General features: G+C 38.1%; 3 protein-coding genes across 7 annotated transcripts in view; 2 read left to right on the forward strand and 1 right to left on the reverse strand.

Moving 5' to 3' along the window:
* LOC140243141 (lambda-crystallin homolog) overlaps window positions 1–10,863 on the forward strand; it is an 11,705-nt gene extending 842 nt beyond the window's left edge. Inside the window, exons 2-7 of the mRNA XM_072322869.1 lie at window positions 1,778–1,859; window positions 3,473–3,625; window positions 4,394–4,555; window positions 6,035–6,229; window positions 6,700–6,805; window positions 7,680–10,863. Of these exons, the coding sequence (XP_072178970.1) occupies window positions 1,778–1,859; window positions 3,473–3,625; window positions 4,394–4,555; window positions 6,035–6,229; window positions 6,700–6,805; window positions 7,680–7,900 (919 nt within the window). The 3' untranslated portion in view covers window positions 7,901–10,863. The remainder of the gene's footprint in view (window positions 1–1,777; window positions 1,860–3,472; window positions 3,626–4,393; window positions 4,556–6,034; window positions 6,230–6,699; window positions 6,806–7,679) is intronic.
* Window positions 10,864–13,823: 2,960 nt separating this feature from the next.
* LOC140243119 (autophagy protein 5-like) lies at window positions 13,824–22,834 on the reverse strand. The gene is made up of 9 exons (XM_072322848.1): window positions 22,755–22,834; window positions 20,709–20,845; window positions 19,943–20,070; window positions 19,180–19,258; window positions 18,348–18,447; window positions 17,201–17,263; window positions 16,237–16,328; window positions 15,185–15,296; window positions 13,824–14,017 (listed from the first exon to the last, which is right to left on the reverse strand). The coding sequence occupies exons 2-9, from the start codon at window positions 20,814–20,816 to the stop codon at window positions 13,875–13,877; spliced, it is 825 nt and encodes a 274-aa protein (XP_072178949.1). The 5' UTR covers window positions 20,817–20,845; window positions 22,755–22,834; the 3' UTR covers window positions 13,824–13,874.
* Window positions 22,835–33,004: 10,170 nt separating this feature from the next.
* LOC140242498 (protein C-mannosyl-transferase DPY19L3-like) lies at window positions 33,005–108,679 on the forward strand. 5 transcript variants are annotated; one of them, XM_072322231.1, is made up of 17 exons: window positions 33,005–33,110; window positions 35,936–36,525; window positions 58,804–58,894; window positions 72,075–72,199; window positions 75,581–75,726; window positions 76,267–76,390; window positions 82,128–82,262; window positions 83,000–83,131; window positions 83,971–84,075; window positions 90,950–91,023; window positions 91,702–91,860; window positions 96,322–96,640; window positions 96,919–96,975; window positions 98,584–98,666; window positions 99,658–99,790; window positions 101,336–101,494; window positions 108,414–108,679. In XM_072322231.1, the coding sequence occupies exons 2-17, from the start codon at window positions 35,998–36,000 to the stop codon at window positions 108,582–108,584; spliced, it is 2,541 nt and encodes an 846-aa protein (XP_072178332.1). In that variant the 5' UTR covers window positions 33,005–33,110; window positions 35,936–35,997; the 3' UTR covers window positions 108,585–108,679. The 5 variants fall into 5 exon arrangements, with proteins under 5 accessions (XP_072178332.1, XP_072178334.1, XP_072178336.1 ...); XM_072322233.1 differs by lacking the exons at window positions 33,005–33,110; window positions 35,936–36,525 and adding exons at window positions 43,270–43,292; window positions 53,945–54,406; XM_072322232.1 differs by lacking the exons at window positions 33,005–33,110; window positions 35,936–36,525 and adding exons at window positions 43,303–43,408; window positions 53,945–54,406.
* Window positions 108,680–119,658: the final 10,979 nt, after the last annotated feature.

A 119,658-nucleotide genomic window follows, 5' to 3' on the forward strand; every position in this document is an offset into this window, starting at 1 on the left:
GAGACTTGGAGTGCATATGTTCATGCATCTATTTTATGACCACAGCTGATCAACATGGTGTGGGTAGTTGCAGCTTGCTCTGTTGCTACAGACAAGGGAATGAAAGCATGCCATGAATAGATGACAGAAAGACAAGCAAAAGGCCATGCCCACGCCAGCTAGGGCACTTCACTGTAACCCAAAGCCCACCCAGCAAGACAGATACTGGGGAAAACTGATGCAAGAGCTACTACAAGACTGTCACTTATGTTTTCCAGCTCCCATATCCGGCTCCCCAGTGTTAAAGGTATTAGCCCACATTTGTAAACCTGCAGCAATTGGTCTCATAGTTAGCATGGAGTTTGGGTATAATTGCAGTAACACCTGTGCAAAATTTCGTTCCAATTAGTCCATTACTTTCATAAAAATAAATGAAAATGCACCGTATGCATGCGTATAAAAACGCTCGCTAGCTCCGGTCCTCGCATGTACTACATGCATGCGATACATGTGTAAGTTAATGTGCGTAGCTAGCCCGCGCTCGTAATTTGATTTTGGGTCGAGTTGACCTGGTTTGAAAATTGATTTTAAAACGATGATTTTCTCTCTTTTATCGAATGGTAGACAAAGAGCAACAGGTGAGGTATGTTACTGTTATAACTTGTACTTGAAGTCATATTGGACCTGTTTTATGCAGTTTTGATTTTCGTGGGTTTGCAAATGTGGGCTAGTACCTTTAACTCCAACTGCCCCCTTTGGTGAATGCTGTATATCACACACCCAGGTAACCCGGGGCGCTCCTTGTACACAGTTATACTGTGGGAGCCCAACGAGTAGCGTTGGGGCTGATCGCAGTTAACACCCATGCTGTGGAATGAATGTGGGACAACTTTTGAAAGACAATGAGACAATAAGAGTCCTGTCTGATAAGTTTTACTTTTCATCTCAGATTAAGCACATCATTTTTGGTGAAAGTCAAGGCGGTAGCAGAGAGTAATTGCTGCAACAAGTTTGCATTTTAAGGACAAGTTCACCTTTATAGAAATGTGGGTTTAGTGAATGCAGCAATATTAGTAGAACACATCAGTGAGAGTTTGAGGAAAATCGCACAATCCGTTCAAAAGTTATGAATTTTTGAAGTTTCTGCTCAGTCACGACTGGATGAGAAGACTACTATGGCTTGTGATGTCACATGAGTACAACGATATAAAGAAAGATTAAAGAAAATTCAACATATTTCCATTTTTCTCGCATAACGAAAGAACACTCAACTTCTCTCTTTCAGAAGGCAGGGGGAATAATATTACCCTTAATATACGTCAGTAACAAGTCGAAGAAAGGTGCACTTTATTCAAAAAGTTAAGTTTTGTGAAACTTCTCTTTTTATTTTCCTTATATCGTTGTACGCATGTGACATCATACACTGTAGTAGTCTTCTCATCCAGCAGTGACTGCGCAGATACTTCAAAAATTCATAACTTTTGAACGTTTTGTCCAATTTTCCTCAAACTTTCACTGATGTGTTCTACTAATATTGCTACATTCTCTCAATCCTTATGTATATGAAGGTGGACTTTAAAGCACAAGTTAACTAGCTTTCTAAATTTGCTTGTGCTCCACCCCGGCCTACCTTCTAAATCAAATGAGTACCCATTATTCTCTAAGAAGAGAGGAGAAGAGGAAGAAATAGGAATGTGATCAATATCTGGAGGTCATTGATGTTGGAATAACATCCATAATTCTTGATGTCTTCATGTGATTTTCCCTGTTTGTGTGTTTGTAACTTTTTATGCCTTAGTGGCTTGATTGGAAGAAGCTGGGCCATGATATTTGCAAGTGGAGGATATCAGGTCACTATCTATGATATCAAGCCATCTCAGGTAAGATTTTTTTCTTGCAATATGGTAACATACATTGTAATTGAATAATCTGATAATGACTTGGATTTTTAAGATTATTTTATGCATTCTGATCCTGAGAACAACATTTACATATAGTAATGCTATGATTCAGACTTTGTATCCACTATGCGAAGTATCATTTGAGTGTAATTTGTGCATTTTTTTAACAATCGGTAGTATAAACATGCACACTAAAGCACTATGTACTAAAGTATGCACTTATGATCTTGCTCACATTGCCAATTTCTAAGCAGTGTAATTTTGTGAACATGTTTGATGATATAATTTGTTCACGAAGGGAAATATTGGTTTTCTGCCAGAAACTGCGGGAGACTACCATTTAAAATTATGACTTGATCATAATGGTTGCCTCTGATATTATTGTATAGACATAAGGAATGTAGGTGCAGGATGTGTAGGACAAACAGCTGTGTGGGTTAGTGTGGGGTTACCCATTGAATGTTAGTACATGTACAGTTGAAATGTCTTATTCAAGCTCTTGCCCCCCCCCCCAAAAAAAAAAAAAAAAAAAAAAACAAACAAACAAACAACAACAACAACCCAAAACTAAACAAAAACAAAAACACACACACACACACAAAACAAAACAAAAACAAAAGAATATCAAAACAAATACAAAAAGACATGAGAATTTTTTTTTGCTGAGAATGTTTATTTGAATTCATTAATATACAAATAGTGAATGGTCTCGAGTGCAATGGTACGAGATTTCGCACGAGGTGAAAGATAGAGGCGCTCTATTCAACGAGGCGAAGCCGAGTTGAATAGTGCACCTCGTCTTTCACCGAGTGCGAAATCTCGTTCCATTGCACGAGTAAAGACCATACACTATTTGTTTTATACAACATCTCGAACGTCAGCGAATTTGGTACTCACATATTCTTGAATTTAGCACAGAAATGGCAACTATTTTCCGTGAAAGATGAAGGAGTAGCCTCACAGTCGCAGTTACCGTGTATGTACATGTTAACGTGTACGTACGTATGCGAAACAAAGTTGTTTACAAAAAATAGTGACAAAAGTACGTGCTTGTAAGCGCGCTTGTAGTTGTTGAGTGCACGCGGCACATGTTTGTTTATTGTGACATCAGAGCGCGTGCAGTAGAACATTTTGATCGAACCAAAATTGCACACTGAGACAGCCAGAGCGTGTAATAGAACCTTTCACTAAATGTCACGTGATGGGCAATCGACCAATTGGATAGCTACATTCTAAATAGGTGTTGTATAATAGACATTATTCAAGCTCTACCCCTCCCCCCCAAAAAAAAACCACAACAACAACAACAAACACCCAGAATATCAAAACAAATTAAAAAGGACAGGAAAAGTTTAATCTCACTGAGAAGGTAAATTCTTATTTCCCTCAAACATCTTGAGAAGCTTTTTGTTTTTTCTTTCTTTCTTTTCTTCCATCTAAACATACTTGTGGAGTCAGGGCAGACAGTATTTCAAATGTATTTCCTCACTCATGTGACTGAATATTACTTGTAAAAGTCACTCCACCTTCAAAGGCATGCATCTAGAAAACACCCAGGTAATGTTGGAGTATCACCGTCTTTGCTATTCCAGGTGGAGGATGCCCTGACCGTCATCAAGGGTCGGCTGGAGGACTTGTCCAAGTCGGGCATGCTGCGGGGAAGTCTATCGCCTGAGGAACAGTTTGCCCTCATCAAGGGGAGTAGCAGTATGCCAGAGGCTCTGGCTGGAGCCACCTTTGTCCAGGTAATTTAGTAAAGGACATTACAGGCTAGGGCCCATAAATCTGGCAGACTATGTAATTGTGGATTGTGCATGTATGTCATTCATCTTATAGGTTAATATGTACTACAAGGAAGTTAGAATATGTTGGAGAAGACGCATAACATGCAAAGCCTGTGAACAATATGTAGTTGGGGTCCTTTCTCGAGATTCAAGGACTGCCGAGTTTACAGATAATTGTTATTGAAAGTGTTAAAGCATTTTATTGATGAAATACTAGTGCCACATATTATTTTTGCCCACCAACCGTTCATCCTTTTGGGTACTAATAGTGTGCTGTATATTGTCATAAGTACTTACACTTCTTTCAGGAGTGTTTACTGTTTTCCAGTACTGCACATATAAACATAGATGAATGGATGAATATATAGAGAATGGAGTGTAATACTCTTTAATCACCTTTGGCTCACACTTATGGGGAAAAGTAATCAACTTGTCAGAACCTGTCAGGCTTACAGTCTCCCCAAATTCAAGTTACTATAAACTCACTTCCCTGCTTGTCTTGGACTGTTGAAATTCATTGATGGGTGCATATAATGAAAATCATCACTTGCCTGTTTTCAATCTGTTAGTCCTTGCCAAAATGCCTACTTAATCAAAAGGAAGAAATTACTGTTGTAATGCTCCAATATACCACTGATGTTGTGTACAACCAGGTAATGAATGGTAAGAAAGTAGTCTGAAACAAACATTTTCTGTAAGAAAACTGGCTTTGTGTCTTATTCCCCCCAGGAATGTGTTTTCGAAGACATCGAGGTCAAGAAGAAGGTGTTCAGTCAGATGGAGGAGTGTGTTGGAGACAACACCATCCTCAGTAGCTCTACCTCCTGTATCCTGCCGTCCAAGTTCACTGAGGGTTTGAAGCGCCACAATCAGTGCATCGTCTCCCACCCTGTGAGTGGATCTTGCTTTTTTCCGTTAATAGCACAAATGCTCTCAGTAAGCTGCTGTTATTGCTTTTCATCCATTTTGTGATGAGCAATATACATCATTGCATTTGCAATTTGTAGTCTTGTTTATTCCCCCCAAAAAAAAACAAAAACAAAAACAAAAACAACCCCCCCAAAAAAAAAAAAACAAAAAAACAAAACAAAACAAAACAAACAAACAAACTCATGGTTTGATTTCTACAAACTTTGCAGAAACATTTCTAGGAAAATGAGTTTTTTCTCTTACAATCTATAGGGGAATGAAACTGAAACACACATGTGGATTGAATGAATGCAGAAATATTAGTTAAAAAACACTAGTGAAATTTGAGGAAAATCAGACAATCTGTTCAGAGGTTGGAAAGTTTCACTACTGTCATTGCTGGATAAGAAGAGTGCAAAAATTTATGATGTCACAGAAGGACAGTGATACAAAAACACGAAAGAATTCAACAGAATGTAATTCTTTGCTGAAAAGTACATATTCCTTCCACTTATTACTGACATGTCAAGGGTAATATTCCCTCTGCCCACTGAAAGAGGTATTAACCCTAAAAAGACTGGGGGGGGGGGCCTTAAAGGCCCCCCCCTCGACATTTCGCGCGATAACTCTGCAACGCGCAATGCTCTCACCGCGATGCTCTATGACTTTTTTCTTTCGAGTTTCCCGCACATTTTGACACCAAATTTGTGACGCCCGGGGGTACAGTTCTGAAGTTACATAACTTTTTGTACATGCACGTGAGGCCGAAAATGGCTCAAAAATGTGATTTTGTGTACAAAGTAAATGCAAATTGAGTTTTTTCACATGGTTCATATAAATATGCTTATTTTTACTCTCAATGGCTAAAATTTATTTGTTTTAGGAGTATTATGCTTCAAAAAAGTGTCTGCCACAAATTTTGATAAAAACAAAAACAAAAACAAAAGGTCGAAAAAACAAAGAAATACATAAGAAATTCATATAACAATAAGATAAATAAGAAATTGATTTTGATACTGAATTTTTTTCAAGTACATTTGCTAAGAATGCCACAAAGAATAATTAGACCAAAAATGAGCACTTTTGGAGCTTTATTTACTGATTTAGATCAAAGAGTCTGATTTCTCGCATAAATTAGCATAATTAATCAAAATGAAATAAAAGAAGACTATTTTGTCAAATTTAAATATATGATCTTGTAGATTACATCGCACACTACCATTGTGCAAATTTCCGCGGCAATCGCGCTATCCACGGCCGAGATCTTAAGGGGGCGGGGGGCCCTTTAGGCCCCCCCCCCAGTCTTTCGAGCTACCAAAATACCCCAGTCTTTTTAGGGTTAAGCCATGTTCTCTTTCTTTATAAAAAGATAGGGTGAAATGAGTCAGGAGAATAAAAAAAAGTTGCAAATGATGATGTAATAAATGGAGATGCATGCTCCACATTGCCTTTTCTTTCCAGATCAACCCTCCCTACTATGCACCTCTTGTGGAGGTTATCCCCGCCCCCTGGACTGACCAGTCAATCATTGACAGAACCAGGGCCATCCTAAGCAGTCTGGGCCAGGCACCAGTGACCCTGAAGAAGGAGGTCCCTGGTTTTGCCATCAACCGAATCCAGTATTGTCTCATCGCTGAGACGTGGAGACTGGTCGAGGTAGGGAATCTCTGCCCCAATCAGTCAAATGCCACCTCAAGGGTATGATGGTACAAACAAAGGGATAGAGTTGATGCAGCTGTGGATTTCTAACAATCTAAAGATCTAGTAAATGCTCAATAACCCAATGCAGCAAGCTATTCATAGTCTCTGGCAGTCGATCTAGGTCTATTCATTGCATTAGTGATTTCAGGAATGTGTAAAGACAACATGCTGAAAGTATTAATACATTGATAACTACAAAACTCTTGAACTTGCTAAGACAAAAATTATAAACAAAAGCAATAATAAACCAAATTTTTCCAATGCAATTACTTTTAACATGCAATATTATGTATCTGTTTGGGAATCCTTTAAAATCTCTTTGCAGTAAAAGTACAAGCATGACTCATAACTGTGTTAATAAGACCTCTTAGAATTTTTGCCCTAAGATTCTTAACTTGCTTTCTATCCTTTCTATGATGCACTAGGATGGAGTGCTGTCAGCAGAAGATGTGGATAAGGTGATGAGTGAGGGACTTGGTCTCCGCTACGCCTTCCTTGGCCCCTTGGGAGTCATGCACCTTAATGCAGACGGTAAGTGCTAGAAATTGATTATCATGCATAGGCCTACTACAACTTGTTTCCTTGTTTTTATACATGTGAACACTTGTGTTGGTGTGTGTGTGTGTGTGTGTAAGATATTCTTGTTGTTATAACTATCTCTGTTCTATCTTTGACTTTTTCTGAACACCACCATTGAAGGTGTATGTGGCATAAAGATTGTGTGTGTGACCCTTGACCCTTTATGTGTTCAGGTACATAGCTTAACTTTCTAAGATATTTCATCAGCATCCATTAATCCATCCAAACTTGACCTGGTTGTAAAATCACAAAACCAACCCGCATGTAGCAACATGCCTCAGTGAGGGGGTGAGGGGGGTTAGGTTACATCTGTTCATTGGTAGTTGGGTTTCCAAACATCTCTGCCACTTGATGAACAAACCACAGCAAAGGCTAAAATCCTATTTGTTCCTGCAAGTATGACATTTCCTTACATAAACTGTCATGACTTGGTGTAGATAGATATACACTTGCATACTTGCAAGCATGAATGCTGTGCTGGTCAGTTCTGGTAAAATTGAAGGCATCAGCAACAAAAAGCATCAGAGTGGAGAGTTTTGTTTCTTTCTAGTTTTGTTGATTACTTTTTGGGTTGTCTGTCCATTTGTCCAACCTAACCATATCTTATCCCAATTCAAGGAAACCTTTGCAGGAAATTTCTCATTGCTGGCCAGGTAAACTGATGGGCTGAAGAGATTTTTGGCCATATTCTTCAAGGTCAAAGGTTACTGAACTTTGACCCCCCCCCCAAAAAAAAAAAAAAAAAAAAAAATCACACTTTTCAGCTGTAACTTCAACAAGTGAGTATGAAACTGTAATATAATCATGTGCTTTCTCCAATTTAAAGGTATGCAAAGCTACTTGGATCGCTATGCTCCGAGCATGCGTGAGGTCCTCTCTACTATTGGGCCAAATCCGACCTACAGCGGCAAGGGTGTAGAGCAGATTGTGGCTGAGATGAATGCCCTCATGCCACTGGATAAACTGGAGGAACGTCGCAAGTGGAGGGATGCGCGTCTCGCTGCTCTGGCCAAGCTAAAACTTGACATGGAAAAGGAAGGACAATGATCTCATGTCAAATCAAATTTCAGTCAGAGATCATAATTATATTTTTTTAATATATTGAGATGCCTACAAAGCTTTAATTATGCAGGTCAGACACTTAAAATGAGTGTTCATGATTTGGAATTGATCATGGCAACTATATCTGGCCATTATCATTAGGTGGCAGTCACCAATTATCTGCAAGCACTCGACACAAAACTAATTCAGGTTAACACATGTGGGACTGTTGGTGGTATTGTATGCTGGTATATGTGGACTTGCATTTCATTTTCTACTCTTGCACCACAAAGCAATATAAGAGACGGTCAGATTATGCATAGATACTGGCTTGTTTATCTTACCCAGCACGGTGTATCTGGGGGTAATTGATGTACTGTTTAGTTTTATGTACTATCTGTGTGCTGTCCCTTATATGGCCATGGACACATACAATTGTATTACCAAACTTTACTTGTATCTGTGATCTTTAACCTATCAAGTCATGGGGTAATTATGTTGCAGAAATTATCATATTTTCCTCATTAAATTGGCAACTCTGTAATTTAATGCATATCCTAGATTGGAGAAAGAGTAGATGGAACTGACTTAATTGATTAAATCTCCACAAAATCAGAAAAATTTGCCACTTTGAAATTTTTACTCTCTGAAATTTGTTGCCAATTTTAGGATTGTTTATAAATGTAGCAATTTGGAGGCCATTGATATTACTGCAGCAGATATTTGTTAAATCTGTACAAACCAGAGAAAAATGCAGGAAGATAATGGTATGCAAAATGCAAAGCATTGCATAAGGACCCTAGTGCATAAAACAGAGATCTGCATTTGATTGAAACTACTTATGCAACAGGGCCATGCTGCACTGTGCATGTTTTGCCTTTCTAGGGCTTCTTGTCCATCAAGGCTGTTTGATTTATTCTCCTCACTAGTTGGGGGGGGGGGGGGGAATCCTGTCATATCAACCTCTTCCCTTGCAGTGACATAATCATAAAGCTGAGCTAAACGTTAAAAATGATATTGTGTGCAATTATGACTGTGTAGCACCAGATAAAAATGGTGTGGGAGACACCTTCTTTTGAACAAATGGTGTGTGTGAGAAATTTCAGCCAAAGATGAGCTTTCCATGATCTTACAACTAGCCAGAAATTTAAGTGAAAACATAGTTCTGGTAAGGGTTTGAGAACCTGCCTTGCACCTTTTCATATTTGCTTGCAATACACTGTATATCGTAAGAATCTACCAAGAAACTTACCTGGCTGACGCGATTTGCCGGGATGATGAGTTGTTTTAGAGTATTTTGAGATCAAAAATAAAAGTTGGTATACCGACTTTTATTCCAGAATGATCCAGGATAACTTGGTCTCAGGGACAACTCAGCCCTATTTCAGACAATTTACACGCAGTTTGTGTACATTTTGGAGTGAAATTTTACAATTCTGCAGGCGCACCAGAACTATGTTTTACCTTTAAGCAATATCTGCGCAATGCCTAGCCGCATGACATTAAAAATAAACTGTTGAAACTGTACTTCTGGGAAGTTCAAGCTTCAGAATTATCATGGGTTGTATTGACTTTATTATATCCACGTCTTCATACAGGAATATGTGTGTATATAACAGTCTACCCTTGATATCAGGAATGAGCTTACATAGTAAATGATTCAAGGTGTTTTTATTGTTTCTGACTGTGGTACTTCCAAGTGTGGAGAAAAAATAAATGACTTCATGTACAGGGAAGCCTCGCTTGGACTGCCAATTTTACCTCGTAACTGGTACCTCGTAAATGTACTGAAAAAAGTGACCAGCGAAACTCTGTAATGGAAAGTTGGGACTGCCGAATTCACCACGTTAAAAGCAGTTCCTCAAATAAAGCAAGCTTGTTATAACTGGTTTCCCTGTTCCAGTTTCTAGTATAATAGGCCATGTCTGAATGAAGTTTGCTTGTTGTCATTCACGGAAGCAGTGATCATTGTGCTACTCTGAGTCACAGCAATATTGAACAAAGAACGTGTTTCCCACATTGTGTCACATGGCATGGGTTAGTAATGTAAAAGAATGGTGTATACTGACCAGTAACTAAGGATGATGCAGCTGCCATATGTGTTACAATCTATCCGTGATTCTGTACACAGACTCGGCCATTTGAAAAGGATCACACCCGTGCCGTCTCCCAATATTCTCTTTCCTTAATTAAACTTCTTTTTTAACAATTGATAATTCTGAGACGACTTTATGTTTACATTTCCTTTCTATGTATTATTGAGGGAAAACTAACAAGTTTTTAATAGTCAGCTTTTCAATAATGTATTCCAATTGGGCATTACCTTTAGTCGGACAAATGTAAATGGTTTCATTGCATAGAGCATTATGCCTTTGTCTTTTTACGAGAAATTTAATCTTTTGATACTTTTTTAAAACAAACGATGTTTTTTCTAGGATTTCTTTGACACTGCTCCTTATAGAAGAGTGAAGGAATGATATGTTCTCTTTCACTGTTCCACACGCACATTCCATAGGTACCATGCTACTCAGTGGCAGTACTCACACCCCGAGTTCACATTAGTCCCCGCGATGCGAGGAAAGTCCTGTGCTGTGGGACTTTCTCCTCGAAAACCATAATGTGAGGAATGTGGGACTTGTCCCCTCGTCCCCGCGAAGCAAGTTGGGTCCGGGGACAAGACGTGGAGGGGAGAGTGACCTTGGGGCGTAATTGATAGCATCCAGCTGTATACATCAAATGTGTGCATACGCAATGTCTGGTTTCAAGTGGCAGAGCTCACCCCAAGCCCCCATTGCCCCTGCGGCTCCAGGATAGTAGAGATAGCAGTGTGGACGGTCAGTCGTAAAACAGATAAGATCACAGGGTCTAATGTGAACGACCCTACATTGGGACAGAAATGGAAAAATGAAAGTAAGAGAGAATAAAACAAAAAGAAATACATTGAAATGGCAATAAATGTATCAATCAGACAAGACAGCAATCATGGAATGAAATGTGAAGCCCCATTATTTTGTTGTGAGTGCTTGGTATATCAATACACCTCGATATATCTGTTTATTTCTTTTTTCTTTTTTTTCATGTCGTTATATACATACATACATGTATTATGCTCATAAATACACACAGGCTACTGGCTCATTCAACGCCACTGTGTTGGTCATGTAACTAAGCCACCTGCTGTACATGACAAAGTAGATTACACTATTGCATTGGATCCGAAGTTAAATACCATTAATTCAAAGTAGAGAACTCTGATACGGCAAATTTCTTTGTACAGCGGAATCTTGTTAATAAGGAGGATGGATAGATAGCAATACCTGAAATAATGAGGTAATTTTGCTGGTCCAAGTCCCTTTATATTCTTTTTTTTTTTTTTATCCCAAACATAACAAGATACCCAATACATGTATAAGAACGGCATTTCAGTGGTCCCAAGGAACTACTTATAACAAGGTTCCTCTGCACAGTGCACTCCCGTTATAACAAAGTGCTCAGGGACCGGGGATTTATATCAGGATTTTGTTATAGCCAAACAGCAGTGTATATAAAGGTATACAGAGGATAATTTTGCAACTTGGATTTTTTACTTCACTGTAACAAGAATTTCGTTTTAACTATGTTCGTTATATCGGGAGTGCACTGTACCAGACAACTGCCATACAGTGTACTCTTTTAGTTGCCAAACTCTCCTCTGCAGAAAATACAAAAACAAATATAAAACGAAAACAACAAATTTAAGATTCCACTTGTCCCCATGGAGTTGACTAGAATAAGAAGACACATGTACAACTATTGATGTACCTCACTCCTTTTAACCTTTGATACAGACTAGCAAGAGATGATTTCCTCACATTTGCTGGTGACTATTCAACAATTAGCAGTTTTGATGTATTTGACTGGAAATATGTACAGCCCAATATGTTTGCAATTGCACTGCTAATACATGTATCTAGTATTTTTATCTCCTGGCAATCTGCACTGCTGCAATATGCATGCAGACCCCTTTTTGGCATTTTCACTAGCTCTTTCAAAGATCAATTCTAGACGGAAGATGGTCACCAACTTACAGTGTATAAACAGCTGAGGAGGAAGAGTTAAGAGAAATATGGTATTTTGCACGTAAAGACGTATGTATGTATACATTACAGCGTATACTCTGTTCACATGTTGCAGCACTGTTAAAAACATTTTGGGGCCCCTGCTTATTGATAAATACAGTGTGCATACATTTAAAGGGATTGTACAGTTTTGGTTGAGACCTAATTTCAGGTTTCTAACATTTTTTGGTGAGATAATGAGAAACCTCTTATGAAATATGAAAGAGCCTGTAATTCTATGAGGAATTCAACGTTTATTTGATGAAAATTGGTTTTGAAATGGCTGAGACATCCAAAAAACGAGCGATTCTAATAAAGTGTGGGACCCACACTTTATTACGATCGCTTTGTTTTACTTTGTTTTTGGATGTTTCAGTCATTCCAAACCCGATTTTCATCAAATAAACTTTGAATTCCACTTAAAATGGTATGCTCTGTACTATATCATAAGTGTTTTCTTGGTATCTCGCAAAAAGTTAAAAGCCCAATTCTCGTCTCGACCAATACTGTACCATCCCTTTAAAAAACAGAGAGCATGTGAAATCTGTGCTATTTCCTGTACTGAGGCCATAAACATCCATCCTTGATTCACCACTTGGAGTAAGTTTGCATTGTGTAACTGACATGCTATTCCTTAGTGGCAGATAGATTAAATAGAACTGTAACTGCTGGAAGAATCTTGCTTGGATTAACGGAGGTCGACATAGTGCTAAAGATCTTTTCCATCAACCTCAAAAAAGTGATGACTTTCTTTTACATCATCCAAATGGCATGTGATAGACCTTTGCAAGGAAATGGTGCTGGTGATTTCTGATGGATAAATGATTTGCCTGTAACACTTCATTCATAAAATGTTGTCATTTTTAGACTCCACAAGAGCCATCCTTTCTTGTTTCAAGATCCATCCAGACATGATAGCAATAGGAGTGTGATATCCCATTCTTCAATAACATTTCCATCAACACTGAAAATTCAAGTAGCTACAAAATCATCATGAATGGTATGTAGTTTTGCTAAAATAATAGCTGCTTTGGTATTGCAGGTTGAAAGCAGTTTGAGTATATTCAGTAAGAACAACCCTCAAATGACAATTAACTCAAAATATTTTCACTAGATGATGGAAAGCCCCCAGCTGCAGCACATGTAAGGCAACACTCTGTACAATACGAAACATACCCACCTCAAATTCAGGTATCTTTGGAAAGACAGGCAAACCCTATGAAACTTGTGTTTACAATGGAGTTTGGGTAAAACCTTTCCTATCACTGCACATAAATAATGACAGATAGATATGCCATATTGCCTCCAATTGCTCTCATGTAGAATATCTGGTGTACAGCGAGTGGTACTTGTGGATTCTGTTATGCTGTGGTACAAATATATTTCCAATTCTTTGTGTGAGATGAGAGTGCAATTCATGAAACATGATTGTGTGTATCAATGTGTACAAGATGTGCACTCGGTGGCAAATCCTTGTGGCACATATTGTGAAACAAGCACTTGTTCTTTTTTCCCCCCGATTTTTAATCTTGTCATGAAATAGCACTATGTGTAAATACTGACTCTTTTGCTCATGACATCCTCCTGCAGTCATATGATCATGCTGTGTATTTCCACAACAGGCTTGTTACATGTGAGGTGGGTCATAGACAAGCATGATCAATACATACATATCTAGAAATACTGCTAAGAGTGATGCAATAATGTATTGGAATTTTCTTAACAACAGAATTCAACTGCATATTCCCTTGTGTGCAAATCAGGTGGAGAGTCACAGGAAAAAAAAAATTAGCTCAGATAGACAACCAGCAACATAAATTCATCCTCTCTCTTTGGAGTCCAATTCATGTGTATTGCTCGGAAAGCACTTCGGAAAGACATCCTCAAATCTCGTTCCCAGGTTGCGTGGGCAGAATGCACATGTGAAGGAAATTGTCAGGATAGCTCAGGTGTTCGCTAAGCCACTGCACTGGTGTGTCTCGCGGCGTCTCAATGCCATGGATCAGCACCTTGTAGTCCTTATTATCTGCACTCAAGAAAATTATGGAAATACAGGAAATTAAGGATGTGATACAGTGCATTCCCATCATAACGAAAAGGATAATAGTGAAATTTTTGTTATAATGAAGTAAAAATTCAGGTCTCAAAGTTATCAGTTATTTATCTTTGTATACTTCATTGTTCAGCTAAAATGCTATTTTGATATAAGGAAAGAAAACTGCCAGTCCCAAGGACTTTGTTGAACAGGAGTTGCCTGTACTAACATTTACAGCCATTGCCTAAATAACATACTGCATATGACACACTGCTGACATGTACACAATAATTTTTCTACTCATTTTTCTCAAATGGACAGTACCTATTATTATATTGATAACTCTGCAGGTGAAAGGGAAAAGACATCAAAATACATGTATTATTTTCATTTGCAACTTTTATGTAACATCATCTGTCATTACCCTGCAATTGCTCACTAAGTGCATCTACTCTCTACAGATGTTTTCCCTCCTTTCTTTTGGATGTTACATGTCTTCATGTTGCAACATATTAAAATTGATAAACATGCTTCAGATTGAGATCAAAGACAACATTTTGCAACTTGAATACCACAGATTAAAGCCACAGAATTGTCTAGAAAGTAATCAAGAAGGTATGTTGACTTATTTCTTATTCCAATAATGTGTACTATTCTCACATACCCATATTTGTATCAGTGTTATTTTGTACACATATGTGAGCATCTATTCCGAATTTTGCACCAAGCAATAAATGATTTTACATAACTGAAAATTTGAGGACAAAATGTTGCCAATCCTTCTCAAGAGAGAATTTGACCACCAAAGCTGTATTGTTGCTTTAAGTTTAGTGATGTATCCATGTGTGTGTGTGTATCTGAACTGGCTGTTGACAAAACTCAACACAAGCGAATATAACAGACACAATAACACATTTGATACCAACACTGCTTATTACTTTTTGTTTCTTCCGATGTTGCTCTATGCACAATTATCATTGTTTTTTTTTTTTTTAATACCTCCCTATGAAACCACAACAAAAGCAGAATTTGGTTGACCATATGTCCACAGAAAACATAACTGTCACCACGTCCTGAGACAAAACAACTGGAAAAATAAAACCTACTTTCTGTTGAAGGAGGTAAAAGTTGAGGAAAACATCAGGAGTCAACACTCACCACCTTCCCCAAACAAGTCTGGTACACTGTGAGCTAGCAAGGCACGGAGTGTGAGTGGTTCTCCCTCCTCACTAACTGGCTTGAATAACCTCTGGATGCAGACCTTGTCAGGCTGGGGACAGATGGTCAGTGAAGGTCAGTGATGGTCAGAGAAGGAAAGAGCAATATGTCTCTACAAGCTACTTAGTGTATACACTCTATATCAAACACAGGGATCAATGGCACTTGGGGCAAAACATACAACAGAACTAAAAAAATACACGAACAAAACATTACATAAAGAAAAAAGCAAGAAAAGGAGAATATGTGGGACTTGTGCATTAAAGGGACTGTATGGTATTGGTTGAGGTGAGGATTCAGCCTTTAACTCTTTGCAAAATACTTAGAAACCACTTCATGAAATGTTAAAGAGCATACAATTCTAAGAGGAATTCAAAGTTCATTTGATGAAATTCGGTTTTGAAATGACTGAGATATCTAAAAACAAAGTAAAACAAAGCAAGTCTAATAAAAAGTGGATCCCATCTTTTATTGGAATTGCTTTATTTTGGATATCTCAGCCATTTAAAAAACCAATCTTTATCAAATAAACTTTGAATTTCTCATAGAATTATGTGCTCTTTCATATTTCATAAGATGTTTCTCATTATCTCAAAAAATTATCACCAAAATATGTTGGAAACCTATAGTCTCATTTCAACCAAAACTGTACCATCCCTTTAAGGGGTTATTTTACTCTCACACAAAACAGCAAAGAACTTTACTACAGTAATAATGGCCCGATATGTTCATCTCCTGCACTTTGTGGCAAGACTACTATCCCTCACAACAAAGCATATGAAAGACTTCAAATACAAAGCCACACAACACAAACACACACACTCTCTCTCTCACACACACACACACACACACACACACAACACAATGAAACAAGATAATAAAACAAAACAAACACACACGACACATAAAGAGCATATTCAAACCCAAACACTGCACATGAAGCTCACAATAAGAAACAGTTGGTTCAAGGACAAACAAGTCTTCACACCAACCTGGTATATCCTGAATGGAATGTGTTTGAAAGGATCATTGTTCAGTCTTTCCATGAGCCTCCTGTTGGTGGTCCAAAACTGATCAAATTTGTCTGAAAAAAACAACCAATGAAAGTGATTGTGGCAGGTGGTAGTATGGTGGCTTTGAAGTCATCATGACATTAAACAAACATTATCTGTGGAAGTCAATCAATTCATCTTGTGAGTCTGCGAATGAAAGTTTTTAAATAAGTAAACAATACATCTCATAAGAATTTTGCTGCCATTCGTAAAACTAAATCTTTTCTCCTTTTCTCTCTGTAAGGACTGCACAACATTGTTGTTTCATTTTATAAAATGCAATAAACACTGCAATGCAGAACTGTTTAGATGGGAAAGTCAGTGTATATGGATATTGTATGTAAGTTCACCTGTGTGCTGCATTTTTTTCCTTTATGGTCCACCAACAGATCACATGATTATCTAGCAGTATATACAGAATATGGGGGAAATATCAAACTGATGAACACAATATGCTATATACAGCCTTTTGCAGTTGGATGTCTTTCACTGTCAACCTCTACTCACTGAAGTCAGCAGCAGGTTTGACACTATCACTGGAGATTACAGTACAGTGTAGGATGATACAGGGATGCTCTGAACCAAGAAAAGAAACACATTCTCACACACATCCACAGCATTGCACATATGGACACACAGGCCTACTGTTTTTTTTCTCTTGTTCAGTATTTATTTGTTGATATTGTAATTATCTACACATACACATCCATTGTATGCACATGCATGCACACAAACACACACACCCACAACGGCTGCATTGGGTTTGGCAGTGATTTTGTTGCTGTTTGTTAAAGGGGTGACTGCAGGTGGTGCATATGCTGAAGCAGTCAACGTGTATTAAAAAAAAAAGCGTGGACGTCAACTATTGACAAGTAGCGCCCTCTATCAACCAATTTACACTCACCACTTTGAAGTCCCGTCCACAGCTGTTTGTGATCTTTCTGCTGCAGATTGTTCATGACATGCCCTAAAATCAAATATAAAAGATATGAATATATGTATGCTCAAACCTAGAAAGTCCAACTCTAATGCATATTCCAGTTGACTTTAATATATTGAGTAAAATGAAATAAACAGAACCACTACATTGTGTTAAATCAAACAAGAGAAGAACAATCATAAAATACAAACATTTAATTGGGTTATCACAAAACAGTGACTGGGTTGCAAGCACATTGTATGTCAAATAAAATTAGGTGATTATGTCATCACCTCCTAACTTTATAATTGGTTTATTCAGAAAAATTACTGACATACTAAAATCATGCCATCAGGTTGATGATATGTCCACTACAAACTCTTCCCTGATAAAGAGTCACTGTTGCTAAGTCATTTGAAGTTGACACTGATCTGATATGATACAAAGATACAGGTAGCACATTAATCCACATCATCCAACCTTGAAGCAAATAGACACAAAGAGGAATATATTCGTAGACATACAAGTTTTCAATTTTTTTATCATTTTTCCTATTCTTTCCTATAAATAGATGTTTTGAGATATAGGAACTCACAGTCAAATAACAATCCTGTTTTCCTGACAAAATGGGGATATTCTTGCCAGTATTAATAGGAACAGTTAGCAGGCATGTTAAACTACAAGGACTTCATGGTAGCCAAAGGTTACTGGTCAATTACCACATTAGACAAGATATTAATATTGCTGATAGTCACTATGTGCAGGCCCATGCTTTTGCCTGTAATGCAGAGCTGCAGCATGGTCGCAAACAGTGAAACACCAAAATCAAGGAAATTTGAGCATTTTTACAGAAATACCTGTCTGTTAAATACACCTCAATAGGCAAAACTACTTTTCAAATTAGGCACACCTTTTTTTTTTTTTTTTTTTACTTTTTTAAACTTTTTTTTTTCTACTTTTTTCTCAGGACGTGGAGATTCATCTCATTTTTCAAGAAGCCTCCTGCAAAATGAGTGAAACTTGGTAGCTCTTCCAAAGGCTTTCAATTGACAATGTGGACAAATATCTAATTTCTTTGGAGAGATGCTATCATCCTAGTTGCAATGTCTGATATATACACAGCAAAGCCTACCTTTGTGCTTGAGAACATCTGCTTCCTTCACACAAGACATGTACATGGCTTCTATCACTTCTTTGCTCTTACAGTGCAGTATTTCATCCTCCGGGAAATTCTGCAAAGCAATAAGGAGAGAATGACAAACTAAGAGAGGAACAGGAAAAAACTAAAAAGAAAGCAAATAAAGCCAGCAAGGCAACTGGAAGACAAACATTTGCACACAAACAATTTCTTGTGAATCAAACAAACAAAACAAACAAACTCAAAATCACACACATTATTTCAGATCCATACTTTCATCTGTGTGTGTGACTACAATGACATTACCTAAACTTGATCAGTAATCATTGGTGCATTTATTAGCAACAAAATCATTCAATTCTTTTCTGATTGTGAAAGACGTGGTGTGTTGACCACACTCAGTCAAAAAAATCTGAAATCAGAAATATTGAGCAATGATTGGCATGTATGCTCTTGAACTATGACTGGATTATTAACCTGTTGAGGACGGGATGATTTTGCTACATAACGCATTTCCCATAGACACCTGCCCGAATATACTCGGGACTCGTCCTTAATGGTTGAAAAAACATCTCCAAAGCGACAAAAGATTGGAAATTATTGACCGATACCAGTTACATTCACAAACAGAATGACATAAAGATTTCACAATACAATAGTCTTGCCTTACATCAACAAATCCATCTAATTTTGTCAGAACACGAAGACATACAGCATCAGGAAGACTTTGAAGCTTGCTGCTGCATGCTCAATTTTTGTAAGGCTCGCCATGGATATATTAGCTCTATAAAATTACAGTTAGTGGTGATAGTTTATCACCAGTTACCTTGAAGTGTACTGTAACTCTCCATGGTAGTGGTTTATCGTGCATGAACAGGTCAAATAATACTCCCACTGGGTAGTGCCTGCATGTAGAGAGAGTAGCAAAAATAAGCTTATCAAGCTGGAATTTACATACACAAACATACTTATCTATACATGCATACCACACTGCCCCTCAATATCAGTGCAAGAGTTTTGTTCTGCCATCCCCCCTTCCCCTACAGACAGACAGACAGACAGACCAGTTGAACAAGGAATATACAATGTATGAAACTGTGCTAACATTTAGAAATGTATGCACCATCATGTAAAAAAAAAAAGAATAATCCTGTTATATTGATGAATGCAGTTTTCATTTGGAAACGTCATAATAACATGAAGGGCTTGCTCTAAAATATGGAGAGAGTGGGGAATGCTATTATCTTTTTTTTTTTTCTACGATGTGCAGGCTGAAATTTCAAAACTTTTACAAATAGGCTCATTTTGATATCATAACAAGATAAGAAGTTGCGCTGTAAGACCATTTTTTTTGTGTGTGTGTTTTTGCTTGTTAGCTATGAAACCCAGAAGTGGCACCAGACGTCTGAAGTGGACTCCCCCCCCCCCCCCCCCCCCACTTTTGAAAACGTGGCGCTGGTATGTGTAATCAAACAAGTTCTTGATTGATCTGCAATGACACCAAATAAAAAGGGGGGAAAAAAAACCTCTCAAAACATATTAACAAAGTTCTATTAACCTGGCTAAAACTCTTTATGAGAGTGGCTTACCATTTAAGAGGTTGTCCATCTGATTCAAACCAGATTTCATCTCCTTCATCTATAGCTGTAAACTTCTTGAAGTGCTTTTGGATTTTCTCAGTGACTAGTGTGATGTATGTCAATCTTGATACCATCAGCTGTGGGAAGCATCAACAAAACAAAAACAAAAAGGTCCAATTCATTCTAGTCACAACAGTGATATCTCCAAATTACATAATTTGATACCTTAGAGTTAGACCTATTTCAAGATTGAAGAAAAAATAAAATTAAGCTACGTGGTCACCACAGTGATATTCATCACAACCACATACCTATATACATATCCTACAGCGATGATGCCATCAACTCACAATGTTCTCATTTGTTTGAACACAAAGATATTACGAAAATCATGATTTTGGTCAATAATTCAGGATCTATAAATCCTTCACCCCAAAAAGTCATCATTGATAACTCTAGTACAACAGAAAAATTGTCATTATGCTATTGAAGTCAGTTCTTCATTGTAATTTTACTTTTAAGTATGGAAGTTGATTGAGAGGATAGCGAGGTTGTGACATCGGAACCTCATCTTATCTGCATGAACTCTATAGTTCACATCCAATATTGATGAAACTTCTATGACTCTGTCCGTTCACTTTTACTCAATTCATAAAAATACACAGTATATGACAAAGGAGTGGATTTGGACTGTATGGTCTAATTGCTTAATCTCTATGCTGCACCTTGGCAACCAATTAGCTAAGATATCTTGGAGTGTTGAGGAACGGCTTACCACAAATGGTTCTGGGTTCTCCATGGATGATTCATCTTCTGCTAAGACAAAGCAAAGTGGTATTCTCCCCTCCCACACTTCACGCAGGACTTCTCTGTCGTCTGCCATCTCTCTGTCCTCCTCTTAAAACAAGGATTCTAAAATCAAATGGACAAGAATTTGAAATTATGACACAATTATGTATAGTGCAGTAGGGCAACCAATGACAAGCATAAAGCTTGGCTATCAAATTGATGAAAGAATGTTAGAAGTCTGACCAGATCAACTTATCAACATAAGTAGATCATCTATGCTTTCTTAACTTTTGTGTGTGAGGGTAAGAATATGAATGATAAAATGACTATATTTTGCCCAATGAAAATCAAACAAAGTATGCTATTACATGTGCATTCACAGAGTTAAAGTCTCTGCATACATGGTATCTTTACTGCACTTTTCAAGTACCTCACAGCATAAAAAGAATCATTAGCTTATTAAGGCACAATATATGGATTAACATTTATGTAATTGAGGATTCATATAGGCCCTATAGAAATATTTTGTGTAGAACCATAAAATTATGTAAATGCAGGGTGTGGATCATTGCCATTTTACAGTGTGATTGGGGTACAGGTTAGTTCATCCGACACATTGAAATAATGAAAACCATGGAGCACAAAATATCCTACAGTTGTAAAGAACATTCAAAAGCTCAATAATCTAGCATTGTTTGAACATCTCATAAAAAGTCCTATCAATCAGCACATGATTAGACTCTGTCTATATGATATTTGGATATTTTATTATCTCTGTCGACCCCCTTCAGGGGTATGAGAGTACAACACATGTTCAAAAATATAATACAAGGGCTATATACATAGTTACAATACACAGAATATAATACTGTAATAAAAACTGGCAAGTACAAATAGAATACTGTAGGCTATAAACTACTGAACGTACAAAATGATGGCTACTGATCTAAGATATCACGTGGTTTGGTTTGTCTACCACTACGAGTAACTACGCTTTTAAAATACATGTTATATACAGGATCAGGACCAAGCCTGTTTGCCTTTGGAATCAAATCAAAATGTTGGGTTATAATTTTTATGAAACGCACAAGATTCTTCAAGTGCTTAAAACTGAATCTGTTAAATATATTTTCCATATAGGGCCATATGCAATGTACTGGTGTTGACTTTGGGCAATTGACTACCTAAATGTTTCTGCCTTTCTTCCATAAAAAAAAAGGGCAAACAAAAATGTAGTGAAATTCATCCCCTCTAACTTTTAAATCACAACATGGACATTCAATATCACTGTCCTCTACATTTGTTTTAAACCTCCCATTATTGATTGGTAAACGGTGTGATCTACACCTGAAACGACATAGCAAAATTGCATGGTTAGTATAGACTAGCTATATGTCTTACAGTTACATGTACCTATTGCTATTCAACACTAGCTAGGTCTACCATCTATCTACTTACTCATATGCTAACACTCAATTTCTCAAACAAACATAAGACACAGACCTGTAGACTGGTCATGATAGTCGATACTGCAAATTTTAGTCAAAGGTGGGCCTAGAAGTAGAGTTCTAGTCTGTGGATTATCAGGGATTATTCCAACTCTAACAGGTGATTAATAAAAATAGAATCTCCATACATAATAAAATCAAGTGCAACACTGGTGTTAGGGTGACATCGCTTTCTCTACCTAAGACTAGAGTTTCACTGCTGAGAGCTGTAGCGTGTGAGCTTACTTTTAGCTCATCTCCTGCATTTACTTACCGGGTGCCCACTCTCTCTCACGGCTACGCACTCGAGTAAACTTACGTGTGTGTGTGCGTGGTATTAAAACATCTGAAAAAGATAACTACACAATAATGAATGCGTGGGACCGTATACACTGCTTTCTTGCCCTACCCCCTGCAAAACTACAGAATCAAATTCAGGTTGTTGAAGCAATCCTACATTATAAACACGCAGAGCAAGTTCATCAAATGACAGTATGCATTAAGAACATGGCAAATTCTAACAATACTCATGTGTCTGATCTCACCAAATGAAGAATAGATTAAATTTGACGGTCCCAATTTGGCTTCTTTCTGCTCTCGATGGCCTTGGATGGCCTAGTCTTCTTCACAGACCTCAGATTCGCTATGGAAGAATATCACGAGCCACGACGTGTTTATCACTACGATAGACCTCAGGGCCATGCAGTCGAGGCGGAAGATCAAGAAAGCCCGAGGAGTGAAGGACTCATATCATGGATTCGTATAAGTTTCGGTTGTTGTTGGTGGTTGTGGCTTGGGTTTAAATGAAATGATACATTTTCTGTCTTCTCTTCCCTCAAGACACAGAATCGCAACGCCATGCAGAAGCAGTGATGGTGGGTATTATTGTGTGTGCATGCAGATCGAGCCGCAAAAGTGGGGGTGGGGTGGAGAAGGGCTACAGGGCAGCGCTAGCCCCCAACAATCTTTAAAACAACATCAATAAACAAACAAAGCAATGAAACAGTAGGCTCAATGAACAAATCACAACAAAACCCATATGGCTCTCCCAAAGTTTCTCCACGTGATTATTCTTCCCTTCGAATGTTGAAATGGGGTTGGGTGGAGGTATGTGAAAGATGGGGGGGGGGGGGGTACAACTTAAACAACAACAACAACAACAACAACAACAACAACAACAACAACAACAACAACAACTACGACTACAACAACTACAACAACAAACGTTCTGCGGCCCCTGTGTGTGTGTATGCATAATATGTGTGTGTGTAAATGGTATGAGAAAGAAAATCCATGTATTATCAAATCATCCGATTTTGACACACTATACTAACTAGTATAATAGTTACTACACTGTATATACCATTCCAACAGAGCTTGCAAAAAATGTTCCGCCCTATTGTAATTATAATTAATTATTCGATAACAAACTATCATTATTTACAAGTAATTAAGGGTCAGAGTTATAAAAGTCTTGATTAAAAGAAAACTAAGTAAGAGAATATTATTTGAAGAAGTCACTGTACTTAAAATAATTATATAGAGGGAAAATGTTCCCGAAATTGGGCACTACAATGTCAACAGATATGTTATCATCATCCCTTGCAAGGGATGATTCTAAAATCTATGATTCTATCATTTCCAGATGTTTCACTTTACTGTTGTTCTTTTAGCACAAGTCAAACTGAAATGACGGTTCATCAATAAAAGATGACTTTATTAACACAATCACACTCCAACAAAGAACACCACAACCACTCATCTGTGTCACCAACATAAAGCACTATATATGTAACTTTTAGAAGGCTAAATAAAACGTGCATAAAAGGACCTCCACAGAGTATACTTCGTATCTCTCTGAGGCATGACCGTTCAAGAAAACATTATTGCATTTGATCGAAAGATACAGTAAGTAGTTCTAGAACCACTCGAAGGCCTTTCCACGTATATTCCATTATTATACAATGTTAGAATCGTATCGTATATTTCCGTGTTGATAGGCTTTGAAGAAGTCCACGAAGATTCCTTAAGAGTGATTTATCGAGTTTTATCTAGACAAAGTACAATTTTTGCACAAAGAAGACAATAGACCGTGAGTATATAGTATTACGCTTTTCTGTAAAAACAAACTGGAGATTACAAAGGAAAAAAAAAATCAGTATAGAAACGAAGCTGTCCTGTACCCTGTCTTATAAAACTTGTGATAGGAATCAATCAATCACAAATCTCTTGAAAGCTGCAATCAATCGCAACCTGTGATTGATTGATTGATTGCAGTTCTCCGTCTTAATTTAACTTTTTTTATAAGATGGATTTATATTCAATCGTAAAGTTGTGATTGATTTGAATCAATCACAAGTCTTTATAAGACGGGGCCCATGCAGGCGAAAATTATTTTCTAAGAATTTTAAAGAAGATGACAAGAAATTGGTAAGTAATTATTGCTGTCTGGTCTGTTTATACCTTTCTAAAACAAAGGGATAAGCGGAGTTAACAATTTTCATAGTATCGGGGACTGCATTTGCCTTTTGATGAAGATGAATTAAAAGTATGAACTATAAAATGGGTAAGCTATATCATAGCTGGATTATTATTTTTTTTTTCATAGAATTTTCCCTTTGTAGTGTCAACGTCTGTTGATCGCTTTTGGCATGCAGAGCTGCAAATCAGGGACACTGTTCTCATCGCAAGAGCTGCTATGTCAAAAGGGGAAAATGGTGAATTTATACAGAATATAGTAAAAATTGTCTTTGCCAAACTGTCATGAATCGAGGAAGCAGACAACAGAACTGATGGAGAAATTAATAATTGATTATTTTCAAATATAGGACGCGATCAATCCTGATTCCTCTAAATACACTCACACGGCAGATCATTACACGGGAAGACTATTTTTCCTATTCTATGACATAATCGTGCATGATGATGTGCCTGTCATAATCATGAAAATCTCTCAAATCGATTGCTAGTACACTGCTGATGACAACACATGAGTCATTGTAAGCAGACAAGAGGGACATATTATAGCAACAGGTCATGTTCGGTGACCGTTCAAAGCGCGTGGAGTGCGCCATCTACACTCTTAGAAAAAAAGGTTCTTTTGAGCACCATTAAATGGTTCTCAGCACTGTCACAATAGCGACACCCTTTTAGGTGCTCGTGAGAACCTTTTCTAAATGGTGCTTGTCGGCACCTTTTGCAAAAGGTGCCCATTAGAACCTTTTTCCCGATGAAATGGTGCTCGTGAGTACCATTTAAAAGGTGCCCATGGGCACCTTTTTGACTAAAGATGGGCACCTTTTTGACTCTTTTCAAAAGGTGCTCATGGGAACCATTTCATTGAAAAAGGTTCTAATGGGCACCAATGTTAAAAGGTGCTGACAGGCACCATTTAAAAAAGGTTCTCACAGGCTCCAAAAAAAGGTGTCGCTATTGTGACAGTGCTGAGAACCATTTAATGGTGCTCAAAAGAACCTTTTTTTTTTTTTTCTTAGAATGTAGTATGTGAATTGATGTCTGTGTATTTTTGGTGTGTTTCACATGCAGTGCTGGTAAGGTGCTTCACTGGCACCATTCTTAAAGGTACATTACCTATCTGCATTGAAAAAATGTGCATCACAAACTCATTTGAAATGAAATGAATTCATCTGAATTTCATCTGATCAGTCAAACATACGTTCAAAACATGTATATTAGCAATACATCAGCATATCATACATTATCATTGACACTAGAAAAAAAAAAGAGCAAGGATAACACACCCATGCACACACACTTTCACAAGCATGAATACATGTACATGACATTCACCAATATTTTTTCATGAAACATTACTCAATAACTGAAAACGATAGAAATTTGCTCTTTCACAAATTCGCAGAAATGTATTTATTTACTTTCACTTTTACAATCTAAAGTTGAGGTTTGTATTTGTCATGTTATAATCTGTCAAATATTCTTGACAAAATATTTTCATTTGTTCACTAATTTTTCCCACAATATTTGTCATTTGTGTACCGAGCAGTTCTTGAAACACCATCACACATCTCTGTACAGATGATATGAAATAGCAAGAGGTGCATCAGGCTTTTGAAATACATAACAAAATTTCTAATTCTCTGGGAAATAATTCCTGCATGGATGAGATACAGTAATTGTGTAAGTCTTAAGATAGGCAGAAGTCAAGTACATTACCTGCTTAAAGGGGATGGCTAGTAACTGCACGGTCAGTGGGAATCAGTGGGATTGCTGAGGGATGATTGTTCCAATCCTTGTGGGATTCATTTAAGAGTACATTATATATCTATTCTTGTGTGAAAACTATTTGCTTCAGAATGGTCTCAAATTCAAGTAATGTGCAGTTTAATGTTTCCATGTAAGCGTCCCTGGTCAGTGACGGGGCATTAACCTGCACATTACTTGAATATGAGACCGTTCTGAAGCAAATAATTTTCACACAACAGTAGATATATAATGTACTCTTAAATGAATCCCACAAGGATATAGGAACAATCATCCCTCAGCATTCCCACTGATTCCCACTGATCGGTTACTAGCCATCCCCTTTAAGTAGTATGAGGAACTTTTTCCACATATTTGCTAGTTTGTTCGGTGTTGTTTGTTGTTATTTTTTTGTTTTTTTTAACGCATATTATTGTCCTAAAAGCAACTACAAAGGGCAGGAAAATAATTCCATTAAACAGGACCTTTGGTATTGTCACAGAAAACATATATTATATTGCTGGTATGATACTTGGGATAGGATAAGCTTTACACTTCTTCGCTTCACTTCACTTCACATTCATAACGTCGAGTACTTGAATTGACTTATCTTTGTTTGTATACGAGTGACCTTTTTTGTTGTTGTTGTTGTTCTGCAATTTGAAAGCACCATAGACACATCTATACAACTGCAAATACAAGAAGAGTATCAATTCAGGTTAATCATGACTTCTGACAATTTACAGCATGTCCTACGAAAACACACACAAAAGAAAAGAAAAGAAAAGAAAAGAAAAGAAAAGAACACATTGTTTTATAATGAGAAGGATAATAAGAATCCAAAGGGGAAAAGAGCTAGGATACCACACCCACACAGTTTCACAAGCATGAATGAACAAAATTCCTCAACCATGAACTAAAATATATAACATTGGGAATCGATAAAAATTTGAAGAGTTTGATAGCAAAAACCGATAAGTCCATTTTTTAAGATTTTGAGGTACGGTCTCTGTCATAAAGTACAAAATAATACCTTTTAAATTATATATTGTTTACTACATATAAAGGTACATTTTTGAAGTTATTGTCAAAAGAAGCAAAAATTTTCTTATTGTTTTCTTTATATTTCTTGACCTTTAATCGCAAATATCTCCATTTGGCAAATATGGACTTATCGGTTTTTTGCGAACAAACTCTTCATTTACACTTTTTTTTTTTTTTAAAGCAGAGCAACAAATTCATTAGAGTAAACTTATATACAATGCAGGCCTAAAGCTGAAGTTTGAATTTGCTGTCCTATAACCTGCCTATGACAATAATATGTTGTTAGCATTTGTCATTTTGTTCACCAAATTTGCCAACAGTCTTTTAAACACCACCACCAAGTACATGTACATTTTGTATTTCTGCAAAAGCAATACAAACTGGTGACAAGAGGTGCATCAGTGCTTTGAAATAAATTACATAATCTTCAATTCTCAACACAATATGTAATTCCTGCGTGGGTATAAATGCAATAAGTTTTACCAGTCTAGGTGCAAACTTTAAAAGTGTGCAGAAATCGACTACACAATGACTGGAGAAGTATAAAGAGCATTTTCCGTTTGTGCTTTTAAAGTTTAGAACTATGAATGACTCCACTTCTCAGATTGGCATCTGGTCTGATCTCATTATGTCTACCCCCCCCCCCCCCCCCATACAGTTGATTGAAAGCTGTTAAATGCAAATTATAGTGAAACATTATCACTGGTACATTGTAAGTTGCAAATACTATACTGGGATCAGTATCAGTCAGTCGCCTGACATGAATATTTGGTTGACTGCAGATTCTGAAAGAGCAGCTATAAAATACACTATAAGTCAATGCAAACGGACTTACCTACCCCATCTACATATTTCTCAAAGGTTTTCTCTGGCAGCATCAGTGTTTTTTCTTTAACTCAGCTCATTCTTGGCTAGCGTAGGTTTCTGGTCGATGCTGTCAACGGGCTATCGGGCTAAAATTGTCATTCTGATCGATGTATTCTTTTGGTCACCTAGCTCATTCTTGACTAGCCCATCGGTTCTGTTTGATGCTGTCAACGGGCTATCACAGGCTGTCATTCTGATCGATATATCTAAGCCACACAGCTCATTCTTGACTAGCCCAGGGTTCTGGCTGATGCTGCAAATGGGCTATCCCGGGCTCTTATTCTGATCGATGAATTCTTGTGGCCGCCCACCTCATTCTTGGCTAGTGTTAAGCCTACGGTTCTGGCCGATGTTGTCAACGGTCTGTCACGGGCTGTCTCTCTGATCAATGTAGAGTCTACCTTTTTCCCTAACCGCACCAGCGACCTGAACACGTACGTACTGCTTCATTGTCCCGGCCAGAGTTACTTGTTCCCTGGTTTCTGTGCTTGTTGGTGTGTCCACTTCCCTTATATATGAATTGAAAGATACAATAGACCTACACCGCGTTAATAAAACAATGTCATTGCTATATTACTGTAATTCGATAAACAGAACACGGCATTACATGACGTGACTCGTTACTTAGAACAAGCCTGAAAACATACTGAAGAGATTTTGACCTAACAGTTAGGCCTACTGGGCTGTAGACAGACCTCTATTGGCTCTAACGTTAACACTGACAGTTATAACATATAGGCCCTAGGGGCCTAAGTGCGAATATAGAACAAATTTCCTTATTGGTTAGACGGTATAGACCTTACCCCGGGGCGCTCCTTGTACACAGTTATCTTTGCGTTCGGCGTTTGGGCTATGTTTCGGAGTCAGTAGACTCTATTTTTAGTAGGCATAGAAATGTCTAAACGTTACATGCATACCTAGCTAAGTAACTTAGGCCGTCTTAGCCCTGCCCAGTCGCTGTAAAAACGTGACAGCCATGCTCCGGCCCCGCACGGCGTCTGTTCGGGCTAGCCCATGAGCCATTGCTACCGGTATGCCAAATTTCTAATAGGGAGAAGTGTCAGGCCTAACATGTTATTGTTAGATCTGGATCTACTGTACCTGGTAAACATTACACAAGATAGCAGCTTCGATCAAATTAGATCTAACATTAGGATCTAGCTAACCGTTAAGGTTAATCACTGACTGAAAACGAAAACTGAGTGATGAATCTAACAGTAGGCCTAACACGTAACATTCTAACTTGATTTTGTACCAACGAATGTCATCTAAAAATGAGATAAAACCACATTAAAACTAAAAAATCTTACCTCTTCTCCTAAATTGTGATGACTGCCATGGCGAAAATGGAATTGACAGTGACACGTTTCCAGTCCACTTTGTCAAAATTAATGTCTAAACGTTACCGGGTGCCGCTCGTTATGGGTGTGATGTGTTATGTGTGTTAGTGTCTACACTATGGTTAGCCGTCTGCTGCATCATGCTGCGTGCGGTGCATGGGTATTGCATTTATTGGCACTCTGCCGCTGTGCGGTGGTAGGTTTGCATAGGCGCAGGCAGGCAGCACAGGGCTACATATAGCCGCGGCGCGTGCCGCCGCGGTTACATAGTCCTACAATGCAGTACTAGTATGTGTACGTTTACGCGTACGCATATCTGATCGAGCGATAAAATTGGATGGTGGCAGCTGTCAGTTGGCACGCAGCCAAGAGAAGTCATTAGTCTACGATAAAAACAATATGTACTTTTTATCATCACAGCAGTAGAAACACATACAATATTTTTGTACCAATACCACAGTTTTGGTGATTTTCACATCTGGCATTCGAATATACAGCAAGCTAGGGGAAAAATGAAAGTGGACCTAAAGATATTGTTTGACCTGCAGGAGTACCACAAATAACACTCGGGGACTGGATCGCATACTAGCAAATGGTGACGAACGGAACCATTTCGATTGGGAACCATTTATAGGTGCTCATCGGAACCATTTTGCGAGAACCATCTGATGAGAACCATTTTGGAGCCGACGAGAACCATTTGAGAACCTTTTTTTCTTAGAGTGTACAGTAGGCCTGTATACCATCTAACTCACTTCGGGCTCCTCAACTTTTTTTTTTTTTTCCCGTCCCGAAGCCCACTTTGGCTCGCATAGATTTTTTTCTTCTTCTTTTCCGAGGCCCAGGTAAATAGAATATACAAAAAAATTTCATTCTTTCTTTCTTTCTAAGGGGGGGGGGGGGGGAGGGGGGAGGGCCCCCACTTTTTTTTTTTTGCACCAAGGACTACTTCACTTTGGGCCCCCCTCTCCACTTTTTTTTTTTTTTTTTTGCACCATACAAAGGACTACTTCACTTTGGGCCCCCTCTCCACTTTTTTTTTTTCCCGAACGTGCGGAAAAGTGCACTATAGAAAGAAATAGAAACCTTGAAGTGTGAGCGAGGTAAAGCTTTGTGCGCTGAAGACTTTTTTTTTTTTTTGCGCTTGTCAGCTGAAGAAACCCAGAAGTGGCAGAAATTGCGCTGAAGGCATTTTTTTTTTTTTTTTTTTTTTTTTTGCTTGTCAGGTGAAGAAACCCGAAAGTGTAATGAGAAAGATGAGCTGAAGACCTTTTTTTTTTTTTTTTTTTTTTTTTTGCTTGTTAGCTCATGAAACCCGGCAGTGTCCCCCACACTTTTGAAAACGTGGCGCCGGCGGTGCTATTTTTGCGACCCACCTGAGAGAACTTCGAGGCCCATCGGTTGAGAACACAGAACTCTACACACAGAGAGTTCTGTGGTTGAGAAGCGGGGTACTAAATCATCATTGGTCTAGATAGCTGTCATTATACTGCACGATGACGATAGTCAACTGCCGAGTAGCAAAAGAGCAAAAACAACAACAAAGAAGAAAAATCAAACGTCAACAGGAGAATAAACTGAAGTTATTTTAAGTAGTGTTATCTTAGAATAAATAAATGATACAAAAGCAAGAGATACAGCTGAGATTCTATATTTCTGCACAGTTTACTTTAATTTTGATTAAGTGTCAATATTGTGCATAATCACATTTTATAGGCCTTAGTAAGCAATGGTCCTGTGCATGGCATCATTTACCATTTGCAGATGAAACAAAAAACCCAGTTTTAGTGCTTCAAAATAGTTCTATACTATGACTTAAGGATAGAAACAACCGATATAAAAAATTCAATCAATATAATCAATGTTAAAGGGATGATACAGTATTGGTGGAGCTGATCGAGGATTTTTGCGAAATACCAAGAAACCATTATTAGTACAGAGCATGCCATTCTAAGAGGAATTCAAAGTTTATTTGATAAAAATTAGTTTTGGAATGGCTGAGACATCCAAAAACAAGATAAAACAAAGCGATCGTTAATAAAGTGTGCATGGGTCTCACATTTTATTAGTATTTCTCTGTTTTGGGCATCTCAGCCATTTCATAACCAATTTTTCATCAAATAAACGCCTGGGTTGAATTCCTCTTGGAATTACCAGTTCTTTCATATTTTCATAAAAGGTTTCTCATTATCTCACCCAAAAATGTTAAAAACCTGAAGTTAGGTCTCAACCATAACTATACGAGCCCTTTAAGTATTGTTAAATATACAAAATGTGAACAATAGTTAGAATCTTTTTATTTCTTTAGAATGAACTGTCTACAGCTATGATTTATTGTTATGGTTTATGGTTTATTGAGAAAAATAATGATATCTTCCTGTAGGCTTTGTTGCAAAATTTTGGGTATGGTATCTTGAGGAATATGTTTTGTGATATGACTGACCTACACTATGCATCAAGTGTGATAACTCAAACATGTTTTAAATTACTGCTCCCGATGGTAAACAATAATTCCGTGTAAAGAGGGGGCGTGTTTACAAAATTAAGGGGGGGGGGGGGCGCACGCACCCCTCCCTATTTTTCTTTTTTATTTCTTTTGTTTCAACAAAAAATAAGGGGGGGGGGGTGTGCGCTCGGTGGTTCTCCCTGGATCCGCCACTGCTTTATCATCATCCAACAATTTTACAGTGTAAGACTAATATCATCAACAGTCTAAAGGGGAAATAAAATCCTCCTATATTAGAACACACCAGTAAAGTTTGAGAAAATCACACTGTGCTCAGATGTTATGAATTTTTAAAGTTACGATATAGCCATCCTGGATAAGACGACTAACACAATTTGTGATGCCACACGTATTGACAAATCAAATATATAGGCCTTCGAAGAAATTATGGAGTGAACAACATGTTCTGGGTATTTTTCTAATATACTATAGTATAGAGCACCTGGCTTACCCTCGTTTAGAAAACAGGGAGCATCATTACCCTCGATATATAATTTGTTTGGGTGTTCAATTGTTATTGATTCTCTATGAACGAAAAATTTATATTTTGGTTTCTAATCTCTCACTTTATACCAATTTGTGTTATAATATGACCCAGCAGAGCGAGTGATAATGTTTACCTGGAAAAAAACACCCCAAAAGTTCCTTGATAAAAGGCTAGTAGACAATCATCACAACACAACAACGCTGCCCTGCCTTCACCAGGCGCTGGCCACGCACGTTTTGTATTCTTCCGACACACACACGCACACCGTATGGTACACACACATTCGGTCGTCTGCTCATTCGAATGAGTGTGTATTATGTGGAAAGTGATACAGTTACTGGCCTGCTATTGTTTCATTGATGACCTTAATCACAATGTTTTAGATGTGATCAGGTGCTAAAAAGGATCTTATGAGAGTGACCACATTCTAAAATGGGTAAGATGGCTTACTTTTCGTGTTTTACGTGTTCATTATGACAATGTGAATGTAGCACTCATTGTTGAGCCCTTGAGGTTGTCAGCAGAGCCAAGAGGCAATTACCAATGTCAATGACAATGTCCATCATGTGTTCATGCATGATGAGGAAGACCGATGAGCCCGAGTGAGTGTGATATGAAGTGCTTCAACACCTGAGCCTGTTTTGCACTGCATCGTAGTATTTGTTACTACAGTACTAGTACATGTACTACTAACTTAGGTGATCTACATTACTTAGTAGTAGGGTGCATATTAAAGAGACGAGAGCGTGTTGTCTTTTTCCAGAAGTTTGAGATGTCTGACAATGTCTGAGGAGTAGGCTAGATAATAAGATATCATATTTAAATCAATCAATACTAACTGTTAAGTACAATGCCAATACAATGACTCAATGTAACTTGTAAAAACTAACAATTTCTTAGTGAATGCCGAGTTGAATAGTGTGCGTCATCTCTCACCAAGTGGGAAATCTTGTTCTATTCTCATGGTCGGACATCCGGGTATTTTGCGTGTCACGGGGTCATGGATAGCGGTGGAGTGAAAACAAACAGTCGCGTGAGCCTGGAGTGGTAACGCTGTACGTGTTTTCTGCCGGGGCGCCCCGCGAGCATAGCGCTAGCGCAAGCTGTACTAATGTAGCTGTGCGGGCGGCAGGATTAGGCCCTAGGCCTACCCTAAATTAGGCCCTACCCTAACCTACTACAGTACTAACGTTAGGCCTATAGACCTACCTGAAGTTTCTATGAGGTACTAAGTATGCGTAGATATCGGGGTAGGGCCTACTCAAAGAGGTTCTACTGCACATCTGGCCATTTTGTCGGGTCGTTGATCCAGAGTCCTGCCGCGATTTCATACGGGCACACGTCCAGTCCGACTGCCTTCACCTTGGCAAAATACCGGGACCGATCGATCGACAGGATCCAGATTATTAGAATATTGCTGGCAAGACATGATGCATGTATCTCATGAATGATGGCACAAATGACAAAATGAATAATGAAAAACAGTCCCCATGTCTGCGTAGAATTGCACATAAGTTATACGCGTCGCGTCGCACATGCACAGCATGCAGTATGCGCATTTATATGCAGGCTTAGCGCATGCAAGCTATTTGTTTTCACTCCAGTCAACCGGAAGTGACGTGTAGCCGACCGCAAGAATTGCACAACTATTAATTTAAGGCCATATCATCTAAAGTACTAGGGCCCCTATTTCATTCTTTTTTTTTTTTTTTTTTTTTTAAACAACATAGAACTCTATTGAATCAGATGTCAACAACACAACAGATTTGGTCCACACACATTCTAGCCGAACCAGACGCCGTGTGTACAGCGCCAGGGCTGTGTATAGTTACACACATTCTTGATTTGAGCATGGAAATGGTAAACATTGTCCATGAAAGGGGAACGAGTAGCGTGGTCACAGTTGGCCGTGTACGTGTGTACGTGAAACCGATTAACGTGTTAGTTGAAGTTATTTACAAAATATTATTATTGACAAAATAAGCGCTTGTGAGTGCACTTGTATTAACTTGTAAGTTGTATATAAATTGTTGAATGTGTGTGGCAAATGTTTGTTTGTTGTGACATCAGAGCCATATAACCTATGCAATTGAACAAAAACTTTGAGTCCGATCAATCATGAGTTTAACAAAGGAGTCTATGGAAATTGCAAGGCTAACAGCAATAGCTGCAATGAATGGAACATTTATAACTGAATGTCACATGATGAGCAATCGACCTATCGGATTGATATGGTAGATACCTATTCTTTTATGAGGTGTTGTATACTATGCTAGTGCTATGACAAAGAAACAGATGCATCTCATGCAAAGGACATCGATCCAGTGAGATTAACATTCTCTCATCACACCTTCCTAGCCCCTGGTACATGATGGTAGAACATGTCTACACCAAAATTTATGGAGCATGTGATACCTATACCTCTTTGGTAGAATAAACTACACCTAACTTATTAAACAAGTAACATTCTAGTCATGGGTGGCATAACCCATCTGTCCTATAATTGTAGTTCTGCAACAATAATTAATAGTCCTGTAACTACTCATGACACTATAGAGGCCTAATTTTGTAGTACAATGGCATCGTGGGAGTTTCTGTAGTAAGATGCGTTCTACTAATATTTCTGCTTTCACTCAGTCCAACATTCTTATTTGGGTTTCGGGTTCCTAAACAGTCTATATGATACTGTTTCATAGCTTTAATGTAGCCCAACATCACAGCCATAGCAGAGAGTACCAAGAGTACAGAAATTTGGAGCTCAAGTACTTTACTGCTTCATTCATAGTCTCTGTGCAAGATGTACGTACTGGAAAATACACCATGCTATCAAAATCAAGACAATGTGAACTGTTAAAACTTTGTTTAGTAACAAAAAGTGTCTGGAATTTAGGGAAGATTAAATTGTACAAATTTATTCTGAGTCATAAACTATTACAGTGCATCATGACACTGCTCTGAGGAAGACACAACTAGGTTAAAAGAAAGTATCCATAATTTCTAGTGCCTGTCAATCATCCTCTTGATGATGAGATCTATTTCTGTGATATTATATATCCTGCTGATTTTGACCCTTTCTTACTTTTTAGAGTGCAATTTAAACAGCTTTTGTCTCTCTAAATAAGAGCTTCAGATATTTCATCAAGAAAACTTTTTATGTATTGGTTTCTAGCTCTATGTTGATGTTGAGTCGAAACATAATCATTCATTTGAAGCATAATTATTCGTCCAGTAAATCAATCCTGTTAAATTCTTTACTCTCAGGCAAGCCAGCTACTGTTTGAGAGGCAAAGGTGTGGACTGCACTCCAAAGGGTTGATTGTGCCATGGCAAACCAACCAAACAACTCGCCGAAGAGGCAGTTGAGATCCAGAAGCGGACGCAAGGCACCAAAGGTAGTCATACCTGAACGAGATTTGTCTGGAGAAGATGCTGAAGACGTGAAGGAAGACGTGTTTATGTTTCGCAGTAAAACAGAGTCATATCGCAGTAAGAATGGGGTACAGAAAGGCCGCTCGCATGTAGCTAGTAGTCTCAGGGAAGTGAAAGATGCACATCAAGGGCATGAAGGTGGAGTGAACAATGCTGAGATTAACTCTGAAAGAGATGAGACTGATTCAGAGGATGATTATACAGAAGGTGATTATGATGAAGAAGAGGAGGAGGAGGAAGGGGACAGTGAGGATGACATCCTCGTGCCAGACATGTTTGAGGAGGATTCCGAGGCACTGGGATGGTTTTGGATGACACTTAGCTGCATCATTGGGACCACACTGGCACTGCTCCTTGGATATGCCTACTATGTCTACATCTACACACTTCATGAGAATCACCTGTGGTTCAGCAGCATCATGGTTTGTATTTCATTCTCCTTGTTTTGCATGAGATCCACTAATCTCGCTCTTTTCTGGAAAGTAAAATCAACTTGCATTGCTATACCCCGGTTGGGTTTGAAATTCAGAAATTTATCCTTGGTAATCAATGTTGCCACCAACATTGTCGTTTGTTTTTTTCTTGTTTGGAAATCAAGTTTGAATATTCAAGAGATTGGAGATCCATCTGAAATCAGTCATTGATTGATGGAGATCAACCTCAGAAATCAACCTTTACTTTCCAGAGACCGGCTCCTGTGATGGTCAGCACTCTGTACTGGTCATAAATACCTTTATTGTTCTGCATATCTAGAAGTATTAATTGCAGATCTATCTCTTCAGCAGTCGAATCCATTCTCTTTTGTCGAAAAGGCATGGTATTAGATAAGGTACAGGGTGATAATACATCATGATATACCATGTACCTTTGTCCTTGAGGTACCTATGAAAGTGGGACTCGGGGGGTTTGTGGTCAACAGTGGTCCCTGGTGACATTGATGTGAAATCATGAATATTTGCTGTTTGTTGCATACCATTACATCATGTTCAATTACATAGTTTGCTTTCATTTCATTTCTGATTCATTCATTCATTCATCATTCATTCATCATCAGTTTCATCTTCATACTGTCTCTGTGATATCAGCAACCATTTTTATTTGTTGTTGTCATTGTGTTAATGTAGTGATTGAGTGCTATGTGAGCTCTTCTAAGAAGCAGATAATATTCTTAATCTAATATTCATAACAATACTATCTACACAGATGAATTGGATCATACAATTCTAGATTGGTACAGAATTCTGCCAGAAAGAAATACAAACTTACACTGTAAAAGAGATTCTTGATGACACAATATACACTTGATATACAGTATGCACAAGTAGAAACCTTTCATGCTCTGCAGTCATACCACATGATCCAAATTAGCCACTGCACACTGCAGTTTGTGTTACAGATCATAAGGTTGCATCTCATACCCCTTTCAGGTAATCGTGGATGCGGATAATAGGAGCACAAGTCGTAAAATTTCGATTACATGAACGGGAGAGGAGTAGAAAAGTGCGCATTATTTTGATGCTGCTATTATGCGCATAATTGCAGCATGAGGAGTAGATCGAGAATACATGAACGCGTTTTACGACTTATCCGCACTAACATTCCACAGTTCGGTCAAAGGTCACTCGATTTCCCGCACAACCGCTGATTGCTGAGCTTCAGCGCGCGAGAGGTGTGCATACACGTGAGGATATTCACCGGAAACATTACGTCATTACAGAGGCGTGCGCTGTAACCATGACAAATAACTCCGTCCTTAGCACCATTATATGAACGGGTGCTCGTAAAAGTAGTGCGCACTTCATGGGATATATGAACGCGATTTTGACTACTTCATCCGCATTATTTGGATGCGGATAATTGAACCGCGATTACCTGAAAGGGGTATCAGGTACCCCTGGCTTTTGCACTCATTGCAAACCTTGACTGACAATACATTATGCACAACAATGACTTCTGCTGTCTTCGCTGTTACCCTCATAGGGAACGGCTAAGCGCTTCTCAGGCCTTTTCCCTCTGTGACGGCTGCACGGGCAATCAATATTAATTGATTGATGTTATTTCCATATGAATGCAGATTGACCTGGTCTTTATTGGCCAGTAGAAAGTGTGAAACATGCAGATGTTTTATTCTTGCTACCCAGGATGGTAGCAAGTCATTAATTTAGTCACTTTCATTGATTTTCTCTGTATTTTTGACTCCAGCAGGCAGTGTCTTTGTGGAGTAAGTGTCTTTATACCCATAGACTCTCAGCTGAATGTGAAAACAAGCATGCACTGGATACTGTACCATCCTATTCTGCTTCAGTTGTACACTCTGCTGCCTAAATTAGAATGTTTGCATCTCCCACAAAACATTTGAACTTTCCATGTTTTCCTTTAGCTGAATACTTACCCAAATTATATAACCATTCAAAGTCGATAATTAATGTTCTATTGAATTAAAGGGGTGTGTGTGTGTGTGCATGATTTTTCTGTCAGTGTAGTCTTCTTTGTAAATGTCAAAATGATTCATGAAAGTAAAAACAACCCTCCAATTTTAGCCATTTGTTAACAGTTTATGAGAGAGGATTTCTCATGTCTGCGTAATTAAACTTTATATCCATGCTACACATAAATTCAAGTGTAGTCATAGCCATATTCAATTGTTTTTAAAATTCTGATATCATCATAGTTTGGAATCACAGTATTTTACCTTGAAACAATAATTATGAATGATAACCATGTCAGTGAAAGGGAATTAAATTAAAACTAAATTGACTTTACATCAGATGTATGTAATCAAAAGAATATCTTGAATACAATTTACATAATGTACACTGATCACATTCGATTGGTATGCATAACATAATCTGTATTGTTCATCGCTGCTGCATGCAATGCCTATTGTGTAGGGCACACATACCTTTGTATTCATAATGTTTATGAAGTCAGTTGTGGATGTAATTTGCCAATGAATTGCAAATATATCTGTATGTGAAGAATTATGTGTCATTGGAAAAATGACTGACAATCGATGATTTCAAATCATGTGACTCATAGAAAGGCTCCAGATGGAAGGTATTGAAATATGGCAGGTCATATGGTACATGCTGTTTATGGCCTAACTTGTTGATACATCTATTGCTAAGTCATTGTTTTGACTTGAATTTGTAGTTGTCTGCACCCTCTCCACAGCTGTACCTTCCTGGCCTGGTCTGAAATTGAAAGAGGGTTTTTTTTTTGGTTGTTTTTTTTTTTTTTTTTTTTTTTACCCCTCTCTCAATCCTCACAATTGGCACCTGTGTGATCTGTGACAGGTGATTTCAAGGTGCGTGGCATAACCTGTGTATTGTGTTTGCATTCTGCATGTCACGATCCCATGCCAGAATCCAGTGTTGAATTTCATAGATCTGTGGGAATGGCATCCGATTCTGCCAGGGGAGCTGTACTTTTCAAGAATGTGTGCCGCATGCAAACACCTGCCTAATCTTGCATACTAGCTTTGTACTGTAAAATGCCAGAATTGTGTGTTTGTGTGTGTGTGTGTTTGTGTGTGCGTGCTTGCATAAAAGTGTGTGCCCTAGTCGGGATCTGATGATAGAATAGAGACAAATGAGATTCCAGTTGGTATCTAAATAAATGACATCTTTAAATACAGAAACTTGCACATCATTATGCCCTAGTGTATGATGTATGTGTATGATGTACAGTGCACTCCCGTTATAACGAACACGGTTACAGTGTATAGCGAAATTCCGGTTACAACGAAATAAAATTTAGGGCCGCAACATTATCAACTCTATGTATTTTTATTATTCATTCATTCGGTTATAACGAAATTTCGTTATAACGAAAGAAAATTGCCGGTCCCGAGGACTTCGTTATAACGGGAGTCCACTGTATACTTTTCAGAAAGGTGTGACAGATTACCTACAATGTACAGTTGATATTCACAGCCGTAGTTTGATGTGTAGAACCTCCCTTCAAACACGTTAAAAGGGAACCCAAGACAATAAGCCATTTGTGATCCGCTACAACAAAAGGATCCGAAAGTCAGGGTGGACAATTTTCTGAAAATTGCATGACATTATTTCCTTACTCTTCTACTTTAATTTCATGTATAGCACAACTCATAAAAGTACTCGGTTGCAGAGATATCAATGATTTTATTAGCACATGTCAAGTGCTTGAGGAAATCAGAGTTGAGAAAAACGCCTTCAAAGTTAACCTTCCGATGCTATCATGATCAAGGGGAGGCGAGACAGTTTTCACCGCTTGACAATAGAAGGTATGCTCCTCGCAACCTCTGTGATGTTCATTCAAGCTTAACGCCAGCGGTCTATGCATGACCAATCAGTAATCAGGATGCCACGCACTGACCAATAAGAACACTCCCTCGTTGCTAGGGGCGGAGTCTAGCTGCGGTGCTAAATCCAAATCTTAGGACACGTTTCTGTTACTGTACGTTGAAAGTCGAAAAATCATGGCCCAGAAAAACGCTGATTTCTTGCCTTTCCTTTGATCATTTACCTTCAAAATTTCGGCAGATGATAGACAAAGCATTAGAGTACGGAGTTTTGCCAATAACAGAAAATCCGATTGTTTTGACCAATGTTGAGATGCAACTTCAAACTCAATTTTCTCGGCTCAGCCGTCAGCGACTTTAGGATCCTTTTGTTGGAGCGGGTCACATTTATATTCCTTATCATGAGAAATAAAAATGATTGAAAGAACTGGCATAAAGCTGTTGGATGTCTTTATAATTAACTATGTATTTAGATTTGGTAACTAAATAAGCAGTCAAGGAAAAACAAACCATGTAGACTATTACCATGTACAGTGTAAAAGCTATTATTACTATTAATGGCACAATAAACATATGAGGAAAGCTCTAACCAAATTTCCTAAACTGTCTAGATAAAGAATATATGTTGAAAGTTTCAAAGTTTGAAAATTTAAGAGAGCAATAATATTACACATATATAATCAAACAGTGTTCATATGCATGCATCATGCGGCACACCGTAACCAAGGGTACCGTCATACCCATGCTACAGCATTGTATAGCGCCACCTTGTTTTCTTAATTATGTAGTGTATCTGAACGTACCCTTCTACACTACAGTACACACTGCCATCATAGCTGCTCAATTGGAGATAATGGTCCCAATGCCAATTCATCCCAGTCATGATGTAATTACAATAATGATAATACCTTCTTTTATATTTCCTCAAAATGTTAGCATCGTTTAGGACAGTAATTTAGAAAGAGGCCATTTTGATCCAGATATCTATAGGCCATGATTACTTATTTTTGTATGTGGGCTGATGCATGGTGTAGTGGTACTGGTGCTACTGCTGAGTGAGTGTAGTGGTAAATTACGGGATTTACCTGATGTATTTAAAGATAATAAAAAGTTTTGGTACCTCAAAAGTTTTCCTGAATTTCCTTGTCTTGGTTTGTGTTTCAGGTTAAAGTACGTTGTCTGTGAGAATTACTCGCCCCAAAGTGCTCTCATGTCTTAGTAATCATGCAATAATGGTTTCGTACCAGAGCCGTCGTGGTACCGCGGCGAAAATTATAGTACAATGTACGTCTATGTGTATTGTACGAAACCACTGACTGCGACCAGCACCGTGCAGCCCCATATGCATACATTGTAGCTAACAGCGACCAGCAGCCCCATACGCATAGCGCAATGGGGCTTCGCATTGTAGCATTCAGGATCATGAAAGAATTAGTATCGCGGGTAACAGTCAGTTTAAAATTCAAAAATTTCTTCAATTTGAAGACTTACTAACTAAGTTGAAGTATTGAAAACAGGCTTCGGACAACGTTTGGTTCTGCCAATAGTCCCTTTCTGTTCGAATTGATGACTGAATGTGACTCGGTCGAGAGGACCTTGGGAGAGCTACATACACTGAATACTACGGCCAGCGCGTGCGCACACAAACATCTTATCCGTTCATGGATTTGAAATCTGTGTGTATGCATGTGATGTGTTCTCATGCACTGGCTGTAGTATTCAGTGTACGTGTAGTTCTCCCAAGGTCCTCTCGACCGAGTCACATTCAGTCATCAATTCTATTGGCAGAACCAAACGTTGCCCTAAGCCTGTTTTCAATACTTCAACTTTATTGGTAAGTCTTCAAATTGAAGAAATTTTGGGATTTTAACATGATATGTACCCGCGATACTAAATCTGTCGTGATCCTGAATGCTACAATGCGAAGCCCGATTACGCTATGCGTATGGGGCTGCTGGTCGCAGTTAATTGCATGATTACTAAGACAAGAGAGCACTTTGGGGCGAGTAAGTCTCACAGTGTTAGTTATATGAAAGGTACATGTACTTTAACCTGAAACACAAACTAAGACAAGGAAATTCAGGGAAACTTTTGAGGTACCAAAACTTTTTATTATCTTTAATAGCTTTCATTTATTATTGTGTTAGGATTATTAACACAACAAAATATTACTGCAAAAAGCACAAAAGACTACTTTTGCCCATTTTTCAACATCCAAGGGAACAGGGACAAAAAGTATATAAAGTCAACAAAATTACAGAGTTCTAGTACATACTGTAAGTACATCAGAGTACCAAGTACTGCATCATATACAGTGTGTGTAATTTAATTCATGGAATTATTGTCACAACTTTCACGTTGGTAATATTGAGCATGAATTTGAAAGATTGGCATCCCTTTAATCCAGTATTAAAGTATGTAGTCTACAAAATTTTCAGGTATCGTGTAAACAGTAGTATTACAGTATGATTTAAGTAGCATAATTTCAGGTTCTTGTAGCAATGTGGAAGCCTAATGCTACACTGTATATCACCCATGCTCCAGGATCTGCAGTAGCTGGTAAATGTTGTCAGGAATTTTTTGTCAAAGTGCCATTAACTTGATTGACAGGAAAACTAGAACATTGAGTCACTGTCAAAACATGCTTCAGCAGCCAATCATAGTTGAGGAGGGGATGGGCTTCTGTCTTGTCCATAACAGCAATGGGGGAGTGGCTTGGAATATGATAATGTCAGGCATGCCTACAAGTGCAGCAAGTGGGGGTGTGGCCTGTTATGTGATAGGCAAACCTGAATTGCCCTGCAGTGCAGAATACTCAGTTCTCACCTTGTCAGTTGTGTGGATCAAGCAAGGGGAGCTGTGTACCGGGCTCTTCTGTTCTTGTCAATTGGATGCACTCTTTGGGTCAGGCTGTCTCGGAGTTATCACTTTGCACTTCCATCATGGATATTAATGATCATTTTATCTGCTCTATCTGAGTGATGATAGCTGTGCCTCTTGTGATTTTGGTGTGCTTGCAGGTACTGAGTATCTTGTGTTTTGATTTACTGCCTGTGAACCGTTAGGTGCATACTACTGTGCACTTTTATTGATTGACTTTTTATCAAGACTTGGAGAATGTAGCTCTCTAGTAGGAGGATTGTTTCTTGTGTAGTATCTATTTCCATTTTTAAAGGGGAAGGCTAGTAACTGATCAGTGGGAATCAGTGGAAATGCTGGGAGATGATTGTTCCAATCCTTATGGGATTCATTCAAGAGTTCATTGTATATCTATTGTTGTGTGAAAATGATTTGCTTCAGAATGGTCTCATATTCAAGTAATGTGCAGTTTAATGCTTCCAGGTTAGCGTCCCTGGTCAGTGACGGAGCACTAATCTGCACATTACTTGAATATGAGACCGTTCTGAAGCAAATCATTTTCACACAACAATAGATATACAATGAACTCTTGAATGAATCCCATAAGGATGGGAACAATCATCTCCCAGCATTTCTACTGATTCCCACTGATCAGTTACTAGATAGCCTTCCCCTTTAATACAGTCGATGCTGCAGACACTCGTGCTTGTTTGGCTTTAGTGTTGGGAAAGCAGAAACTATATGACCATGATACTGACAGTGAATCTTATGCGACGCTTACCTTGAATTCTTATGAAATCAGATTCAAATGTAGAAAGTTGCCGTGAATTTCCTGCCACTGGCAAATATCTTTTTCTTGGAGTATTAGATTGGTCATTAATTGACAAATAATGGAGTTCTATGTGGACTTGAAATGAAATTATCTGCAGGTCTGTGCAGAGCATTTCATTTAAAAAAAAAATGTAATTTGAAGTATATGAATTTATACATTCAATAATTTATCTTATACTAGGCAGATCATGCACTTCACATATTTATGCATACATTTCATGCAGAGGCTGTGTTTTTCATTCCAGGAAAGTTTTAGACTCTGATCTACAACTTGTATATACAGCGTAGTCCTACTGATATCTTCAGAATGTGTTTAGCTCTGTAGTTAGCATATTTTGTAACTAATTGATGTAGAATTTATTCATTGCTTATTTTGAAGTTAATTTGAAGACAACATTTGTTGGTGCATATGAACCTACAGCAGAATAGATAGCTTCCTTTTTTATTTCTCTTGCTGAAATAAATGGGGGTGGGAGGGAAGGGTTGGTTGGGTGATTACATTTTCTTTGTCATGTCCAGGTCTGTGCTTAACAATGCCTGCAAAAAGCTACTTTAAATCCTACAAGTAGGACAGGGCTGACAAGATATATTAGGCTGTTAGAGTCTTTTTAATCCATGTTCGAGGCTTTTTATGAGGAATGGGAGGATCCTTCTTTATGCCAAGTTGTGCATCTATTTTGTGTAGCCTTTTTTTTTTTTCAGTGTAATCCGGAGTTGAGCAGGGATTAGTGCATTTGTCTGTGGTTGCTGTATCAATCTGCTTGCATGTATGGGTATGCATAGAAAGACAGGATGGGGTTTCAGGCTCTGATTAACTGCTTTGCTACCCTAATCTGAGCTATTTCAATGTGATTGAAACCAATGTATGCAATAATGCATGGATCATTTAAAGTGCAGTCAACATAGGTTGTGCTCTCACACTTTCTGCCCCAATAGTTATGAAATGTAACCACCAGAATGGCAGTTATTTTGCCAGTGTGTTTTACTCTACCATTTTGCCTCATTTTGATTTCTGGGAGAAGGAAAATCAAGTAGTGAACTGAAAATTATATGTATACTGCTGTCAATGTCTTTATTTGGGGCAGTTACAGGTGAATTTATCCTCACTGAAGTCATGTGATAGAGTGATCGATGAGCAGAGTGGCAATATGATGCATGTCACATTTGTTATTCTTGTTTTTTTTTAATTTATTCATGTATTTATTTATTCATCTGCAAATTACAATGTCAGTAATCCATTGTGAATTGCAGAGATTTGTATAAAAAATGCTTACTCAGCCAAGTTGCAGATATTTATTCTTTTTCATTTTATTTGGGTATCTATTTTATTGTTTTATCTATTCATTCACTTTAAAGCTCCAACAACAAATTATTATCTTTACAACTTTTTTTGACATGTACTTGTGTAAACAACTGTAGCATAAGTATGATATGTGGCACTGAAATTACATTTTCTGTGATGTTTAACCTCCCATATTCATTGACAGTTGTATGGTACAGAGAGAGTATTTTCTTTAAATCTCAAATTGTGTACCAAGTCCTTGGTGGGAAGAAGTGATTGAAAGCAATTGGGGAAATCTTTTTTTTTTTCCCCCTACCTGTTTTGTGCTGGCGAGGTGTTAGTTGAAAACTGAAGCAATCTCATCTCATGATTCACCTTCAGACTAAATTACAGATTAGTTTCTGGCCTGGCCGAGATTTCAGCTGCCAGCAGCTATTCATCTCACAGCGAAAACTCCTTTTCTCCTCTTCCTGTTGCCTGCAAGCAATCACAGATTACCTTGCCGAGTTGTGATTCAAAGAATAACACACTTTAGGTTTCCATTCAAAACACTAAAAAGCAAGTCGACGGAGGATGGCCTCCAATGCCTTGTCATTCAATTTGCTCCTTCTACACATTCCAGTGACACTTCACTGTTGTGTCATACCATACATTCACCCTCATGCAACTTATGCCATACATTCACCCTCATGCAATTTACATACTGTGTACAAACACTGAGTCACCAAGTTGTTTTAGGCAGCGTAATGCAAGATGACAGTGATGCATTTGCAATGCAGTTTAATATGCCGTCAATTATGATTTGCTTTGAATGAAAACAAATGACAGTGTTTTGTATGTTGCAATTTCGAATAGCAAATAAGAAAAATATTGTCATTCAGTATCTGAAAAAGAATGGGGTTTCCTATCTGATAAGAATTCTACCAATAAAGATCAAAATTGCTTTTAAGGTAAGAAGCGCTGTAATGATAAATTCAGGCACTAATTTTTATTTTTATTTTTTTCTCAGTGTGATATACGTAAGGCCATCTATCATTTGCTCATTCCCATGACGGGGGATATCAAATACTGTAACTTTTTGTATTCAAAAGATGAAACTTCTTTTTCAACAAAGTGATCAGTATTAAAAATCACAATAACAAATGACCAAATCAATGTGAAACTGAATTTTGTGTATCAGAAAGGAAAAATTTCTCTTCCACGAAAATTAGGCTGTGTTTATACTTCCCCCTTTTGGGTCAAAATCAGCATTTTGATACAATTGTACGTGTTTAGTTTAAACACGGTTGTGTCCTTTCTCACTTTGCTATAAACGCTGTTTTAAAACGTCGTTTCAAAATGCACAAATATGTGTGTTTACGAACGGCGTTTCTGACTAATCACATTTGGTGGGGAAGCATAAATGCAACTCACATCACATACGCGTTTAAATGATGTCATCTCCATCGCCTTTCTGGTTCACATGAAAATAAGCGTGCCAGGCCAGCCGACCTTTCGATTTACTGTGTTGTACAACACAATTTGCAGGTGCTGATCCCTCGAGCTCCCTGTTGGTACATTACTTTTATACCGTAGATGGTGACAGACATTAGCTCACTACATATCATACATTCCGATTTTGTCAACAATTTGTTGATGAAATAAATACTCATACATTGTATTTCCTATCATTGTCTACAGTCCATATACATATATGTGTGGTAAAGCAATTGAAATTATATTAGACATGCTACGGAACATGAACAATGCACACACTCAGGCCAGAACTTTCGAAAAAGTGCGCACCCCAATTTGACCTGTCTCTGCTGAGGTCAGCGAAGCACTGGCAGACGCTCTTTCCAAGGCTCGAAGAAAGTTAGCATAAACAGTACTCCCGTGAATGGCGTTTTGAATCAGCATTTTGTATCAGCATTTCAAAACGCTGATTCTGCCTTCGCATATTGAGCATAAACACACCCTAAGACCAATTCCACAAACCTCAGATGCTGGTGGGGTGGGAGATGTTTGCCATGACTTCCCATTGGCTTAATGTAATTTTACTGTTTGCTATTGAAATTCTTTTATCCATAACTCAAAAATACATAAGTGCGATTTCCATTTCACTCTGCAGTTCACCAACCTCTTAACCTATTCTGAAACCATCAAATGTGCTATCTACTCTAGCTCAGTAAAGTACATGTGACTGCTGTCTCTTCAGTGAGAGGGCTCAGTATGTTTCTTGCAAGAGGAGGATTTACCTTTTAAACACTAACTTGGTTTAAATCTGTTTGTCATCACAGTGCCATCATAGACAAGTCTGAACAAATATTCTTTAAGCCAGAGTAAACTGGTAGTGTAAACACGGTCTGTGTGGACAACCATGCTGACAGCTGAAGAGGCTAGGACAATACCGTGGTAAGTCCACTTGCTGGGTGTGAGGATAAATGTGAGAAATGACATGAATCTTTAGAAAGAACCAGGCTCAATACTCAGTATTGCAATGATAAAAACCAGTAGGGAATACAACAAGGATCCCTTACACATGCGCTTTAAAGAAGTAGGACACTCCTTGACCTTCCCACTTCCTTCATTGTTAGATCCTATATTTATGTAGAACTTTACATTTATGGCTGAGTAATTGTTCACATTTGGGAATTGATGAACTTTCAGCTTCTGTTCAATTCCTAATATGGTATACAGATCTTTTTTATACAGTTTGTTATACTTGCATTATTAAATACTGATCTAAAATTGTAATCATACCACTCTACTCCTGTTTGTGCATGTATAGGCACTACTGTGGCAACATCAGGGGGCATTTCATGTTAAAAGCGTCTTGTCCGACAAATTTGTCAGAGAAATTTGCTCTCAGCAATCGGATGCAAGGAATTCTGTAGCTTGTAACAGTTTGTTAGAAAAGATGAGATGTCATTCATAGTCCTGCTTGAAAAATTGAATATCCTTTGACCAAACCCATCTAGGAAAAGGACTCAGCATGATGCTCCATGTGAGAGATTTATAAGTGTTTCCATCTGATCTTAATTCCTGGCCTCATGTTGTCGGTACAATGAAGTGGATGAACTACATCTTCGAATTAGTTCCCTACTGGGATTGCTGTTCTGAAGATCTCAGCAATCCCAGTGGGACACTAATTTGAGGACGACAAACATTACACTGACACTGTATGATCAAATATCGGTATACACACACACATGCATACACGCAGTTACACTTGGACCCTATTTTCCTAAATTTCACTCTCACGTATTTAAAGGAACATTCCACACGATTTTCATAATTTCACATCATGTAGTACATAAATTGACAACTCCATGTATAGATTTCTGGAATTTATTGTGATTCTTGAACAGAGAAACAATACTCTGAAAAACCTTAAACAAATTACACTGAACAAGGTTGATGACATAGGAGGCTCACATATTTCAGAAATGTAGCAGTGAAATTCCATTACAATACCGCTTGCTTGCAAGTTCACCTGTGTATAATCTATGCATGCCATCTTCTTTTGTTGTGCTTCCTTGAGCCCCAACTCATGCATTCTTATGGTGACTCTGCCATGTCATCATCCTTGTTCATTGCAATTTGTTCTAAATTTTGAAAATATTCTTATTCTTCATCCCAATTATCATAAATTCTGAAACTCTGTCCTCAGTATAACTAATTTTATAGTTGTTCAAATGTAAAAATCTGAAAATCATCCGGAGGTCTCCTTTAACTAATCCACTCTTTTTTCCACAAATTTCTGTTTTCACAGGGAAAAATGAGAAGAGAATGTGCACAATTTTGTACCTAAAACTCAATGCTACAATTGTACATTCAACCTTGTACTAGAAAATGGGCACTTTAGGCAAAGTTGCAAAACCTAGTCTTCCATACACAAAAGGACAATGACTAATGAGAATTTGATGCAAGATTCCAGCCAGACAAGTGCGCAATTTGTATGAAATGCATTCCATTTGATTTTTTTTTTTTTTAAGCAATTTTGATAATGGCATATGGTATCAAGCCTTTGCATCAAGGTTGCCTGAGGCATTATCTAGTCATCTGACCTGATGGGTGGGAATCATAAGAGCTTTGGCTAAATGATTTTGAATTTGAAAAGTTATCACAGACCACTGTTAGTAGCTTTAGGAGAAACTGCTTTGTGCTGAGTAGCATGGGGGACAAAAAGAAAATAAAATGAAAAAAAGGGAGCCCCCCTAGAGAGGTGACCAACAACGGAGAATGATTTAACTTGGTGCATTGTTGACCCCCATTATTATTATCATTATTATTATTATTTTTTTTTTTGTATTTTCTGCCGCCGCAGTTATCTGTCAGCTTGTTGCCACAGTGAATCAATTGCAGTGTGTTCTGGGTGCTTTATTGTTACATCTCAGTCAATCACTCCAATATGGGAGAGATGTGTTTTGACAGAACCCTGGCAAGAATAACAAATGGCTTTTGAACTACCTACCTACAAAAGCCATGCTCTTATATCTTGTCTGAAAAGGCAACCACAGGAGACTGTGGGCAGCGTTCTATGGGTCTTTTTTTATTTCTTTTTTTTCTTAAGCAATGAATTCTTTACTCTTGTTCATAGACTTGAGAGAATGAAAAGAAGAATAGAGAAGTTAGAGCAAAGTCAGACACGTGTATTGCAAATGTTTTGACAGTTTGTAAGTTAGTGAGTCATTAAATGTGGTATTCCATAGGAATCCTGTAATACTGTAAAACCAGAAATGTTCATGTGCATGAAAGTTTTGTGAATTTCATGAGAAGCCAAGATTCACAAAAGTAAAGTACATGTGCATGTGAATGCTCTTGTCTACAGAATGCATTTAATGCAAACTTGTGCATGTAGCATACTCGTAATTTGGACATGATTGGCAATTTGCAAAAGATTCATGCTGCAAATGTTTCCGGTTTTACTGTCGATGTAGGGCAATTTGTTAATCGGTTGCAATAGTAACCATCCTGTTCACCTAACACTTTCATTAAACTTGTATTTAGCATTGTACTAAATTGATTACTAAGATTTTGTTGTGATTTTTTTTTAAATGTATTATAAGGATAACAACAGTTTTCTGAATGCGTGCTGACACAATATCCATGAAATGTGTAATGTGAAGAAGTAATTAGGCCTACGTGATCAATGATTAAAAACTGGAACAATACAAACCCAAAGAGTCTGTCAGAAGCCATGGCTTGCCTTAAATCACTCACTGAATCTGAGTGAGTGCTTCTTTTATCAGTTTTGAAAACAGCAAAGAAAGCCTTTTTCCGTTAAAGTTTATTTTGTTTTTGATGTCAAACTTTTTTGTTCTTGGAAAAATCTGGCGTGAAAATTGGTCTATAGAACTTACCATATTACAGTTGATAGGAGTGTACTGCAGGACCTTTTTTTTTAAGGGAAGGACTAGTACAAGTTTGAACTGTGAAATACTTTGCATTTTTGTGCTGTATTTAAATAAAGATCTCTGTGAAATGATTCAGTAATGTTTACCGAACAGCATGTCAGCTGCTCTATAAGCACTAAATTCTTTGAACCGACCCATAAAAAAATAACAAGGACTTTATCAGTTCATCAGAGCTGACTTATGTCACCTCTACAAAGGCCCCTTTTGCCTGTGACAGACTAGTGTGAATAATGCATACTATAAAATTCTGATTATCATCTTTCGGTGCATGTATGGAAATGATCATAATTCAAAGAGTTCTAGTCATCTATTGTAGTTGATGCTCTTTTCTCTGTCTGTTCCGGTCAGAGTTTTTGCTTTAGGTTTGGTAATTTGCAGACTTGTGGGCTGTGAGAGATGGGCCTCCACTAACCAGTGTCACTGAACAGAAATACATGCACTTTTAACACATGACCTTCAACTCTGCAGTTGCTCTGCCCTGGAATGGCCCCCTGAAAGAATACACCTGTATCATATGGAATCATAGCCAACAATATACAAGTTGTATTATGCTGTATGCAGTCACTGTCATACAGTGATCACATATGAATAACCTACAGTATACTTATGTCTCTTCAACTTTCAAATTCAGGAGACCATCTCTTTCTGAGAATTGTCTATAAACTTTCACCTGTATACTAATGAATTTACTGCTCAAACTGTAAACAATGCTTTAATTACACACAGTTGTGCTTGTCATCTTCTTGATATCAAAAGACGATGTGAAGTTACTCAAAGAATTTTGGATTGACTCTTTTGAGTTGTTATCAAATATTGATTTAAAGGGATTGAATAGTTTTGGTTAAGACCTAATTTCAGGTTTCTAACATTTATGAGTGAGGTAATGAGAAACCTCTTATGAAAAAAGACAGAGCATGTAATTCCATGAGGAATTTGACATTTATTTGATGAAAATTGGTTTTGAAATGGCTGAGATATCCAAAACAGAGCAATTCTAATAAGTGTGGGACCCACACTTTATTACGCTCGCTTTGTTTTACTTTGTTTTTGGATGTTTCAGTCATTTCAAACCTGATTTTCATCAAATAAACTTTGAATTCCTCTTATTAAAGGTACTAGCCCACATTTGTAAACCTGCAGCAATTGGTCTCATAGTTAGCATGGAGTTTGGGTATGATTGCAGTAACACCTGTGCAAAATTTCGTTCCAGTTAGTCCATTACTTTCATAAAAATAAATGAAAATGCACCGTATGCATGCGTATAACGCTCGCTAGCTCCAGTCCACGTACGTACTACTTGCATGCGATACATGTGTAAGTTACATGTACGTACTAGTAGCTAGCCCCAGAGACCGCGCCGCAAGGCGAGGTCCTGGTGGCTACCTCGCAGCTGAGCGGGAGCAAAAATCACTCCCACATTCACGGCGACTTCACAAATAAAGCACGGCTAAATTTCTATCATAAACACAGTGACAATTAATACATTACCTTTTTGACTTGGTTTTTCTCACCCATTTATCTAGAAACTGCAAAATTTTCTACATTTTTTTAGGAGTAATAAGCGGCCTGCCCTATTGCAACAGTGGAGAGACTTGCTGCTATATCCATGAGTACGCATTACGCATGCTCTCAATGCACTGCACTGCAAGCATGCTGTGCGCCTGTGCAAGTGATTGTGAGTTTCAGTGAGCATCGGTGAGCTGAAGATATTCGCGTTATAAGACAACATTTTCTGCATCATAAGCAATGAAATGCATCAAACAGTCGCCGAAATTAATCATTTAGGTTTAATCGACCCATGTAAGTATTCCTAGTAGTTTTTGTTGAAAAATTAAGGAAATATAGCGCCGAAACGGCACCCGTTTTGTACAACTCCTCGATCTGAATGCGAAAACGGCACAGCCCCAACGCTGCACGTTGGGGATGGTCGCAGTTAGTATGTAGCTAGCCCGCGCTCGTAATTCGATTTTGGGTCGGGTTGACCCGGTTTGAAAATTGATTTTAAAACGATGATTTTCTCTCTTTTATCGAATGGTATAGACAAAGAGCAACAGGTGAGGTATGTTACTGTTTTAACTTGTACTTGAAGTCATATTGGACCTGTTTTGTGCAGTTTTGATTTTCGTGGGTTTGCAAATGTGGGCTAGTACCTTTAAAATGGTATGCTCTGTACACTACTTCATAAGTGTTTTCTTGGTATCTCGCAAAAAGTTAAAAGCCCAATTCTCATCTCCACCAATACTGTACCATCCCTTTAAACTGATATTCTGATCTGTGGTTAATAGAATGAGCGAGGTACACTGTAAGATAGGGGGTCGTGTGTGCAGTTTGATGGCAATAATGTATGTCCAAAATAGAGCACAAGTAATGATTATACAAAGAGAATTCAGTTTAATCTGGCCTCATTCTCTGCTATTCTGAGTTGGGAGACCTGTGGGGCGATTTATTGCAGTGCTTCCATTCGCCAAAGTTTACATATTTCATCATCTTCTTCACGGGAGGTTCACGAAAATATTTTTCTCTTTCTGAGGTCGGTCATGCTGATTGAGAAGAAAGCTACTCTGAATGAGAGCTGTACTGTGTTTTAGCAGGGAGGTGGGATGTCTTTCATGGAGTCCATTTAGTTGGAGTGGGTGTGTCAGCATCCCAGAAATCAATTGATAACTACTGCCCAGGGCTATAGGTTCAGTTTATTACTTCTAAAAAACAAAGGAAGATTTCTGTGTGAACTGTGGACACTTGCCACGTTTGTTGATGATTGACTTTTAGGGGACTATTTGTTGTTGTTTTTGTTTCTTAGGCTTTATTCTTTTGACCTGTGTTACTGGATGACTCTTCCTCAATCATAATGGAATGTTGAATGGGTACACATGGCCTGTGCTCTTGTTTTGCATTGTTGTAAATTGGTAGCAAACTTGGAAGGCTGATTGACTGAGGCTGGTGTGCACTGTTTTGTCATTTGCTGATTTTCCTACACTCTGTATGGGTGTTGCTGTCCTGGAATTTACAATTCATGATGGATGCTCTTATTTGGGGATTATAAAGCTGTTTTGAAATAGATTATGACATTTTTTTTTTTGTTGTTGACGGTATTGTGCAGAATAGATGGCGTGTTGATCAATGATACAGTGTATGTGTGATGCTTTTATAATATGCAGCAGAATCAATTGATTTTGTCTGTGCAGGCTGGATTATGCATCTGACTTGAATGTCTTTGATCTGTCATGAATGATGAAGTGATGGATATATCCAGTGCCAATGGTCCTGGACAGGAGGATAGAGTAAGGAAGACATCCCAGCATAAACCAAATCATGGTGACGTCAGGCAGACTGAAATAAGCAATGGGCAAAGAACTGGAAAGGTTATCGACATAAATGGAAAAAACAGTGGCCAGGTAAATGGCAGAACTGGGCACGCTGCGCATTCCAATGGACATCCAAATGGCCATCACAGTGGTCCCCGCAATGGGCGCCTCGTGAGGAACGGACGATCATGTACCGCAGCCAGGAGGGTGCGTCGTCCACAGGGCTGGCAGCGGTGGCTGACCCTAGCCTGTGGAATGTGTGTGGGTTTTGGAGCTGGGGCAGCGTACTCCTGCTTCCTTTACATGCTCCATGAAAACAGACTCTGGTTCACCAACATCAAGGTGAGTTAGTTCAACAAAGGCTTCCTGTTGCCATGGCTACCTATGTTGCCTCAACTGAGCAAGAAGACTTTCTTCCCCTCCCCCACAACTTTCTCAAATTGCATGAAATATTCTATTGAAAATCCAAAAATTGACTTAAATCATAATACACAAAACATATATTTAGGGTTAAGTGAGACAATATAAAAGTGAAAACATATGCATTCAGGCACTAACCCCCCCCCCTACAATCCCAGCTGCTAGCATTTTCTTTGATTGATCATTGAACTTCATGCCTGAGCATTGTTCCAGAGCAAACAAAAATTATCCACAAAATGTTTGCTTACAAAGGTAAAGCAGCCCTTCATTTCCTTTTAACAATAAAAGGTAATGTGATTCTTTTCCACTGCAGCTGAGGTTTTGTGGTCAGCTTACAAGTCATAAGCATATATCCTGATTCACATCTCAGTGTCTTTATATCATACATTTTTGTGCAAGTCTCTTTTTGTCGCCAACACAGTTTCTTTGAATTCAATGACATTGTCTCCGTTTAGAATAAAAAAAGAATATTTATGATTGACACTTGTTTCATATGTCACTTATCAAAAAGACAAAAGAATATCTGATTTAAAAGTAAAAGAATCTAAAACATAAAACTCACTGGCTTGTGTTTCAGGTATATATCACTTTAATATCAGTATAGAACTGACAAAAAATCTCTTTAGTCTTTCTATTCCACTATGATCATCTGTAAACAGTGTCAAGAGAGTGTCATGGTGAATTCACCAACAGAATTTAGTCCTGCTGTTGAAATATTAATGCAAAGGAAATGTTCTTCCTGTCATGGGCATTGGACAGCATGCTGATGTCCATTACAATAATGATGTCAAAATTGTATGATGATGAAAGTAGTGACGTTATTACTACATTCAGTTTGTTATCTCCAGCTACTACGTTGTATTCTCCCTCATGGCACTAGTCATAAGTATGTCATGAATAATATTTTTATGACAGTATTGATAATGATAGTGATGTGGTGAATATTGTACATAGTTTACACAGATTATCACTTTTTAGTGATCTTAACAGCTGCACAATCAAAATATGCAAGTGCTGCATGAAGAATTTGATGAAGAATATATGTTTGTTTTTGTCAGTATCAACTAAAAGTTTCTTACTCTTGCTGTGTGATCACATACACATATTGTTTTACATACTGTCTTCACCCCCTGCTTCTCTAGCTGTACGTATTTAAACTTACCTCAGAGATGTGTGTGTGTGTGTGTGTGTGTGTGTGGTGCGTGTGCGTGTGTGTGTGTGTGTGTGTTAGTGTGAGTGTGAACCACTCTCCAAAACTGTACCTGTACCCTGTTCCATGAAGCTGTTCGTAAAGTTATGCATGACTTTATGAACGACTGGAATATGAAGTGCCAGTATGTGTGCCCATTTTTTTTTCCTTACGTTTTAATGAAGTACGAGTGACTATTTCATCTACATTGGGGCAAAAATACACTTTCAACTGAAAATGTGTGTTACCATACTAAGAATAATCATTATCATATGCAAATTTCAACTTAAACTATGTAGGAAACCCACTTGGCTTTCCATATTTAAGTCTGTAAAGTCGTGTATAAATTTACGAACAGCTTTATGAAACAGGGTCCAGGGGGGTGTTTCATAAAGCTGTTCTTAAAGTTATGAACGACTTAAAACGACTGGTGATCAGTTCTTGTGCTGAATTATTGAAATTCTAATAAGTATAGCACATCAGAACTGATCACCAGTCATTCGTAAGTCGTTCGTAACTTTAATAACAGCTTTATGAAGCACCCCCAGGACATTTAAAGGGCAAAGAATGCTTCATTCTGCAGTAACCCTTAACAGTTGTTGACATTGACACCAGGTTAATACAAGTAGCATACACTTCATAGGAATGAGTATGCAGTACATGATGTGATTGATGTGACATGCATGACATTTTAGCAGTGATTTACTCTTCTTGTCCTATTCACATACAGTGTACCTTTCCACTTGTACATAAAGACTCAATATAGTGAGATTAGTTTCATGGTGTTGTAATGATACCAGTATTATTCTACTTTGTCGATGTTTGCACTGTTTGTGTGGAACAGGATATCATCTTATTTGATCACTACTGTGCAAGAGATGTTTGTGTTTGTACTTGTGTTTTTGTGTTTGTGTGTGCATGTATACATGTGTAGGGTATTTTAGGATTTACCCTGTCAAAGCTACTTCTTGAGAAAAATAATTGTTTAGTTGTGTAGATGATCATGACAGAGTCGAAGGAAAGAGGTAGGCTAGGGATGTGATATCTGTGTAGTACATATTATATTGTTTCTTTTTTGTGTGTCTCTTCAGTTGCAATTGTGTTTGAATATGACACCTATCAATACTTATTGCACAAACAAAACAACAACAACAAACAAATAAAAACAAACAAGCAATATAGTTACCATGCTTTATATGCAGCAAAATATATGTATTTTTGTTTAAAGTTCATATGTACATTTTCCAATGCATACATCATTATCAGAATTTTGATATTCATTGCATATAACTGTTACAGATGTCAGTTTGTTTTGAAATGCTGATGACATAGCTTTAATGTGCACATGTACCTGTATTTTCTTCTGGTTTTAAACCAAAACGGGGACTTCTGAGTGCAATGCGACTCTGACACTGTACATACCTCACTCTTCTTTCTTGGAGGAACAAGATGATTGCGCATTACTGAGGCAGGGAGCGGTTAAAGAGGTGGGCGGGCATCGATCCACACCTCCTTGAAATGAGTCTGGAGGCAGTGGCATGGGAATACATGGGAGTACATGACTGATGTACATGCGAAGGACATGATGAGACATTGACCTTTGCCCTGCTAATCACAATGGGGATGATACTTCCCCCAGGGCACTCCCTTGGGAAGATATCGGCAGGAGTTAGGTTCACAAAAAAAAAAAAAAAGGAAAAAAAAAGAAGAAAACTCTTTAAATGTCACTACAGACACATAGTGCTGGAAATACAACGCTTGGTCTCACTCCTACACTTTGTGTGTAGGCCTAGTATATTGTTGCTGGGCAACAAAGTTTGTATCTCAAATTTTTGTGAAAAACACTTGTTTGGAATTTGGATTAATCATCAGATAATCAGTTATATTGTAATATTAAAGTGATGTCTTGTGTAAATCCTAGCTGTCTTATCCCAAACATGAAACCACCATGGCATGTCTAAGGAAAGGCAATCCCATTTCTGAGAGCTTTTGTTTCCATGTTTTGTTTTTTGTTTTGTTTTGTTTTGTTTTGTTTTGTTTTGTTTTTTTGCTCTCCTGAACATTTGACGTTTTTTGAGATACAGTGTCTTGTCGCCCTAACAATGTGTGTGACTTCAAATTGAAACGAAGGATATCATGTTGAGGACTTATAGAATGGTTGATGATATTTTATGTAGATTCTGCTATTCATATTTTCTTCCATTGATCTTTAATCAGACAGAAATTATGTCCCATTCCATTACCAGTTCTTGAAATATTGCAAAGATGAAGAATGAAATGAAAATTGCATTCATTAGGAAGTACAGTTAATGGTCTTTTGTGTAAGATTTGGTTAAACCTCTTTAGTGATCTGTGATTTCAAATAATTCTTTCCTTTGTAATCAGTCAAAATTCATATTATCTTGATGTGATGAATAAACCGTGATTCTGGAATATGAGATATTCCACTTTGTGTGGCTTACACAACCACTAGAAATCTATCTATTGATGTGATAGGATGTGATTTTGCATTAATATTTATCGTGGCTGTGCTGTGAGGTGGATGCTGTATACAGTATGTACAAGTGTGCTGTACACCAATGAATTGATGAACATTAAGTGCCTAATGTAACAACATTCTCAGTTCTTTCAGGATGTCAGACACATATAGAGATTAAGTTCCTTATATGGTGAAGATGAAGCATCCTGTGTCAAAGATATTGGCTAAAGGATGATGATTTATCCTCTCTACATATTGTACACAGCATAATGTTAGTTACATCAAGAAAAGCATGCGATGTCATCACCTTGTAGCCTGCAGTACTACAGTATTTTTGGGACCCCTTATTTATGTCTCATTCATTCATTCATTCATTCATTGGTTAACTCTTTGGTTAACCCTTTCAATTCCAACTCTGTAATCACAGGACATTTTGAAGTTTGTACCTCTCCTGTCAGTCAATATCAATATAATATCAGTATTCCTGTACATGCACCTCGTCTCTTTTCCCACCCCCTGGCTACCTCAAACCTCCTATTTCCTTCTTCCTGTTTCATTCCTCCCTAAATGTCATGCCCTGCCTCGCATCTTACTGAATCCTGTCGTGGAATTCAATCAAGCAATTTCTTGTATCCGTTCTTATATTTGCAGGAGGTGGAACGCGAGATCTCATTCCGCACGGAGTCTGGCCTGTACTACTCCTACTACAAGCAGTTCCTCCACGCACCCACGGTTTCGCAAGGTATTGACTTACATGCCAGTTCTGCATTTTATGTGAAGCAGATTTTTTTTTTTTTTTTTTTTTTCACTAGAGTTGTGCATGTGCATGGCAATCTGTTTAGCTGTAGGTAATGAGATATTTTAACTCCAGACAGCAAATCCACTCCAGTAGACACAATCAGACATGCTGTGTGTCCACCAAGGAACAACAGCAACAAAAAGACTGTTCTCATGCTCATATCCCAAAACGAACCAATCCCAGTTTTCTTGACCCCCAAATCAAGGAAATTGATCCTTAGTTTAGCAGAGAAACATATACATGTGAAATAAGGCACAGTTGAGTGTGAATTGAAATTCCTGCTGTAGTAGATTTTGTAAAACAGTGATGTTACAGTGTGGATTTCATTCTGTATTCATATTTTGGGGCCAGATGTACTGTATACAATAATTCTTCTCTTGAGACCTTCATCTGTAATATGGGTACATTTATATCTTGTTTTTAATCAATCCTTGATTTTAGCAACCAATCTTTTATAGGTTGAACATAATGTAATCCTCTGCGTCCACAATCAGATGGTTACTTGTTGAATAATTAGATGCAGCATTACCTGAATGTTATGTCATCTACTGAAATTAGAGACATATAACATACAAAAATTTTCCACTCCTTTAAGCTTTAAACTTCCTTAATCTATGGTCAAGGAAAATGGAACTTATACTGTCTTGTTTTACTATAAATATTGATTTAATACCAAAGTCAATTTAGATATGGAGTGGTAATGCACTTAAGCTCGAAGGTATGAGTTATCAAAATTAGCTATACTGCTAGTATGACCAACCAGCATGATCTTATTTGATGAAAGTAAATACATTTCCTTCTTAATTAAATAGCATATCAAAATTTCAGCAAAGTTTTTATGTAATTGAACCAAGATATGCATAGCAGCGTTTTCGTGGATGCTAGATGTAGAGTTGGGCAGAGTGTGAAAGTCTGTCAGATCTCCTGCAGAATGCCCTGTTACGATGTCAAGACCAGCCAGGGCTAGCCCAGGCCAGCTCCTCAGCCATCCTGCTGTTGATGAGCGGGTGCAGTTGACACTGAACCGCAAATGAACTCTGCTCGGGTTCATTGTCTTTTCCAGACCTCATCTCTGCATGAATAGCACTGCCTGCTGTGCGGGTGTCTGATGGATAGTGTCATACTATTGTTTTCTCTCTTTTTTTCCTTTTTTTTTTCTTTCGCTTTCTTTGTTGTTTTGTATGTACAATGCATCTTTGTCTTTTAATACCATGGCTTGTGGCTTTCTGAAATCAGGCGCTTCAACATTGGTTGTATGAAGCTGGAAATGTGGGCAATGAAATACATTTGCTAATGCCTCTGCAGTTGTTCCTGACATAATTTTGAAAGTATTTTGTATGTGTGCAGGGCCTGTAGGCATAGCAGCTCTGAATGAGCTGGAAGGGCTACCCTGCGAAAAGCATACAGAATAGATAGATAAATAAATAAATAAATAAATCAATATGAGTAAATAAATAAGATAGAGAAATGAAATAAATAGAGAAATGAATAAATAAATGAATGAAAGAAAGAAAGAAAGAAAGAATGAATGAATGAATGAATGAATGAATGAATGAATAAATAAACTATGTAGTGTGGGAGCTTCTTATTGATGCTAGTTGTAACAATCACATCTTCACCTTTACACCTAGTTTCATTGTTTATTATCTTCTTCAATCTGCGAAGCGGCAAAAGGCAGTTAGAGTTTCGTATGTGGCTGCACCCATACAGCAAGTATCAAAGAGTAGAATCTATTGACGGGCTCTGAAGGTCCAAGAGATTTCCTTCTGCAGTGCAAGATTCCAAGCTTTCTTTTTTGAAGTGGGTGGAAATAGAAAGAAGGGAGTGTACCTGGTAACACAATTGCCTTGGAAATGTTGGCCATATTTACCAGAGATTTCATTCCCATTCATCCACCAGTTTCAGTAGGTCCATCTTCCTGCCTTCCATGGATTGCAAGCATACTCCTTTATCTTTCTCCTCAGAAATGGCCACTTCAAGTTGAAACCTTTCACTATCAAACTTGTGATGAACAATATCTTGTAAAAAAATAACCTAAAACAATTATAGAAATATATAGTCAGGTGTGTGATAGTAATTGTTAAATATAGTGGGTATTACAAAATTTATAGGTAGGCCTACATACTCGAGTTCTCCTCTGTCCAGTTGTTTGTGTACAGCTCTGATTTTCTCCCATGCCTCTGTCCTTTCAATAGCTTTGGTCTTTGGGCTCTGTCTACTTGTTAGATGCTACCTTGCTTTAATATTTTACTCCAGATTTTGTGGATGAGAAACATCAACCTATCAAGTCTAGCTTTAATGTGCCACAGGTACAACTGCTCTTAAATTATATTTTTATTGACATTATAAAGATCGTCTTTATCTCATTCTTGTGCTTTTCTTAGGTTCCATTGTCTTCGCTTTTTGGTCATTATTGTTGATTGTTCAAGTGCTTTGTGTAGATCTATAGATTTGTATGAGTGGTAATATAGGGAGTCAGTTGTTCTTTTTATTTTATATATAATATACAGCTGTAAGTAGTCAGTAGAACGTGTCAATAAGGGCATGAATAAGAGGTGGTGGTAGAAATGGGTGGGCCTGGTCTGGATACCTTGGCGCTGTGTGCCAAGATCAATTTCCTTGGGAACAGATGTGGCTTTCTCCGCACCAGCATGAATATCCATTAGCTAGCCGCAGGGGTACTGTGACACGTCAGTGATGAAACAGAACTCCCCAGATATGACAACTTGAACCTGAATTTGTGAGTGCTGTCAGAGAAGGGAGAGAGAAGATTGTTGTAAGCCATTTTAGCTTGTGAGTGGGTGATGCCCCTAAAGAAGAAACCCTGTAGACAGTATTTAGTATACATCAGTGATGTTTTAGGGATATGGGACAATCTTTTGAAAAGTTAAGAACTTTTGGTCAAATCCACATGCCATCATCGTTGGATAGGAAGACTACAGCAAAGGATGTCACAATCGGGTGATGATATAAAGAGGATATAAAGAGGATTCCGCAAATTTCTTAAAATTTTAAATGAAAAGTACTCTTTATTTTGACTTTTTACTGATAGGGGCCTATGTGTTGAAGGTGATATTATTCCCTCTGTCTTTTGGAAGAGGTAAGTCAAGTAGGCCTACTCTTTCATTATGCTGGAAAAAGGAATTTATTCAAAATCAGATTCTCAGTGATTTGGTTTCACAGTATGAAATTAATTGTAGGATTTGCTGCAAGATTTTGTATAATACTCCAAAGAGCTGATGCCTTTGAGAGATGTATGTCAAAGCTGAGAATATTTTGGAAAGAGAAGCTGTGACCCTTTAAGTTCAGCCACACCGATTGACAATTTGGTTGTTGTTCAGACTCTGTGTATTACACCTTATGAGTGTAGTGAATGTGACGACTATGAGCTCAGTGGGGCTTCAATTGAGTCACTCTAAATATCTGAGATGCCTGTTACCGGTGAGAGGGAAGAGCCTGTTAAAATATCTGCGCTGTGTGCGTCATCTCAGACCTTGTGAGGAAAACATCTGATCTTGATAGAAGACACCTGAAGAAGGCAGCAGTTCACACTTTGTCCGGGAAGTGACGGAAGGACAGACTGATCTATGCAAGTGCTTGATTGCAAGATCAGACATTGTCCTTACTTTTCGTTTGTTTGATTTTCTTTTTTTTTTCAGAGATACAGGTATGTGGAGGAATGTATGCTGTCTGTTTGATAGTAATTTAGCTAATCAGCAGTGCCTTCTGTAGACTCTCTGCAAATTGGATTATTTTAAAGTTGCTTGTGCCCTACCCTTATAATGAGCAAAATGAGAAGAGTTCTTTTATATTAGTCTCCTACATTATTCTTTTTGTAGCAATAAATGCTGTTATTGTGTTCTTTCTTTAGAACTGACAGAAATAAGAGCTGCAGAGAAATCTACCTGGCAATGCCTGTATTGGGCCAGGCACAGATTCAAGAGTCCTTTTTCATTTTGTGTGAAAAAGTACCCTGCAGTATTGTGCGAAAATTTTGTGGAAGGTTTGTTCACGGTCTGAATTATGTAGGTACCATCCCGATGGGACATTTCCCATTTGACAGGTATGATAGATTGGATCCCTGAGGATACCTTTGCCTGTTCATCCATCTGGTAGACTAAAAAAAAAAAAGTTATATGCAACTTCAATGACAACAACAGAGATGAAAATGGGATGAGGAATCCCGTGCAGCATGTAGGACGAAGGGAAGCGGGGGAGCAGGAACAGGGAGTTCCCCTTTTCCTGTCTTACTCACCAGCTGATACTTTAATCTGTATGTCATGTACGGTGATAAACCAGCTCTCCCAAATGGGCATAGTGTAGCCTGCAATGTCTGAGACAGCCGTTTAACAGCAGTAATAAAGCAAGAAATATTTTATTGGTGAATGTGCTAGAAATTGCTAATTGTGTTGTCCCAACCGTCATAGCTGATTTTCTTGTGATGTTTGTACCATCCATTGTATGTGATATTCAGATGCCCTGTGTTTGTATTATGTTATCAAACTATTGTAAGTACATTATCTTTTAGATAATGTACTTACAAATGATACATGTGTTATTCAGTCAGGAGCCCTTTTTACAGATATATCTGATCATTTACCGGTATTTTGTATTTCTGATAATAGCATTAAGTCCCAAAGCAAGACAAGTTATGAAAAGCGGGATATCAACGAGACCACTATCACTCTTTGTGTACGTATGATGGAGAATGTGGAATGGTCACCTGACGCAAATGATGTTAATAATATGTATAGTGATTTTTTTGATTAAGTTTTCAAATGTTTACAATATTTGTTTTCCTAAAAAAGTGTGTTACAAAAAAGAATTTAAGAAAGGTAAACCATGGATAACATATGAAATTCGTAAGTTGTGTAAAAGAAAGTGTCGTTTGTACAGATTATTTGTAAAGAATCCGAGTGAACGTCATGAGACTGTGTATAAGAAATGTCGAAACAAAGTTACAAATATGATCAAACTTGCCAAAAAACAATATTATGTCGGACAGTTAAACAAATGTAATGGAAGTACAAAAAAAACTTGGAATGTTATAAATAAAGCAGTGGGCAAAGAAAATAACACATTCAAGTGCAATGGAATATTAAAGAATTGTGAGAAAATATCTGATAAGAAAGAAATATGCGATGTTATGAATAAGTACTTCGTTGATATTGGATATGATTTGAATTCAAAGTTTACACAAGATCTTACTGATAATTTTATGCAATATGTGAAAGCAAATGAACGCACTATTTATTTTAACCCTGTTACTGAGAAAGAAATCATAGACATAGTCTGTAACTTAAAATCAACTACCAGTGCCAGATATGATGATATTCACATAAAAGTTGTAAAGAGAGTTGCTGATGTGATAGCAAAACGTTTGCGTTTGATATTTAATAAGTGTTTTGAATTTGGTATTTTTCCAGAAAATATGAAAATTGCTAGAGTGATTCCTGTGTTTAAAAAAGGAAGTCCGGAACTTGTTTCTAATTATCGGCCAATTTCAGTCTTGCCAGTATTTTCAAAAATATTAGAAAAGTGTATATATAATCGTCTTTTTAATTTTCTTACACAGTGCAATATAATACATGAAAATCAATATGGTTTTAGGCCGGGGCACTCCACATCATCTGCAATGGTGAATTTTGTGCATGAAGTTGTAACTGCGATTGAGAATAAAGAATATATGATTGGTGTATTTCTTGATTTAAGTAAGGCGTTCGACACGCTTGATCATAGTATATTGATACGTAAATTATATGCATATGGAATTAGAGGATTACCATTACAATTACTTAAGAGTTATTTGTGTGAACGTAAACAACATGTAAGCATCTGTAATGATAAATCGATTAATTTAGGCATAAGATGTGGAGTGCCCCAGGGCTCTATTTTGGGACCTTTACTATTTTTGTTATATATCAATGATATTTTCAATGTTTCTGAAACTTTAAAGCTTATTCTTTTTGCCGATGATACGAGCATATTTTTTTCACACAAGAATATTTTAGAGTTACAAATTATTTTGAACCAAGAACTTACTCTGATGACAAAGTGGTTTTATTCAAATAAATTTACAATTAATGTTCAAAAAACTAATTATATGTTATTTACCAAGAGAAAATGTAATATTGATAATTTTTCTGTCAATATCTGTGCCTCTCAGGTAAAACGTGTGTCGGCTTTGAAGTTTTTAGGATTAATACTTGATGAAAATGTTACCTGGAATGCTCATGTAAATAACCTTTGTAATGTGTTGGCAAAGAATATTGGTGTTATGTATAAATTAAAGTCAATGCCTAAAGTGTTTTTAAAAATGATTTATAATTCAATTGTTTTACCACATTTGTCATACGGGATCATAATTTGGGGCAATGCATCAAAAACCCAGTTGAACAGAGTTTGTGTCTTACAAAAACGTGCAATACGTATCGTACACCATGCTTCATATCTTGCCCATTCAAAACCAATCTTTCATTTGTATAAGATGCTGCAATTTTATGATATTTATCTTTTACAGTTGGGTATTTTTATGTATTTATGTTACAAAAAGTTCCTTCCAGAATCCCTTTTAGATTATTTTTCGCTGAACAGCACTATCCATAATTACGAAACAAGAAATTCTGCAAACTATCATCTATATCACATGCGCACCTCATTTTTCAAAAATTCAGTTATATATCAGGGCCCTCATATATGGTATTCTATCCCTAGAGAAATTAAAGCATCAAAATCCATAAATAATTTCAAAATTAGATATAAACACTTTTTATTGGAAGATTACAAACATAATTAATTCAAGGCGTATTTTTGTTGTTGATGTTTTCTGTGTTGTTATCGTCCATACCTCCGTAGTTTTCTTTTGTAATTATTGCATTGGTTTGACTTGTTCTGTTTTGTCAACTTCACTGACATTTTTTTTTTTCTTAGATATGTCAAAGGTATGTATGTTACAGTAATATGGGTCAGCTACTCACAAGGGCTTTTCCTTTCTTGCTGCTTCCCCCACCAATGGCATTGTCTCTGTATGTAGTCATACTGCCACATTATTTTTACTTTTATGTCGTAATTCTATGTCCTATGAAATTTTCTCTCTTTGTATCTCATTTTGTACACTCATGTTTTATTGTATGCTCTGTATATTTTTAATGCTTGGTGCAAATAAACTAAACTAAACTAAACTAAACTAAACTAAACTAAACTAAACTAAACTAAACTAAAACTAAAACTATTGTCATTCATTTTCATTCTCATTATATCCCCCCTCCCCGCTAAATACTGGTTAGTGGTATGGTTTGAGTATTAGATTATGGGTAGGGTTAGGGTTAGGGTTATAGTTTGGGTTATGGTTAGGATTAAGGTTAGGATTAGGATTAGTGTTAGGATTAGGGGAAGGGTCTGGGGTAATTACCCAGGGGGTAATTGCTTCAGAACTGATGATGACAATGATGATGATGATGATAGTGATGATGATTATAATGAGGATAGCGATGGCAGAGCCGCTAAGTCTTCCTTATTCTGTAGGGAGCTCCCTCCCTAAACCCTGCAATTTATCCTCATATCCTGGCAACAGAACACAAAAGCCTCCTATGGATGTTATTTTAGCCTATAAAGGTCCATGTAGTACACAAGTCTCTTCATGATTGTCGTGGAATCTCCCTTATTTTGATGTGCAAATTTTGCCAACCTTGTACTGGTATTGTGCTATTAAATAGTATTTGTATTGTTACAGCTGTATTATCATAACTCTGATTATGTTCTTTGCATTTCATACCTATTGTACATACAGTGAATCCAAGAATACTGATTATGATGACTCAACAAGTAGAACACAAGGTTGCTCGTATTTTCATTGTCATGGGAACACAGTTATTTTTGCCTCTTATTATCAATTAATTGCAAGGTGGCTCGATGACAGCAGCTTCCCGTCTTAATGAATTTTAAACTGCAGAGTGATCTGACCTAAAGATAGTAAACTATAGCAGGCATCAGAAGTAGTGCATAAAAGAAAGAATTCTGTCAATGTTGTTACTGATGACATGTGGGTGGAGGGCACAATGAGTGTCAGCACCAGTGCTTGTTCAGTCACAGCTGACAGAATGACCCATAGTCCTGTATCTGTCTACCCTGTGTGGAACTCGCATTGCCTTGGATGAGTTTCCCCCTGTTCTTGTTTGCCACTGAGGTATGATATAAATATACAGAGTCAGATAACATGTGGTTTGTGCGGTTAATGTGGTTTATATGAGACTACATTTGCTGATCCAGGGGGGTCAACCATGATATGTACTGTTTTATCATACATATATACACATTTCTTTTTTTAATTCCACCAGGCAGAGATATGGACTATTAATTTCTGTGGATACAGCCCAGAGCAAATGATCTTATCTCATTAATCTGATTGTCTTTTGTACCGAACAGTGGATTGGTAAAATCCCTTCAGTTTCAAATAATGAAGGTGCTACACATGATAATTACTGATCCGTGCTGTATACCACCTGCTTTTCTACTCACATCCAAGGTTGAGATAAAGGCTGAATTATTCGACCTGCTGAAGAATAAATGTAGCTGACATATATTGATGATCTACCTGCAATGGCCACCTGAATGAATATTAATTTTAATTGGTAATCAAGCACAGTTTTCATAAAGAACAAAGAAATAACATTAATTGAATCCTGTGAATGAGATTTCATATATTGATTTGCTATGCACTGTTTACATCACTGCGCCAGTTTTGTATGTGTAAACTTTTGGAAACCCAGTGTTTTACATTATTTGAAGAAAAATGTACGTATGTAGAATTGACATAATTTCAAACAATATGCATTTTCACTAAGTTTCATCTCCTTTGAAAGAGCACTCTAAAAGATCAACATTAAAAAAAAAAAAAAAAAATCATAGTCGCCAGGATCAAAAATACAATCAATCTTGCATTTAAAGATGAACTCATAAGTTAAATGATGTTCTGAAGCATTCCCTTTCTCAGTTTTTTCTATTGTTTTCATCTCTTAAAGGAGACCTCCGGGTGATTCTCAGATTTTTACATTTGTACAACTATAGATTAGTTATACTGAGGACAGAGTTTCAGAATTTGTGATAATTAGGATGAAGAATAAGAATATTTTCAAAAAGTAGAACAAATTGCAATGAACAAGGATGATGACATGGCAGAGTCACCATAAGAATGCATGAGTTGGGGCTCAAGGAAGCAGAACAAAAGAAGAAGGCATGCATAGATTATAGACAGGTGAACTCGCAAGCAAGCGGTATTGTTATGGAATTACACTGCTATCATTTCTGAAATATGTGAACCTTCTATGAATGTCATCATCCTTGTTCAGTGTATGACCCCGTTTACAGTGCGGGGCCGGGCTCGGCCGCGGCTCGGCCGTGGCCGAGCCCGCCCTCAATTGCGCGGCCGAGCCTCGCAATTTTGTCCGTTTATACTGCTGGGCTTGGCCGCGCTTTTAATTCAAACCTTTCAATATTTTGTCGTAGTGGCGCTCTGCTTGTAAACAAACACAATTTGGTATAGCCTGGTTTTCAGACCCTTTGCCAACTGGATTTCATGGCGATGAAGTCGCCGTTCGGGCAAAGGCCTTTGCCGAAGGAAAAATCCTTTGCAGGACAAAACCACCTTAAACTATACTAGTTTTCCATGTTGAGGGGGTTAATATCGTGAATAGCGAAATAGTACAGGCAGAGGGTCTGGAAGCCAGACTAAAATTGGCCGCGCATTTGGCCCAGTTTGCGTTTACACCAAGAAGAGGCCGGGCTCGGCCGCGGCTCGGCCGCGGCAGAGACCACCTCCAGAGTGAGGCCAAATGCGAGGCCAATTTTTGCCTCGCATTTGGCCTTTTGCGCGTTTACACTGAAGCGGGGCTGGGCTCGGCCGCGATTCGGCCGCGGCCGAGCCTCGCACTGTAAACGGGGTCTAAGTTGTTTAAGGTTTTTCAAAGTATTGTTTCTCTGCTCAAGAACCACAATAAATTCCACAAGTCTATACAGGGAGTTGTCGATTTATGTACTACATGATGTGAAATTATGAAAATCATCTGGAATGTCCCTTTAAGTCAAATTTCTCTGAAGTTGAATTTGTTCAGTCAGTTCCAAGAGATTCAGCTTGTGCAAGGCTAACGGTATGTAATCGGCCAAATATATACATTGTAGTCACACACAAGATGTCTTCCTAGACAATTTCTTATAATTACACTGTCACAAGGCTAGGCTTAATGACTAAGAGCTAAAAAAAAAACTGCAATTGAAAGATCTTCCATATCCTCATTGGTACATCTAGAGAACTTTGAATGACCCCAAAAAAAGGAAATATGCATGAATGACAATCACTCACACGCATCATTGTCTGTGTCAGTAATTATTGCAAGGATGCCTCAAGTGTAAAAGTACTAATGGCCTAGAGGAAAGAACATATGTCTACTCCCTCTCCCCCCTCCCACGCATACAATCAGATACTCGAGCTGAGCTCTGATCTTGAACTTGTCCCCGTTGTGGTTGACCATGAGAAAGGTTCTCGGGGAGGGCTTGAACCAGAGGCAGGGTAAGCCACAGCAGGTGGAAATTGATGCCTCTGGAAAGGTGTGAATCCCTCCCTTTGGCTTTTGTTCCTCCCTGTCTACTTTTTCTCTCTTTGTTTCTCTCGAACCATCTGAATAATTCTTTGCCGAGTGACAGGCTTGTCTCAGAGGATGCAAAGCAGGTATCAGGTGATTCCCCCTGAGACGGGTATCATGCTTTGAAGTAGGAGAGAGGTTTCTGTCTTCTGATAGGAATGTGTATGATCTCAAGGTTTTAAAGCCCCATAGCAGGTGTAGTGAAAAAAAGAGCACCGTTTGACAGAAACTGGCAAATTGTTGGTGTATGATGTAGTTTATTAGCATGATAGTGTACCGATTCCTCCATAGCCACAATATGTCCATTATATTAAATGGGAAAGAAGTTGGGTAAATTTGCTATAGTACCACATTATGCTAATGGTACCAACAGAAATGCTGTCTTGTTCGACTACATTCACTGGAAATGAAACATCAGTACTTTATTGACAACACTGTTGCGGTCTGTGGGTGTAGCTGTGTCGGAGGCTTACAGGCACACATACATTTTCATGTCCTGACAGATAGAATGTTGCTTGAATTTCCATGACTTTTTATTTTAGAAAAAAAAATCCTTATGACCTTTTCAGACAGTGAATGATTGCTCAAAGAAATGAGCTATTGGGAGATCTCTCCATTCAATGAAATAATCCGAAGACCTGTCATACAAAATATACCATTACCCTGAATAATCCTCTGATTGTGTGAAGCTAATATCTCACTCACTCACTCCCCACAATGTGAGGATTCTCCTGACTTTAGCCTTCCACAGTTCATTGAATAAAAACATGTCTAAACTTACATTTTGCTCACAATAATATTCCCTAGTCAAAAACCAGAGATTGAGATAAAGTGAGATTTGATGATTAAATTGTTAACCACCGTTCCTTCCTAGCTATATGAAGACCCAATAGACATTTCCTTTTGCCTAACCAGGAATTATTTGTGCTCGAAAGAAAGCCTCCTTGATGCCAAGCAAGATTCAAATTTCTGTTCTCAGACAAATTTTCATGGAAACTGAGTGACATTGGTAATGAATGGTGTCTTCCTTTAAAGTCAGAAAATCTTTTTCAGAGCAAGTGAGAAGGGAGTGTGGATATGGGTTTGCAAGGTCACAGGAGATACAATTTCAGCACTGTGGAAACTTTATCAGAAACATGGGCACAGAGTTCATAGGCTGGATTGGGTTGTCATCATTGATGAAAAACTTTGGCCAATATAAAGTATGTGAAGTGCCTCCAGTAACATTGGTTTGCCTGGCATCAATCTAAAAGGCATAATGGGAAATATGTCAGTTAGACGTGTTCTTTCAGAAGAGAGGGTGTAGAATAGGCCTAGATGCTTTGTGTGTGTGAGTGTTAAAGATTATCAGCTAAATGTACCTGATTTCAAGATAAGATTCAATTTCATTCCGTGTTATGTAGGATTCTGATATCTTCTCTGTTGATGGATATGATCACAAGATAAGTTGTACCCTCATTGTGTTTATCACACAATTAGTGTTGAAATCTATGATGAAGCTGAAATCATACTTATCATTTATTAGCAAATATTTGTTTTCGTGCATTCTTACAAAGTTTTAACCTTGAATTTACTTTTAAAAAATCTTGAATATACCAGACATTGTAAATATTGATACCTTTGTTTTCTACAAACACATGTTCATACTCACCAAACAAGCAAGAAGTGGCGGCACAGGTTGGCTCGATATCTGAAAAAAAAATGAAAATGGGGGGGGGGGGGGAGGTATGCAAGCCATTGTTGTGATTTTTCATATTCTAGATACAATGTTTTCAAATAGCACACTGGAGAAGTACCACAGGTATCTTTGAAACCTTTTTTTGTTAATGCTTAGGTAATTTGATAAATGCCTACCCCCCCCCCATAAAAATGTCAAAAAACAAACAGACAAAAACAAACAAACAAACAAACAAACAAACAAACAAACAAACAAATTCAGCAATACCTAGATGCATTCACACTGGAATTACCTTGGTAATTTGTTGGCACAATTCACATTGGCAAAATACCATGGTCATAGATTCCAAGATATATTCATGTAGCACTGTTATCATTCACAAAATACCATGGTGCTTCTGGTAAGCACTGTACATGTGCATACCTCTTTAAAGGGAGAAGACAGGAAAAGTGTCATGTCACATGACAAATACACAGCTGTACGGTTGGTGGTATTTTGTGATGTGAGTTATGCTCAAACTTGGCATGCATATTTCATGTTAACTTTAAATTGTGCTCATTGAGATACCACAGTATTTTGCAATACAAGCATTTCATAGTATATGTATAAACTCGTCACATCACGGATTGCAACGTAAAATACTGCGGGATTTCACATTCAGTGTGAAATGCATCTCTTGTCAGTGTGAAATATCTTTCCCCTTCCCCTCTTTCTGCCTGTGAATCGTGTGATGGATGTGTGATTATCTGAAGCTGTAATTCCTGGAATTCTGAATTAATTTGTGTGACTTTCTGTCAATTTGCTGCAGGGTTTTACGAGTTGACTCACGACAACATCACAGAGAACTGGAGAACCATCAACGTCCTCGAGAGATTCAATATCTACCAGGAGGTATTCCTAGCTCTCATCTACAGGAGTCTACCTTTTATCCAGGTGAGTCCTCGTTTTAAGTTAGTAATTCCACAGAATTTCCTCCAGCTTGCACTAGCTGCTTGCATGACTATCCATTTCATATGTTGGATAAAACTGATGCCAAATATGGTAATGAATAATCATAAGCTTCCTGGATTTTTGTGTTGTCACATTTAATGAGGGGATGATATAGACTGATATAGATTTGGTTGAGATGGAGCGTCAGGTTTCCAACTTTGTGAGATGATGAGAAACTTAACTCTCATGACATATGAAAGAGCATACAATTCTAAGAGGATTTCAAAGTTTATTTGGTGAAAAGTGGTTCTGAAATGGCTGAGATGCCAGAAGCAAGGAGGTCCTAATAAAATGTGGAACCCACCTTTTAGTATGATCACTTTGGTTTATACTTTGTTTTTGAATATCTCGGCCCTTTCAAAACCAATTTTCACAGAATAAACTTTAATACCTCTTTGAATTGTATGCTCTTTAATATTTTGAAGATGGTTTTTAATTATCTCGCAAAAAGTTAAAATCTGAATCCCTCATCTCAACCAAAACTATACCATCCCTTTACTGAAAGATAAATACAAGATCCATTTTAACCTATGATCTATGAGATGAATCCTGTATCAACTGTCAAATTGTGTGTGTTTTCAATCCTGTCATAGAGGCATAGATGGGAAAGAGGCCCTATGATCTCCTTTAAAAGGTTATCTTTTTTGTGGTTTTTGCTTGCATTCTTGTTTTTTTGTCCCCGCCGAACGAGTTCGAGCAGGGGACTATGAAACGGGCTCCGTACGTGTGTGTGTCCGTCCGTCCGTCCGTGTGTCCGTCCGTGTGTCCGTCCGTGTGTCCGTGTGTGCGTCCGTGTGTGATCAAAATCTTCGATTTGCTACTTCTCTGTCATTTATGAGCCAATTTTGATTCTGTTTGCTTTATATGATAGCACTACATGGGAGCTTTGAAACTTGTACACAGAATTTCAGTCGTGACCTTTGACCTTGACCTTTGACCTATATTGTACATTTTGCTACAAAATGCTACTCCTTCGCCATTTCTAACCCGATTTCGATTCCGTTTGCTTTATATGATGGCACTAAGTGAGGGCTTCAAAACTTCTACACAGAATTTTGACCTTTGACTTCTTTGACCTTTGACCTTGATTTTTGACCTATATTGTACATTTTGCTACAAAATGCTACTCCTTCGCCATTTCTAACCCGATTTCGATTCCGTTTGCTTTAAGTGATGGCACTAGGTGAGGGCTTCAAAACTTCTACACAGAATTTTGACCTTTGACTTCTTTGACCTTTGACCTTGATTTTTGACCTATATTGTACATTTTGCTACAAAATGCTACTCCTTCGTCATTTCTAACCCGATTTCGATTCCGTTTGCTTTATGTGATGGCACTAGGTGAGGGCTTCAAAACTTGTACGCAGAATTTTGACCTTCGCCTTCTTTGACCTTTGACCTTGATTTTTGACCTATATTGTACATTTTGCTACAAAATGCTACTCCTTCGCCATTTCTAACCCGATTTCGATTCCGTTTGCTTTATGTGATGGCACTAGGTGAGGGCTTCAAAACTTGTACACAGAATTTTGACCTTTGCCTTCTTTGACCTTTGACCTTGATTTTTGACCTGTATTGTACATTGGCTACAGAATGCTACTCCTTCGCCATTTCTAACCTGATTTCGATTCCGTGTGCTTTATGTGATGGCACTAGGTGAGGGCTTCAAAACTTTACACAGAATTTTGACCTTTGCCTTCTTTGACCTTTGACCTTGATTTTTGACCTGTATTGTACATGGGCTATAAAATGCTACTCCTTCGCCATTTCTAACCCGATTTCGATTCCGTTTGCTTTATGTGATGGCACTAGGTGAGGGCTTCAAAACTTTTACACAGAATTTTGACCTTTGACTTCTTTGACCTTTGACCTTGATTTTTTACCTATATTGCACATTTTGCTACAAAATGCTTCTTCCGGCGGGGACATATATTACGCACCGCGTAATTTCTACTTTTCCTTGTTATTTGGCAACCCATTCTAATTTCCAACAGTTGTCATCTGATGATGCCGTCTATGATAGTTGACACCATGAATTGAGTCATGCAATTTTTCTACTATGCAGATTGTCATTGTGGTTGAGGGGTTGCACTATACCGTTTTTGAAAAACACCTCCCCATTACATTTCAAATGAGAAGTACATAATCTGACACAAATGTAGGAACAGGAGGTGAAGAATAGTAAACGATGGGCACTGAGAGGTTTTGGTTGAAAATATAGATTCTGAGGTGGCAGAATGGCACTATTTTACTGGTGGCTTGAAACAGTGTATGATATGTATTTGTTGTATAATCCCTCCGATGAATCTGAAAAATAGACTGTAAATTTGGTTGTTTATTTACATATATTGCGGTGCAGACAATCAGGGTACCGTGACAGACGCGATTTACATAGCTACTTGGTCTACGAGGCTGATATCAAAAGCACTGTACACACACACCATTGAATGATCAATGCCATGTCTTGTTTATGATGGCATTCATGGTATAGTGCTCCATACCATGAATGTTGTCATAGTACATAACATTTTCCTACATCAACATTTTGTTTTCAACACTTTTTGAACATCATGGCAATTACATGTAATGTTTGATCACATGATGCTATGTAGACAATTAACTTCACAGGAATTGTTCTGTGAGGGACATAATATTTCATCGTGGTTGGAGAAGTTTTGTGGACTCAGTGCATGTTTCTCTAAGTATTGATAACACACAAATATGTGCTCTTGAGTCTGGGCATTCAAGTGTGTGATGCCAATTATCAGCTCAGTGAACCTAATCCATGCAGATTTAGATGAATTTGCAGATTCTGACAGCTAAACCTGACAGTGGTTTATAATACCACAATGCAAAGGAACAATACAGTTGAAATAGAGTGCCATCGCCCCCATGACATTCCTTTATCTTTTAATAATATCAGCATAATATGTGTACCGTTATCTCCTTCTTTCATAATAAGGTAAACAATGCTATTAAAAAATGCATTGTTTACCTTGTTCATTCATCTGGATCAAGTGTACTTCCATGAAAGTGTCTTGGCAATATTTTGTTCAATATCAGTGATTAGTCACTGCAAGCTAATTTTCCTTCTGATGACTGTATTCCATGGTATCTGTTTGATAATGAGTGCCATTTGAACTATTTTGAAGCACTGAATTGCAAAGTGCTATAATAAACTGTTGATTTTAGTCAAACCATCACAAGAAACTGCTAAAAATATCAGTCTCACTGCATACAGAAAAAAAAGAGACTATCATCAGTGTGAATGAATTTCTAGATGTCGATCTGTGAATGTGTCTCATTGATTTGTTGTGCCCACAGAGCCGTCTACTGCCAATCTTCTTCTACATCAATACTGTGTTTGTCCTCCATGGTGTCTACTTCACAAGTCTCTTTGCCACAGCCTGGCTGCTCACTAACTCTTGGCTGGCAGGCTTGTTGGCTTGCACATTTTTCATCGCAAACAAGTAAGTGGGTTGAGCACATAGAACATTTCACTAAAGGTATGAATGCCATTTGAAACTGTTAAAAGGAGTGACTTTGCAATAAAAAAAAAGAGAAATTGTTGTCTTGAACACAAAAGCTCTTTTGCATGCAGTCATCGTGGATTCATCTCCAGTAGAGCTGTGGAAAAATGTCCTAATGACAAATATGTAATGGATTATACACATTTCCATTATCAAAACAGATGAGATATATTGTGCAAACAATGTCAACAATTGTAAATTTATGCAATAGTAATGCTGAGATGTCCATGTAATACAACATCAGTTGATTTGCTGATGTTTGTGTAATCATGATATTTGAATTCTTTGAGTGTCAAGTTTTTACTATTAAATTGCATTTATTAATAAAGTTGTTCTTCCAGAGATAAATTCTTTATATAAATCATATTGTCCTAAGTTTATCACTTTCTAAAAACCAACAACAAAGCATGTAGTGTTGGTATTGAGGATGAGATTGTGCCTGATAAATGCGACCTCCTTCTCACACCTGTATTCCCCCAGGGATGACACCACTAGAGTGGACTACACCATACCCCTCAGGGAGAGCTTCGCCCTGCCTTTCCTCTATGTCCAGCTGGCCCTTATTACCCACTACCTGAGACCTTCGCCCCATGCAAAGAGACAGGTGAGGCCCTTACAACCCCCCAGTGCTCACCGGTAGAGAGGTACGGTAGTTGGCCCCCTCAGGGTAATTTCCTGTTTTTTTTGGGGGAACTGCTCTTGTCACATTTTCTGTTACAAATTTTCCGTGGTATAGACTTCATCAAAATTGTGTCAGAATCATTACCCTCGTGATGGAGAGTGAGTATCAATGTTGCTAGATGATGATATTATTATCTGGATACCAAAAGCCGAAACAGATACACATAATCACACTGGATTTGTTGGCATGAAAAATTGGCAGTTAGTAATGTTTTCTGCAGATTATGCTGTATGCTGTTTATACCTATAGATTGCCAGGTACTGTTCTAGTACTAGAACAAAAAAACTTGGTAACCTTGAGCAATGTGGATGCAGAATTTTAATAGCATAGAATGAAGAAAGAAAAGAAAAGAAAAAAAGGTAACTGTATTCTGTAGCTCTTTAATATTATCATCATTATCATTATAATCGTTGGTATTATTGTCAATTGTTTTCATCATCATCATCCTCATCATGAACAGTAGTAGTAGAAGCAGAAGTATTGCCATTGTACAGCATATTTTCAGTGGATGGCAGGAATAAAATGGATGATTGCATAATTTCAGAGAAATTTTAAACAGCTTTCTGGGAAAGAAGTGCCAAGCACATTTCATGGCTTTGAATTATTTGCTTGATGGAAGTCGTACCTGCAGCATACAAGTATGTGACATATGTCACTCACACAAGCAGGAATGCATGGCAGGTACATACAGCTCAGATCACACTATGCTTTGGTGAAAAGCGACACTCTATGCTGCATCTTATAGCTTTCGATAATGTCCTGGTAAGATGTGTCATTTGCCCGTGAGCAAACTGGGAGCCAGTCTCCAAAGTGAAAACCGAGGCACGTTTGATCAATATTTCATGTGTGTTACTGATACGCCTGGCCGTTATGGGTATCAGAATGCAAATTGTGCATCCATCGCCGAGACAGCGCTAATGAAGATTGGGTTTCTAATGCGTGTGACCTACTTGAATGTGTTTGCACAGAGAGCCAAACTGCAGGAGCTAGGCACGGACACTGAAGTACAATCAATACAATATACCATCTCCCAGACTGCTGAAAAGACAAAAAAAAAAAAAAAAAAAAAAAGAAAGAAAGAAAGAAAAGAAGAAGATCCATATACTGAGTATTCTTTTCTCACTTATGTATTATTACACCATACCTGTCACTGTTTGACCTGTGAATTGTTGTCTGACCTAGATTGTGTGCATTGAGAAAGTCCATACCTCCTCAAGCCATATATATATTCTTTTTGAATAGGAGAAAGGATTGCATCACTCAGTTTATATTGAGGGCTCGACATTAGCACAGGCCCAGTGGCCGAGGGCTCGACATTAGCACTGGCCCGGTGGCCTGGAACCACTAGAAATTGATATCCTGTCACCATATTTCCAAAAAGGCTTTCTTGTGGTGGCCCGATTGGGACCTTGTTGATTCACTAGGTATTGTTATGTTTTTGTTTAATTTCTTTCTTTTTTTTTTGCCACCAATGCTGATTTCACATTTTAAGATTTTTTGATAGTGGCCCAAATGAGCCACCAGAAAAAGAAAGCTAGTGTTGAGACTTGTTATATTCATCATCATTCATACCGCATTCATACTACATTCACACAAGCAAAAGGCCAAGAAGATACTAATCTGATGTGATCCTTGAGTCTGTCAAGAGAATTATCTGGCACAATTTCTATAGTACTGAAACATAAGATGTGGGGCATATCTTGTCTTCTTTTTTCAACAGTGTTCAATGAAATTTTGGTTGATAGTCTAAGCAAACTTGAGTGAAACAATCCTGACTAGAAAAGTGTGTGATGTGTAGCATTCTAATTCCCCTGTTGACTGAATACTGTAGTCTTAACATATGACTCGCAGTGATTTCTGCTTGCAAAAGGAGTAAAAAGAAATTATTATAAATAAATGGTGTGTAAATGAATATCAGCTACTTCCTAACACTGTGCTGTGTATTGCAGATTCATTTTCAGCTGATCAGGACCTTCTTAAATGGTAGTGTATTTATAGATTTTGTCACTAGCCTTACTTTCAGAATTATATTGGGTACACTGTGTATACATTCTTTTCCAAGAAGAAAATTGCAAGCAATCTTTGCTGTAGTATGAGATATTGAGTGGAATCAAACCATCAGCATGAAGATAAAACATTTCCTTTGCAAGGTAGCGTTTTCAAAAATTAGATTATCATAATTACTTCTCCCCCTCCCCTTTGGTCAATTTTTGGAGATGCATTCCTCGTAAATGAAGAGCCTGAAATTTAGGTTAATAGCTGTTGTCTTTCCATGCCTTAATTCATTTCTGGTTGTTGGTTTGTGTGTCTGCGTCATTAAGCACCCAGTGAGTCATGGTTCCACTGGGATGTGCAGATTTCAATGCTATTAAATTCTCGTCTACAGTCCGGCTTCCCCTCCACTCTCTTCCGCCTTGTCAGCCCTCAGGAGCAACCTCACGATTAGGCTTCGCGTAAAGTTGACAAATCCAATAAAGGCACTTATGCGGTGTGAAATATGCTGAGATATTTCCCTCACGCAGAGATCCTGTAAGTGTGATGTTTAATGCTGTCTGTTGTGACCACTTGGGTTGCAGTGGCAACCATCTTTTCAGTCATGTGATCACTCATTTATTGTGTCTAGCCAATGGTGAATAAGGTTTATACTTTGGGCTGCTTTTGGATAATACAGACTTTTTCTCTATTAGATGAAAATATCAAAATGTCATCACAGTTGCTACCAAAATGAGGAAAATAGGATTAGTTTGGGAACAGCCTGATTAAAAAAAAAATGAAAATTTGAGACAAGTTTAGAGAGAAGTAGAGCTTTATTTCAGATTCAATGAGCCAACTTACACACTGAAGACACTTTTGTATGTTACAATGCATTTGTGTAATGCTTTTTAGAGAACATACTGATCTTTAGTAGTTGATAACTTCTTGTCCAGTTTCACTCAACTGATTGCTTGTCAGTTGCTCAGATGCTTCATTACTGGCATTCATGTTAAAGTGCTAGTGAGGATAAAAAAATATAGCATAACAATCGAAGTATCTCATCATCGGTATCAACAGTTGTAATTTTTCATCATATTTCATTTTTGGTGTATTTGTGTGTTCTTTTGCTTTATTGAGTGAGGGATAGAGTAGATTAAGGAGAATTAAGCACTGTCTTCCCTTTCATGCATTCCTCGGAGGAAATACTTCCTTTCAGTAATTGAAAATGTTACATTCTAGCATCAAATATAAAATGGCAATGCATGATCAAAAGCATGACAGTTATAAATGGGACGTCAAACTCTGATATTCTGACACATGTGGCTTTGATTACTGAATGTGAATCATTGCCTCTTCCTGTTCAGAGTGGCACACTGATCCTTCGCACTTATTAAATTTACTGTGAACATGAATGGAAAGGCGTCGACCTTGAAGCACTGTCAGATCTTGGGAGTTGTCAGATTTGTGCAGAAAACATACCACACATACCACACATACCAGAGGGATTTATGAAAACAGGAAACTCTTGACATTCAATGATATAAATGAATATAAATTCAAACAATCAATATTGCCAGTGGCAGATGACGTTTCTGTACTCTAGTGGATGAATATTAGTATCAAAAATCTAGAAAGTTGGAGAGACATATAATCTAAGTTTATTTATGTCTTAAAGTTATGATAGCATTACTTACCAAGCAAAATTTAACAGAATTATTCATGACCTAATTAAATGATTATGCTCAATCCTAGTTCTGAAATGTGAGTTCTGCTGATATTTTGAAATGTTTTATTTGACTGCAATATGAGTGAAGATGCCCCTTAAGATTTACTCTTGTGCAGTTATCTCTTCCAAGGGTTGAGTAGCTAGGCCGACATCTAATATCTACAATATCTATATAAATCTATTTCTGTATCTGTATCTGTCCAGCTGTACCCCCCTTCATCTACCAATGTATAACATATTGCTATGCATACTATCTCACTGTCTGCCTATCTACTGTACGAGCTGAAATTTTCGCGGTGGTTTTATTTTCGCGAATTTCGCGAATCGCCTTTGAACCGCGAAAATAACAACACACGAAAATAACAACGCGCTAATAGCTAAGTTCAGTTAGACCCTCGCAACCGCGAAATTAACAACACGCGAAAATGTCCTCCAAATAGCAATTCGCGAAAATATCTGTACGCGAAAATTTCAGCTCGTACAGTTTGACGTATTTATCCACCTATCTACGTAAATATTTATCATACATACACTGTATCTATGATATCAGTCTGTCTATCTATCTTTCTATATATCTTTCTTTGTGTCTTATATTGTGAAAAGAGATGGGGTGGTATGGGGCACAATTCAAGCAATAAACACGAAGCACAAACAGTGAGCACTCATTTACACACCCACATCCCCCACACACATACATGTGCAATACATTACATCCTTTTTGCTCCAAGACACTCCCTGTATTATATTTGCATTTTGCAATGCGTGTGTAACATGAAGACCTCATATAGCAGTACAATTGTACATTATGTTGGCTTTTTTTTTTTTTTTGCTGAAATGAAAATAGACCAAAGCAAATACAGACTAAACAGGAGCAGATATCAAGTTTAATTCTTGCAATATATGCATTCATTATTCACTTTGTGAGTGGAAAAAAAAAAATCACTGTAGTTATGGCACTCCTTTGTACATACAGATAAGACATGTTAAGCATTAGAAATGCCTGAAAAAAAAAAAAGGTACATATCACCTCCTGTGACAGTGTAAACATGGCGTGATATGTAACATTTAGGTGAACAAGAGAAACAGTTGGCAAAGAGGTCGTTCCAGACACACCCCATTCATGCCCGCCTACACTTAGAACTTGTTTGGAGCTGTTGGGTGCGAGCATTCAAATTCAAAATGAGTGTCAAGGTACTTTGAGGAAACCTACCCCATTTAAGCACAATGTGTCTCTTGTCCGTGTGCAGAGATCACAAAACTGATTAATAAGTGGATTATCCAATTGGTTTGTTCAAAGTGCAGGCACAGAATGCTGATTTCCTACTCAAGTTACCGAAGCATTGCTTTTGTAAATACGTGGCTCCCCAAAGGTATTTTTTGTAGGTCTTGGCCAGCAGGCAGTCTATATCAGGCCCTGTACTTTTATGTGAATTGTGTGATGTGAGCCATTTTCCATCAAGTTGCACCTTAGCTTTTATTTTTGTGCTTTATTAAGAAATAAAAATACAATACAATCTTCACGGGCAGATATAAACTGATAGTGGGAAAAACAAACAAACAAACAAACAAACAAACAAACAAACAAACAAACAAACAAACAAACAAACAAACAAACAAACAAGAAAGACATGTTAACTTGCAATGCTAGAACAACTTTTAGGGAATATTGGAATAGTCATTCCTAAATGCTTTTTACTGCACTGCATTGGATGCAGTTTCAAATGACGCCTGGGATTGTACATACCAGTCCTTCATACAGTTACGCAGCACACGTCATTATGAATATGTGCATGTATCGATATAAATACCTGAATTATTGTCAAAATGCCGTGAATGAAGACAATGAAAAAAAAAAATCCGCAGATACACATAAATAAACTTATACAGTGGAATTTTCTCCTGCATACTGATTCATAACCTTTCTTTTCACTTTAAATCTTTTGTCCATGGTTGATGTAGATGGTGAGTCTGGGGTTTGCTGCTGTGTTTACATTCCTCTTTGTACTGACCTGGCAGTTTTCTCAGTTTGTGCTCCTCCTTCAAGCCATGGCTCTCTATGCAGGCAACATCGCAGGACTCATACCAAAGAAAAAGGTAAGAGATCAGATTGTCTGAAAGTCAGAGTACTCTTTGTGATATTGTTTTATGATACCACACTTTTGTAGCTTGTACTCAAAGGGTTTTAAACTGAAAGATGGCTGTTGTTATCTTCCACTTTTCTCAATCACAATAGAGCGATAGAAGCCATCTTATAAATGCACTGTAGTTATGTTTGAATGTTTGTATATTTATTTGTATGTATGTATGTATACCTGTGTTTATGTGATGTATGTATGTACATTGTATGTCATTAGGATCTCCGTATGTATGTATCCACTCATATAGAGCATTGCTTCTTTTTAATTGCTCCCTCAAATTTATTTAAAAAAAAGTAATTGATACCTTGTTTGTAGTATAAGAAATGTTTTGTTCAATGGCAGGGAAAATGTAAATTTAGATTGACATAATTGTGAGCTTTGTAGTGTTGTAGAGAAATGATAATGGAGACTTTATGGATTTATCCACAACTGATTAATAGGAGCTGCTATACTTTGCATGCTGTTGATGAACAGCAAATTTCTCAGTTTTCTTGTTTTCTCCGTGTATTAAACTTGCTTTGTAGAATGGCAACATAAGATGATATGCAATGCCTTAATAAAAAAGAAAAGTGCATGGAAGTATAAAAAAGGCAAATAATCCGTGAAAGCTTTCCCAGTTTGTGCTTAAATCATACCAGTTGACACCTTTCCCATTAACCCTTTGAGTGGCTATTGCCCTTATGTCTCTATCAGGTGACCAATCTCCTCTATTGCCATCTGTCCGCCATCCTTGGGGTATGTCTCCTTCAGTTCTTCAACAAGATGCTGCTTGGATCACTAGCCTTTGCTTTTGGCATGGCAGCACTCTTGGACTTCAGATTACAGGTGAGCTGCAGTCATCCTGAAATCACTTTTTTTCTTCACTTCTTTCTTCTCCCTCTTTCCTATTCTACAATACAGTGATATACATCACATGGGTTAGTGGAATACCAATCAGTGACTGTGAAAAACCATATGATGTGATAGCAGACCATGTGTAATGTTCCTCCCTTGGCAGAATATTCTTGGGGGATGTTCCCTGTTGGAAAACTTTTTTTTTTTTTTTTTTTTTTTAAAATTCAAACAAAGACAAAGGAGAGAAGTTAAAAACGTAAGATGAATGAGATGAGAGCATGCAATATCGCACTGAAGCTGTGCGCACAGCTGTCTGCAGAAATGGCAACCGCGGAATACAAGTACGGTGTATGTGTCATGCCAAAAGTACTTTGACTAAGCCCATATGATATACAAAAGACATTGTTTGTTGTAAGGAGTTAGTATACAGAAATTAATATTCTAACATGATTTGAAATGCTCTTTCAGGGAGGTTACATAGAAACTCTTTTTGGATGCATCATGAGGTTTTGTAATTTGCCTATGGTATTTAAAAACAAACAAGCAACAAATTCCCAATAAATCTCAAACCCTCATCATCCAGATGCAACATTGTATTTATAGGCATTGTGTCTTTTGAATATCGGGGACCATTTCTTACAATGAGCTATGATGTTGTGATGAGGATGGTTTTAATCAGCAGTCTAACATTAGAAACTGTGCATTTTCTAAGTTTGAATATTGTCTTTAGGGATTAAAATAAGTGAAGATATCAATTTGAAACACTGGTACTGAAACTGAAACTTTTCGTTTTATGGATCCTTCTCTTGTCTGTTTGTTATCTGTTGAAGGTCAGCCGACCTGTTCCAACCAGCTTGTTTGGTTACGCTGTCTTACTGATGGGAAGAGTTGCCTATACTGCTGTAGGAACGTTCTCCATCAACTTTGGCACAAAGGTAAAACACTCGATGTCCTATCACTCCTATTTATGTTATGGTTCTATGTAATATGCATTCTTACTGTACGGTCCTTGCCATATTTGTGAAATCTGTGTACCATTGAGGAAATATCACTTTGCTAAAGCTAGTGTGGGTATGACTTTCCACAGGCAAAATGTATTTTTGTCATTTGTTGCTGTTTGAAATTGAAGGTGAAAATATCATAAAACTTCAATTTTGACAAAGTTGTCGGCACAGATGGAATGTCTAGTACAAGTTCGTTGCCCTCTTCGACTTGGTCCTCGGGTCTAACTAGGTGATCTTGTATTTCACAATACAACATGACATTCCACAAAATGACCACTTGGTGGTCGACAGGTCAGCTGGACTCCAATGTCGAGAATGAAATATGAGCTAGCCGTGTGCTCCAGGCATCAATATATCTTGTGTGGCATTTAAGGACTTTATTGGCGAGTGTTCTCTAGGGGGATGGACTTGAAACTGAAATTGTGTCAGGGGCCGTGCTCTGACTTTGGATGTCATATATATAGGCACCACCAGGAGGTTAGTAAAATTTTGTCAGCAACTGTTTGAGAAAAGAAACTGATTGCAAGCATTAGATATTCATTGTCTAGATGCTGTACTAGGAGCTGCGTGTTAAATAATTCACATGGAAGAAAATTTGCCCAAAGGAAGAGTGTTGTGGAGAATGAGTGCAGTGAAAAAAAAAAAAAAAAGGAACACTTTTGAGTGATGTCACTTTCAGTCAACTATGATAGCTAATTTGCAATTGCCTTTGGGGTGATGAATAATCTAATTTGTTGACATTTACACAGAACTTTACATTTTTTCCCTATTATGTTCTTGCCTGCTGTTGCGTACAATTTCATGCATGTGATTTGATTTGTTTATATTTCTTTTATTATTTATATCATTTTATTTTGTGGTACTGATTTCAGTCATAAAACAAATCAAGCTGTGGACTTTGATCTCTTCTATTGAACGAAAAAGATCAAAATCACAGAAGAAAACAAATTTCTTTTTATGGAATCAACACATTTGTCATATTCAAGTTCCTTTTCCACAAATATTTTAGACCTTGAAACAGCTGAGTGACAAATTGCAGAGGAAAGTTTATGATAGGTAGTTATGTTTCCATTTTCAATCTCAATTTTTTTTTTTCACTTCAAGTAGAGGGAGAGAACAGAATCAAAGTCTGACTTGTATAACTTGTCAAAGAATGCATTTTTACTCAGCTCATGTATTTGGTGTAGGTTGAGAGAGAGAGAGAGGAAAAAAAAACACACCACAACAACCCAAACTCCAGAATCTGATTTATGATACATAATGGTCCAAGACACATTAAGTGCTTACATGTGATATAGGGAATTAGGTGAAGTAGAAATTGGCTAAGCTGCACCTGTGATCTGTTTGCAAGAGAGAAGGGTTTCAGAGTTTTGAAGGAAGTTTCTTAATAACTTTGTTTTTACAAATTTTTTTTAAGATCAACCAAATCATTTTTGCAGGTTTTGGAGCGATCTTGAACTGGCTTTCACCCAATCACATAAATTCTCAAGTTATGGTCTGCAATTGCTTCCCAATCAAGCTTTTGCTTGCTTCTGGTTGCACATTTGTATTAGGCCCTTTGGCATCTGTGTATGAAACTTCTCTATAGGGACGGTACACTTTAGCTTGACCTTGTAATCATGTCCACCAGATACCTACATACTCTTGCAGGAACACATATTATGAGTTGCATTTATGATTAACAGGTCACAGAGATTTAAAAACAGCTGCCATGAATTCTGTTTGTGGTAAGCAGTTGGTCAGAGACCAATGCCAGTATCTGAACACTATTTTGAATAATGAGAACACTTTTTATGCCTCCGCCACGAAGTGGTGCCGGAGGCATTATGTTTTCGGGTTGTCCGTCCGTCCGTCCGTCCGTCCTTCCGTCCGTCCGTCCGTCCGTCCGTCCGTCCGTCCTTCCGTCCGTCCGTCCGTCCGTCCGTCCTTCCGTCCGTCCGTAATGAATTTTGTGGACAAGGTAACTATCGAAACCTGTTGAGGTATCCTAATGAAACTTGGCGTGTATGTGTATTAGGGGGTGAAGTTGTGCCTATCAACTTTTGGGTGCACATGCTCAAGGTCAAAGGTCAAAAGGTCAAGGTCAAATACATAAAATTTCACTATTTCCACCATATCTATTGAATGCCTGAAGATATTTTCTTGAAACTTAGTGTATACATGTTTTACCCAATTAAGATTCTCTGGTGAAAGTTTGGGTCATGAGGTCAAAGGTCAAAGGTCAAAAGGTCAGGGTCAAATACATGAAATTTCACTATTTCCACCATATCTATTGAATGCCTGAAGAGATTTTCTTGAAACTTAGTGTATACATGTATTACCCAATTAAGATTCTCTGGTGAAAGTTTGGGTCATGAGGTCAGAGGTCAAAGGTCAAAAGGTCAAGTAAAAATATTAAAACTTCTTTTTTTTCTCCGTACCTTGGAAAATTGTTCAAGGTATCTTCATGGAACATAGTATTTACATGTACTGACTGGAAGTGATTATCTAGAGAATGTAGGGTTCATGGGGTCAAAGGTCAGGGGTCAAAGGTCAAGTGCAAGACTTCAAAATGTTACTATTACCCTCATATTTATGCAATGCCAGCAGGGTTATTTTTTTTACACTTGGTGTATGCATGTGTAACCTAATAGAAATTCTCTGGAAAGTTTTTTTTTTTTCTTCTTTTTTTTTGCCTCAAAGGTCAAAAGGTCAACGATCAAGTGAAAGTGCTGAACTAACTTTTTCCTCCATATCTCGAAGTGGCTCAAGTTATCTTGAAACTTAGTACATATTATGCATGTTCTACCTGAAAGTGATTATCTTATGAATTTTAGGGTCAAGGGCCAGATGAAAATGGTAACAATTTACTATTCAATTCAGAAATTGCACTTTTTCTCCACACCTGTACCTTGAAAATTACTCAATGCCTAAATGTATGAATGGGTCAAAGTCAAGTTAAAGTCCTTAAATCCCTAGATACATGCTCTCCTATTCATCCAATTAAACCTACGTCAAGGAAGGTGAACATTCAACACATTTGTGACAAACTTGTCATTTCAATATTTTGCCAATTTTGTGAAAATGTAATCACACATTGTCCACATGTACTATCTAGACCTATTGGGAAAATCATGCATTATGGCGGAGGCATACCAGTCGCCAAAGCGACATTTCTAGTTTTAGAAGTGTGCTAGCTTGCAAACTAGAACTTTCTCTGTCTGAAAACCTCCCCTTGGTGTCACCATGGACCTCAAGTTCCAGCAATGTGCTGGTCTATATTTTATCTACGCATCCATGCTGACCTACATACAGCAGGTGGATTGGCATTATCACCAAAATTGAGTAGATTTACTGGGTGGAATTGGAAAGTTATTGAAGGCCAGAAGTTAGCAAGGGTATCATCGATCAGAATTTGGCTGGGTTCAAGGATGTAGGTCTCCCTCTCAGGACTCCAGGCTTGTGTGATGGGAAGGCCCCAATAGCTTTGAAGTGCCAAGATGTCAGCACCACAGAAAAAAAGAAAAGAAAATAGTATGATCTATTGCCTCAGGGACTGTCAGGCTAGTGAGAACTAAGGAGAGTGAGTGGGTGGGACCTAGCAGTGGGAGAGGTAAAATATAAGCCCCTGTGTACTTGAAGCTCAAATTGGTATACTGTAAAAGTGGAAATTTTCGTGAATTTCGCGCAACCCAAAACTAGCGCAGAAATAAAAGCACGCGAATATTTTTGCTTGCCATATGTTCCAGTAGTCGATGTCTTGATTCCGCGGAATTAAAAACACGCGAAACGCTTCTCAGCCTGCCAAGCGCGAAAAATTAGTCATGCGAAAATATCCACTTTTACCAGTAGACCTATTTGTGTTTGTTTCAGTGAAAGTGTGATTTTGTGTTAGTTTCAGTAAAACTATGATTTTTGTGTGTCTTGTAAAAAAGTATTTTTGTGTATAAGTAGTATTAGTGCTGTTCTCTTTGTATGTGTCAATATCCCTCTTTTGGGAATTGTGTGTCAAAAATGCATTCACGATTTTTTTTTTTACCAGTTTGTCAGAACTCTGTTTTACTACAATCATTCATTCGGCCAAGCGTACCAGTTTCAATTTTAAACTTTTGTCTTCAGTACATTACTGTCAAAGATGGATGAAAGAAGGATGCAAAGGGAGGCACTGTGAGATACAGAGAAAACCTATGTTATTCAGGGCAGCAGCCCTCACTAAATATGGGTTTTTTGGAGGGGGTGTGTCTTAAACAAGAACAATTTTAGACAATAGGCTGAACGCAGGTCATGATGTAATATGATACAACATTTTGTACAACGATATAAGTGTCAGTTTAAGAAGAATATGTAATGTATTTGTCTTTAAGTGTTTTGCTTTTTATGCCTCCGCCACGAAGTGGTGCCAGAGGCATTATGTTTTCGGGTTGTCCGTCCGTCCGTCCTTCCGTCCGTCCTTCCGTCCGTCCGTCCGTCCTTCCGTCCGTCCGTCCTTCCGTCCGTCCTTCCGTCCGTCCGTAATGAATTTTGTGGACAGGGTAACTATCAAAACCTTTTGAGGTATCCTAATGAAACTTGGCATGTATGTGTATTAGGGGGTGAAGTTGTGCCTATCAACTTTTGGGTGCACATGCACAGGTCAAAGGTCAAAAGGTCAAGGTCAAATACACAAAATTTCACTATTTCCACCATATGTATGCAATGAATGAAGATTTTTTTTTTAAAACTTAGTGTATACATGTATTACCCAATTAAGATTCTCTTGTGAAAGTTTGGGTCGTGAGGTCAAAGGTCAAAGGTCAAAAGGTCAAGTAAAAATATTAAAACTTCATCTTTTTTCTCTGTACCGTGGAAATTGTTCAAGGTATCTTCATGGAACATAGTATCTATACATGTACTGACTGGCAGTGATTGTCTAGAGAATTTAGGGCTGATGGGGTCAAAGGTTAGGGGTCAAAGGTCAAGGGCAACACTTCAAAATTTTACTATTTCCCTCATGTTTATGCAATGCCAGGAGGATTATTTTTTTTTACACTTGGTGTATGCATGTATAACCTTATAGAGATTCTCTGGATAGTTTTTTTTTTTCTTTTGTTTTTGCCTCAAAGGTCAAAAGGTCAAAGATCAAGTGAAAGTGCTCAACTAGTTTTTCCTTCATATCTCGGAAGTGGCTCAAGTTATCTTGAAACGTACTACATATTTATGCATGTTCTGCCTGACAGTGATTATCTTATAAATTTTAGGGTCAAAGGCCACATGAAAATGGTAGCAATTTACTATTCAATACAGAACTTGCACTTTTTCTCCATACCGTGAAAATTACTCAATGCATAAACATATGAATGGGTCAAAGTCAAGTTAAAATCCTTAAATCCCAAATACATGTTCTCCTATTCATCCAATTAAACCTAGGTCAAGGAAGGTGAACATTCAACACATTTGTGACAAACTTGTCATTTTAATATTTTGCCAATTTTGTGAAAATGTAATCACACATTGTCCACATGTACTATCCAGACCTATTAGGAGAATCATGCATTATGGCGGAGGCATACCAGTCGCCATAGCGACATTTCTAGTTTTTAATGATATAATTAAATCTGAGAAATTATGTACCAGCATTTGTTAAATAAATCCATGGTTCTGCTACAATGTTACAAATGTTCAAATCATATGCCATCTTCAAGAAAATTTAGTTCAGCTCAGCATGGCTTAAAAAAAGAAGAAGAGATAACTATCTTTAAAAGGTAGAGAGGAGTGAAAGAAGAAAAATAAAACTTCAGTTTTGGGCGAGGAAACAAACTGCTGAAGGGGAAAAAAAGGTGGAGAGGGAGGTGGAAACAAGATGATTTAGATTACTGACACCAGAAACAAATTTAGTTTACCCACACTGTAGTCCCTTTGGGCTCCCTCGACATGGGAAGTGGTTTTAAGGTGCTCAGAAATGTAAGGTATTTACTGTATTTGCAGTCTTACATGATTGGCAGTAGACGTAAACAGGTCAAATGTGTCCTCTGTCACGTAATGTGACATGTTTTACAGTGGCACGCAGTGTGCTCTGGATATGTGGGAAACTTTCTGCTTGTTACAGAGATGAGTGATGAGAGTGAAAGAGCAGGACTGCCAGTGATGTTTGCAAACCTTTCAAGATGAGAAACTGAGCAGAACACAGAGATGCTACGTTTTGACATTTTGCACAGACTATGTGATAAGATCCCCCTATATACACTTCAGATGGAGGTTTAAAAAATTATTATTTTATCTTCTTTTTTTTTAGTTTGACTTACAAGAGACTGAATACGCATTTAGATAAATCCTTTGTGTGATGAAAGTCTGTCATTTGTGTCAATGAAGTCTTGTCAAATGTATAGTTCTTTTCCTTTTGTGCAGAAAAGAAATTTATTTCATTGTAGCGTCGACACAACTGCCAAATGTTCTTGGAATGGATACAGTTTACTTACTGGTTGTCTTTGTGAACACAAGGTGGAATGTTGAACAGTGGTTCCCATGTGTGAATGGCAATTTATTCTTTTTATTTTTGGCTAGAAGAAGGAAAGAGCTGTAGCTCCTGAGTTTGTTCTTTTTATTTTCTCCTTTTTTGGCAAAATAGAAATAACTACTAGATACTGATAGCACCATTATTTTGATGTCTTGATGCAGAAAATTTGTAACATGTTATTAGCATCGATGGAGGTTATAAGTATCATACCAAAGAGGGAACCAATTTTACTTAAATAAATAGCTACTACATGATAAAGAAACAACAACATACAGTGATAATCTAAACCCATTTTTTTCTTATTGTCTTTTGTCTTGTACATTACTGCCTTAGTTCTTGCTGCGAGTTGATGCTGATCAACACATTTTCAAATTCCTCACTGCCAAATTTGGACTGACAAGTGCAAGGTGAGAACATGCTCCCTTGCTTTCTACTTTATTCTACAGCAAGTGCAGAGATACATAATTTACACCCTGCTCATATCAAAGCATGATTTAATGAAGGCTTATTTGAGAAAGGCCAGACAATTGTCCACATACTTAGCCTTCAAATTGTAGGTGGTGGCTTGAGCCACCTACTGTGTGGGAACTGTGCCATAATCAATATTTGAGTCAATAGGGGCCTGAGCACAGGCCCCTCTTCACTTCATTTTAACTCACTGGCTGGCTTTTATTGGATAAGCAGTTTTCTGCAGCTTTTTCCTGCCTAATTAATACTGGTGTGATAATGAATTGCAGTGCATTTCATCAAATTTGATGAGCAAAATTATTCATTACTTTACAAATTTTATTGGAAGTTTCAATAGGACGTGAAAGTATTTAAGTGTTGTTGTGTTTAACCCTTGTAGATCATTTTCTGTGTGTAATGTCTTTTGCAGTATCTGTCATAAAGTAGATACTCCTCTGTATGAGATTTTTAGATTAGTTATACATGACTCTACTTGTAGTTTATCATAGGTAGTGATGCTAGGAATATGAGAAATCAGAGTCTAGTTTGTACTGGCTTTCAAACTATGAGCCACTGTACCTATCAAAACCACTAATTACCCCATCCTCCCCCCTCCACCGGTCTGATTGACCCCCCAGGGACTTTGATGTCCTCCTCTATAAGTGCCACGGTGCCTTCTCCTTCCTGCCCATGGAGGCCCTGTGGAGACTCACCTCGTCACTCCTCTTCCCGCTCTACATCGCCGTCGTCTTCGGCCTCCTCTCCATCCTCATCGTAGCGGTGTTCCAGAACTGGAGGTCAGTATCATGGTGTAAATAACTGTCAGCATCGTGCTCTCTGTGATACTTTAAGTGGTATTCACACTGATGGGAATTAGTGCCACACAAATTTTTACCAATATAGATATTAAAATCCCACTAAATAGCGCGATCAGCATTGCCATCTCAATCCCAAGAAATCTTGCATTTATATCAAAATTATTGCAATTATTTGTGAAATACATGTAGTGTGATAATTTGCATCACTGCGAGAGTCTGAATGCTGGAGCAAAGAATCATGAGATTTTGTTTTCCCATTATTCAAAGCACACATCACTACAGTGTACAAACACAAGGGCAAAGATCACCATTTCGGGTATGGGCAGTTTGGACGGCATATGATTGCAATAAGAAATTGCCAGAATATTTCTGTCCACCTTAGCGGCTGCAAGAAATCTCGGTATTGGACCATGATCAACATCCCGCTATTTTGTCTGTGTGAATGACACTGTTGAGTGTATTCTTTCATTGGGAGATTGACCATACACTGTATGTATATGGTGTGAGTCAGGTACTGATGACTGTTGGAAAGAGGGAAATATACACCAGCTGATGGAGATAGAAAAAATAGAAAGAAGGATCAAACTGAAATGGGAAGGTGAGATATATGTATGAGTCAGCGTGTGCTTGACAAGTGAAGAATTGTCAAGCTTAGTGAGCAGAAGAAATAAGTTTTATTAGTAGATGCAGAAAGTGGTCACTGGATCATGAGTAAGAGAGTGGCATAGAGAAAGTGATGAAGTGATATACATCAATGTAATAGAATTATATTGCACAGAGGTAGCAGGAATTTAGTAATGGGATTTTTGTATTCAGAGTGAATGTATCAGATTATAAAATTGGAGATGCACCAAGCACCTTCCAGGCTGTGAGTAAGAGGAAATTAAAAAAACAAAAGAGGAAATGAGGAGAAAACAAACAAAAACAAAAGAGAAATGAGAGAGGGAGATAGGAAGAGATAGATGGAGAGTGAGCAAGTTGGAGAGGGAGAGAGAGAGATGGGAAGGAGAGAAGAGGTTTATTACACAAGAGCCTAGGGAGGAAGGATCATCAGCAGTCCAAATGTAAATTGGTGTCATGTGATAGCTTCTATCGATAACGTGATTCACTTATGGACACTGAGAGTGTGTAGCATGGCACCACTTGGTGAGATAGACACACTGAATATAATTCAGTGAGGATGGTATTAAAGGGATTGTGGGTGATCCTTGTGACTAATGTCCATTTGCATCCAAAGATACTGTAAAGAAAAAATAGCACTGATAAGACGCTGAATACTTGTGATTGGAAATTGTAGGTTCAGGGTTGGGAAAATGAAACTAGGAAAGATTTGCATGGCTCCAGTCTATGCCAACCTCACTAATTGGATTCAAGTGTGGATGGAGGAGGAAACTATATTGTGTATGATGTCAGTGGAGTTCAATAAATTATATTCCTTTGACCCATGCACTCCACTGATATATTGTTCATCCATGAATTCTTCATGAGATCTATGGACTACCAGACAGATCTCTGGCTACTTACTGTCTTCTGCTGTTATGAAGTCATCAGAAATTGTCGGTGACTCAGATTAAGATCCGCACAGTGGTCCATGATCTCGCTCTTTCATTATTTTTTTATTGCTTAAATGCATTCTTGATTCATGCCCATTTGATTCCTGGATTACGCTTGTACAACCACAGTTGCAATGCAGTTCAGTGCAAGGTTATTTTATGATTGTATGCATGTGGCTGTATATATGCATCAATGGAAAGCAACAAATTTTCTTTATTGCAATGCATTTATACATCAGAAAAAAGTGTTAGGTATTTGAAAAGTTTATGCATAAAAAATAGTTACTTCCTTACTCTTCATACTTGTGAGTTCATAAACATCAAATAATTTCTATTGCATTTTTATAGTGTAGTAATGAAGAAGCAGTGACCCAGTCAGCTTTCAAATCATAGAGTTGTGATTTTTGTGTACATGGAAAAAAAAAGCAATTTAAGCAAAGTTTTAAATATATCATATATTTCTCACTTGGTATCTGTCTTGTTGAGAATCCGCTACCTTCTTGAAACGTATGGATGATCTAAAAATGCCTTGCATGAATAGAGAATAACATTTCTTTTTCATGATAAATTACATCATACATACCGGTATATCCAAACCTGTGTAGATTGCAGGGATTATCCCAGTTTTTAGGTTTGTCATACCACTGTCTGTCATCAGATCATCCACACATCTTTGACTTGAACCAAAGATACAAAACTTTTTGTGCAGCTGAACAGGTGGCACAATGTCTTACTGACACTTAAAGAGTTAAACACACTCCGCTGGTAATGGCAGACTTTTGCAAAGCTTTTTCAGTCCTTAATGGTTGTGATTAGATGGAGGTGGCCAAAATGTATGTTTAGTGTGCTTGTGGTCATGTGTCGTACAATATTTTCGGGGGATGAGTCATCTGAGTAAACCACCTTACCGTCACTGAAGACATTCTGATGGTGCACTCTTTTTGCCAGACTCACTTTGAAATATGCATGAAATTAAGCAATGGATTGAAAGTAGGTGGACAGGAAGCAATAAGATGTAGGGAGTCGGGGGTAGAGAGACAGCTTTATGAGATGGAATGAGAGATAGGATGACAGTTAATAGGAGAAGATCTAGAGAGGGACAGAGGAATATGTAATGGAAAGAGGAAATGAGGAATAGGTAATGGAAAGATAGCGAAAGAGACTTAAAAAAGGAGAGAGATGCAGTAATGTTAAAAGAGACTGCATCTAGAGGGTATAGAGAGGACCAACAGAGATGAAAAGAAAACAGAAGTGCTGTAAAGAAAATATTTGAGATGGTAAATGAAGAGATAGAGCAAGAGATATATTGATAAGGAGGAAACATTTATACACAGACTCTTGGAGAAAAAGAGCCTGGAGGTGGTAATAAATACAGAAGAATAGAATATCATTTAGAAGATAGGAGAATATGCTTAGAAAGATGAATTGAAGAGAGGAAAATGGTAAGTAAAAGGATAGTAAAAAGACAAACAAGAAAAGACATTAATTATTCAAGATGTGGTTCAGGAGAAAGAAATTGATATATTGGGATGAAGAGACCAGGAGAGATATAAAGAAAGAGAGTGACTTTATCATGAAGAGAAAATGGCAGAGATGTAGAACAAGAGGGGAATCTGGTTAATGAAAGGATAGAGAAAGAGAGAGAGAGAGAGAGAAACAGAAACAGAGTAAGAGATGGAGAAGAGGGGAGGGGGATTTGTCTGCATGTGTGTGCGGCTGTGTGAATTACCAGGATAATACAGGGAAGTTAAGTATGATCTTGTGTGTGATCCACATTATATACAATGACAATATCACAAGATGAACTACAAAAACTCATCTCTCTCTCTTTCTCTCTCTTGTCTCTCATACTATGAGGCCTATCATGTCCCCATTATTCATGCATTCAGCACAAATTAAAGGGAGTTTGAAATAGATATTCCAACAGATCTCCTCCACATCCAAAGTGCCTATTGCACACACACACACAAAATAAAATAAATAAAAGACATAAGGGTTGTTTCAATCATCAACATAAGAATTCTTGGTCAATGACATTGTGGTATAAAATCTTCTTGGCCATCAGATGTAAAACATTCAATGAATTTTGTGATTTGGTTTGATTTTTTCCATAGTTGGCCAGCATCAAAGAAATGAGGGCCTTATGAATCATGTAATGCCAGTGTGGTCACAGCTGTAATTACAATCTCAATTGAAGCTCTTTGGGGAGATCACGAGTTGAGGCATGCTCTAATTTCCATCCTGTGTGCTCATTCCTGAGTCTACCTGATAATTCTTCATTTACATGCATATTATGTCAAAATGGAAGCATGATTTACATGTCAGTGTGTTTATGTTACAATGATTATGCAATATACATGTAAGACTATAGTATACATACCACACAGCTGCCACTGTGCTCTTTGGAGATATCAAGTGTTGCGGATATATATTGAATATGCTGTTTTGTTAAGTACATGCCCGTGGTCTGTATTTTCCCCTCTAAATGAATACTTTTAAATACAATGTACAACTTTTTGTGTTTATCTGCCATGCATTTTCTTTACATGGATACCCAGTTTAGGTCAGGCCAGTATTAATCTTAATCTATACAACCTAGGAATGATTTTGCATGCCTTTTGTCATGTAGCTATACATATGGAGTTTGACAGCAAAACAAGTTATCTCCATTCTTAAGATATTTGCAATCAAAGCTGAAAGAAACCAATGAAAATAATAAGATAATATGGAATGTTTGTCCTCATAACTTCAAGAATATTTCTTGTTATATAACAAATGAGGTATCATTGGAAAGACTTAATTTTGCTCTATTTATTGATGATGCATTAATCTGTTTTGCAATCAAACTCTTCATATAATTTATTGGTTGATTTATTTTTGTCTGTAGTGAAAGGTTGGAGCTGTCAAGAAGGAAGAAAGATGATGACACCCACGCTCCGTCCTCTTCTGGTGCCCCAAACTTCTCCTCCCCAGCAGCATCCTCGTCCGTCCCAGCCCCGCCCCCATCCCTGGTGGGTATCATACGGAGGCCAGATCTTGCCTTCCACACCCTGCAGACCATCCCATTTGGTCTCATGGCCTTCCTCGTCCTACGCATGAAGTTCGTCTGGACCCCGCAGATGTGCGTCCTGGCGGCGTTCGGCGTAGGGAACGGGTCGCTATGGCGGTGGCTGCTTGGCAAGCTTGGATGCAAGTCAGATACAACTGTGAGTTTTTCCATAATCATGTGGTTTCTTGATAATTTACATCTTACTAAAATATAAGGGTATAGTAAAAAAAAATAAAAATGAATGATTCGTAATGCTTTTGGTTAGCTTTTATGCTAGAAAATTTGCTGGACACGGTTACAATTTACTCTACCTTGTAATTAAATTCAAATTAATTTCCTTCATAATGCAGTGTAGATGGATAGAAGAGAATGCCAGTATATTACAATATTGATGGTTTTTACCCGTATTTATTTGTATTATTTTTTTACCATTAGGTGCAATGTGTTCGTCATGGTGTGGCAATAGCCCTGATTGCTATCTCACTATACAGGGTAAGTGTGCACACCATTACCATATGTCTTGTATGAAGTTGGTTGTCTGGTTGTCTGTTTTTTTTTTTTTTTTTGTGAAATAATCATCATAGCTGAGAAAGATGTGCTGATTGGGTTGAGACTGTAGAGTAAAAAGTGCAATTTACTCCAGTTGACTTTGATTGGCAAAATTAAAACAAATACAGTGGAGATGCTATCAACAAAATTAAACCGGAAAGAAGAAAGCCATGGAATATTGAAGTTTCCCTGGTTTTCACGAAATGGTGCTGTTAGTAGCAACCACACATCAAAATCTGATTAAATGATGATGCTATTGCTTGAGGAGTGCCCTGTTGATCACATACAAATCTTCTGTACACTTCTTATGGTAGCGTGGAATCAACAGGTAAAATTTTGCCCCATGCACCAAATTATTCCTCTTTGTATGTTTGATTCTTCTGTATTAACCCGTTGAGGACGAGTCTCGAGTATACTTTGGCAAGTGTCTATGGGAAATGTGTGTTGTAGCAAAATCAGCCTGTCCTCAATGGGTAAATTAAAGTCACTTTGAAAAAGGTGTGAATTGCATTCTAAAATGAGCAAGCCCTTGTTACTGTTTCATTGTGATGTTTTGAAGCACAGTGCTACAATTTGAAAAAAAAAAGAATCTTTGCAACTGATTGACAAATTGCCCTACATCAACATAAATAAGCACTGAATTGATCAGTGTTTTAGTAGTAGCCATGATAAAAAGAATCATGGGCGTACATACAGGAGCCTATGATCTCCTGATCTCCGGATCTCCACTAGACCACTGAGCATCCGCCCGACAGCAAGTGGTGGTTCTAAGCCTTATAGCATGCAGCGGGTATTGCGTAATTATTCAAATTCATGAAATTCTTCTGTCGAGATGTTTTCATTGCAACTGATTGACAAATTGCCCTACATCGGCTATAAGGCTTAGAACCACCACTTGCTGTCGGGCAGAAGCTTGGTGGTCTAGTGGAGATGACGCCTGTCCGGAGATCAGAAGGTCGTAGGTTCGAATCCTGCTCGAGTATGTACGCCCGTGATTTTTTATCATGGCTACTACTAAAACACTGATCAATTCAGTGCTTATTTACGTCGATGTAGGGCAATTTGTCAATCAGTTGCAGTGAAAACATCTCGACAGAAGAATTTCATGAATTTGAAAAAAAAAAAAAATCTTGCCAGTGTTTGTATAAAGGGGCAAATTCTTTCAATGCCTAGCTATGTCACTGGAAGTGTCTGATGCTTTGTTATGAAGATACTATACATTTCATGATTTATTTCAGAGCCATTTATGAAGCAGAAGTGCTAGAAGTGCTTCTTTCTTTGCTTTCCTTCAGTGCCTGAAAACCTGCAGACGGGAAAATGCTTTTGGATTTTTACATCTTTTGATATTTTGCTGTGTTGTTCCTCTCATTTCTTTATAAAAAAAAAATCTGCCTTTTCTGTGTTTGTAGTGTTTAAACAATGTGGACGGTTTGTTAAATGATGAAAATGGGCATTTCTGACTCAGCTGCCTTTCAGGGAGGCTACCAGGTAGCTTGTGATCCTGTAAGACTCAGGCTATATCTTTCCTTTTGAATCTCCCATGCATTGCAGTGCTACCCAGGAATATCATACGAACTGACAAGCCTCAGGGAATTCTATGATCCGGACACTGTGGAACTCATGAACTGGATCAGGTTGGGCAAACCTTTTCAGTTATTCTCGCTTGGACCATCAAAACCTCTAGACTCAAATCATGAGCTGTTTACTGCCATCCACAGTTTATTTTGAGTTTAAAGTGTCCATGCAGGCAGCGGTTAAAACTGGTCAGGGTATACTGTTGATTTGTGTGATATTTTTTCTCAAGGATGTGAATGGTCTGTAACAGTACAATGAATTTGAGATGGTGATTTTTATGAGAATTATAAAAAAAAAGATATATATTTCATATACCTCCTCTTCTTTTGTAGATGATTTTGACATATGTTCCGTTGGTAGAGGATATTTGTTATGTCAAAATGTATTATTGGAACTCAATTGAGATATGGCAGATAAATGAGATGAAGGCTATGAAAGGAAAAGGAGAGTTGAGGTGTCTGGCTATATCTATATATATAATGATGGTATAATAGTGCAGCACTGAAAAAAAAAAAAAAATTTACTTCTAAATCTGGTTTAGATTTTTGTAGACTTTCCTTTCTAAAGGTTATACTCTTTTGAAGCTTGTCTGATGTATACAAGAACAAAATTCTGCTGTAGCTAGTAAAAGTGAGAGAAACAGTTGCAGTAAATAACTTCTCTTGGCAATAGGGCTAAAAATGTCTGCTAATGTTGATACCCAGGTAAACGTCTTATTAGTGTAGATTGGTGGGATATTGTAAAAAGAAGTGGGCAAGGTTTGTACTAAACTGAGACAGGGCTTGACTTTTAACTTTATTTTCTGGTGGTCTGTTCAGGCCACTAAAATCTTTGAATCTGAAATTTTGGTGGCCCCAAGAAGAAACTGTAGAGGGAAATATAAAATTTCATTTGAACTTTAGCTACCCTGTCGGGCCCCCCAGAATAACCTTTTTGGAAATTTGATGGCACATCAATATTTAATTTCAGTCTAATTCTAATTTTAAAATTTTAGCCGCTGCTGATCTCAAGCCCTAAGATATACATTTGTATTGATTGTTGTGTTGACAGTCAGCAGACTCCAAAGACGGCAGTATTCAGTGGTAGCATGCAGCTCCTTGCTGGAGTCAAGCTATGTACCGGGAGGAGGCTCACCAACCATCCTCACTATGAAGACAAGCGTCTCCGAGACAACACTGTGAAGGTGAGGGGCAAGATTCACACTCTTAACTCGGAGGAATATGACGCGTTGGATAACCTTTATTTTCGTCCTTTCTCCATTGATTCGCTTTCCATAGCCACACTGTTCGCCGACTTCCTTCTCCTCTTGGTTTCATGAATCTTCACTGCTCTCCCCTATCTCCATGATTCTCCAACATTCAACTCCTTCCTCTTCCTCTTCCCTTCTGTTTCATCTTTCCCCTTCTAATGATATCCGAACATCTGACTTGATTCTCACACTATTCTTCCTTACCACTCTCTGTGTTCCTTTCTCTACTGTCTCCACTAGTGCAACATCAACTTCTAGCCCATAACTGTCTCCCACTCTTCACTTTTTGCCCTCCTCACAACCCCCATATGTCGCTTCCCTCTTTGTTTCTCCTCTTTCTAGGCTCTTCTGCCAAACAACGATCCGGTTAAGGACTACATACACATGGTGTCACCGCAAATCTTTCTTCCTAACCTTTATTGTACCTCCATTTCACAGAGATTTTTTTCTCATTGGCCCCGCATCTGAAGCAAAGTTTGTTGCTTCCGGCCACCCATTGAACTGTATCAGGATAGAAGTCTGATGAATCTGACTTGGTTGGTCTACTATCAGGTGAGTGTCAGACGTGTGGCACATGATCTTCATTGGACAATCTTGCCCACATAGATCACTGCCCGACATGTCTGACACTGACCTGATAGTCGACCAACACAAGTCAGATTCATCGGACTGGGATCCACTACACTTCGGTGAGTGGCCAGAAGTGATAAACTTTGCTTCCAATGAGTGACCGATGAGAGAAAATCTCTGTGGAATAGGGGTATTAGATTGCCCAATTGAGTATTACGGTGGCATTGTCACAGGTGATGGTTTCTGTGGCTCCTCTGTGAATGCAGGCAAAACGATCCTGGGCAGAAAGTACACAGAACATTCAAGTACAAGATGGGTGAAAAAGGCTCATTATGTTTTACAACCACTGCTGTTGTATGATCACTGTTTTTTAAGGAACCAGTGACAGTTTGTAAGGAGTGGTTGAACATTATTATTCACATACATCAAAGATGGAGGAGAATAAAATGTGATGTATTCATTTTCCCCCACTACTTGCACAGGCTTACTTTTAAAGTCTCGGTGTGGTTTGTATGTATGTTTCTAATGATGTAAGAATTTGAAAACATGATTCTGCCATAAACGTTGTAGAGCAATATAAGTTTTGAAGTGTATAGTGTATAGAAATGCCTGTCAGCTTGTATTCCATGAATGGTATTCATTTCTTGGTATCGGTAATCAAACGTGTGCGTATATATTCATGATTAGACTGATTTTATGGAATTGAAAATAAAAAGATATTACAATAATCACTAGATGTCACAAACAAGTTTTTGATGAATCACATCGTAATATATGTTTCTGTAAATATTGCTTTGCACGTGGCTTTGATGTGAGCAAATTGTTGCTTTAAAAAAGGACAAAGTTTGCTGTAGTATCATGATTACCATTATCAAGTTCCTGATTTTGTTGGATCTGTGACATTTGCAGCTTTACCAGTATTATGCACGCCGGAGTGCACAAGATGTCTACGACATCCACCGGGCTATCGGCACAGATTTCATCATTCTTGAAGACAGCATCTGTTACGCCAGGTCATCAGAAGTTGGTTGCCGCTTGCCGGACATACTGGACATCATAAATGGACATGTAAGAGGATTTAGACATCAAATAAGCCCTTGACCCATGTCAATGGTACAGCTCAGATCTTGTATCTGTCTTGTCCTGTGGACTACTAGAACCCATGAAGTGGAAGTAATTGATCAAGAATGATTTAACAAATCAGACTTCATGACAATGAAAGAGATCAAAAATTGCAGTTTATCCATCGAGCAGCAAAAAGTTGAAAATTGTCATGTTGGTAATAAAGCAAAGGATCTTTCAGAGGTTCCTAAAACTTCTCATATTTGGATTTGTTATTGACTGCTGTGAAATCAGTTTTACTGACAGATGCAGATATGAAGCTGCATTTATTTAATGATTAAAGTTTATTTGATAAGTGTTACCTATATGTGTAGCGCTCCGTCGGAATGAGTCAAAAGTCGCAAAAAATGAAATCGTAGTTATGCCTATAAGTGAATTCTACAGACTCTAAGCTTTACACTGATATGTAATACAACTCATTTCGACATCCCTATAGATCATTAAAACGAATATTAACCACGTTTGTTATGTCAGTTGATTTTCTAAATAACGGAGAAAATCGCTCTCAAAGTTCAGGCTATGTTCATGCTCACAACCTGTTTCTTTCACGGGACGAAACAATACAACTGTCCTGCTTAGCGACGGCGTTTACGCTCCATCGCACGCACTACCGTATAAGGCGATAGCTTGGGTATGTAAGATAATCAACCAATCGCAGGACAGGTCTATCATTAACGATTCTGACCAATACGGCAGCCCGAATGTAAACTTCGGCGCGTTTGTGTCCGTGCCGCTGCCGCCGCTGCGTTGTGGTTTGCCGCAATTTTTAACTCACAAACAATAGGAAACAGTAGAAAGAAAAGAAGGCACGCAATGCGTCTTACGAGAAGCGTCTTTTAGCGAGGGCGTTGATCGCTTCCATTCTCCCCCCATACATGTTGTTGTCAATGGAAACTAAAGAGGATGCGTTTAGCAAGTACCAATACCTAAATAGAACCTGAGAACCTATTGTAGGCGGGCACGCAATGCGTCTTACGAGAAGCGTCTTTTAGCGAGGGCGTTCATCGCTTCCATTCTCCTCCCATGTTGTTGTCAATGGAAACTAAAGAGGATGCGTTTAGCAAGTACCAATACCTATTAGATAGAACCTGAGAACCTATTCTAAGCGGGGGTTCAAAAGACAGCATCGGTAGAAAAAGTCAATGAAGTTGATTAACGATAGTTGTCTTTTGAGATCGTGTTCTTTGCGTGTACTTAAAACCCTCAAATTACGCACATGGTCGTAATGTTGCAGAGCATCAAAAACTGCTTTCGCGTCTTTTCTGCTGCAGCTGTATACAGCCGTAACATTATGAATTCCCGCCATATTAAAGGCACATTTCCTTTATAGGCGTTGCGTGCACAATAATTATCGCTTATCAGAAGTATCAGAAGTATCAGAAGCAAAGGTTGATGTAGGCTTGACAGCTTCACGTTGGGTTTACAATGATTCTCAGTCACCTTTCTAATAGCATAGCATATAAAAAACAATTAACTTGTAGCTTAAGCGGATTTTTTTTTTTTTTTTTACATCACATGTGCAGTTACAATCTTTCTGCGTTTGAGAAGTGGATCATAAATAATAATACTGAAAAATATTCGGAATTAATACTTAGGCCTTCTTCACTTCGTTTTGTATTCACAAACCTTACCAGAAAAAAAAAAAATGATTGCTTGATTACTTTCGGGTAAAGGAACTACCGGAAAGGAACCGCATTTAATTTTCTTGTTAACGAACCTAAGCTAATAGCAAACCATATTTCATTGTGTGATTAACGAACCTTCAGAATAATCAATTGTATTACCCCCCTCCCCCAAGGAAAAAAAAAAAAGCATTTCAATGTCATGCGTTGTCAATAGCGATAAAAGGCCCGTTTTTATTTCGTAGTGTGTCTCAGTACTCCTGTGCTTATTTCTAAGGATGTGCCTCTCTTAATGATTGCGATTGATGTTCAACTATTTCTTTCACGCGAGCTTGAACAGGAAGAAGCTAAAATTCAGGCAAGGAGACGAGTTTTCTTCCATGAGATGCAATCATTAAGACACATCTATTCACGAAAGTTGTGTGATTGCTTATGTGCTAAAGAATTGTGTCCATTACATGAATCAGGCACTATACAAAACGGTTGAAATCTACTGAAAGTCGAACTTGGTTTGGTTTTTTGTTTTTTGTTCAATTTCATTTCAATTTTAAGCGGGGATAGACTAGAAATCAGTTTGTCTATACTGGCAGGAGACATTACAGTTTTCCAGTACATGCTCCGCATTTAAACAGTCGCCATATTTTCGTGGTCAGAATCAGATAATGGACACGTGATATATTATAAAAATGAAAATAGAAAACAACGAACACGCCATATGTACAAACATTATGAACTTCAATGAATTAAACTTACCTGTGATATTCTGCATAAAAAACAAGCACGCCGAGTAAATGATTTAATATAATTAATAGAGCACACAGCGATATCATGCATGGCAGATCAAATCAAGTTCAATTGGTGAGAAAGCTGAATGAAGTTAAATAGTTGACTTCTTTTCGTTTCTCTTTCAATTCATGAAAACAGAATTACATTGTATATCTATTGAAGAGGATTTTCTCTGTTGCGAACGATCGCCATATGTAGCACTGTTAGTCTCCTGCGCAAATCCGAATCCCTAAATACTTTAATTTTTGCTTGATAATGTAATAACCCTGCTCAAGGACTCGCAAATTCAAAGTTTCAAACCGTATACTAAAACATTATATTGTATACGGTGTATTTCAAAAAACATTTTGAATGCGTTGCGTGTTAGCATGTTAATAGCACCAATCTGCCTTTTATTTTCCGTATACGTAAAGCGCACAGAAACGTAACCAAATGTTACAAAATACAGTGAAATGCATTGTACGGCGTGGTACTATCATTAGAAGTATATCCCATTCCTTTTTACTTTTATTTGCTTGAACCAAACCATGTGTCATTTTCGTAGCGACATCACTAGGAATTAGAATGTATGAAGATAATCGTTACTCATTTTTTTTTTTTTTTTGCGCTACTATTATAGCATTTACATTTTCCAACTTTTATTGACATGCAGTACTATGTTACTGTATTGTTACGATTACGAATGTTGGTTATGAATTCAAAAGACTGGTTTATTAATCGAACTACAAAGGTAATAGCTGTTTTGAAAGTAGTTCGATACAAGTTCAAAACGCGATCGAAGTCATTGTCATAGGGGGAACTGATAGCTCTAGAAAACTTGTTTAGGCTAGTAAAGATTGCTGTATAGGCAATCTTTGTAGAAAGTTTTGACTTAGGCCGTCTATTGAGTATTTTGAGAAATTTAATAAAGAATTATTTGTTTTGATTATGTCAAGAATTAGTTTGAACTATGAGAATAAAAAGGCGCGGTTACCCAAACAATGTCGTAGTTCGATTAGACAGTCATGATGGGTAAAGTGAATTCATGACTTGACTAATCCTTACTGAATTGATGATCACTTCTGTAAACCATCAGTTATGTCTTGTAATCGTAGTCAAAATTCTTTTGAGCGATGAGACGAAAACCAACAAACAAAATGCCGTGTATCATCGCTCGAGATTCCAACATTTGGCGTCAACCGACCAACAATAAGTGACAAATCAAATGGAATATTATGTTGTGGGATAGCAGACTGTGTTACGATTTTTAAATGTTTCGAGCAATTGTTTAAAAAAAAAGAGAGAAAATGAGGCAAAGTTCAAGAAATTAGAAAAAAGCACGTAAATGCAGGCGATCATGTTTGATAATCATAGTAAGAGATTACAATCGGCCGTGCGGATGTATATGATTGCCTTATTTACATGTCTGATTTCTGTAAACTATGTGATATTTAAATTTAAGTTCCCTTCCCTCCTTGATAGAAGTTTTGTTGGGTTTTCGCTATAGGCATTTATTAGGAAACGCTGTAAAAACGACAACAAATGCCTACTATACATCAAGAGATGACCTATACATACATGAAACACAAAAAAATCTCTACGTTCTGATATAAATCAACTGCTTGTTCGTTTGTTTGTTTGTATGTTTATTTGTTTGTTTGTTTTGAATTACCATGGTCTTTGTCGGGGGAAAGATGAAGAAAAGTAGTAGAGTGTATCACTCTCAAATCCGGATGATTGCGATAAGTGTGTATCCCCGCCCTTTCTATACAGGTAAACGATTTAAGCTTGGTATGCTATTATAAAAGCCTGCATGTGTCACGCGGAAGAACTGATTCCGTGATCACTTTTAGCCTTTCATAAAATTCACGTTTTAAGATGGTAACGATAGCTTGTAGGAGATAGAGTAAGTTAGCGTCACTGACTGTGGTTCTGAACACAAAAGGAGACTGAAAAATTCCTTTACAAATTAGCAGACATAATGCCGATCCTCCAACACTGTTGCTCCATTCCGTCATTGATTCTGCTATCAATGGCGAAGAAAGAATACTAGTTGCGTGATTATCCACCCCTTGATAGCAGGAAGTTTACCTTTCATTGTTTAAGGCTTCGTTGATGCGGGGTTTACTCGGATACAAGGCGTGAACATTGCCGTCCGAGTTCTTTCATTCGAAATTCCTCAGAATACGCAATTCAATGGGCAATTAGCGCTGCTACTTGGCAAAGCTGTTAGCCAACCCAATTGTCCCAATTCTTTGCAGACTTGACCTCTCACATGTTAGCTACACGCAATACACGGCAAACAGCTTTCATTACAAACATTCTGATTAAAAAACAAAACAAAATGAAGAAGCACACTTTTGAGTAGCGACACAGCTTTCTGTCCCTTTCTCAAATAGGTCCTACTTCTAAAAAAATACACAGATGACAAGAGTCAGAATATCCTCCAAAGGGAACACGAGCTATCTGGGCATTAATAATGTTTGTCTTCCTATTTCTCTCCATGCCGTCACGGCCCAAACCATCATAAGTAATAAGGCAATAAGTTTCATTAACCAGGGAAATAATAGTACGCATTACATACATTTGGCGAATTATCACACAAATTGTCGACTTTATAAAAACGAGAATAATTGACAACTTAGGCCCTACTATATCTCCAGAGATAAACTTTAACCAGCAAGTCACATACCAGGGAACGAAAGTTATGATTATTTGAACAAATTCATTAATGAGGCCAATTAATAACCGTTGTAAAAGTATACACACGCATAAAAAAGGTTTCGAGTTCGATATGTGATCATTGTATTAGCTCATAGATAAAGTATCATAAATTTTGCGTGATCGTTCGTTGGAATAATTTTTTTTCAGTGCGATTTGTGCGTCATGTCAATCACCACTCATTGAAATGGAGTGCATGTATCAAACGAAACTCGCTGGTCATGCAATCAATAGCCTTGGTCAGCTCACTATTATTGCGTAATTCTATAGCCCTCGCCGCTTGGCCGCCGATGCCGCCGCGCGCACCATGCTTTGTTTTGTCTTCAAAGGGGTCAAGAGCAATGCCTCATTAGCATACACCCTAGCAACGGAGGTGGAGTCTCGATCTGGCAAGAACAATAGGTGCGAAACGCAACGCAAAGGCGAGCGTTCGAAAAAAATGTAACCGAAAAAAAAAAATTGTCTCAGAAAAACGGTGATTTGGGACACTTGTACTCATTTTCACACGCTGAAATTTTCTGTACAAACAGATAAAACATAAAGGAATCAAAATCCGTCATAAAAAAATTTCGACCCGAGTAGTGCTTCCCCTTCATTTTCGGCTCATTACGGGAAAACTCCCCGTGCGACTTATGACTCATTTTGTCGGAGCGCCACACATATTTGTTTTATAAAAACATATTGTAAAATGTAATACGTTTTGCAATTTTACCTTCACAAATGATAAATCACCTCCCAGTCTTCTTTCTTCTTCTCATGCAGTGTCATATGGTAACCCCTTACTGTAGTATTGATGTGATTATTGTCCCCGCCGAACGAGTTCGAGCAGGGGACTATGAAACGTACGTGTGTGTGTCCGTCCGTCCGTGTGTCTCTGTCATTTATGAGCCAATTTTGATTCTGTTTGCTTTATATGATAGCACTACATGGGAGCTTTGAAACTTCTACACAGAATTTCAGTTGTGACCTTTGACCTTGACCTTTGACCTATATTGTACATTTTGCTACAAAATGCTACTCCTTCGCCATTTCTAACCCGATTTCGATTCCGTTTGCTTTATATGATGGCACTAGGTGAGGGCTTCAAAACTTCTACACAGAATTTTGACCTTTGACTTCTTTGACCTTGATTTTTGACCTATATTGTACATTTTGCTACAAAATGCTACTCCTTCGCCATTTCTAACCCGATTTCGATTCCGTTTGCTTTATGTGATGGCACTAGGTGAGGGCTTCAAAACTTCTACACAGAATTTTGACCTTTGCCTTCTTTGACCTTTGACCTTGATTTTTGTCCTATATTGTGACCTTGATTTTTTACCTATATTGCACATTTTGCTACAAAATGCTACTTCCGGCGGGGACATATATTACGCACCGCGTAATTTCTACTTTTCCTTGTGATAATTTTCATTGGTTATCTTTAAGCAGTGCAGTGAGGTTCAAAGTCATAATTTCCATGCCCAACAGCTCAATCATGATAATTGTGCAGTAGAGTTTCTTGTTTTACTTCTTTTTCTTATTTTTCTTTTGCCTAAAGTAGACAGGACCTGCTTTGGGCTTGGCACCCTTCTGCAATGTTGTCTTGTAGTTTATTTGGTGTGGTCTTCCACATGGTCTTCCTCCACCATGGGATTTGACAAGTAATGTAGCTCTTTAGTTTTTTAAAGATTAATTTGTAATATAATGGACGTTACCATCACAGTAATTATAAAATGTTGTCATCTCCCCCTCCTTAATTTCTCACGCTCCCACAGCTTTACAGTGGAGCTAACCCAGCTCTGGAGCCCACCCTGAAGCCAACCAATGCTGCCCGCTTCTGTGATGCTATCAAGAAAGGTGGCCAGGACTACGACAGACTGTTCAAGCTGGTCTTCCACAACAGGACCTTCAGGGTATACCGGCTCCTCAGGGAAGGCGACAGTTGATCCATGGATAGGAGCTAGTGTCGTCCAAGAACACCTTGTGAACAATAAGAACAACAATAATGTGTAGAAATACGCAAATATAGAACAAAAGAAAAAAAAAAGCAGTAAAAGAACAGCAAAAGTAATTGGCTTACCAGAGTGTTTACCGTGTTATGCAGTTACTCCTTGATATAGGTATGTCTGAAACACTTCTTGAAAAACAGCATAGTACCCGGAATTGCTACTTGCAAGCTGTACTGTTATATGTTATTGCAGCATGTCGGTTTACAGTCGGCTTTTGGAAATACTCCATTGATGTGGGTCACAAGGGAGTGCCCATGGGAAAAGATGCCACCTTTTAGCAGGAAACGTTCATGTGTGTTGATGTTTTTGAATGCCCTTTCAGATCCTGGTCAACTTTCTAATGTTAGAAATATGTGACCATTCTACAGAGATGCCAACAAACTGTTTCTTTTTTGGCAGCATTTTACTACTGTTTTTTTTTTCTTTCTTTTTTTGCCAATAATACTGCAGGTTTCATGGAAAATACTGTTTTTCCCAAATTGCATTACCACACATGTCTATTGCAAGAAAGGTAAAAATACTTCTCCCCCCCCCCCCCTCACACCAAAAAGTATGCCTTTTCAGCCCTCACAATATTTCAATGCTGTTTACAAGGTTGGCATCAGTGATTCTATGTCTGCTTGATAAAGGAAAATGTTGGGTTATCCTTGGCTGTTGAATATGTTTACTTATATACATGAAAAGAGCATTCAAATGTCTCATGGTGTATTATTTAAACGGCTGGCAAGGTTATAAGAATTGTCGAGACCAGAAGATATAAAAACACAATTATAGATATGATGGAACTTACTCAATTCTGTATTGTTGGTACGATGCCTACAGATCACAGTTATTGTGAAAATGGCTTGAAAGTGATATGAATGAATTGTAAGAACTTAGAAGTGTGCTATTGAGAACTTTAATGATCAGGGTATGACTGTGTTGCATTTGCTTGAGGTTATCTACCAACTTTGTTCCTTGGTTGTATTAGTATACTTGCAAGTAAGGAAATCTTCAAGCACTGCTACAAAAACTGGTATGTGTGCTTAATCCTTGTGGAAAAGAAAGGCTGAAATTATTCACAGATTCACTTTCAAATGTTTACTATTGAAAATGGCAGCATGTGAAGGACACAGAGAATATTACCAGAATTTTCATTTTTCCATGTATTTCTAAAATATGTATTGAATTCACATTTTTGCACGATGCCACTGAAGCCAAGGTGGAATTTTATTTTTCTTTTCCTGAAATAGGTTTATTGTGTTAGCTTTGTATTGTTAATATTAAACAATATATTGATATATCCTCAATTTTTTGAACAAAGTTGTATTTGGGGGCATTCACGAAAATTGCTTTGTGTTGTTTTGAATTTGTATATGTAAATATTAGATGGTTATTTCTGACAGTCTTTGAGCTGTGAATTGTTCATGTGATATATGCAAAGTACTGGTTAATTGGCTTGCAAAGAGGATAACTGATGTATTAGTATTATGTATGAAAGCAAGAGCCACATTTTGATCAATGCATCGTGTTTGTATCACAGAATCTTGTGTGTAGCAGTTTTGTGCAATTTCAATCATGTTCTTTTTTTTTTTTTTTCCTTCAAGCAAGTTGAAAGCAAAGTACAAACGTGTGAATATGAAAGAGAGGAAAAATGATTATCACAGAACTTGAGCGAATAAAAACATAATGCCCCAGTCACATTGACATCCCGGATCACCCCGGACCACCCTGGATCTGATCCAGGGTGATCCGCGGAGAGATCCGTGTTGACGCATTGGACATCCTTGGACATGTATGTCCGTGTATGTGTGTATGTCCGTGTAGATCCGGGGACATCCGGGAGGCCAACACGGCAACTTTTGGAGCTCAAAAACATCCGGCGTCATCCGGTGATTGCCGTGTTTGCATAGCAATCTGGGGTGGTCCGTGTGGCTGCTGTGTACTAGTAGCTGCCATGTTGATCCATGTAGATGCCGTGATTGTCCGTGTAGACGCTGTGCTCTTCTGGCCTTATCCGTGTAGCTACCATGTTGATACTGTGTGTACAGTCGTACCAACGCTCGTCGACACTGCGACAAGGTCGACACTATCCTGGATCTTCCCGGATCACCATGTAGATCCTTGAGCATCCGTGTTTATATGTGACTGGGGCATTAGGCCAGCTCATGGTGAGCAAACAAGCTGCCAAAATTGTGTGAATAGCAATCAACATTTTAAGTGTTTTTCCACATTCAAATTATTATTATTTTTTTTTTTTGCTTTTGAATCAGTCACATTTTTTTCCCCTTTTCATCTTTAGCTCACCTGAGCCAAAGGCTCAAGTGAGCTTCGTCCGTCGTCCGTCGTGCGTCGTGCGTAAACTTTTTACATTTTCATCTTCTTCTTGAAAATCCCAAGACCGATTTTTAACAAACTTGGCAGGTAGCATCCCTAGGGGGTTAGGAACTCAATTTGTTAAAATGGGCACCATGCCCCACCCAGGGGGCCCCCAGGGGAACCAGAAGTGATAGAGCTAAGTTAATACTATGAGTTAGTACATTGATGACTGTAGTAAATGGCAGAATCAGGGGTGCCCCCCTTGGGACCCAGGGGAGGGGGGTGGTGAGGGGTCCTAATAGGGCCTAGATTGTACATTTTCATCTTCTTCTTGAGAACCCCATGACCCATTTTCACCAAACTTGGCAAGTAGCATCCCTAGGGGGTTAGGAACTCAATTTGTTAAAATGGGCACCATGCCCCACCCAGGGGGCCCCCATGGGGCCCCCAAACCCCCCAAAATTAAGGAATCTGTAAAAATCTTCTTCTCTAGAACCAGAAGTGATAGAGCTAAGTTAAAGGGATCGTATAGTTTTGGTTGAGACCTAATGTCAGGTTTCTAACATTTTTGGTGAGATAATAAGAAACCTCTTATGAAATATGAAAGAGAATGTAATTCCATGAGGAATTCAACGTTTATTTGATGAAAATTGGTTTTGAAATGGCTGAGATATCCAAAACAGAGCGATTCTAATAAAGTGTGGGACCCACATTTTATTACAATTGCTTTGTTTTACTTTGTTTTTGGATGTTTCAGTCATTCCAAACCTGATTTTCATCAAATAAACTTTGAATTCCTCTTAAAATGGTATGCTCTATACTATTTCATATGTGTTTTCTTGGTACAAATGTATCTCGCAAAAAGTTAAAAGCCCAATTCTCCTCTCCACCAATACTGTACCATCCCTTTAATACTATGAGTTAGTACATTGATGACTGTAGTTTCAAGTTTGTTCATGGCAGAATCAGGGGTGGCCCCCCTTGGGACCCAGGGAGAGGGGGGGGGGGGGTGGTGGGGAAGGGTCCTAATGGGGCCTAAATTGTACATTTTCATCTTCTTCTTCGGAACCCCATGACCCATTTTCACCAAACTTGGCAGGTAGCATCCCTAGGGGGTTAGGATCTCAATTTGTTCAAATGGCACCATGCCCCACCCAGGGGGCCCCCAGGGGGGCCCAAACGCCCCGAAATGAAGGAATCTTTAAAAATCTTTAAAAAGTTATAGAGCTAAGATGATGCTATGAGTGAGTACATTAATGACTGTAGTTTCAAGTTTGTTCATAGCAGATCCAGGGGTGCCCCTCTTGGGGGTGGGTGGGGGGGGGGGGGGGGGTGGGAAGGTCCAAATGGGGTCTGAATTGTACATTTTCATCTTCTTCCTGAAAACATCATGATTGATTTTCATCAAACTTGGCAGGTAGCATCCCTAGGGGGTCAGGATCTCAATTTATCAAAATGGGCACCATGCCCCACCAGAGGGCCCCAGGGGGCCGCAATCCCCCAAATTAAGGAATCTTTAAAGATTTGGGCCTTTATTGTACATTTTCATCTTCTACTTGAGAATGCCTGGTCAAATTTTGATAGAGCTGTGAATAATTTATATTAGTGACTGCGTGAAAGGTGAACTTGCGATACTCAGGTGAGCGCTAGACCCGCGGGTCTCTTGTTTTCTGTTAGATTATCTTTGCAACCACTACTCAAACGAGTCCAAAGCAAGAGTTAGATTTTGTACCATAATAATTATACACAGCTAAGCCTTGTTTGTACAATAGTGGTAACAATGTTGGAAAGCAGTACAATTGAATAAGAGGGCTGTATTCAAACTGTATATTGAACTATGAATTGTGGAGTATGGTTGTTTGATTTCTGTCAAAGAAACATTCCAAAATTAGATCAGAAGTGTTACACTAGATGTGAGCAGCTAGGGAAAATATTCTTTGCTTAATGATTTGTTCAGTGCCCCTCCAAGAGAGAAGAATATTCAGCAGAATTGTAGGTGACCAGTGTACCGTATATGCCATGTATTTTCCTGTGGTTTATCTTTCGAATTGTGTAGGTTAACCAGTTTTCATGAAGTTAAAAAACCAAATTATGAAAAAATAATTACTTTCGAAGCAAAATACAGATTAACTGAATTTTGTTTCCAAGGTGCAAAATTGTTCACTTTGTTTTGTGAATGCAAATCTAATTGCTCTTGAAATTGTTCTGAAAAAAAAAAAGATACTGTAAAAGTGAATATTTTCGCACGACTAATTTTTCGCGCTCACGGGGTAAGAAGAGTTTCGCATGTTTTTAACTCCGCGGAATCAAGACTGGAACTACTGGAACATATGGCAGGCAGAAATACTCGCATCTTTTATTTTTGCGCTAGTTTCTGGTTGCGCGAAATGCGCAAAACTCACCACCACGAAAATTTCCGCTTTTACAGTAGTGATTTGCAAAATGTTACCCTCGTGAAATATATGCTGTATACAGTATGCAATGAGATTTTTCTCCTCACCTCCACTAGAGGACGAACGATATAATGGTGTCTGAGGGTATGCACTTCTAGATTTGGCTGCTTCTCGGTTGCTCGTATGCTAGCGTGTTAGCACGAAGGGTGAGCCTACCACCTCATGTCTCCCCGTGCACTCACAAAACAGTCGTACAGGGCGTATGCATACTCCGCACTCATAGCACCTACTCATTATAAGCTCTTTGACAGTATGTGACTGATGCAGACTATCTCTCTGAAAGTGGCACAGACATCCACACAAAAGTTTGATTGCAAAGTATCTGTTGGGTATGTCTTTAGAAGACTTTAACCTAGAGGCCCTAGAATGGAGGGAAAGAAGATTTGGGTCAAGCGTTAATAGTACTTTGTCAAAGTAATGCATTGTTTTTTCATGCCATCTGTATCTACACTTTCCTCTGAATGTGTGTTGTGGTAGATGTTGGTTATTATGTTTTTCCTTGTTGGCGATACAAAAGTTAAGGTTTTGAAACCTATTTCATGAGAAGTATGTATACCATTGTCCTGTAACAGGGAACTTTTGTCTGTTTTTGACTGAATGGTCTGTGCAATTTGTATTGTTATACTGTGTTTCAGCGTTGCAGAAAGTGTTTAAAGATATTGGATTTAAATGTTGAATGTTTTAGTTGTATTTAATGAAGTGCCAAGTTCTATTAAGGATATTATTGTTCACAATAAATATTTAATTGTTTGATTCTGAAATCCACATCTCTGTTGGTCTCTTATATTCAGTGTCTGTTAATAATAGTAATTAACTCAGAGACTGTAATCTTTAGCAAACATTGCTTTCCACTCTAAGGACCGTACCATACAAGGAGATTGAATGCTTTCTCTCATATTGTCAAAACAGTTTTGAGCTACACGTACACTAGTGTACATGTATCTCCCATCACCAGTACCCAATGGAACAAGAATCTTACCTCCTTCCCTAATTTGCATAACTCCGGGCTGCAGCTATACTACATATTACATAATAAACCATACTTTTAATAGGCACATGTAAAGTTGGGTTTATGAAGGTGTAATTGTCCCCGCCGAACGAGTTCGAGCAGGGGACTATGAAATGGGCTCCGTACGTGTGTGTGTCCGTGTGTCCGTCCGTGTGTGTGTCCGTGTGTGATCAAAATCTTCAATTTGCTACTTCTCTGTCATTTATGAGCCAATTTTGATTCTGTTTGCTTTATATCGTCGCCGGTCAGTGACGAATCACTCGATTTTGGGTCAAATTTTCGATTTTGAGATTTTCAATCATTTCGATAGTAGACATTCCATACTACATATTCTGAAATTCTCAGTGTGTAATTCGGTGTAATTTTTACGTAGTTATCACTTTTGTAGAAGTATGTAATTCCATTTGTGAAAATTATTTGTTTTCCTCATAGACGCGTGTGTTAAACAATCAGGCAATTTGACGGTTCGGTGACTGCGCTTACTAGTACGCGCGGTCACCGAACCGACGAATCAGTGCGCATTGACTTGCGTGTAGTTTTTGAGATTCAACAGTTCATTGACCGCGCGCACAGTGCGCGTACTATGTAATACATGCGTTTACAATAACAACGCTCAATGTATGTACATGTATATATGGACACACATGGAAAATGACAACGTTCTTTGCAGACTGAAAATACATGCATGCAGCTCTTTGACGATTTCCCGCTTATTTGTTAACAATACAATTCGATAAAAACTTCACAAGTTAGAGCAAGAATTGAAGTCTGATGTGCTACAAAAATAATTGGAAATTATAGACATGAAAGTGTAGCAACAAAATGGGTTAACTTCAAACGCGATTTTCTCGAATTGTCATTCTTACGCAAACCTGAGAGATTCATAGGTTCGTGTGACCGGCGACGATATGATAGCACTACATGGGAGCTTTGAAATTTCTACACAGAATTTCAGTCGTGACCTTTGACCTTGACCTTTGACCTATATTGTACATTTTGCTACAAAATGCTACTCCTTCGTCATTTCTAACCCGATTTTGAGTCCGTTTGCTTTATGTGATGGCACTAGGTGAGGGCTTCAAAACTTCTACACAGAATTTTGACCTTTGACTTCTTTGACCTTTGACCTTGATTTTTGACCTGTATTGTACATTTTGCTACAAAATGCTACTCCTTCGCCATTTCTTACCCGATTTCGATTCCGTTTGCTTTATGTGATGGCACTAGGTGAGGGCTTCAAAACTTCTACACAGAATTTTGACCTTTGACTTCTCTGACCTTTGACCTTGATTTTTGACCCATATTGTACATTTTGCTACAAAATGCTACTCCTTCGCCATTTCTAACCCGATTTCGAGTCCGTTTGCTTTATGTGATGGCACTAGGTGAGGGCTTCAAAACTTCTACACAGAATTTTGACCTTTGACTTCTTTGACCTTTGACCTTGATTTTTGACCTGTATTGTACATTTTGCTACAAACTGCTACTCCTTCGCCATTTCTTACCCGATTTCGATTCCGTTTGCTTTATGTGATGGCACTAGGTGAGGGCTTCAAAACTTCTACACAGAATTTTGACCTTTGACTTCTCTGACCTTTGACCTTGAATTTTGACCCATATTGTACATTGGCTACAAAATGCTACTCCTTTGCCATTTCTAACCCGAATTCGATTCTGTTTGCTTTATGTGATGGCACTAGGTGAGGGCTTCAAAACTTCTGCACAGAATTTTGACCTTTGACCTTGATTTTTGACATGTATTGTACATTTTGCTACAAAATGCTACTCCTTCGCCATTTCTTACCCGATTTCGATTCTGTTTGCTTTATGTGATGGCACTAGGTGAGAGCTTCAAAACTTCTACACAGAATTTTGACCTTTGACTTCTTTGACCTTTGACCTTAATTTTTGACCTACATTTTGTTGTACATTTTGCTACAAAATGCTACTCCTTTGCCATTTCTAACCCGATTTCGATTCCGTTTGCTTTATGTGATGGCACTAGGTGAGTGCTTCAAAACGTCTACACAGAATATTGACCTTTGACTTCTTTTACCTTTGACCTTGATTTTTGACCTATATTGTACATTTTGCTACAAAATGCTACTTCCGGCGGGGCATATGTGACCCGCTACAACAAAAAGGTCCTAAAGTCGCGCACAGTCGAAGCCGTGAAAATCGAGTTTGAAGTCAGAGCATTAAAATTGGTCAAAACTTACGATTTTCTGATTTTGATATATTATTGGAGTCTAACATGTCCTCTATCATCTGTCGAAATTTTGAAGCAAAATGATCAAAGGAAAGATAAAAAAATAGTGTTTTTCTGAGCCATGTTTTTGGCGTTTCAACGAAGCAGAAACTGGTTCGAAAATTTGGATTGAGCGCCACAGATAGGTTCCGCCCCTAACGACCAAAGTGATCTCATTGGTCAGTTTGCTGCTTGCTGCTAACCGAAGCGTGAAGCTCGCACACTGCCCAGTCGACTGGTGCGTGCGGGTGGGGTGCGCTATGATCAGCCGCTTCTCACATCCTGGTCACTGATTGGTTGGTGAGGAGACCGCCGACGCTGATGTGCTTGAATGAACTCTTCGGGGGTTGCTAGGGCTTACCTTCTATTGTCCAGAGGTGAAAACTGACTTGCGTGTCCCTTGATCGTGACTGCGTTGAAAGGAAGACTTTTAGGGCGCTTTTCTCGAAACAGTGATTTTCCAGACGTCTCGATATGCTCCCTTTTAAACATCGATATCTCCGCAGCCGATTATTTTTATAAAATGTGTTCAATTTAAAGCAGAAAGATTAGGGGATTATATCATGCAATTTTCAAATAATCGACCTTGCCCGACTTTAGGATCATTTTGTTGTAGCGGGTCACATACTGTACGAGCTGAAATTTTCGCGGTGGTTTTATTTTCGCGAATTTCGCGAATCGCCTTTGAATCGCGAAAATAACAACACTCGAAAATAACAACGTGCAAATAACTAAGTTCAGTTAGACCCTCGCAACCGCGAAATTAACAACACGTGAAAATGTCCTCGAAGGACCAATTCGCGAAAATATCTGTACGCGAAAATTTCAGCTCGTACAGTATATTACGCAACGTGTAATTTCTACTTTTCCTTGTTTGAGAAAGCAAATGGCTAAAATTTCTATAATTCATTTTGTGAAAGTCCAGCATTTCTTTTGAGGGTAGGAAAGGAATGATTGTCATAAAACTACAGAGATCAAAGTCCAGTAAGGATTTTCTGGCCCACAACTCACTCATCTGTTACCGTGAAATGACAAAACATAAAACAGAAGTTTTTGCAGTGCATTAATGATTGCGTATTTCGTGGTACTTTTGGCAAGCGCGAACTCCAAAACGGCGAAAATGTCTTTACAATCTTCTCTGCACATTTTGAATGGGTTGACAATTGCGCAGTACGAATTCAAGAACCTGTGAATATGTTTTTGAGCCGCTCAGCATAAAAAATTAATTGTGCGAAAATAACATTTACAATATATGTGTTTTTCTATAAACAAGGTACAAAGAAAAGAAAATCATGTCACTGTATTTCTAGTTGTTTCTCAAATTTGCAAGGGCTTTAACTGGGTGTTATGTGTAGCAGTATTGGTCATTTATATTTCATTTTAAAGCAGGATGACTGCCACATTTGGAGAAATGAAAATGCTTTGCAACTGATTGACAAATTGCCCTACATCGACTTAAATAAGCACTGAATTGATCAGTGTTTTAGTAGTAGCCATGATAAAAAATCATGGGCGTACATACTCGAGTAGGATTCGAACCTACGACCTCCTATCTGCTCGAGTATGTACGCCCATTGTTGTGCAATAACAAATAAATACCAAGAGAGCAGTAGACATATATACAGTCTATTGACTTAGTACCCTCATGGTTCTTCAACAAATTATCATCAGGGAGCTTCAGATTTTTGTGACGGGGACATCCAGAGAAAAGAAACCTGTTCTGAGCATGTGCAAATTGCTTATCAAAAGTGATTTATTTATAGCTCGCATCATCTGAGTTTTCACAACACGTTCTGTGCTATTCTTTAAGGTGCATGGTCCCGGTGTTTTAGTCAAATGCGTACACGGGCGCACAGTGCAAGTTTCCTATAGAGACCTACGCTATCGACTTCTCTTTGGCGCTTACGCTTTGGCCTACTTTCCCGAGTCCGAAGAAGTCCGATTCAGTGTAGTCAGTGGTCCGATCACAGTTCGGCTCATGAATCGGTTGAGGGGGATGACAGCTTTAGCAAACTTCTTTTGTGATGTCACAATAACAAGCACATATGCACGCACCCTGGCATTACTACAGACCGCGCGATGCGCAAAGAAGACAACAAAGACAACGTTACTTAGCAACACCTACGCACTTTACTCTTGATGACAGCTCAACTTCGGTAATCTTCGTATCAATGCTAACAATGATCGGCAGTATCATCAACAGCGTCATCTACACTACCGAGACTATGCCCCTTTAAGTCCGCTCAATTCACGATGCAGAGAGCTATTTGATGCACCGATTATACGGGGACGCCATTTTATTATGCCTCCGCCACGAAGTGGTGCTGGAGGCATTATGTTTTCGGGTTGTCCGTCCGTCCGTACGTACGTCCGTACGTACGTCCGTCCGCATTCGTTTACGCGATAACTTGAGTAATATTGACTGGAATTTTACCAAACTTGGTCCAAGTATAGAGTATGATGGGGCAATTAATTGATTAGATTTTGGGTGAAATCGGCCAAAGGTCAAAGGTCAAAGGTCAAGGTCAAATCATTAAATTGTATCTGTTTACGCGATAACTCAAGACTGGATTCAGCAACTTTCACCAAAATTTGTCTGAGGGATGTATGATGGGACAATTACTTGATTAGGTTTTGAGTGAAATTGGACAGAGGTAAAAGGTCAAAGATCAAGGTCAAATCCTAAAATTTATCTGTTTACGTGATAACTCTAAACTGGATGAAGCAGCTTTCACCAAACTTGGTCCAAGGATGATGTATGATGGGGCAATTAGTTGAGTAGATTTTAGTGACATTGGCAAGAGGTCAAAGGTCATAAGGTCAAGGACAAATGCTAAAAACATTGCTATTTCCCCCATATCCATGCAATGCCCGAAGGTATTATCTTGAAACTTATTGTAGACATGTACTACTGCATAAAGATTCTCCAGAGAGAGTTTCATGTCAAAAGGTCAGAGGTCAAAAGGTCAAAGGTTAGGTGAATATGTTACAATTTCACTTTTC

This window comes from Diadema setosum, chromosome 19 (assembly GCF_964275005.1).
Source record: "Diadema setosum chromosome 19, eeDiaSeto1, whole genome shotgun sequence".
NCBI classification, from domain to species: domain Eukaryota; kingdom Metazoa; phylum Echinodermata; class Echinoidea; order Diadematoida; family Diadematidae; genus Diadema; species Diadema setosum.

Coding starts and splice junctions, on each gene's coding strand:
- LOC140243119 (XM_072322848.1), bottom strand. CDS start 20,816: ATGGCAGACGACAGAGAAGTCCTGCGTGAAGTGTGGGAGGGGAGAATA. Junction 20,071..20,708: donor AGAACCCAGAACCATTTGTG/GTAAGCCGTTCC, acceptor TGCTTCCCACAG/CTGATGGTATCAAGATTGAC. Junction 15,297..16,236: donor TTCCATTCAGGATATACCAG/GTTGGTGTGAAG, acceptor ATCTGTCCCCAG/CCTGACAAGGTCTGCATCCA.
- LOC140242498 (XM_072322231.1), top strand. CDS start 35,998: ATGGCAAACCAACCAAACAACTCGCCGAAGAGGCAGTTGAGATCCAGA. Junction 82,263..82,999: donor GACTCATACCAAAGAAAAAG/GTAAGAGATCAG, acceptor TGTCTCTATCAG/GTGACCAATCTCCTCTATTG. Junction 91,861..96,321: donor GCGGTGTTCCAGAACTGGAG/GTCAGTATCATG, acceptor TTTTGTCTGTAG/TGAAAGGTTGGAGCTGTCAA.